Here is a 144,179-nt window from a genome sequence, read left to right as displayed (position 1 = left end):
AAAGTTTCTTAGTTTTAAAAACATATAATAGTTGCTTTGAAGTCTTTAGCATCTGGTCCCCTTAAGGTGGTTTCCACTGACTTTTTGCCCATGTACATAGGTCATACTTTCCTGTGTTTTCTGTTTGTTGTTTTGTTTTTAATTTTGCTAGCTCGCGAATTTTACTGAAAGTTAGACATTTTAGAGACTAGATTATAACAACTTTCAGTTCTGATTCCCTCCCTCTGAGAAGTGTTATTTGCTGTTTGTCTGGTGATTTGCCTGGATGAATTCTTTGAAGTCTGTCTGCCCTGCAGTGGTGTGTTATCATTGATATGTCTGGTTAGTTTCAGTTTTTTGTTTTTGCTTCTCCCCTTCTTCTTCTTCTTCTCCTCCTCCTCCTCCTCCTCTTTTTCTTCTTTTTTCCTTCCTCTTCCTCCTGTTCCTCTTCCTCCTCTTCCTCCTCCTCCTCTTCTCCTTCTCCTTCTTCCTTTTCCTCCTCTTCCTCTTCCTCCCCTCCTTCTCCTCCTCCTCCCTCTCTCCTTCCTCCTCCTCCTCCTCCTCCTCCTCCTCCTCTTCTTCTTCCTTTTAAACCAGGCTTCTTGGTATTTTCCTTGGATCAACACAACTCAGTAGTTAGCCATTGGTCAGAGGACTTGCTTAGATACCTTGAGTCAGTAAGGCTTCTACCTTTAGCCACTGGCTCTATGTATGGCTTGGGAAATACCTTGAAACCTCAGGAAGTTTAGAAGTTTGCCTCAGATTTTGCTTTCTGCATGCACAAGGCCTCATGTTCAGACAATGACAGTTGGATAGCTGGAGCCCTCTCCAGCCTCTCCTGTGCGTTTGTGTGGCCTTGTGCACGCCTGCAATCTTCTTGAGCCCAAAGAATATGTGGGAGCTTATTAAGATCCTCTATGGCAGTCCCATTCATTTCTCCAATCTCCTTGTTAAATTTCTGATCTGCTGGTCTGTTACTTGTCCCAACTCGTATGGCTTCAGGCTAACTGCCATGTTGGCCTTCCCTGCCATTTGCCACAGAGATTATTTTTATCTATGCTATTTTTAGCTATTTTAGCTATTTTTATGCTATTATTTTTGTCAATGCTTTTAAGCATGCATTTTCCTGCATTCTGCTCTAAATCAATCAGCCCTGGCACTGAGGCTGGCTGTTCTCACAGCTTGTTCCACCCTGACAACTATGTGCCATATATCTGATTGGGATGGGGTGCAGAATGCCGGTAACTGTATCCTAAAACTCCACAGACTTTCTGTTCTCACAGTACCTCAGTAGTTTTTTCTTTTCTTTTTTAAATAACTGCTCCTCAAATTGCTGTGTGTCTGGTCAGTTTCCAGAGTCTTGAAATGATTGTTTTTGAACATTTTTGTCCAGTTTTATCATTGCATTTTGAGGCAAGTATGTGCTAAGTGTCTCTCTCAGTCATTTGGAAGTCCTGCTTCCTGCAAGACCCTTTAAGACCCAGTTTTTAAAGCCACACATCACTTCTGCCTCATTCTGTTAGTCAAAGCAAGTCACAAGGCCATTCATATTAAGAGAATGGGAAAATAGATGCTACTTCTTGATGGGAAAAGTGGCAAAAAGTTACAATGTTAAGTGGCAAGTATACAAAGACAGGAGAATTTGTACAATCATGTTGCCAGCAATTTATTACAATGTGAACAGATAGAGCTAGAGATAGAGATATGGACACAAATACGAATATGGACACAGATGTGGATCTAGGTATAGACAGAGGTATACATTTAGGTAATTGTAACTTCCTTAAGTCTATCACTGAGAAGCAAAGGACATGTTAAAGTAGAGACAGAAATAAAAGAAGCTATTGAAAATAAAGCTGCTATTTTAGACCTAGCATACAATCAAAGTCTTTGCAATGCCTAATTTAAAGTAAATTTAAGTAAAACATTATGTAGTATACATTTGAAAATGTGTTAAGAGAGTAGATCTCATGTTAAGTGTTCTTACACAATATTTTTTAAAAACTCCAACCTTTTAAATAAAATAGCTTGAGAGAAAAAAAATATGTATGCTTATGAAGGGATACTGATCACTAGAATTTCCTAGTCTAACTCACTAGCACAGCTGGCTGTAGCATAGTCCTAATGAGGCCCTTTCAAAGTCCTCTAGTCATAGCTAGAGACCTACAGATGTGGGTCCCGTGCACCCAGCACTTTGAGCTGCTGTGTAGCTAACATCCCTGCTGTGTTCTGCTTCCTCAAGGTTATGGCCCCTGAGCCAGTGAGGCCTCATGAAGGCAAAGGCTGCTGTGCTGCTACACTCCACTGCTGGCCCTGTCTCGTAATGGCCCTCCATGCATGCTGTGGCTGCTATCCCAGATGCAGTCCCCAACGACCAGCAGGTGCAGTATTACCAGGGCTGGCCAGATCTGCTGTTGGCCTGATGTCAGGAGCCGGGTCTCTGTCTCTCTTGCACCCACAGGCACAGACAAAAGTCAAAGTGGGCAAACTGAACTAAGAGACAGACACTGCTGTCTTCAGAAGTCTTCCTCCTCCTTCTGATGCTGAGCACTGGTCTAGACCACACTTGAGGGCCTACGTTCTTCCCCTAGAATGAATGTTTCTTTAAGAGGCAATTCAGCCTTGATGTAAACAGACTCTTGGAGGATCTGTACCACCACTCCTCAATCTAGACATACTGAGATAAAGTTGAGAGTCTCTATTAAGTTCTATTAAGTTTAAGCTGCAATCTCCACAATAATACTATCTTTAGAAGCAGTGTTTGGCACTGCTTGATAGACACGTCTGTGCAGACTGGGCCAAGACATTGACATTGAATTCCCATGTAACTAACATTATTATTCATATTGTACAAGTAGCAACAGATTGAAAAATACTTTTTCTGATGTCTTTTGTTCTGATAAATGTTTTCATATACAGGGGAAAGAATAACTTTCATGAAAAATATTAGACTGACTTTTTACCTTGATATGCTAAAAAATGTTTTTTGGTAATAAAACTTGGATAATTCATTTTGGGAAACTACCTATTTAGTGTAATTTACTGCATCTGTGTGATTTTCAATGTGTTATTTTGCCTGGAGATTAAGGCATAATCTCTTGAAACAGTCTATTTTGACATGAGAAAGGAAAGATGACTAACAAGCATAATTGTGTTTCTTGTTTTTGTTTTCTTTTGTTGGTCATATTTCTATGAGTGAATAAGCTATTTCTTGGGGCAAAGTTAGCTTTTTATTTTTCCTAATGTTACATGCACTTTTTAGTCCAAGAAAATTTTACTTAGTACATTAAGGCTGAATCTTAATTAGTGACCTAAAGGAGTAAACATACCTCCTATCTTGATTTATTTCTTGCCCATTAAGTAATTTCTCTAATAGGGTCTAGCTCTCTTGAAGACAATAAGCATGCAGAATTGAATAGTTACTTTTCCCTTAAATCTGAAATGATATAATGCCTGATTTTTCAACATATGGAAATGCTAGCAATAAGTAAATGATGTAATTACCTAGGAATTTTATTTTTTTAATTAAAATATTTTAAATATTACTCCAAGCTCTGTAGTGTTTTATGAGTATAAAGCTCATTTGATTTTTAAAGTATAATAATTCAAGAACACCCACTGAAAAGGTATTTCTTTTAAAAACAAAACTCACAAAGAACTAGAACCTACTAGTTCCTAAACATTAGTATGTTTACACATTCTAATGGTGGTTTTAAAAGTTATTATGCTTTTAATTCTCATGCTCTTGGGATTAGTCACATAGAAATCTATTATTTGAATACAGTGGAAACATTGAGATTAATATTTCTTAAAAAATAGATAAATGGAAGGTATGGTTGGCATTTTCACTTTGAAAATACAGGACTATCTATATTTGGTATAGTTGCATGAATCATAATTAGGAAGTATGGAAATTTTTTTAAAAAGTTACAAAGTAGTTGGGAATATTTCTTTTGTAATGAAGGAGAAGAGACTGTAAATCAGGAAGGAGATTTACTTGAATATAACAAACTATTGGAATTCTTCCTGAGATTTGCATGCATGGACGACTCTGTTTAAATTCATGCCATCTCCTACCACCATTCCCTCTTAGTCTCATTTCTTTCAAGTACACTTTAGAGGAAAACATTTTTATAGAACTAATGTACACAGCTTCACATATGGTTACAACTATCTTTGTGTAACAGGCTGTAAATCATAGCATTTAAGTGTAAGCATGTCTGTGTGTCAGAATGATAAGGTTTTTGCAAAAGACAATCCAAATACAATTTCATCATGTGAAATCTGGAAGTAAGTAATTTTAATTCCACATCAAGTTAAGTTTTGTACAAACACCATTTATTTCAAACTACGCCCCGGGATTGTCCCCACAGAAAATGTTTCACATTCTAATGGTGGTTCTTTATGAACAGAGAGGGCTGGATTTGAGACATCTTAAGTGAGCTGGGTTTAATGAGTTAAATCAATGTGTGGAATAGTACTTGGCACATAATAAATTCATATTTGAATTAGCTTTCACCATGTAGAATAGTAGGAGTAGTAGATAAAAATCAATGGATAAGCGGTTGTAGCGTAAGAGTTACATATTCATCACAGTAACTCCTCCACAACACAGCAAGATGCCAAGAGATAAAGTTTAGTAGAATCCAAAGGAGAAGGTTAAATTGGGAAGAAATTCCAAAAATCTTTATCTTAGAACTATTTGATTTATTTTGTTATTTACTTCGAGAAACAGTTTAGCAGACAAAGAGATAGGAAACATGTCCACAACTTCCCCTACGTAACTGGAGTGTTGAAACTTCAATTTGGCGCATAACAGCTGTCCCCTGGGAACAATCCAAAGTATGACATTCACTCTTATATGAACAAGAAGATCAGATTATCTTCCTCTCTAGGTTTTCTTTCCTTTAGTATGCCCCAGAGTCCCACAGAATGCTTACTTGTTACACAGACCAGCCATGTTTTCTTTTGGCATGCTACTGGAACTCTGATTGCCCCCCTTTAAGAATGATGAACTCTACAAATTCTATGAGAAGTTGGGGTCCAGAACCTGTTACACTGCTTCTACCTGTTATTGCCGCAGAAACCTAGATACTGCGAGGAAATTCTCCATTCATCCCAGCTGGCATGGCATCACAAATTAAAATTCTACCCACTCTCTCTCAACTCAACCCATGCAAAGGTAAGTATCTGGTAGATTTATTTTTTTAAATAGCATGTTCTTCTGTTCTGGAACTTTGTATAGTTTAGCTGCTTACTTATGGATGTGGGATGGAATACAAAAGGGAATCCAGTCTGGGATAGGACAGGAGAGGGGTAAAGTCAACAATTACACACCAAAGATGCTATGTTGACCTTTGCCAGATTTAGTGCACTATTCATACATCAAATGGATGCAAAGCATCCAGCTCATGCCTGCATGAAACCTGAGTGATTCTCCAGAGTTATGGGGACTATTAGAGGAAGACAGAGAACTTACTCTCCTTTCTATGCATGAAAATGGACTGATCTAAGAAAACTCCTACTCCCTGTCTGAGTTTTTACAGAACATCTCCAAAGCAGAGATCATATTTTTAAAGAACCTACATTAGCTCACATGGAAATAAATTCATCTTTTAATCTTTAAAAATAATTTATGTTTCTTTATTTTAAAAGAAAATAGAGATAGGATCTCATCATGTTGTCCAGGCTGGTCTTGAATTCTTGGGCTCAAGAGAGCTCCCCAGTCTCCCAAAGTGCTGGGATTATAGGCATGAGCCACTGTGCCCCACCCATCATTTAATTTTTAAAATAACTTTGCAAAAATGACAGCTTAAGATGCTGCAAGGAATACAGAAGTGTCTAAAATGGGAGTGCCTGTGATCTAACAGGAAAATAAGTCACACATTTATCAAAAGTATCATAAGAGAAGAGGAGAGGTAAATAATGTAAAGTGCCAATTGGAGAAATGTCATAGGATAATCAAATAAATGGTAAAGAAAAATCATAATATTTTTAAGTTCATATTTCAAATCACAATATTTGAAAGCTACAAGGGTGGGATGGCTTAAAGAAAGACCCCACGGCCTCACGGAACTTGCAAACTTGCACTGTATTTGATGGGATTTCAATGAGCAATTCTAAATTTTTTCACCCACAACATTTGCTGTGACTTATTTCCATATAACTTTTGTTTCATAGCATCATCTTTAGAGAAAAAGGAAAGTTTCAAGAAAGGCGAATTGGCGATGAATATAAAATTTAGCATTCCCTACAGTAGAAACCCTAAAATATTACAACTTAGAGACAGTGGACTGCTTCTGGGCTCTCAGCTAGGATAGTACCACAAAACTGCTATTAAACTCTTATCTCACAAAGGTGGGGAGGGAGACACATTGTTCATAAGAAGGGCACCATGCACACCAGTTCACTGAGTCCATAACAGTGCGAGAAATTGCCCATCATTCTGATCGTTACGTGATTCAGTGAACATGACTAATGGACAAGAGTCAAGGCCTCTGCAATACTGCTGTGTATGTCCATGTGAGATTGGTAGCATCATTTTCTACTGCCTGTAGAAGTATCTTATAGACAGATGCTAAGAAAACTGCTGAATGTGGACGTGCTTGCCGATGAAGCAGAGACAGTATGCTGTTGGCCTCCCCAATGGCACAGAAGAGCAATAATGTTCTGCATATAGCAGATAAATGTTAAAAAGAGGTGGTGAAAGGGAACACTTGGAAGTGGACAAATGAAGATAATTAAACCCATGAGGAGGGTATTTGCCTTCCTTCAGAGCAAAGGTAAATCAAGGGAAGTTAGACAAAGGTGCATATCTTTGGTGAGATAAGAGCACGGATAAATAGTCACTACAATTAGAACTTAACAGATGAGCCCTCCATTGCATGGCTTATAAGTGAAGGTAAAACATGCCCAAGGAATATGAGATTATTTTCCTAGCTTGACTTGATTGTGTCACTCAAAATATAAAGCATGAATTTCAAAACATCTCACATAAAGTTTGATATTTTATTGTATTAAAAAAAGCACAGTTGCCATTATAATTACTTTACAAAGGGTGAAATTTCAGAAAGTCTTCTTTAGTTTATTGTCCATTTCCTATTGCATCTGACTTGTAATGTTGAATTGAAATTTTCTCTCATGCTGTGAATTTACCATGTAAATTTTCAAGTACTATGATTGCTTGAAGAGAGGACTTCATGAGATCATTATTGCATGAAATATATTATATCTGAAAATTATACTTTTCAGATACAATGTCAAATGTTTGTTTTTATTATTCTAGTACTTATCACAAATTTTAAAAGTACTTCAACCTAAAGAGTATGTATTGATAATAAAAATCCAGAAATTGTACCCTAATTTATTTTCCTTTTAAAAATAAGTACCAGCCGGGTGCAGTGGCTCACGCCTGTAATCCCAGCACTTTGGGAGGCCAAGGCGGATGGATCATGAGGTCAGGAGTTGGAGACCATTCTGGCTAACATGGTGAAACCCCATCTCCATTAAAGATACAAAAAATTAGCTGGGCCTGGTGGTGCATGCCTGTAATCCCAGCTACTTGGGAGGCTGAGGCAGGAGAATCGCTTGAACCTGGGAGTGAGCCATGATCATGCCATTGCACTCCAGCCTGGGTGATACAGCAAGACTCCATCTCAAAAAATAAGTAAATAAATAAATAAAGTACCAATATATAAATAAAATAACATTACTGCACTATTCACATCAGTAGTGGAATTATGTACATTGTATTGTGAATACCAAGATGGATTCATGTCCCAGGGTGTGTTCGCCAAGCAGAGGTGACCGTAGAATGAAGCATGTGAGACAGATAACCATGTAAATTAATACTCTTGAAGCCACTGTGTGTGATACTTATGTTTGAGTTTTACATCTTCAAAAGACAGAGATAAATGAAAAGCACCAAGACCTTATAATCACCATTCCAAATTGAAGCCAAATCCCTAAATTCAAAAATGTTTTTCAAAACTTCATGTTAATTGTTGATTTACTTATTGCCAATTTTATTATTAGCTTTCTATGTGGAAGGCACTGTGACAGAGAAATATTAATATTGTAGAAATAGGCAAGCCTGTAACTAATAAACATCCAATCTTATTAGATGTAGTGGAAAGAGCTTTGGACTGGGTGTCTAAAGTTGATTCTGCCTTTGCCTGTCTTAGTGACCTTTGGAAGGTTCCTTAGCCTCACCCTGGGTTTTACTTGTCTTATCTGTTATCTGCAATTATATCTAAATTGCGTTGTAGCCCTAAATTTTCATGTTCTTATGAAAGATAAATTTGTCTTTATTTTTAAGTCAATTGCAGGTGTAGGCAGTTATGGTTGAATACATTTTTAGGATGAATTAGAAAAATTGATTAGGTCATGATGCTAATGAAGCCATGTTCATAATTCTGATTCTGACCTAAGTTCTAAAAGACACTATCCAGCCTTGCAGATGAACATTCTGATTGCAGATTAGGGCACAGGTGTGGTAAGAAGGCATGATAAGAACTTGGCTAGATAAGAGACAATTCCACCTGCTTATAATAGCACTACAGTTTCACCTTTGTAGTCAAAGGACAACATGACATTTCACTGGTTAGGCTGATTTTCCATTACTGGAACGAATGGAAATCTCTCCAGGAACTTGAATGTTGAAGGGTGAGGGTGAAATCAGACCACTGGCATTTTGGTGGTGGCCTGAAAAGGCTCTAACAGTTTGAGAATGGTGACAGAGAAAGGGAAGAAACTAGGAGGAAGGACTCTCTCTACTCAGAGAGAGTAGGAGAAGAGAGAAGGAGAATGTGCTCCTTGTTTCTTGAACAGCAGACCGTGTAGGTTTTTTTTTTTTGAGGTGGAGTCTCGCTCTGTCGCCCAGGCTGGAGTGCAGTGGTGCAATCTCGGCGCACTGCAAGCTCCACCTCCCGGGTTCACGCCATTCTCTTGCCTCAGCCTCCCGAGTAGCTGGGACTACAGGCGTCCGCCACCATGCCCGGGTAATTTTTTGTATTTTTAGTAGAGACGGGGTTTCTGTTAGCCAGGATGGTCTCAATCTTCTGACCTCGTGATTTGCCTGCCTTGGCCTCCCAAAGTGCTGGGACTACAGGTTTGTGCCACCGCACCCGGTCCCATGTAGCCGTTTTTAGGAGCAAATAAGGTGCGGTACTGTGCACTACTCAAGTTAATTTTTATTAAATTCCAAAACAAAATACATGTATTATGTACTTGCTATCTATACCTAGAACATTTCTAGGCAATGAGGATACAAGAAAAAGTCCCCGCTTGGTGGAGCTTACCTTGTAGTTGGGGAGACAGAGAATGCACGTTAACAAAAAAGTAAAGTAACTTCAGATGGGGAAAAGGCTCTGAATGGAACAGAAAGGGCTGAGGAGGAGGTAGAAGGAGATGGTCCTGTCTGGGGAGATGACATTTGAGATGAGGCATGAATGGTAAGAAGACAGGCTTGTAAAGATGTTGAAGAAGTGTGTTTTAAGCAAGCAGAATAGTTCAGAAATGAGACTCCAGAGTATTCACAGAACAGAAAGAAGGCTCAAGAGCATGGCACCTGGGGGGAAAGAAGAAAAAAGACCTTGTAGGTACTTGCAGGCCAAGAAAAGTGTTTCATTGTTCCAATTGCACTGGGAAGCCATGGAGAGTTTTAAGCAGGAGAGTATTGCGATTTATGTTTTTAAAAGATTACTATGGCTGCTGTAGATACTGCACTTTTCTATATAAAGTTTACTTTTTTCTTTCTCATGAGAAAGAAAAAATCATTCCATACTCCTTTTTTTTTTTTTTTTTTTTTTTAAGATGGAGTCCTGCTCTGTCGCCCAGGCTGGAGTGCAGTGGCCGGATCTCGGCTCACTGTAAGCTCTGCCTCCCGGGTTCCCGCCATTCTCCTGCCTCAGCCTCCCGAGTAGCTGGGTCTACAGGCGCCCGCCACCTCGCCCGGCTAGTTTTTTGTATTTTTAGTAGAGATGGAGTTTCACCGTGTTAGCCAGGATGGTCTTGATCTCCTGACCGTGTGGTCCGCCCGCCTCGGCCTCCCAAAGTGCTGGGATTACAAGTGTGAGCCACCACGCCCGGCCCATTCCATACTCTTTTCTTAGTTCAATAAACTGAATGAATCAAGATTTGGAGGAGTATTGTTACAGTACAGGGAAGTAACAGATGTTAATAAACATCTTTAGTTTTCCAGAAGGACTTTGGCCCGTATACTGTTAATGTATATGTATGGCTGTGTATGTTTATTTTTTTCATAATACTAAAGAAATATGTCTTCAGAAAAATACTCCAAAATAAAATAAAAACAACATAAAACTGCAAAAGAGGCCTGGGGCGGTGGCTCACGCCTGTAATCCCATCACTTTGGGAGGCCAAGGTGGGTGGATCACAAGGTCAGGAGTTCAAGACCAGCCTGGCCAACATGGTGAAACCCCATCTCTACTAAAAATACAAAAATTAGCTGGGCGTGGTGGCACATGCCTGTAATCCCAGCTACCTGGGAGGCTGAGGCAGGAGAATTGCTTAAACCGGACCTGGGAGGCAGAGGTTGCAGTGAGCCATGATCATGCCACTGCACTCCCTGCACTCCAGCCTGGGCTGCAGAGCGAGACTCCATCACAAAAAAAAAAAAAAAAGCAAAGAAAAAAAAAAGCCACAAAAGAATTTTCCCATAGTTGTATGTACTGCTCAAGCAAACCAATGTTTAATATTTTATTTTTTGATTTCCTGTCTTTTTTTCTATGTATATATTTTTGCAATAGCAGTTTTATATAAGTTCATATCATTTTGTTGCTTGCTTTTTGCACTTCATGTATATGTATATTAAATTACTGGCATGTTCTTCTTTTTCTACAATAAGGCTGTATTGGTTAGTAATTAAAACAGTTAAATACAACATCATAATAAAATCCATTCATATCTTATAGAGAAAAGTTGGCTAAATGCTATTATATGAACATAGCTAAACTTTTACATTTACAATTAAAACAGGAAATAAACTTTTTTTCAACTTAAGTTTAATCTGGTCATTATTTTATCTACTCCCAGATGATGTCTTCTATGAATTTGGTACCATGCAATGCAATATGAGTACAAAGGGATTAGAAAACATAATGAATGATTCTAATCTCAAAATACTGTGTGGGGGGGAAAAGGCACATATTATGTCAAGGAAGTACAAAATAACATAAAATAGCAAATAAGATGGTGTACAACATCAGTTCTGCAGTACCTTGGAACAAAGAGAAATCAATTCCATGAAAACGAGGTTAGTTTCTTTGACCAAACACATTTTTGTGCCACATATTGTACAAAGTATCATGAACACAAACAGGCATAAGGTAGTCTTAAAGCTCTAGAGCTGTGCTGTCCACTAGGGTAGCCACTGGCCACATGTGAGTATTAAGGACTCAAAATGGTTAGTCCAAAGTGAGATGTGGTATAAGCATAAAACATACTAGGTTTTGATGTTATCCAACAAATGTAAAATACATTATTAACTTTTATATTAAGTACATATTTTTATTTTGAGCACACGAAACAATAATATTTCAGACATATTAGATAAATTGGGTTAAATCATAATATTAAAATTATTTTCACCTGGTTCTTTTTGAATTTTTAATGTGACTACTAAGAAAGTTTATAGTTACATATATGGCTCACACTATCTCTTTTTTTTTTTTTTTTTTTTTTTTTTTTTGAGACGGAGTCTCGCTCTATCCCCCTGGCTGGAGTGCAGTGGCAAAATAACCTGTACAAAGTGCCAAGACATGAGAAAGAGAAGCTACAAATTGACAAGCACCTATAATATCCCTAGCAGTCTGTGAGAGAGGGAAGATCTTGGTTGATACTGAGGAAAATGATCGTAATGCTGATGGAGAAATGAAACATAACAAGGAGTGTGGAGCTACAGTGTTTCTGTGCGGAGTGATACTATTTAGCTTTGGACCAACTGAATTATTGGTGGACTACACAAGTGGACACAGGTAGGCATAGTTTTGACCTTGACTCTCAGAAGAAAATTCAGACTCATGATGAAATCTGTGGGTTCTTTAAGTAGATGTGATGGTTAAAGTCATAAGATTGAGTTATCCAAAGGCGTGAGAGGGAGAAGAGAAAATATCTGACTTGTGGAGGAAGTACATTTAGAGGGAGGAGGTGAAGACTTTGGAGTAGACAAAATGGGGTGAGAAGAAACTGAGCAACGTAGTGTCATCGAAGCCAAGGGAGAGGAAGATGAGGGTGGGGAATGGTTCATTCATCATTTTTTCTCCATGCTTTTATTTATATTAGTTCAATTTCATCAGCAACATTTATTAAATACCTACTTTACATCAGGTATTGTGAGGATTTCTGGAGATACAGCAATAAATATGTGGTATAGAAAACCGTGTGGTGAAAGGGGAGACAAGCAAGGATGGCTACGGAAATGGAAAGAAAAATCTAGAGATTATTGAACTTTGCATCAACGGGTAACCAAAGCTACTGGGATCACACCACCACAACAAGAACCTAAACTAAGCAGACAGAATTGGAGGATTACTAAATAAGTTACATAAAAAAGGTAACCAAATTTATTTATTTATTTATTTATTTATTTATTTATTTATTTATTTATTTAACAGTAACAGTGTCTGTCTCTGTTGCCCAGGCTGGAGTGCAGTGATACGATCTCTGCTCATTGCAAACTCTGCCTCCTGGGTTCAATTGATTCTCATGCCTCAGCCTCCCGAGTAGCTGGGATTACAAGTGTGGGCCACCACACCTGACTAAATTTTGTGTTTTTAGTAAAGATGGGGTTTCACCACGTTGGCAAGGCTGGTTTCAAACTCCTGACCTCAAGTGATCCACCCGCCTTGGCCTCCCAATGTGCTAGGATTACAGGCCTCAGCTACCACACCTGGCCACCAAATATTTAATTACATGTATTTTTGCCAAATAGATACAGCTAAAGCAGAGTTTTTCAACCTCAGCCCCACTGACACTTGGACTAAACGATGCATAGGGAGGCTGTCCTGTGCATTGCAGGATATTTAGCAGCATCCAGGACCTCTACCCCAATCCACCTGCTTCCTCAGTTGTGACAATCAAAAATCTCCAGATATTGCCAAATGTCCTCTGGGAGGATAGCAAAATTACTCATTTTTTGTTTTGTTTTGTTTTGTTTTGTTTGTGTTTTTGAGACGGAGTTTTGCTCTTGTTGTTCAAGCTGGAGTACAATGGCGTGATCTCGGCTCACTAAAACCTCTGCCTCATGGGTTCAAGCAATTCTCCTGCCTCAGCCTCCTGAGTAGCTGGGACTGCAGGCGTGCACCACCACGCCCGGCTAACTTTTGTAATTTTAGTAGAGACGAGGTTTTGCGCTGTTGGCCAGGCTGGTCTTGAACTCCTGACCTAGTGATTCACCAGCCTCTGGCTCCTAATTTTTTGTCTTTTTAGTAGAAATGGGGTTTCACCATGTTAGCAAGGCTGGTCTCAAACTCCTGATCTCAGGTGATTCACCCACCTCGGCCTCCCAAAGTGTTGGGATTACAGGCGTGAGCCATCTTGCCTGGCCCAAAATTACTCTTGATTGACAACCACTGACCTAAAATAACAATTCAGAGACGAAATAAAACTAATACCTATGGTAAAGGGTATTCATTAAAGTCATGTTTGCAGATATTTCCTTCAGCTCTTGGTAGCTTAACACAACAGGCTTTTGTTTATTGCTCACATAAAGATCAGTTGGTGGTGTGGAGTTGGAAAGGAGGATATGTTCATTTGGAAGCTCAGGCTCCTTCCATCTTGTGATGCTTCCACCTTCCATATATGGCATTTGAGATCTCCCTGGATGGCAACATCAGCTGGAGCCAGAGGAGGGGAGAGCACAGGATTACACAGGTGGTTTTTATACGCCAGGTCTGGAAGAGAATATACCACTTCTCTGCACATCCTATTAGCCAAAACAGAGTCACATTTCCACAGTAAAGACGGCTGAGAAATTCTGTTCAACTGTAAGTCCAGGAGGATGGGAAATATATTTCATGAGCAATTAGCCAATCACTGCCAATAAGCCAAAAGCTACCTTGGACCTCAAAAGTAATTTTGTCTTTGATTATCAAAAGTGAATGTCTACATGGGTCAAATTAATCAAATTGTTAGACAAATGTACATGTATCTTTTTGCCATGTGTGGACATGCTTGTGTTAGAGTCAGCAGTATTGAGTTTCAGTTGCTAAAGAAAAGCAGCAAAGCAAATAATTCTATACTAAATGACACACAGTCATTATGCAAATTATTTTATAGGCAATTGGGGAAAATGAGCAATGCCAGCCTTCACAAAGATGCAGAATAGCAGGATCGAGTATTATGATTGAAATCACAGGATTGGTTCAGAACTTGAACTCATAGCCAGAAACACCACAGGAAAATGATGTGGCCAACTTCCTGGATGTGGATGTGGGTAAAGTTACTTTATACCTACAATGCTGTATTTGAAACACATAAGAAAAATCAATCATTGAGAAAGCAAAATAGACAATTAAAATAATCACATAATTAAAATCATCTAAAATTTGAGAAGACTTGATGACTTCTTAAATCTATGATTTGTTTAAAAAATAGAATTACAATCAGTTTGCATTAAACAACATTAGTGCATCACACTTGGCTACCTTATTTTTGTTGTTCTTTCCATATTCTAACATTTGTCATCATTTAACATGTAAGCTACGCAGTATTTTTACTACCTAAGTTACAAGGCTACTTTCTGAACACGCCAAGCAGTTAGGGGCACCCCCAGGACACTGGAGGACAAAAAGTAATGCAATGTCCACCTCAGTTGACACATGTTGGGGTGGGGATTCTCTCAGTGTATTGCTAGGCTTGGCACCTGATAAATATATATGTTGGATCCTGTAGTGCAGTTTTCTTTAGAAACTGTATTATAAATGTGATTTGTTGTCTATGCTACCTGCAAAGGTCTGGATAGCCGATCATGTAGCTAAAATACAAAATTATTCATGGAGAGGTCTGGACTAGGCCATAAACAGTACCAAATTCCTTCTATTAGATTTGGAGTCAGCCTACTACAGTAAGTGGCAGCTGGAGCTCGTAATAACAAACTCATAACTTTGCCGGATGCACTAAAAAGACAGCAAATAAAAGACATCTGGGACCAAGTATGTGCCATGAAGTTTGGTTCTATTTCATTCGGTTTCCTTCCTCTTTTCTTCCACCTGAATATAATTACCTTAACTCCCATCTGTTTCTATGGTATTCTGAAGTGCAAATAAAATTATCTTTTGGAAAATAAAATAAGGAGTTGCTGCACCTGAGCCATCTCTAGAAGCAGTGTGGGGTCTAGGGCAAATCACTTAGCATGTGACCCCCTCACAGTAAACCAAGTCTGCTCAGGAAAAAAACAGTTAAGATAAATATTCAGAACAGCCATGATGAGAAATAAACATAAACTGTGAGCAAGTAGCTGAATAGTTTTTCTGCAAGTGTGAAGACAGGAGAGATTTTGCTTCTGTACAGATTTTTGCAGCAACAGTGAAACAGTTTTCTTCTTATGGCCTGTCCATCTGAGTCATTGCACTGTGCAAACAAAGTAAGTCCTAAAATGAGGAGAGGCCAGTATGGGACAGAGCGGCTAGGTGATCACCAAAGACACCTTCTCCTCTCTCTAAGGATGGCGTTGTTGATCCCTATGTATCCCAGCCCCCTTACTATTAAAAGTAGTCACATGGACAGGGCGCAGTGGCTCATGCCTGTAATCCCAGCACTTTGAGAGGCCTAGGCGGGTGCATCACTTGAGGTCAGGAGTTTGAGACCAGCCTGGCCACAATGGTGAAAACCTGTCTCTACTAAAAATATAAAAATTAGCTGGGTGTGGTGGTGCATGCCTGTAATCCCACCTACTCAGGAGGCTGCTCAGGAGGCTGAGGTGGGAGGATCTCTTGAACCTGGGAAATGGAGGTTGCAGTGAGCTGAGATCTACACTCCAGCCTGGGTGACAGAGTGAGACTCCTTCTCAGAAAAAAAATAAAATAAACTAAAAAATAAGAGTTGTCACATGATTCATACTGGCCAATGAGTGTGAGTGAAAGTGTGCATGACTTCTAGGCTGAGGTGATTCGTCATCCAGTGGAAGCTCCTCGTGCTCTTTTCTGTGGCATCCTCAGAGGCGATATGAAGAGGGAAGCACCACAGGATGAAAGGAGCCTAAATCCCTGAGTCACTGCTTGGAAAAATGCTTTCCATTAGAGTTCTCCAGCAAAGAATATCCACCTTGGATGTGGCCAGAGTGAGAAATCCATCTTTACTGTGTTCTATCACAGATATATTGGTACTGTTTGGGCATTAGACTCATCTTATTAATACACAGCATAATTGGCCAGATAGGGGTTGGTCTGAAGATAGCTGGCAAGTGAGTGATACCAAGTGTAACTATTTACGGGAGATGAGAGAAGGACTGGCCATTGTGGGTCTGTCCAGGTCAATGAAGGTTTGCTCGGAAAGAGAGGTGAATTGGGTCCTGAGAATGTATTAGAAAAGAGGGAGAGGAAAAGAAATCCAGGCAGGAGCACAGTGATGATAGAAATGTGTAATTTTTATCTTAAGACGTAAATAGATCAGTTTGGCTTGGAGGTAAATTTGAAAAGGGATTTTGAGAGGCTAGGAACCCTTTGGAGAGAAAGGAAGTGGGGTTTTGAGTCCCACACCTACGTATCAGTGAGTGGAACTCACTGAAGATGTTTACCTAGTGCAATGGCAATGTGAAAGATGATTTTAGGAAAAAAGTGAAGAGGTAGGAGAGAAAAAAGAAAAGAAAAACCCAGCCAGTTAAGGTGCAGGGTAGGAGATGGGTGGCAGGTAGTGAAGGACGGGAAGTGCGAACTTCCCGTTCTCCTCAGCCCTGTCTTTCCCTCAGTCCATGTTTGTGCTCCTCAAAGTGTGGCAGCAGTCTTATCGTCTACCCCAAAGCCATTTCCCCCTTCTTATTTGCCAACAAATGTTCCGACTTTGCGGCAGCAATGTGTCCTGTTCTGGAGATGAACTGGTGTTATTCAAGTCAGTCGCTTCTATTACATTCCTCTCCACAGAATGTGGCTGAAACTACAGAAGGAATTCATGATTTAGGCCCGGACAAGGCGATATCAGGGGAAGCCTGCCAAGGGCTTCTGGGAAACATCTTCTTCACTGATAAAAGGAAAGAACTGCTTAAGATAAAATCTTCTACTCTTCTTCCCTCTCTCCACTTCTTGCTTTCGAATGATATTGTGATAGTTGAAGCTATGGCAGTCAGCTTGAGTCCACACAGCAGAGACGGTGGAATGGAAATATAGGCAGAGCTTAGTTGCTTGACAGCATCATTGAGTGCCAAGGCATATTGACAGTCTCTACCTCCAGACTTTTTATTTTTTGAGATAAGGTCTCACTCTGTTGCCCAGGCTGGAATGCAGTGGTGCAATCAGAGCTCACTGCAGTCTCGACCTTCCAGGCTCAAGCAACTTTCCTGCCTCAGCCTCCCAAATAGCTGGGACTGCAGGCATGCACCATCACGCCCACCTAATTTTTGTATTTTCTGTAGAGACAGAGTCTAATTATGTTGCCCAGGCTGATCTCGAACTCCAGTACTCAAGCGATCTACTTGCCTCAGCCTCCCAAAGAGCTAGGATTACAGGCGTGAGCCACCGCATCCGGCCCCAGATTTCTTATGATGAGAGATAATTAGATGTCTTTATAGATTAAGCCAGAATTAGCTACGTTTTCTGTTATTTGGAACTAAAAGAATCCCTAACTACTCCAAAATAAATTCCTTCTCAAAAGGTATTAATATCTAAAGTTTTCATATGCTCCAACCCATGGTGGGCCGTAGCTGGTGATTTCACACATGAAGGCGTATCTGAATCCTGAGTAAAGCGATTTAAGCAGTGAAGCTAAGACTCTTACAATACATGCACACAAATATCTTAAGCCCAGATACAAATGATAAACCAAGAATGAAAGAGTCACATGAAAACCCTTTAAAAGCTGAATGGAACGCGAGATATCAAAGGAAAGTATCTAAAATACAGAAGTCAAATAATCCACCAGACTAGCCATCATTGAGGACAGTAGAAATAAATGAGACAAAGCATTCAGAAGATGGAAGGAAATTACTGTATCCGCAAGAAATAGTGTTATCTTGCCCTGGATTTGTATATCATTAACCTTAAAAAGGCATCTGTAATTAAAGCTTCAAAATCAGAGGTGGGTATAAAATTTCCCCAGACACAAATTTAATGAAAGACTCAAATAAAATCAGTGGGCGTCATATTGCTTATACAAAACTACATACAGCCTGTTAACTGAACAAATAATTTATTAACACTGTAAACAAATATTCTGCTAAATATTCTAGTTGTCTAGTTGAAGACAACTAGAAAATAAACACACAAAAATCTTTGAAACCTTGAGCAAAATACCTCCCAAAGAACAAAAGCCAAGTTGTCAAGTATATCTCTAGAAAATTGGAAGTGAATGAAAAAAGATAGTGTGTTCTTATTCAAAAAATTAATATTCTATCTCATTGTGATCCTCTTTCTACTTGAAAAAACCACTATTCTGTCCTGAGGCTATGTTTTCATTTGTGTTTTTATTTAGTGCCTTTTAACAACATCTGAAGTGCCTGGGACATTATGGTTTTCAATAAATGTTTGTTGAGTGAATATGTAAAATCTGCTGTACTCTTTTTCTGTGGCTGCTGTAACAAATTACTGCAGACTTGGCTTAAAATAACAGAAATGTATTCTTTCACATTTTGGAGGCCAGAAGTCCAAAATGAATATCACTGGGCCAAAATCAAGGACAGCAGGGTTGTCTTGATCCAGAGGCTATAGGGGAGAATCTGTTGCTTGCCTCTTCTGAGGACTGTCAGCATTCCTTGGCTTGTGGCTGCATCACTCCAATCTTAAAGACCAGAACCTTCAAATCTCTCTTCTCTGTCTTTACATCACCTCTGTCTGTGTGTAAAATCTCTCTGCCTCCCTTTTATATGGACACATGAGATAGCATATTAGGACCGACCCTAATAGTCCAGGATAATCTCCCATCTCAAAATCTTAAACTTAATCATATCTGCAAAGACATTTTAAAAAAAAACTATATTTTGTAACATGCACAGGTTCCAGGTATTATCATGTGGATATCTTTCAGAGAGGGGCATTTTTTTTTTTTTAGCTTAGGACAAAAACATTCTAAAATAGTCATAAACTGAAAACAAAAGAGATGCTAAATAAAGAGAACAGCAACAGGAGAAATAATGTTTCTATTACCCATACGGATGACTTTGATCATCTTAGTGCAGTTAAAGTCTTTACTTCCAAAGAAAACAAAAATTGAAGACAACTTTATTTGGTTAAAGTTAATGTGGCAATAAAGAAATTTTCAAACCAAACAGCCAGCACTAATCAATACAAATTGTAAAATTATAGGCCTTTCCTCTGAAATAAATAATTAATATTACCTAAGGTAAAGAATAGGTCTATTAGAATTTTTGTGGAGAACGTAATCCAAAATAATCATTGCTAGTATAATTCACTTGGACTCTTTATGGAGTAAAACAACATTGGATTAAATAGTTTCCCTATACCAACATTATTTTTGCAGACTTCTGCAGATAGAAGAGAAGAAAATATTGCCTAGAAGTCTGATACCATAAAGACTGAAAGGAAATGTTGAGTAAATTAAACATTTCAGGAAGTTTTAAAACTCTTCAGAATACAGAACTATTATTTAGTGCACTCAAAAATATATATATAAAGATAATTTCAAAATTCTTAGAACAACAGAAATTTAGACTATATTATCACTATTATTTTTCTCCTGCTGTTTTTATATCCAACCACTTTCTCCCACTGCATTATTGCACATTAGGGAACTCGATACAAGAGCAGTTAAAACTTATAGGAATCATGAATCATTTAGTTTTATTTTGTTTGCTTTTCTAAATATTTTCAAAATCTCTACATGCTGAGAACAAGGCAGGGCTTTACATATATGCCTTTAAGAATATTAAGAATATTCACTACTATTTCTTATAATGCTCACATTTTAAAGTTTATCCTAGCATTCCTTACCTAATAAATATTTGTTGAAAAATAAATATTTATTTTGTCTACAAGTATTTGTTGAGTTATTGAATGAATTAATAAACAAATAAATAGTGTCTGAGAAACAGTTTTCTTGGTGGGGCGGGGTGGGGGAGGTGTGGGCAAGGAGCAAATGAAGTGAACAGATTCTCTCTAGAGTTATCGAAATGGCTAACAGGAGCATAATTCTTGCTTGTGAACTGACATCTCCTGGCATTCAGGGATTAGCGGTGAGAGACATTATGAACATCAGTCTGAGTATCCCAGAAAACTGTAGAGAATTCTCAAATCAGCCTGGAAACAACAAGGAATAGAGAAGATAGAAACTTACTGTTTCACTGATTTTTATTTTTATTTTTTTGAAACAGAGTCTTGCTCTGTCGCCTAGGCTGGAGCACAGTGACGCGATCTCAGCTCACTGCAACCTCACCCTCCGGGTTCAAGCGGTTCTCCTGCCTCAGCCTCTTGAGTAGCTGGGATTACAGGTGCCCACCACCACGACCAGCTAATGTGTGTACTTTTAGTTGAGATGGGTTTTCGCCATGTTGGCCAGGCTGGTCTTGAACTCCTGGCCTCAAATGATCCACTTGCCTTGGCCTCCCAAAGTGCTGGGATTACAGGCGTGAACCATTGCGCCAGGCCTGATTTTTTTTTTAATTAAATTATGTTTGGATGTGTTTTGGAGGTTTATTTTCCTTCTCAACTATTTTGAAAGTCCTCCTTCTTTTTCCTCTCCCTTTCCTTTGCCTCTTGTCTCTTTCTTCTTCTCCTTTTCCTCATCTTTCTGCCGTCTCACTTTATTGCGCCAGTCATTGGACAAATTCATCATTTTCCCACCGATAAATATTAGATGTGGCATGCTGAACATTTTCTGTCTTAAAACTACTCCTGACATCTGCATCAGTTTTCAGCTCTTGGGAAAAGTTAATCCAGTTCACTTAGTCTTAAAACGAATTGAACCTTTTAAAACAGTTGTTGAGGCCAAATAAAAGATGACAAATAAGGCACAGGCATTGGAAATACAGGCGAATCTACCAGTATCACAAAGAACATTGCCAATATGGATTTAGACCTCGTGGTTAGCCAAATCAGTTGCAATGACTCTCTCCTTTTTCAACTCTCACAACTCTCACTAAACCTTTAAAGTTTGGAAATGCCTGACTTGACCAAGGCTGTTTATAGAATTTATGTGCTTAATAATAGTGGCCCTGTGGCAAGATGGAAAGAAACTGGTTCATGCCCTCCTTGTTCCCTATATGTACAGCCTAATTTGCAGATTCTATTTCTTCCATTGTGAATCTAGCTTGCCCCCCACCTTTTTTTTTTTTTTTTTTTTTGAGATGGAGTCTCACTCTGTCGCCCAGGCTGGAGGGCAATGGCGTGATCTCAGCTCACTGCAACCTCCGCCTCCCGGGTTCAAGCGGAATTCTCCCACCTCAGCCTCCCGAGTAGCTGGGATTACAGGCGCCCACCATCACGCCTGGCTAGGTTTTGTATTTTTGCAGAGATGGGGTTTCACTGTGTTGGCCAGGCTAGTCTTGAACTCCTGACTTCAGGTGATCAGCCCCGAACCATAGAGTTCAGCTCAGATCACTGATTAGAGTAAAGGGCCAGCCAAATAATCACACTGTAGTGTTAACTGCTGACTACATTTCCTGAGATGCTCCTGGTGCCCAGGTGAGCCAGCAGCACGTGTTATGGTATGGATATGGCTTGTTTGTTCCAACGGAAACTCATGTTGAAATCGGATCCCCAGTGGCCGTGTTGGGAGGTGGGGTCTAATGGGAGGTGTTTAGGTGGTGATGACTCTGCCCTCATGGGTGGCTTGGTGCCATTCTGTATTCTACAGCAGTAAATGAATTCTTGCTCTGGCAAGACTGAATTAGTTCTTGTGGGAATGAATTAGCTCCCGTGAGAGTGGGCTGTCATAGAGCCAGGATGCACCTTGGGTTTTGCCACTTTACACATGTCTGCTTCCCCTTTGACCTTCCCTAATGTTGTGATGGTGTGAAAGCCCTCACCAGAAGCCAAGCAGATACTGGTGCCATGCTTCTTGTGCTTCCTAGCCTACAGAAATGTGAGCTAAGTAATCCTCTTTTCTCTATAAATCACCCAGCCTCAGGTATATGTTATAGCAACAAAAAACAGACTAAGACAGTGCTGTGTATACACAGAAGGCCCAATAGCTCTGTGGGATGTGTAATTCCTGGTACCTAATAGAAAAGCTTTAAATGGAAGCTCTAAGTGAAAAAGAGAGGTGCATACTTGGCCTTTGATGTTACAGTGAGTCTCTTGCATCAGTCTACCGGCTATGGGAAGGAATTTGCCAAGAATTTCCTCACCTACTCAAGATCAGATGTGATTTCCAGGTCCTCACCCCAGGAAATGTCATTCCAGTCTTTTCCGGAATTCGAACAGAGTTTCTCTCAACATTCCTGGCATGGTATGTCTATTAACCCTTCCCATTCTTGATTATTGTTTTTCCTTCCTCTCCTTGTTCATTTATTTGTTCATTTGTTTATTCACTAAGCAATCAATAAACATTTATTGAGTGTTAAATAGGGAACAGATATCTATTGAATGTTAAATAAGGAGCAGATAATAGAATTTTAGTACTCAAAGTAGATGATAATGTATGTATCAAAAGGGATGGAGATTGTCATATAGAACTTACAGTAAATTATTGTTCTTGCACTCCACTGGCTTGGACCTAATAAGTGGAAATTGACCAGCAGTAGCCTTTTGAAATTATTTCTATCCAATGTAGATTCATTCAGTGTAAGATTACCCAATATTAACTATTTAATCTAGGAGAGTGCCTGTGATGGTGCACATACTGGCTCTTCTACCTCCTCTCATCTGGCTGTATTAGGTAACCCTAATACGCTAACCCTCACAAGATGTGGTGCCCTTCATTGAATGCAGTCAGCTCACACAGGTTGGTACTAGTAAGATACTGTGGCTAGAACTGGGCCGTGGACTCAAAACTTACACACACACACACACACACACACACACACACACCCCATATGTGGTCTTAGGGTACTTTACTTGTTCTGGCAAAAAAAAAAAAAAAAATGCATTTAAATAGTATATTCCTTATGGTAGAATTTCAGGCAGAGTAGAAGAGCTATTTCATAGCAGGTGGCCATTCTTAATCTTCCTTAAGTGTACCCAATGCAAAGGTCTATTATCTTCCCTGTACATAAGACCTGGTGATAAGATTGTTGTCTTTCTAAATAAGGTCAAGTTTAAGAGATTTCATATATGTTTGCCACATCTGAGATTTAAAAAAATACTTCCAGTTTAACATAATTTTATGAACATTCTTCCAAATACTTTTTGCTTTTCCTTTCACTATATTGAGGTAAATTTGAGTCACATTTTTGCCTTTCATTCCTAAGAAACATATCAAAATATTTGACCCATCAAACTTTTATTGAAATATCAGATGATCTTTTCAATAAAAAGGGGTTTCAAAGGCTAAAATTCAGGAAGTTAATGTGCCAAACTTAAAGATACTATGATCTCAAGAAGTTTAGGATTGCTTCAGAATGTAAAATTAATCAATACAAGATGGGTCTACAATTTAGAAAAGCATATCCCTTTTTCCTTTAGTTCTTTTTCTGTTACTACTATTTTGTGAGAAAAACAATAGAAATGTTACAGAGTAAAAAGGACCTGTTTGCTTTTAAAGTTTTGTTTGTTTGTTTAGTTTGTAATTTAGAACAGTTTGAAACAACGTTTCTCAGAGTGTGCTCTATGCAACATAAGGCCCTCAAAAGGTACCTCCCCAGAAAAAGCTCTCTTGTCAACTAAATGGGGAAAGTACTCCATTGCGTTTCCTCTCTGGGAGGCTCATAATGTGTGTCACCATCTGGAGGCTCTGCAAGAATAGAGAGTAGTCAAAGAAGATTTTTCACTTTAACCCAGCAATGTTTGCTTGGCAAGTAGATCTGTTAATATCCATGGATTGCATTTGGGGAAATACCAAGTTTTCCATAGTTACTTAACCCTTGAATGTGTATCCTTTAATGAATATTTAACGATTGCAGTAGAATGCAATCGTTGATATATGGACTTTAATTTTTTTAAAAAAATTATTTATTTATTTATTTATTTATTTATTTATTTATTTATTTATTTAGATGGAGTCTCACTCTATCACCCAGTCTGGAGTGCAGTGGCACGATCTCCGCTCACTGCAACCTCCACCTTCCAGGTTCAAGCGATTCTCCTGTCTCAGCCTCCTGAGTACCTAGTGCTACAGACGTGTACCATCACGCCCGTCTAATTTTTGTATTTTTAGTAGAGACAGGGTTTCACCACGTTGGCCAGGCTGGTCTCAAACTCCCGACCTCAGGTGATCCACCTGCCTCAGCCTCCCAAAGTGCTGAGATTACAGGCGTGAGCCACCACACCTAGCCAGATATATGGACTTTAAACTCAGACGACCTGAGTTCAGACCCCAGTTCTGCTATTTGCCAGGTGTGTAACCTTGAGCAATAACTTAACCTCTCTAAATGTCAGTCCATAGCTAAGCTGCCAGTAAATATGAAGTTCATTGCAATTTTTCTTCCTGACCTTGTCATTCAGAAACAAAATGATAGATTTGCATGGATGATGGATTTACCAACAGGTCAGTTTTCACATCTGGAATCTACTTTAAACGTGCTCTACCTCATCAAAGTCTAAGGAAGTCAATCTCACTTGGCGGCACACTGCGGAGACAAGCAGGGCTTCTTCCTTGTCCCTCTGTCCTTTCAGACTTCTCCGCCTCTTGCTCTCTCTCTCTTCTTCTTAAGCTTTCCAGCTCCACTACTGCTTTGGCTAATTTCTTTGGCATCCCCCTCGCGCATTCATTCAGCACCAGCTGAACTGATTTAGCGTTACCTGGTTATGCTTTCCTAATCTAATTCCACAAATATTTACTGAGTACCTAGGTGGTCCTTGAATCACCCTGAGCACCCAATTCCAGGATATGACTTCTCCAAAGGACAGATTTGGAATGTTTACATAATATGAGGGGGAAAAAAAATAAAAGAAAACATTTAGTTTCTTTGGCAAGCTATCTGATAAAATAGCTGAAATTCAAGAAGCCCTTTAGTTAGGAAGGAGAGATTGTGAACACAACAGGAAGAAGCCCCAGGCTGAGTGGCAAAGGTTGAGATTTTCTATCATAAGCACACCTCTCCCAAACGCTTCCTCCCTGAAAGCTGCTGACGGAGCTTTGGCAAGGGCTCATCCTCCCGTTGGCTGATAAGCGAAGCCCTGTTTTATATTTAACTCGCTGCAGTGCAGGAGGGGTAGGGGTGGAGATGCGTCGTTTATAAGGCGAGCTGTGACAGTCTTCTCTCCAGCCCTCTTCCTCCCACTCGGCTCCTCTTACGGAGTCCTCATTCCACCCCCCTTGTTTCCGCATTCACCCTGAGTGGCTGGTGGGAACGTGAAAAGGGAGAGGAAAAGGCGCAAGAAGCCAGAGAGAGAGGTGTGGGAAAAGCGAAAACAGGCTGCCAAATCAGGGGATTCCTTCCAATTTAAAAAGGAAGTCTGCTGACGTTAGTTAGTTAAATTTAACATCTTTTTATGTGTAACACTTGACTTCGGAAGCAAAAATGAACTTTGCGGAGAGAGAGGGCTCTAAGAGATACTGCATTCAAACGAAACACGTGGCCATTATCTGTGCGGTGGTGGTGGGTGTAGGATTAATAGTGGGACTTGCCGTGGGCTTGACCAGATCGTGTGACTCCGGCGGGGATGGTGGGCCGGGCACGGCGCCGACTCCTTCCCACCTGCCGTCTTCCACGGCCAGCCCCTCAGGTCCTCCTGCCCAGGACCAGGACATCTGCCCGGCCAGTGAGGATGAGAGCGGACAGTGGAAAAACTTTCGACTGCCAGACTTCGTCAACCCGGTCCACTACGACCTGCACGTGAAGCCCCTGTTGGAGGAGGACACCTACACGGGCACCGTGAGCATCTCCATCAATCTGAGCGCGCCCACCCGGTACCTGTGGCTGCACCTCCGGGAGACCAGGATCACCCGGCTCCCCGAGCTGAAGAGGCCCTCGGGGAACCAGGTGCAAGTTCGGAGATGTTTCGAGTACAAAAAGCAGGAGTATGTGGTGGTCGAGGCGGAGGAAGAGCTTACCCCCAGCAGTGGAGATAGCCTCTATCTCCTGACCATGGAGTTCGCCGGCTGGCTGAACGGCTCCCTCGTGGGGTTTTACAGAACCACCTACACGGAGAACGGACAAGTCAAGTAAATATTAATTTTTGTTTTACCTCCCTTAAACTCACATATCTGCTTTCCGTTTCTTTTCCTTTTCTTTTCACTCTCCACTTTTAATTATTATGTTGGTCTGATTTTGATCGGCTCTTGGTTTCAATTCTGGCTGTCCATCTGGGAAGCCAAAATTGTTGCCCTGTTGTATTTCCAAACCCTGTCACAAAACTTGAAAGTAGTGAACGAGCTTTGTGGAGTCAAAAGTCAATGTAAGTCTTTTATTCCATCAGGAGAAATAATAATATACTGCACCCTGTCTTGAGGATTTCCGTACATTATCTCAGGTGTGAAAACTGCCTTTGGTAAATTTCACTAGTGATATTCCCAGGCTATGTAGCAATATATATATATAGCAATGTATGTGAACTTTTAAAGTGGTATTACACTAAATTTACGTGAAACATCAGTAAATTTCCGTTATTATTTTGTCCATTTTTTTTTTTTTTGGTCCAATGTCTCTTTTTTGGAGAAGAGAGACATTGAAAAATCACATGTGATCCACAGAATTGTCTTTGTGTCTTCATCTGGAAAGGAAGACATGACTGTTTTTTTTGTCTCCTATGGCCAGAACCATGCTTTGCACGTAGGCTTTCAGGAAATACCCATTAAGTCCACACATCAGTGGCATAGATAAATTTTGGGGCTTGTTGCTCATCATGCAATATGCAAACGTAATGCTAAACCTTTTACAACATAAAAGATATATTAAATAGTTAAATACATACAAATATTTTTATACAAATATCTATCTAGGTAGATAGATATTTATTCTACTTACCCACCTATTTAGCCTTTGTATCTATCAGTGGCTACTACCAGAGCTATGTTAAAGGCATAAACTCTCTCATTGAACTCCAAAAATCTTCCTTCACACTGTAGATGTAGCCCTTGCATCAGGGAGAAAGGCTACACTACACCTTGCGTTGTCTCCGGACTGCTTTGCTGGCTTAGATTCTGAAGAGGTAAATGATTAAGAAAGCTTCGTGTCACAGTTTAAAGATGTGAGTCTTGGGCCAGTCCACCCACAAATATCCCTTTTTCCTGTTGTTTTAAGCATCTTATAGAGCAAGCAAAATTTTTGGTCAATATTCTTTCTATTGTTTGTCCGACAGACCCACGGACTAAAACAAAACATTTAAATATTCCTATATTCCTGTGTGGTAAACTGATAAATCGAGTAGAAGTGATAGTTTGAAGAAAATATCTGGAGGGGTCATGCTTATATAGATCCTATATCTTAATATTGCTAGCAATAAAACACTCTTACCATTTATGTATTTTTTTATGTTCATAAAAATTACATCATTGAAAGCATAAAAGTTATCAAAAAGGATAATCAAAAGAATCTGTAAGTAATTTCAATGCCCAGTGGTAATCCCTGCTAGCATATTAATGTATATTCTAATGTTTTTCTAGGCAATCAAACCTTTAATTGCATTATATCTGTCTATCTATATGCCTTTTTTTCTTAATGTCATGGGAAGTTCCCCTTATTCTTACATGTTTTCAAGAATCTGTTTTTTGTTTTTTATTGAGACAGGGTCTTGCTATGTTGCCCAGGCTGGTCTTGAACTCCTTGGCTCAAGCAATCCTCCTGCCTCCACTTCTCAAAGTGCTGGGATTATAGGCATGAGCCACTGCACACAGCTAAGAATCTGATTTTAAAGAGGTGAAATATTCCATTGCTTGAATACATTGTAATTTTTTAAAACAAATTCTATTGTTGAGCATTTGAGTTGTTTCTAGTATTTTATTATTATAAACAAATCACCAAAGAACATAGTTCTAAATACCTTTGTGTGTGCATCTGTTTATTTCCTTAGGATATGGTCCTAAAAATAGAATTGCTGGGTCAAAATGTACAAATATACCAAGATATTGTAATAGTACTTTGTTTATTGATAACATAAATAATATACATTTATTGAAGAAAACTCAGAAAACAGAGAATAATTATAAGAAAAAATAAAGTCATCCATAAATTCTTTACCCAAGTATAGCCATTGTTAACATTTAGGCAGAGACTCTTTTAGTACTTTTCTGGACATAGATAGCTGTGGCATAATTATATTATACCTAGTATTGTGGAACATGCTTTTTCAATATAGCATCAATTACGGTCATTTGGTGTTCTTCCACAAATGATTTGATGGATACATTGTAGGCCATTGTATGAATACAATGTAGTTGATTCACTTTTCCATTAAATGTGGGTATTTAAGTTGCTCCTATTTTTTCACCTGTAAGGATCTAGAAGAAGGCACATACTTATATTGACTATCCTTGTAAATAACTATTTATGAATATTTTCTAATATTTCTTTAAGAAAATTCCTAGAAGATGGGCCAATACTACCTGTGTATAAACACGTGTATGTCTGTGTATATATGTGTACATGCATATACATATATAACATATATATGCATGAATATGTGTATGCATGTGTGTGTGTCTCCAAACTGACTTCCAAAAAATATGTCCCAAACTCCATTTCCACCAACAATGTATGAAAGCACCTATTTCTCTGAGCCTTATTAATAATACAATGATTTTTTAAAAGTGTTTGCCAATGGTCGAAGGAAGGGCAATATTCTGAAGAATATCCACCTTAAAAAGATTCTAAAAATTCATTAAAGTGAAAGTGAGTCAAGACTTTTTAAATATTATTGCTAAAACTTTAAAACTGCTTCTTAGATCATAAAGACAAGAAAAATTTTATCTGAGTAAAACCATCAAAATATTTATAAAATAATGAAATAAAATTTTACACATATTAGGAAGGTCAAAAATGGGAACTACATAGTTTCCATTAGTAAGTTTGTATTGTGTACATTATAAGTCTAAAAAAGCATTATACACACAAATACTCTCACTCTTGGAGTTAATTTACAGTACCAGTTAATTTCACCATAAAATGTATACCAGAGAGTTGCCCTTCTGAAGCTCAGTTGACTTAACTTTTGATTGGAGAATGCGAAATGATGGCGAGACCGGTAAGGAAGGCTGATGCTCAGTTCAGCTCTCTCTGAGGATTGGTGTTCCCAAGTTTGTGTGTTTCATTGGGAGCAGTTGAAGCTCTCACATTACAAAAGATGCTGCCAGTTCTGTACTGCACACACATGGTTTTGGAACAGATCTGGCGTCAGCTCAATAACCTCATTTAGGCTAAATGGAATACTTTTTGTTTTCCTTGTCTGAAATATTTCAAGCATATGAGAAAAGTGCATCATGCTTTTTTTTTTCCCAAGCCTGTGAGTAATATTTTGGCAATGCAGTCCCTAGGAGTTCTCATCCACAGGCTCCATATAAGGGCCGCCAGAGGGAGTTCACCAGGGGCAGCGCCTTTCTTTCATACTATAGAGTGAGTTTCATCATATGTGACGTTTGTATCATTTTAAACATCATCATAGTAATACATGTGAAGTACGGAGTCAAAAGTTATATTTTCTGACCTTAACGTAAAATGTAACTCCAGGATTGAGTATTAGCAGTTAGGGATATTAATGTGGCAACCACAATGCAAACTAAACAGGATTGCACTCAGTAGTCACCAAAATTACTTAATTTCTGCAAATACAATCAGGACTTAGAGCTTCACAAACTTCACAGCTACCCAAGATGCTTTCTTTCAAGATTGAGACATGGGGAAGAAAGGGGGTACAATTTAGAATTCCACATTGTCTTTCTGGGAACAGAGTTGTAGTGAGGCGTGGGAGAAGAAAGTCTGAGAAACATCCAGTCGCTTTTCCTTTATTGATCTACCTCTTCCTACTCTCTAGTCTATTCTTTAGGGTCTGAGGAAATTGACTTGGAAGGATTGGAACCTTTGGAATGTTCCTCTGACCACACCCTCCTTCTTCCCATTTTCTCACCATGTTATGTAGGATTTCTAGCTGTTCCCTTCCCTAAAAGAGTTTCCCTCCACTCAAACTCCAAAGTATGTATTTTCTTCTCTCCAAGATTTGGCTTTTCCTTGTCAGCATTTGAATTATGCTTACTTAGCATTTCCCAAAGTATGGACCGCAGAATTCTAGTTGCATGGGGATCTCAGTGGATATTACCAGAAAAATAGCAGGGGAGAGATTCTGTGGCTAAATCAGTTTGTGCAATAATACTAAATACACAATGATCTGTTTTGGATTTTGTTTTTTAATTATGGAACTTTTCAGAGACTTTTTTTTTTTTTTTTTTTAAAGAGATGAGGTCCAGGCTGGAGTAGAACTTCTGGCTCGAACCCATGAGTTCATGAGTTCAGGTGATTCTCCCACCTCACCTTTCTGAGTAGCTGGGATTATAGGGTTTTCAGAGACTTTTATGTGATAACGTCCTCTATGTAATTTCCCAACTATCTCTGGCTATGGATTCTTCTGTGGGGTTCTTAAGAGTAGGGATATATGTCTCTCATTTACTGTTTGGCACACAGTGAACACTCAAATATTGTTAAATGGAATATATGGAAATATTATCATATAAGCTCTCACATGACTAGTGTCCTCTGGCAAATGCTGGGACACATTGTATTACCACAGCTCCTTTCCCATAAACGAGCCTAACTTCCACCAAGAATATCTCTACATTCCCACTTAGGTGAAAATTTTCCCTTGGTTCCTTTTCTCCCTACCCTGTGGAAAGGAAGAGTGTGTGTGTGTGTGTGTGTGTGTGTGTGTGTGTGTGTGTATTTGAACTTAGGAATGCAAATTCCATAGTTTAAAGGCAGAGAAACAGTGGAATTGACAGGAAGTACAACCGGAATTTCAAAGAGATCATTTCTAGTTTGGGCTTCCAAGGTGTTCTTCGTAGCACTAGTAGGATTTAAGCTGAATTTTGATGTTATGGTGGGAATTGAGCAGCAGAGACCAGTGAGAAAGTAAAAGCAGGCATAAAGGAAAGGCACCAAGTCAGAAAAGCATAGTGGGGACAAGAAAATTAGTTTGTAGGGGAAGTTTATATGAAGAGGCTAGCTAGATATCACTGAGGAAAACCCTTATGAAGGAAAAGGAAAACTAGTCATCATAGGCATTATGAAGGGGAAATTACCCGGTGACTTTTTGGATATGGATGGTGAAAGAAAGAGTTAACTCAACTATACACTTGGATATATGAAAGATATTGGAGCAATCCAGGAAAGAGAAGATAAGAATCAGATAGGAAAAGTGATTTCAGGATAGAGAAGAGAGTGCACAATGGAGAAAATAGTTTGGAGGTAAAGTAGTCAAGATTTGCAGATTGATTGACTACGAGGAAGGGTGAGTTAAAGTTATGGGTCTAGGATACCCCAGCTAGCCTTCACCTCAGTTGATATTGGAAATAGGTGGGAAATAGCCACGTTAGAAGGGAAGGTCGTAAGTTCAGTGTCAGATGTGTTGATGGCTTGTGAGACATCTAGGAAGAGTTGACTAGTAAGCACTTGCCTATGTAAGTCTGAAGCGCAAGGTTAGAGCTTGTAATAAAGATTTAGGAGTTGAGTGGAAACATCGGTGAGATAATCATTAAGAGTGTGTGTGTGTGTGTGTGTAATGTATTCTTACGTGCACGGATGTGTATGTATACTCAAGCACATGTAGTTTTGACCTTGAAATTTTTATTGTATGTCAGTTTGTTGATTATATTCTTAGATTGGTATGCTGAGCTATTATCCCATTATCAGTAAGAATGTTAATAAGGAATAGATTTTTGGTTGGGCAAGGTGGCTCATGCCTGTAACCCCAGCTCTTTGGGAGGCTGAGGTGGGTGGATCACCTGAGGTCAGGAGTTCGAGATCAGCCTGGCTAACATGGAGAAACCCCATCTCTACTTAAAATACAAAAATTAGTAGGGGGTAATGGCACGCGCCTGTAATCCTAGCTACTCTGGAGGCTGAGGTAGAAGAATTGCTTGAACCCAGGAGGCGGAGGTTGCAGTGAGTCAAGATCGCGCCACTGCACGCTAGCCTGGGTGACAGAGTGAGACTCCATCTCAAACGAACAAACAAACAAACAAAGAATATATTTTCTTTTTGGTCTTGTTTACTTGTTGCAGGAGGCTAAGTAAATTTATTTTATTTTGGAAGCAAAAAAACAAAAAGAAATTTTACTTGACCTTGAATATCTTCTATATAGAAAAAAAGCAACTGGAAAATAAAGTTAAATAACTAACTGGATAATTCAAACCACCATAAAAATACACAGAAGTCTGAACAATCTAGAGGGGTTGTTTTTCACCAATCTGCTCCTGTACGTAATTCTGGAACCCTTTATTTAGTATATATAGACTTCTAGCAATTGTGACTACCTGTTCTGAATCAGAAGCTCTGTGTTTAAGGATTTCACCCAAAACTTGCTGTTTATTTTGCTGGTTCAACTATAAAATTGCTCAACACAGCTGGAGAGTCTTCCCTGGAAGCAGCATACCAGATGATTTATGAGATAATTAGGTACCTTTCTTGGTTTTTGTTTTTAGAGTTGATTCAGAGTGATTCAAGCCACAGTTTGTGCTATCGTCCCTTCTCCCTCAGTTTTCTCTAAAGTCACCTTGATCTGATCCACTCAGAGATGCCAGAGAAATGCTCTTCCCTTTTGGAAATGACTAAATTGCATAGACTATCATTTTATTGTTCTAGGCCTAGTAAGTGACCTATTAATGTGCCATAGGGGGCCCTTGTGGGAAGGTGGTTTACTCCAACACATTTGCCTGGCGTGATAATCATTCAGGACATACCCACAAGTCACTCCTGAACATACTGTGCTATTAGTCAGCCTTTTTCTCTTAATTTGCAACACAAGTCATCTGATTTTAATCACTGAATACAACCCTCCCAAATAAGTTGTGATCTAGAATTGTTTTGTATTATTATCTCTTATTCCTTGTTTTCAACTTTGCATACACTTAGAAAAGTTTAGGGCCGACTGATGGAATTTAGGATATATAAAAAGGAGCTTTTGAGTTATTCTGAAGTTCATGAGAAAAAGAACAGGTTACCATTTTAAAAATGCTTGTATTGCATATAGTGTATATACACGAAGTAATTTTGTTCCAGTATATATTGCAGTCAAATGAAAGAATTTGAAATATTTCAGATTGTGAAAGTGCTAGGTCATAGTCAGCATTCTACATTTACAAGATGTAGATTCTTACATTCTAGATTTGTGAGATGTAGAATGAGGTATATCCTAACCGCATTATGTAAATTTTAAGGGAGTTTCAAATGTATTCCTACATGTAATCTACCCCTTCTCACTTCCCCATAATGCTGTGAAGAGGCCATACATGCTCTGGTGACCAGGTTTTACAGATGAGGACACTAAAAGTCTGGGGTTTTGTGACTCGGTCAAGATCCCACTTAAGTAGCTGAAGTGGATTAGAATGTAAGAATGTTTGCTCTTAGAAAAGGGTTTTCCCCATAAAATCATATTGGCTCTGAACTTTAAAAAAGAAAAAGAAAATAAACATTATATAGCTCTTCTGGTTGATGAATGTCACTGTATCTATATCTGGGTCACTGTGATTGAGTTAGACTTGCTGTGATTGACATTTGCTGAGACGACCACTGAGCTGGACCAAACACACTCCACAGAGAAATCTCCCACACTGTTCTGTTCCATGTCCGTTGGCAAGCTCAGGAATACGCTAGTTTAGAAAGGTAGTTTTTGCTTACAATCAAGCAGAATGTCTTTTAAAGAGAGAAGGTAAGAAAAGGATTGAAAATTATTTTCTTTCCTGGATTCTTAGGAATATATATATATATATATGTGTGTGTGTGTGTGTGTGTGTATTCATATTCTAGCATCCAGCCAAGAGTAAAATAGAGTATTTGAAAACATACCCCATGGCTATAGCTTAGGAAAGTGTAATTCCACTCCCTCTTTCCTCTCACCTCCCACACACGAAGATGTGTGTGGTGCGCGCATGCACGCGTGCACGCTCACACACATTCATTTTCTCAAATTAGCTGGCCTATTTCTGAGGTGTGACTCAGCGGAGACATTCTTGCAAGGAGTGACTTTTCCTTTTCCTCTGCCTCTGGAAGACATTAGAAGCCAGAAGAATTCAGAAGAAAAAGGCAGCTAACTAAACATGGGGTTGGAGCTTGGTGGATCTTACTATAAAACTTTCATACTCTGGGAAAGTGTACAGGCTTTTTTAGAGTCTGATATATTTGCAATTAACTACAATCTGCAAGGTGTTTAGAAACTTCAATTGACTAAACTGTTAATGTCACAAAACTAATCAATGATTATTCTTTTGCAGAATGAATTCTTAACTGAGGCTTTTCTTGGGTAACTTTATTGTGACATAATTTCAAACTCATAGGAAAAGTTATAAGAATGGTACTAGGAATTCCTAGAAATACTTAACCTAGATTCACCAATTGTTTACATTTTAGCCCGTAACCCTTCCCTTTCCTTTCCAGAGCACATGGAAACATCCTCTCCCTTTATCCCTTAACATCAGAGCATATTTCTTAAGTACAGGGGCATTCTCTAAAATAAGCATGAAATTTAACATTGATACAATTATCTAATTCATAGTCTGTAATGAAATTTTATCAACTAACCTAATGATGTCTTTTTAAATGATTTTTTTCCCAGTCCAGTACCCAGTCTGGAATGGTGCATTGCATTTACTGTCATGCCCTTTTAGACTCCTTTAAACTTTAAACTAAAAGAAGTCCCTTAGTCCTCCTTTGTTTTTCTAAAGTTAATATCTTTGAAGAATACAGGCCAGCTATTTTGTGAATGTCCCTCAGTTTTAGCTTGTCTGATTTTCCTCATGGTTTAAAAATGCAAGTTAAACTTTTTATTTTTTATTTTTCTTTGTCAGGACTATCACAGAAGTGATGTGTCTCTCTGAGGAAATCGCATTAGAGACACACTGTGCTTGTTTGAACTCTTATTAGTGATGCTTCCTTTGTAGCTTGCTTAAGGTAGTGTCCAACAAACGACTCCATTGTAAAGTTAAAATGTTTCTCTTTCGGTAACTTTCAGGGTGTTTTTTTGAAACCTTGCAAATATCCCTTCCTCCCCAAACTTTCACCCCCTTGTTTTGGCACCCACTGATGATTTTTTAAAATCAATTTTCCTTCAAATATTATTAGTAGACAATCTACTGGAAGGAAGAAATTTCCCTTGTCACCCATTTATTTATTCATTTTAAAAAAACCAGAGTAAAAAGTCAGAGATTGTTAATTTATTCAATGAGTTATAATCCCATTGTTTATTTTGATGTTCCAACACTCCCATATTTGGCCAAAGGCAGTCAAATCCTTGACTGTAATAAATCCTTGAATCAAAATAAAATGCATGCTCTTCTCACGATCTCTGATATTTTCCTGATCTGGACTCTGCTGACTTCCTGTCCAACTTATCTCTGGCTCCAGTCCATCTGGATCAGTGTTCTTTAGCCACACTGGACACCTTTCAATTCTTTAACCACATCAGGTTCTTTTTCATCTTAGGGACTTTGCACTAATGGTTCCTTCTACTTGAACATATTTCCCTGAACCTCCACTTGCCTGGCTTTTTCTTATTATTTAGATCTTGACAAACCAAGAGATTGTGACTACTCTACCTAATGTTGCTTACCACTTTTCCTAGTCATTCTGTCTCTTCCAGTGTTTTATTTTCTATATAGCTATCATCACTCTCCTAAATTATTTATTTATTTGTGTATCTCTTGTCTAACACCCTGTAAGCCATCTGGAATCTTATCTATACATGTAACCGCCCAGTCGGTTCACTGTGCCCGCTGCCTAGACAGAGCCGATTTATCAAGATTGGGGGAATTGAAACGGAGAAAGAGTAATTCATACAGAGCCGGCTGTGCAGGACACTGGAATTTTAATGTTACTCAACTTTGTCTCCCTGAGCATTTGGGGATAAGAGTTTTTAAGATAATTTGGCGGGTAGGGGCTTGGGAAGTGGGGAGTGCTGATTGGTCAAGTTGGAGATGGAATCATAGCGGGTCGAAAGTGAGTTTTTCTTGCTGTTTTCTGTTCCTGGGTGGGATGGCAGAACTGGTTGAGCCAGATTACTGGTCTGGGTGGTGTCAGCTGATCTATCAAGGACAGAGTCTGCAAAATATCTCAAGCACTAATCTTAGGTTTTACAGTAGTAATGTTATCCCCATGAGGAATTTGAGGAGGTTGAGACTCTTGCAGCCAGAGGCTGCATGACCCCTAAACCGTAATTTCTAATCTTGTAGCTAATCTGTTAGTCCTGCAAAGGCAGACTGGTCCCCAGGGAAGAAGGAGGTCTTTTCAGGAAAGGGCTATTATCAATTTGGTTTCAGAGTCAAATCATGAACCGAATTCCTTCCCAAAATTAGTTCAGCCTGCGCTCAGGAATGAACAAATACAGCTTAAAGGTTAAAAGCAAGATGGAGTCGGTTAGGGCTGACGTTTTTCACTGTCATAATTTCCTCTGTTATAATTTTGCAAAGGCAGTTTCATACAGCAGCCAGAAAAATGTCTGCAAATGTGTGCATGCATGCACAGGTGCTTGTGTGTGCATGTGTGTGTGTGTGGAAGGGACTCAATTAATATTTCTTGGATGAATGGATAATGTAATAATTTAGCCTGATATTCTTTATGGTATTGTTTCTTAGTTTTGAGAATCCTGAACGACAACATTTTTCCGTATACATATTATTAATGAATAGAAATGACCATTTCTTTACTTTTATACTTTTTACTTTGCTTGATTTTCTAATAAGCAAATATACAGTATTCTCTTACTGTAATATGTTTACATGTAAGAAGTATATGCTTATTGATTTTTTGAGCAATTACTCAGAAAATAATATTTTCACCTTGAAATTATGAAAATAGTAAACATTAACATTTTAGTTTACACAAGCATATGCCTAGTTAGAGCCATAAAAATAAATGCTGCTGTCTCTTTTTAAGAGTGAGCTTTAATCTGGGACAAAGGTTACTTCACCTAGGAGATTACTCAGCACTGCCTTTACATGGAAATGGAACTGGGGGTTTTGTCCCTGGTGTAATATAAATAACAAAGAATGTGCCATTAGGGGCAGGGACTGGGGACTCTGTAATAAACTCCACTCTGTGACAGAAGACAGCTGTTCATTTCCCATAAGGGTAGTTAGACAAAAGCTTTTAAGTTTGGCTTTCTGTTTATCTACTTGTTGCTCAATGGGTTTGGAGTGGAGAGAGTACTAGCTCATAATTGGATTTATTTTTGCTCCTCCACAGATTTTTAGTTATGGCACCAAAATAGCTGTTAGGTTGATGCAGAAGTAACTGTGGTTTTTGACAAATAAATATGTGAATGAAATATCTGAAGCAATCTGTCGCAGAATTTTTAAAAAATTTGTTAACCTAAAAATTCCAGGAAAACTTTTGACAAGTATTTGATAGTCTTCTAGATGGAACCTCATTTTTGGAAATGTAATAGTTATCATTGCAGAGCTGATTTTTTTTCCCCTAGGAATAGAGACATAGGGGTTGTCAGAAGAAGCAGCATACATTTTGTTTGTGTGTTTCTTTCTAAGGAGCATAGCGGCCACCGATCATGAACCCACAGATGCCAGGAAATCCTTTCCTTGTTTTGATGAGCCCAACAAAAAGGCAACTTATACAATATCTATCACCCATCCCAAAGAATATGAAGCACTTTCAAATATGCCAGTGGCGGTAAGTATTTTTTAAATGTTTTGTTTACGCAGAGAGTCTATTGACAACATTAGGCCAATTACCTGATTTTCTGTGAAAGACAACCCATTGAATTCTAAAACTAAATGTGCACTAATAGTTTATTTAGCCGAGTGAAATACATTTTGGCAATCTTTTTCTTTGAGTCCTAGAAGTCTGTAAGATATCACAGTCCGGCAAGAAAGGCACACTGGTGTTTCTAGGCAAGAGACAATGCCGCAGACACGTACATCTGCTTGGGCTCTGCTTAGCTGCCAGCATCCCTGAGTCGTGACAAATTGCAGTAATGGCAAGCTAATGGAGTTACAGACTTGAAAATATTTGAGGGCTACTCACTATTTAGTTTTCAGGTGAATATAAACCCAGTTTTTGTTTTTGTTAAAAAAAAAAAAAAGATAAAGCTACTATAAAAAAAAATCATCACTTAAACACTGGGTTGTGGAAGCAAACCAGGGAACACTTTGCCCATAGACTCTTTTGGTGAATGGGAAGTGCTTGTTAAATGTCTGGAGAAAAAAAACAGGCTATAAAAAAGGATGAGTTCATGTCCTTTGCAAGGACATGGATGAAAGTGGAAACCATAATTCTCAGCAAACTAACGCAGGAACAGAAAACCAAACACCGCATGGTCTCACTCATAAGTGGGAGTTGAACAATAAGAACACACGGACACAGACACCAAGTCCTGTCTAGGGGTCGGGGGCTAGGGGAGCGATAGCACTGGGAGAAATACCTAATGTAGGTGATGGGTTGATGGATGCAGCAAACCACCATGGCACGTGTATACCTATGTAACAAACCTGCATGTTCTGCACATGTATCCCAGAACTTAAAGTATAATAAATAAATAAATAAATAAAATTTAAAAAAGAAAAAAGAGAAAAAATTTTTAAAAGGCTGATAATTTCTGCCTGTATAAATTATTCATTCACATAAAACACTTTTCTCTGTTATTGCATCTATCCCCATAATGGATAATGTTGTTACCTAGAGTTTCATTACCTCAAAGTTGAGGTTTACATACTTTATACATTTGACATGTAAAAGGGTCAGGCTCATCTTTAGGTATAATAATCAGAAGGACACTGGCCCCAAATTATGTCTCCCATCTTTCTGATCCACTATTTTAAATATTATCTTAAAATTCATCTTTTTAAATGATAAAATATTCCTTGAGAAAGCAACAACAAAATGAAGCAAATAAACACTTAAGAGGATTAAAATGTACTCTTAGCAGCCATCCATGCCTCAGTGAGAATTAATTACCAATTTGTTTTCTTCTAAGGTTTGATTGGAGAAGAAAGAGGAAAGGATAAACTGAAAGTATGACACACCAATCTAGATGAAGTTGGGGGGGAAAACGGCAAATTCACCAACTTCTGCTTAAGATCTTCCCTTATGGCCTTTTCACTGTGCAGAGTTACACTTTACCTTCTACTAGATCCAAATAGTAGTCCTGGAAGTAGGAGAATATCTGGGTTCTTAGGAGATCAAAACTATACTACTACGTTTTTATGGTAATGTAGCCTGGAGCCCCACCACGATTATACAAGGGCATGCACACACATGCTTGAAGTGTCAGCGGCACCCATTCTAGTCCAGCCTCCCTCACTTAATCTCTTTTTAAACCATACCAAATAGAGTGGCTGCAGGAGATGTGGAAATGTTTAATAATGGAAGCAGGAGTTGGGCAAGTATTCATGGTTGAAGTGTTAGGATTGGTGATCGACAGTGAGGACAGCAGAGCTGGCATGGACACAACAAGCCAGATAGGTCAATAGTTGTGTCAAGCAATAGAATCCTTCCCTCTGTCCATGGAGACCGAGGCACTGACTTCGGTGACCATACCTTTGGTCTTTGAAGTAGACAACCAAAGATGGAAAAGAGAAGCCAATGTTCCGCTACAGTGGGTACAGCAATTGCCCTCCTGCACAGTTGAATCAGCAAATACCTGAGCACGAGCTTGTTTTTCATTAGGAGATTGCAGTACTCTCAAATATTATGGTCAGCATGGTGTGTTTAGTGTAGACAGACAAACTCCTATTCAACTGATAGTCCAGTCAACATTTTATTTCTCCCTGAAAAACCTAATACAGTGTGTAATTCAGTCAGTCTTTAACAGTTCTAAAAACGAAATAAATTTTCCTATAGTCTTTTCCACATCACCACAAACAATTAGACCGCTAAGCTTTGACAAAGGACTTCTGACTAGAAAGCAAGGTTTGGGGCAATCGTTTGTTTGTCTTGTATATATATGATTGATATTTTGATAGCTAAAAGTTTATCTTTTCTTTTCAATAGAAAGAAGAGTCAGTGGATGATAAATGGACTCGAACAACTTTTGAGAAGTCTGTCCCTATGAGCACGTACCTGGTGTGCTTTGCTGTACATCAATTTCACTCTGTAAAGAGAATATCAAATAGTGGAAAACCTGTGAGTCTCATTATATTTTAAACATTTACCACCTATGCATTTGTAATTAATTTTCTACCTTTTTTGAGTAGTTTTTTTTTTTTTTTTTTCAAACAACATGCCAGAAAAGCCCATTAGTCCCCAGGGTCTGAGAACTTGATAATACATAGAACAATAATAGAAAAATGTAGGCTGAAAGGACACAGGTAAAAAATAAACCAACACAACTGACACAGGTATTTATGGCCTTAATTATTTCAAGGGAACATTTGCTGTAAGTCAAAAACTAGCTCCTAAGTATACCAGCACAAATATGTTAACATGTTTGGGTATGCCCAGTGTAAAAAAATGATTGAGTATATGTGTACCTCTCTCAGATATAGACTAGAGAGAGAGGAGGAAACCTGAGGTAAAGGAATATGCTTTGAATGACAAGGCACTGAGAAGTTTATGGCTCCATTCCTATATGTAATCAAAATGGGTAGCAGCAAAGTATCCAAAAGCATTTTTTAAAAGTATGATAAAATATAAATAAGCTTTTTAAAAAAATATCAAGACGACTAGTTCAATAGTTTTCTTTTTTTTTTTGAGATGAAGTCTCGCACTGTCATCCAGGCTGGAGTGCAGTGACGCGATCTCAGCTGACTGCAACCTCCACCTCCCGGGTTCAAGCGATTCTCTTGCCTCAGCCTCCTGAGTAGCTGGGACTACAGGTGCCTGCCACCACGCCTGGCTGATTTTTATATTTTTAGTAGAGACGGGGTTTCACCATATTGGTCAGCTTTGTCTCGAACTCCTGACCTCAGGTGATCCACCGGCCTTGGCCCCCTAAAGTGCTGAGATTACAGGCGTGAGCCACCGCGACTGGCCTAATCGTTTTCTTTTGAAGAACCACATACTTTTACCTAATTAATTTTTTTCATTTTGGAGGCCCCCATTTTGCTTATGTCCTGAACATATGTTTAGGTTGTCTATTAAGCCAGTTCTAGTTAATCCACCTCTGCGCCATATATTTTAAATATATAAAGCCTCACCATCTTTGCAATATAATTTTATAAGGAGGAAATCATCACCCCCATTTTAGAGATGAGAAAAATTGAAGTTTAATGAATTTAGGTTATTTATTCAAGATGACCCAGCTGGCAGGTGGTAGAGACTTAAATTCCAAGCTCCTTCCAAATACTGTATCTTGCTTAGCCTTCTGAAGTGTGATATTCTGAAAATATCTTTACCTCTTCATCAGTCATTGGAGGAGGGAGGATGGGTTCCTCTATTTCCTGTGAAATTAACAAAGGGAAAATTTGCCTTTGCTTTGGTGTAGTAGGAGTTGATATTTAGATGTCCTCAACCTGGGTTGCCAGCATGCTGCCTATACTGTATCGAAATTATAGCGAGTGGGGGATGTCCACAGACCTTTTCAAAGGGGCTGCATATCGTGAGGACTCATCCATATTCTAACTTTCCCTTGCCATGTAGGTTGCTTTGATGCAAACTTCAGTCATGGTAAAGGGAACTACCAGTGGCTGACAGATAATATTAGGTATGAAAAGGAAATGGCTTCAGAAAGAGGAAGTTGTTTTTTCTAGATTGTGCTGAGTGCAGTCGATGGCATTCCTCTTGCTTAATATAGAGGTGAGAACATTAGTCAAGCTTGCTTTTTTCTTTCAGTCTAGCAAACATGCAATTTTCATCTGAAGCTGCTTTCTTCATCATTGACAATTCTACTGCATGGTTGTCTTTCATCATGTGCAGGTGTTTCCCACACTAAGTTTTAAAAATTATTATTACATTCTGGGCAAATTTCTCTATTTGAGGTAGAAATACCAAGAGGAAACAGAAAGGCTAAGCAATTGTACTAAAGATGACAGAGTCTCGTAGGTAAAAACAATGCATTTAACCAATCAGCAGAGGACATAGTATTTGCAGTTATTTTCTAATAATGACAGTGAGCTTGAATTTCCAATATGACTCTATCACCAGGTCCTCTGACTAAGGACATTTACTTGTAATATTATACTAGCTAGGTAAATCATTAAAGCCTATACCAGTTAGTTAGCTGGGTTCTTGGGATGGGTTTTATATAAAGGATTTGAAGTGACATAATGAAAAACTACAGTTTTGCAAAAGATCCCAAAACGTCCTGTAGGTGGTAATTATTTCTTAAACGGTTCTTCTATGAAAACTGAGAGCATAACATTTTGTCTTAAATAAGTGATGCGTTCCATCATTTGGGAGGGAAACAAACATAATATTGTTTTAATACATTACTTTCCAGTCATCTATTTTATAAAAGATCAACAGAAGCCAAACTCTCTTTTGAAACTTCTCAGAGGCTCTGAGCCAGAAAAGTTTCAAGAAAATGAGATGTGCCGCTTTCCCCTTCTTCCAACCCTTCCATAGAAGATAGGCAGCCAGCGTTTCCCCTCCTGAAAAAAACTGTGGGTCCGTTTCCTTTAAAAGTTGAACAGAACCTTATGGGAGAAATTTAAGGGATTTAGTGTGAATGCAAATGCTCCACAGTGAGTTCCTCCCATTTGGCATTTGGGAGCTTCGCCTCCTGGCTCCCTACCCACTCGCTGTAAGTTGAAATCTAATAGTTGACACCCACCCAAGTACAAACTGCTCCTGGTATGATTTCCTACTCCAGAGAGTTACAGAAAAACCAACCTACTTAAATCTATTGAAATGTAACACCAGAGGAAACTCACACCAGCCTCAGAGTCCTACATTCTTACAACTTAGCAGACAAGCTAAGAACAACCAGGTATATGAGGAAAACAAGTAACATAAAAGAAAAACATCTAAGACAAATAGAAACACAGTGGGAGAAAATAGTGATAACTGGAAAAACAAAAGAGAATTCCAAAAAGTCATAACAAAATTAAACATGCATACACACAACCTTTAATTAATATATTCAAAAATTCAAGAATATGATTGTCATAAAATAAAAACCAAAAAGTGATGAGAAAACAATCAGAACTAGTAGTCAGAGTTTTAGAACATGATTTCCAAAGCATGGCTTGGGTCTGATCCCCAGGAACCTGTTTCTGACCGATTCCTTCCAAAACTGGAGCTCAGTATGCTTATAGCTCCTGATCCTTATGTCTTGTTCCCATTTTTATATTTTATCACTAATTTCTGAGTATTAGGATTAGTGGGGTACATCAAAGCATCCCTTTACTGTACCACCTGGACCCAAAGTCATTTTATTACTTTTTTAGTAAAAAACAAAAATAAAAAATGAAGCCATGTAGCTGTTTTGTACACCATTATTAGGTGACTATTCTTATCCACTCTTCTTCTGGTACATTAACCACCTGCTAGTCATAATCAGATTATACTATGCAATCTAAGAATCTATAATGCCCTGATTAAACTCTCTTGGATATATTTGCCTCTCTGACAATAGTTCCTTTATATCAATAAACACAGAATCAATGCCTGCATTCTTAATTGTTTAGTTGAGGAGAGTATAGCCGACTTTAGAGTTGAACCATTCATTATGTTTAAAATATCCTTGTTGCTCATGAGAAAAATTAAATTGGTTTTGAAGGTAGCTCAGAAGTCTTTTCTCTCTCATATTTTCCTTTTAAATTAATTGCATTGCATTTTGATTCAATTCTAAACAGAGTAACATGAAGAGTTACTAAGAATAGTTTAGCAATAATTGAGGCCAGCCACTGATGGAAGGATTTTTTACAACTCTGCAAGAAATCTACTCCTGAGGCCTTCTTCAGGTTTAGTTGATTGATTAGGGTTTTACAGTAAATGAAATCACTGAATTTTACCACAGAAAAATAAAAAAGTGGACACACCCTGAACTGTGCATAGTATGCAGAGATTATATGACTTTTTAGTTATGTGAAGAAACTGTCTAGTTAATGTTTTTAAAGAAAACAAAACGTAATCCTATTGTTCCTGCAGGAGTCATCAGAGAGGAAACAATATTCCCAATAAGCATGTCATGAACCTGAGAGTTCAGCACAAAGTTCCCCATTGGAATATATTGCAATTCATTTTCAAACCAAGAACAATGTACATTATAAATGTATTTTTGAGTTTTTAAAATTATAAGTTTAATTCATGTACATTATTGAAAATTGGGAAAACACAAAGTAGGAAAAAGAAATCACCCGTATTAGTATACATAAAATTATTCGAAGTTGTTAGGTTTGTGATGCCTTCTGAGGTACCGTTGGTCTACAGTAACTTTCCCAGAAAGCTTTAGCTTTGCATGAGTCTTTAAGGAATCAAATTCAGGACGAGTTAAATGACAATGGTGGCCGGGCGCTGTGGCTCGTGCCTGTAATCCCAGCACTTTGGGAGGCTGGGGTGCTCAGATTATTTGAGGTCAGGAGTTTGAGAACAGCCTGGCCAAAATGGCGAAACCCTGTCTCTACTAAAAATACAAAAATCAGCCGAGCGTGATGGCACATGCCTGTAATCCCAGCTACTCGGGAGGCTCAGGCAGGAGAATCGCTTGAACCCAGGAGGCAGAGGTTGCAGTGAATCGAGATGGCGCCACTGCACTCCAGCCTGGGTGACAGAGCAAAACTGGGTCTCAAAAATATAAATAAGTAAATAAATAAAAAATAAATGGCGTGAGTGATTCTGTTGCTGAGAAACAAAAATCTCAGGAGGCCTTGAATTTCTTTGGGCACATTTGGCATCTGTATTTTACAAAGAAGTATGTGTGCAAAAACAAGAAATCTCCTTGTCGGAGATTATTTCAACTCTAGTCAAGTTTGCCTTGGCTTTCCTGAACAGAAGAGGAAGTTGGGAAGAATTATTCACTAAGAGAATGCTGGTGTAAGATATTATCCATTTAATTAGGCTCATACTATGACCATATTAATTCTAATATCTCAGTAGAAGGGATTATGTTGTACTTTCTTCCAAAAAGTCTTACCGGATGATCGCTGAATAATTGCATCTGGGATTCTATCTGTGAATGGGGTCTTCCTACTGTCTGTGTCTTCTTACTTGCTTCCATTGTTTGGCTGGATTAGAAAGATTGGCTGAGGGCAGAGAGTATGTATGTATATATGCCATGGATTTTTAAAAACAGCCTATCTTTATAATAGTTTTAGGTTTTGTGCCGTAGACTTTATGTATTTCTCTTCATAGAAATAATCTTATTTTTTAAGTTTCATTGCTTTAATGCTCAGAGGTATATTTTTAAACTTCTTATTTTGAAATTTAGGTTTACAGGGAGTTGCAAAGACATATCAGAGTCTCCATGTAACCTTCCCTTAATGTTAATATCTTATATAACCATTTATCAAACATTCATCAAATCTAAGAAATCAATATAATACAATACTATTAACTAAACGACAGTCTTTACTTGGATTTCACCAGTTTTTTCACTAATGTGCTTTTTCTGTTCCAAAATCCAATAGATGATACATCTACATTTTACTTAGCAGTGTGTCTCCTTAATTCATTCTAATATATGACATTTCTCAGTTTTTTTTCTTTTTTATGATCCTGACACTTTTTAAGGGTACTGTTCAGATATTTCATAGAATGTTTCTCTGTTTGGGTTTGTGTGATGTTTCCTTAAGATTAGACTGAGGCTTTGGATTTTGGAGAATACCACAGAGGTGAAGGGTCCTTTTCATCACGTCCTATCGGGGGTACATGACATCCTCATGACTTATTCCTGGTGATGCTAACTTTGATCACTTGGTTGAGATGGTGTCTGCTAGGTTTCTCTGCTCTAGTTTACTAGTTTTCTTTTCCATCTTCTGTTTGTTAGAAGCAATCACTAAATGCAGTCCACACCCAAAGGGAAGAGAGTTAAGCTCCACTTCCTGGAGGGGGGAGTAACAAAGAATTTATGGATATACATTATGACCACCACAGTGATTAATAAATATTTAGGGAGTGATAATGAAAGGCTGTGTAAATACCCTGTTTGTTCTTCAGTTTTTGACCACTTATTGTAGCATTCCACAGTGGATGTCCACAACAACTGTTATTGTGGTGTTCTAAAAGTGATTTTTCTGTTTTCCTCAGAATTATTTTTGACATACGTTCATTTCATTATTTTAAAAAGTTATTTTGGCTGTGGCTTTGCTAAGTTTTCAGAATGAATTTGATTTCTAAAACATTTTAATTAGTGTTTTTTAAATTAATTTCTTTACCGGAAGGATTATCTTTAAATTGAAGGTTATTAATCTTCCTTGAATGAATCTGTTTAATTTAGCAAGCCATGGAGGATTGCTAATGATTCTTATTTTTTATTTAAATTTACAAAAATATAAACAAAATAATAAAAATAATGTAAAATTTTATGGGGTAATTTAGATTTTTTTAATGTTCACTTTTTAATTTCTTAAAAACTATACTGCAGTAATAATCACTAAGCATCAGACAACTTAAATTTTAACTTAAATGGAAAGTAAGCAGCTAGTAAATGCTTTGTATAACCTAATGGCCATGCTGAGTGTCGTCTCAAACAGCACTTGATAGCAGCTGAGTTCCGAACTCAGAGTTCTGAACATGTTTTGAACCAGCATAGCCACAGCAAAAAAAAAAGTGTTTTTTCACCTAAACTTCAAATCAAGGTTTTGCATATACATACTAATTTATCTATGAGGAAGGAGCAAACTAAAATTTAGACAGAGTATATCACATTGATAAGGCAAAACTTAAAAAGAAAAAAACTGATGTATCACTATTCCTTTCTACTAAGTACCTTCCTCTGCTAACTTTCCACCTACTGCTGGAAGAATATTTAAAAGAACATAAACTTTATAAAATTTAACACATTAATGGCATGTACAGTAATACCAGCTATGCACCTTAAATATGCATTTATAGATTTAAAAACGATACAGATTTATTTTCTCTTTCTCATTCTGGCTACCTCAGTATTGATACTGAAACAGTTTCTTCAAACTGATTATTGCATAAGTCTTTATTGAGTATCCACTCTGTGCACAGGAGGATGCTAAACCCTGAAGGGAGTGAAATACGCTGATATCTGTACTTCAATTGAGATGTGCAACAGATATAGTCATCATTGCCCTGTGCCATCCAAGTGTGTTTTCAGGTCTTTCTTGGTGTTACTAGCCCTGAGAGCCAAGGATCTCAGCTTGTGTTTTAGGGATCCTTTAAGCACGCTCGTCATTTAAAATGATATGCCTCTTTGAAGCAGCTCAGATGACATCTCGCCAAAAAAACCTCAAGAGATAAATAGTGCTACTTCTGTGGGATGAGCAGCAGTGAAAAGTCAGGCTGCTGTCAATAAGTAGAGTGACCATGTATTTTATCATCTACAAATATATATAACAAATAATAGAGGAGGGGTTATTAATTATGCTGGAACAAGAGGTATAAACAGGTAAGCAACAGATTTACATTCCAGGGACATTCCTGGGCAAACCTGAATGCATGGTCACCTCTATCAATAGAAAACACTCAATAGACAGGGACAATAAAGATGTGGATCCAGGGCACTGCGGGGCTGCAGCACTCCCAGGTGGAACCCTGCAGGGCCCTGCCTGGCTTCTGACCCAGGTGACGGTGCAAGTGGTAATGGGCAGTCTGTTTAAGCTGATTCTGTTCTGTTCACATGGTCTTTCCAAGTTCAGTGTCCTCATCTCAGTGCCCTCACACTCTTTCAGGATCTGTTTCAGGTCTTGTCCCTTCAACTTTCCCTTACTTTCCTTGGCCCAGGTAAATTTTGTCTAGTTATTTGAGACAGAGTAGCCTGGACATCTCTTTATTCTCTTTTCGATCTATTATTAGAGTGAAAAACCCTGTGATTTGCTTTTTTCCTGGCCTTCTGTTTTTATTGCTAAAAGTCTTTTGGAACCAGGCCCTTGCAATCCAAAAAGTTTGGGCTTTTAAATTTGTTGCGTGGGCATCAAGAGCCTATTTTGAAAGTCAAAACCATAACATTTATTTTTTTCCCCTGCATTTTCATAATGTTCTTACTGGCAATGTGGACACCACAGTGTGAGTATCAATCACGTACAAGGAAGTACGCACACAGAAAATTACAGAGGTTAATAAGTAAGTGTATTATCTCCAATGATACTAATACTTTTGATGGGACACATAGAACTATTACATGTTAAACATTGCTTGTGTGTTATCTTATTTAATACTCGCAATAACCCTATGACATAAGTGCTGTTATTATCTGTATTTTACAGCTAGGGGAAGTCAGGATTCAGTCCTATAAGTAGAGAAAATAGGCAGCATGATATAGTGAAAACAGACTTTGTCCTGAACTCTAGCGTCAGTCCTGTCTTAGACTTCATTTTTCTCATGTATACAATGAGGAAATTTATTTTCAAATCACCTTCGAACTCTAAAATTACAAATAGAGGTCTACAATCCTTATCCCAAACCCTCATGACCAGTTGTCTGTTGGAATTCAGAAGTTTTCAGATTTGTGAAAGGCAATGTAGTTTGAATACTATATGTTAATGATTAACTACAGTGGGATTTGGGGCAACGCTTTGCAATCAGTGATACTTCTGCAGCAACTTTTTTAGTGAGAAAAATAAAGATTTTCGAAAACCTCTTAACAGTTCAGGTCATATGATATTGCCAAATTAGTTTGCTTAAACATATAAAAAGCTTCTGATTTTTAGGACTCATTGGATTTATTAGTGTGGATTAGGGGTTGTGGGAACTGGACCAGTGAAAGGATTGGGGTAATTATCAGTGATGCAACACAGTTTTTCTATTATTATTAATAATTCTGGATTCATAGAATTGATGTGTGGAGTAAAAGAAGTGTTGCATGGAAAGTGCTTACCACATTCCTTGAAAAATTTAAGTTCTCAGTAATAAGACTAATAAGTAATCATAATACTATCTCTGAGCTTTGTGCTTGGTTTTGGTTGCAGGGATGTAAATAATCGCTGAAGATAAAGATGGTGCACAGCCGCATTCAATTGTTCAAGGAAGGTTGATCTAGTGCATCTAGTCATGATTGTCAAGTAAAGTCAAGTCTGGCAAAGGGACACTTAAAGGGAGTCATGGTAATCAACCAGGAATCAATTCTCATGGACTTAAGTTCTATCTCTCAAATGGTTGGAGACACTTGAATGAAAGGGATAACACAACGAACTCTAACAGCCTACATTACAGTAGGCTCCAATATGAAAGGGAAAAGCAACAGCTATGTTAAGGCAGATATATCAAAACTCCCAAAAGAATATCAGCTGAATAAGGCTGTAGAAAGCCCAAACTTTTTCCACTGATACTAGCTCCATAGATTTAGTGCTTTGAAAGATGACTAATGGTATCCAACAGTGGTATATCAGGTAATTTAATTTGCCTAGGGAAGTTACTGTCTTCAAAAAGTAAATATATACATAAAAGTTAAGTTCTTGAAGTCTTACAAACTTCATATTTTTGTTTATACATAATGTTTACATATAAAGTGATAAAGTAGACATACAAACTTTATATTTAACCTTTAATAGGGTTCTTAAATTAAAAAAGAAATGTATGACTCTTTAAAAAAATAAAGAAGAAAGAAAATACATGTATGCATCCCTCCTCACTCCATGTTATTTCAATATGGGTAGTCATACACTTAAAAAATCATCTCGGTAAAGCAGGCACATAAACTAGAAAAATGGCAATTATTAAATAATGATGACAGGTCACGGGTAATTGACTGGACTTTATCATGGACAGAAGCGCTGAGGCTTAGCAGATGATAGCGGAGAGTCAGCCCCCTCTGCCAAAGCCCAGAGAGAGGAGAAGGAGATGCAGATGGAGTGTACATTAAAGGTAGGGTGAGAGAGCAGGAAGTGTGGTGAGGATGAGTGAAGGCATCAGCATAGGGGAGGATGCTTTTTAAAATCACCAAATCCAAACATCACAGATGTTCTATTGTTACATGGATTACAGAAACCATGTTGGAGCTTTAAATGACAGAAAATGTTAGCGTGTTGGTAGAGTCCTTAATATAAAAATGTTTGTGATATATGGTAGTTAAGACACAGTTATGCTTTGGCTACTTATGTTACAAAATTAATGGACTGTAGCTATATATTCTCTGATTGTTTGGCTCTGTTGATCAAAGTAGCAGTCATAGAATAAAATCTATGATGTGATTTTTTTTTATGGTAACTTTCTGTAAAATATTTCTTTTTGAAACTTTTATTTTAGGTTCGGGGTATATGTGCATGTTTGCTATATAATAAATTGCATGTAATAGGGGTTTGGTGTACAGATTATTTCACTTCTTAGGTAATAAGCATAGTGCCCGATAGGTAGTTTTTCCATTCTCACCCTCCTCCCTCTCTACTTTCAAGTAGGCCCTGATGTCTATTGCCTCCTTCTTTGTGTCCGTGAGTACTCAATGTCCCACTTATAAGTGAGAAGATGTGGTATTTGGTTCTCTGTTGCTATGCCAGTTCTCTTAGCTTTATCCATGCTGCTGCAAAGGACATGATCTCATTCTTTTTATGGCTGTGAAGTATTCCCTGGTATATTTACACCACATTTTATTTATACATCTACTGTTGATGAAAATGGGTTGATTCCATCCATGTCTTTGCTACCGTGAATAGTGCTGTGATGAACATATGGAGGCCTGTGTTTTTATGGCAGAACAATTTAATTTCTTTGGGTGTATATCCTGTAAGAAGATAGCTGGATCATTTGGTAATTCTGCTTTAGTTGTTTGAGAAATTGCCAAACTGCTTTCCACAATGTATAAACTAATTTACATTCCCACCAACAGTGTATAAGCGTTCCCTTTTCTCTACAAGTTTGCCAGCATGTTATTTTTTGACCTTTTAATAATAGCCATTCCGACTGGGCGAGATAATATCTCATTGTGGTTTTGATTTGCAGTTCTCTAATGATTAGTGATGTTGAGCATTTTTTTCATATGCTTGTGGGCCATATATGAGAAGTGTCTTTTGAAAAGTGTCTGTTCACATCCTTTGCCCGTTTTTTAATAGAGTTGTTTGTTTTTGCTTGCTGATTTGTTTAAGTTCTTTATAGATTCTGGATATTTTACCTTAGTTGGATGCATAGTTTGCAGATATTTTCTCTCATTCTGTAGGCTGTCTGTTTACTCTGTTGATAGTTATTTTTGCTGTGCAGAAGCTCTTTAGTTTAAGTCCATTTGCCTACTTATGGTTTTGTTGCAGTTTCTTTTGGCATCTTTGTCATGAAATCTTTGCCAGGTCCTATGTTTGGAATGGTGTTTCCTAGGTTATCTTCCAGGGTTTTTATAGTTTTAGGTTTTACACTTAAGTCTTTAAACTGTCTTGAGTTGACTTTTGTTTATGGTGTAAGGAAGGGGTCCAGTTTCAGTCTTCTGCATATGGCTAGTCATTTATCCCAGCATCATTTATTGAATAGACAGCCTTATCCCTATTGCTTCTTTTTGTCAACTTTGTTGAAGATCAGATGGTTGTAGGTGTGTGGCATTATTTCTGGGCTCTCTATTCTGTGTCCTTGGTCTATGTGTATATTTTTGTCTTAGTACCATGCTCTTTTGGTTACTGTAGGCTTGTAGTATAGTTTAAAGTCAGGTAACGTGATTCCTCCAGCTTTTCTTTTTTGCTTAAAATTACCTTGGCTATTATATTTTTGGTGCCATATAAATTTTAAAATAGTTTTTTCTAATTGTGTCAAAACTATCTCTGGTTGTTCGATAGGAACAGCATTGAATCTGTAAATTGCTTTGGGCAATATGGCCATTTTAACAATATTGATTCTTCTTATTCATGATGTTTCTTTATTTTTGTCTGACTGAGTTAGTTTGGGGAGCCGGTTTTTGAGCTCTGAGATTATTTCTTCAGCTTGGCCTATTCTGCTGTTAATAATTGTGATTGCATTATGAAATTCTTGTAGTGTGTTTTTTAGCTCTGTCAGGTCACTTTGGTTCTTTCTTATAACGGTTATTTTGTCTTTCAGTTCCTGTATTGTTAAATTGTAATCCTTAGATTCCTTGGATTGGGTTTCAACTTTCTCCTGAATCTCAGTGATCTTCCTTCCTATCCATATTCTGAATCTACTGCTATCATTTCAGTCATTTCAGCCTGGTTAAGAACCCTTGCTGTGGAACTAGTGTGGTTGTTTGGAGGAAAGAAGCCAGTCTGGCTTTCTGAGTTGCCAGAGATCCTGCACTAGTTCTTTCTCATCTGTGTGGGCTGACGTTCCCTCAACTGTGGTGGCGGATGTTCCCTCGACTGTGGTGTAATTTGAGTACAGTCAGTTGATTTCTTTCCTGGATGTTTTCAGAGGACCAAGTGTTTGTGCTGGGTCATTATTTGTGGCTGAATTCGTGTCCTTGGTTTCGCAGGGGTTTATGTTAGCAAAGTATTGTTGGTGCTGAAGTTTGGGCTGTGATCCAGTAGATGGTGCTTAAGCATAATGGCCAGTAGTTAGGCTCTTGCTCAGCCACATGGCTCCTCTGTATTTCCTCCTGATTGCAACTGCACTCTCTCTCAGTGCTCTGAAACTGTGGGCTCCTCTCCCACTCAAGTGCTGGCTGCAGATTTCAGCTTGGCACTCCTGCGCTGCTCACCACAGCCTTGGAGCAAGTTCAGGCTTTATGCTCCTTCTGCAGCTTGGAGGCAGCAGGGGAAGGGACCTTAGCAGTCATTGTGGCAGAGGGCTTTTCACTGGTCTTTTGGAACTCCACCCCAGAGAAATGCAGAGCCACTACTAATTGGTGCAATCAGCCCAGGGTCAGGTGGTTGTATCATGGGCCCAAGTCAAGGGCCTGCCTGGTGATGAGCAGGGGTAACAGGGGTTTGTGGCTGGGACAAACTAGCTTCTTCTCCTTAAGAAGGGTGGCTACAGCTTACTGGAGGTATGGTTAAAGCACTTGGTCTTTGATCCGTTCCTAGTCCAAGGGCAGCAAGGGCAGTACCATTGCAGCAGCCATGGCAGAGGGGCTTTCAGTTGCCTCTGGGAGATCCACCTTAGAGAAATGCAGAACTGCTGCTACTGGGAATGTTCAGCCAGGGGATGGGGCCGCTGCACTGCTGGCCTGAGCTGAGGTCCCTGCTTGGTGAAGAGCTGACCCTGATTATGAAGGGTCATAGATCACAGATGGTCTGCAGACTGACCAGGCCGCAAAGACAGAGCATATTTCTATGGACTTGAGTTTCTCAGAAACAAAAGAGGAAGGGACTGCTTTTATTTTGATTGAATTTACATTAACCATCAATCTTCTTTAAACACATTGCCTTCCACTGTCACCAACAGAAATACAGAGAAAGAAAAATAAATTACATTGTCTCAGAAGCATACTGCTTAAAGGGAGTTCATTTACTGACATGGGAAATGAGAAAATATTAGCAGAGAGAACACATTGAGTCTTTCTCCTTCCCATTGCTCCACCTACGGTTGGAGACCTCACCATGATCTTTCATCTTCTTTCACAATTCTCTTTTGCTCCCCAAATATTATGTGCAGCACCAAAGCACTGAGTGTGTAGACAACAGTGGAGCGGGTCAAGAGGACTGCCCTTCTGGAAGTTTTTAATGGTAGAGAACAGACGTGATAGAAAATCTGAGAGTTTTGACACACCAGTTAGTTCACAGAGGAAAATTCTGAGACTCTTGGTTTATGACATGGCAATCCTGTATGAACGTGGTGACCTTTATTTTAGATGGTCAATTCCCTTTACTCTGTTCAATGGCCAAAAACTGGAGCCTTAGTTTCATTCAACTTCTTGGAAATTGCCTGTCATTGTTCACAAAGAGGACAGGAGGGTAATCCAAACAGTTTCACTTTTTGATTGCTTAACAACTATTAGAGAAAATGTATCATCGCTTCTGTAAGAAAAAAAAAAAAAACTTCTAAGAATATTGAGGCGATTGAGTGAGTTGTGCCATCTTCGGAGGTGAAGATGAACACATCTTTATTTATGCAAATAAAGCAAGAATGCCAATTACCCAATGGATGTGAGAATAGTGAGCCAGCAATGGTAATTTAAGGGATGTTCTTTCAGAACGTGTTCTTTACATTAGTGAATCATTCCAGTGTTCTTTGCTTCTAGGAAAAGGTGGTTCAAGATGTGTGCTTAAATGAATACCAAAACTAGCAATGCATTGGGAATAATAAAGAGAGTAGGCAGTATTTTTTTTTTCTTGTTTAAATCCTGAGTCAGCTGTTCTAATTAGGTAAATGATCTTGAACTTACCAAATGATTACATCTTTTGCTTTCTTTGAGGGTTTTGAATCAGGTTGTAGGCTTAGCAGGTATATTTTATTTGAATTTCTCACAAATATTTAGCAGACACAAGTTGTCTGAGGCACTGCTTCCTCTTTCACATATTGAGAAATGCCTAAACACCTGTGATATTCTTGTCCGGAGACCACACCTGCTTTCATGACACTATGTTGAAGAGGATTCTTAAAAATTTTTTATAAAGTCAGACACGCTTAGAATTGGGGACAAAAATCTATACTTGGTTTGATTTATAAATTACGTCAAAAGGACACAAAGTAGCGACTTAGGGAATTGATGTAGCTTACCAAGATGACTTTCTCTCAGGAAAAGTTTGGATCATTATATTTTAGACTCTGGAGCTGAATAGTTGGAATATCAGAAGGGTTATTTTGAAATAACTAGATAGAATAGCACAAGTGGAAAACATGTATTCAGGGGCTCTTTAGATGAGAAAAATTCCATTAATTCAATTCCTCAAGGACAAATTACACAGAGAGAAAGAGACAGAGACAGAGAAAGAGAAAGAGCACGCAAGAGAGAAATTGATAGGTGAGTATATGGATGGATGAATAGATGCATTCATAGATTTTAAGAACATAATATATGTTCTAAGTAGAAAAAACTAATAACATTTTTCAAATGTCTGGGACATTGTGCCAACCGTTCTGTCTTACATTATTTCTAGTCATTAGAATCACTTAGTGAGTTGTGAAGTTTTATTAACATTTTACGTAAAATTCCTCCAGAGTCTCAGAGATGTGAAGTGATTTATGAGACAACACAGCTAGTAGGAGGCAGAATTGGAATTGAAATTAGACATATTTGGCTCCAAAGTCCACTTTCTTTCAAGTATGTTATGCATCACAGTTTTTGTATTTTGTTGAATGAAGAATAATTTTCACTGAATTTTTTGTGTTTTGTTTAATAGCTTACAATTTATGTCCAGCCAGAGCAAAAGCACACAGCCGAATATGCTGCAAACATAACTAAAAGTGTGTTTGATTATTTTGAAGAATACTTTGCTATGAATTATTCTCTTCCTAAATTAGGTGAGGATCATTTTTAAAATTTTCTTATTTTTAATATTGCCTTTGTTTTTATTTAAGTTAACTCATTTCTTCTAATTATGTCACCATCAGTTAACAGTTATCGTTAAGTTCTTTTATTATATGCCTACAATATCTTGGGCTCAAGTGAGCCGCCTGCCTTGGCTTCCCAAAGTACTAGGATTACAAGCATGGGCAACCATGCCCAGGCTGTACTCTGTTCTTATCTGATAAATATATAGTCTTGTGTTTCTAAATAAAGATGAAAGTATGTGCACAAAATTGCAGAACTTGGTAGTGATGGAGCCACAAATAGCAACCTAGATCAGTTGATTTCAAAATCAGCATTCATCCCAATACTTGCTCTGCCTCCCTGTCATCAGTGAGTTAAAAAATAATAGGGATAAATGATGTTGTAAGAGTCCCAAGTGCTTATAGTCTTTCCATTGTTGTATAAGGCAAATTCTAGATTCCCCAGCAGTTTAATGAAATACTGGCGCTCCTTCCAGCAATAATTTTTTCTAATACAGAGGGAAGCATGCATTCTTCTTAAAGCAAAAGTGGGGCTACAACCAAGATGGTGTGCATATGACATTTCTGTCAATAGTGGAAATGCTTTATTAATAAGCTCGAAAGCTATTAACAAAGACTTTAAATATAACACCCATATAGATGTTTGTAGGGATAAAATGAAGGCAGTAAAACAAATTAGCCAACAGTTGGCCTCCCTGTTTCTGTTTCTGCCTTTAGTTTAATAAATTATCAATGCAAACAAGAGGAATGCCAAGTTCTTTGCATGGGAATGGCTGTGGCTCAGAGCAAGCTTGTAGATGCTGCATGTCTCTTCAATGGATACAGTTCTATTTTTCGATTGCTTAACAAATGTTAGAGAAGGAGCTGAAAAAAGAAACAAGTTTTCATCAAAATCAGAATATTGGGCCAGGTGCAGTGGCTAATGCCTGTAATCCCAACATTTTGGGAGGCCCAGAGGTTCAAGACCAGCCTGGCAACATGGTGAAACCCCATCGCTACAAAAAATACAAAAATTAGCCAGGTGTTGTGGCACACACCTGTAGTCTCAGCTACTCAGGAGGCTGAGGTGGGAGGATCACTTGAGCCCAGGAGGTTGAGGCTGCAGTGAGCCATGATCGTGTCACTGCAGTCTGGGTGACAGAAGACCTTATCTCAATGTAAAAATATCAGAATAATATTTAATAAAATTTTGTGCACATGAATTTAAAGATCCTTTGCCTTTTATCTCAGTTGTAACACCCAGGATAACCTGAGAAGTGGAAATCTCACAAATTTATTACTCTCTTCTTCTCTCTTTCTTTCTTCTTCTCCCCAACTCCTTTATTCTGTTTTATGTGCATTTTCAACCCTCTTAGAATTAATTATATCTTAGACTCCTTAGAAGTGACTTCTGCATTTATTAGATTCCAAAGAGTTAAATATACACGAATTAGTTAGTTATAATGCCAATACTGACCAAAAAAAAAAAAAAAAAAAGAAATTGCAAAAAATTCATTTTGTTCAAGGATTAAGTGCAAACTGCACTCCACATTATGAAAAATACTGGCCCTTGTGGGAGATACTTCTCTACCTTTGAAATGACTGTTTCGTGATAAAATAACCAAACCTAAAAATGACGATAACATGAAAAGGAAACTACTATTGTAATCTTGACCTCTATTTAAGATACATCCCTCTTCATTCTTTTATAGAAAGCTTTAAGAATATTTATTTTAACCAGAAAGAAAGGGCTTTCTCTTATATGTTAAGTGAAAAATCAATTTATTTTCATTTCTGTTCCTCATTTAAATTATATGTAACAATAAAGAAATTACATTCTGTTCACCGCTCATTAACTGAGGAAGCTGTATTTTGGCCACTGATCAACTGAGCATTTTCTTTCTTGGAATTTAACATAGAACTGATCAACACTGCCTCCTCCTGTCAGATATTATGTGTAAGATTATAGAAACTCCTATCCAACATTTTAGAACTGTAAGGGAATTTAGAGAGAATATAGTCAACTCCATGTTTCTCCAACTGATTTAATACATAAAAGCAGATGGTAAGCTATTAGATTGGTAGAGAATCAATTAAATTTCATAGAATTAGAGAAAAATAGAGTTTTATGTTCTCGAATATTCTGTGACTTTGGATGGAAAACTCTATCTGTACACTTGGAAGCTCAGAACTTCTAAATACTAACTTGAAAACTTCTCTTTTTCCTCACAGCTTATCCCCTAAAACAGATGTAGCTAACAAAAATGAAATACAGAGAGAAACAAAAGACATAAAATTATAGAGGTGTTGCCATTACTGTCCTTCTTTAAAACAAAAACAAAGCATTGATATCTGGAGCCAACAGGGAATGCTCTATGGAAATTCTGAGTGCATTAGGACTGAAATGTTTGCACACACGATTATAGTTCTTTACTCTAAGAAATTATTTTTAGCCTTTTAAAATCATTCATCCAAATAACTTAATTTGGTAAGAAATGCTATGAACAAATGGAAAGAATGTATTTCTCACTGGACTCTTTCTTCTTCTATAGATAAAATCGCTATTCCAGATTTTGGCACTGGTGCTATGGAGAACTGGGGACTCATCACATACAGAGAAACGAACCTGCTTTACGACCCTGAGGAATCAGCCTCATCAAACCAACAGAGGGTGGCCACTGTGGTTGCCCATGAACTTGTACATCAGGTATAGAATCTTATCACTGAATCAACTTGTTTTTAAAAGTGGCTTAAGACCACAGGAATAATTCAAATTATTTATGACTTAGCAAATAAAAAATAGCCAACTCAGAAAAACTTGCATGAAAATCTTTCTTAGTACTAATAAACATTTAGCCATAAAGAGACTTTGAAACACATTATTTTGCCTTCAGGAAATACACACGAGGGCTTCGTTTAAATTTACATACCCCAGTAATAACTAAATAAAGGCAATAAACTAAGGACAATTTAATATCATTTAAATAATCAGAATAAAGGAGAAAATAAATGTTAAATACAATGCCTGCCACTTCTGTCACAGTGACAACATTGGCACGGACAAATAAATGTTTTGACATTTTCTAGGCCTCTCTACCATAACCGTAAGAATGTAATTATCTCTTTATTGCTTACAATTTCAGTGGTTTGGAAATATTGTGACCATGGACTGGTGGGAAGACTTGTGGCTAAATGAAGGATTTGCTTCTTTCTTTGAGTTTCTGGGAGTAAACCATGCAGAAACAGACTGGCAAATGGTGAGTCCTAGACATATAAACTTGAAATCTCTCCTTTCCTCATGCAAAGCAGATAGAAGCCTTTGTACTATGATCATGGTCCCAAGTCAGATGGCAAGTACAGTGGTGAACGGGGAATTCCACTGTGAGGGATAGGGTGGAGCCAACTGACTTCCACTGAATCCACCTTGCCCAGAGCCTTTGCCCAGTCATTAGAAGGGCAGCTGATCATCCCAGTCTGGGGATATCCTTGACAGAGTCACTCAAAAACACATTATCAAGGCAGGAAAAAAAAATAGGTGGCAAAGAAAATGTGAACTCTGTGTTCCAGAAAGTATTTATAGCACTAACCCTTTGAAAAAATGTCAGAGTCTCATTTGTGAATGATTTATCTTATTTCAGACAGACTGTGGAAATAGTGTGATGAAGAGATAACATAAACTTAGTAGTTAGATTGAAGTTCAAATCCTGAACACATCATTTCTTGGATGCATGACAGGGAATATGACCTTGAGCAAGTTACATAATATCTCTGAGTCCATTTTCTCCTTTATGAAATAGAACATTATTTTCTATCTTGTAAGCTGAAAAGCTCCCAAAGGCACATGTAATGACTATTAACATGTAGTGTGTCCCTCAGAGGCCTAGAATAGAAACTTTCGTGAACCCTAAAATTTTTTTTCAGAAAAGCTAGGTATATTTGTTATTTATATTTATATCACGGGAGTATTCTTATCTGATTGTATATGTGAATGTACAAATATGTGGATGTGTCTAATTACCAGAGGTTTTGTACTATGTGAAGTACCGCCCTCTACTGGACAGAATAAAAAAGTTAAATGCTTGAAGCCCTTACAGTTTCCCTAGCCTAATTTACAAAGTGAAAAGGCTAATTTACAACAATTACTTCTTTAAAAATCTTATCTACATCTGGGTTTTTTTCAACTATGGAACTATTCATAGTTTGGAGTAGATAATTCTTTTTTTGTGGGGGACTTTCCTGTGCGTTATATGATACTTAGCATCCCCGACTTCTATAATTGCCTTTAACCTGCCAGTTCCTATTGTGACAACCAAAAATGTCTCCACATATTTCCAGGTGTCCCATGGGGTACAAAAATCTCCTCCAGTTGAAAACCACTCATCTACATGGAAAATTGCTGATTTTATAATTTATTGAAAATAAACTGTATAAATGGAAAATTACGTCCTTTATTTTCTCCCTTACAGTGTCCTGAGGCCCTTAGAGCAAACTGTTATAAGAAATTATAACATTTTAATATTGTCTAATATTCCAAGTTCTGTGTTTCAAAAAGCAGTGGCTAAATTCCAGAAAAATTTGCTATGCACTTCTTAAATGAAATTTAATCACATGGTTCAACACAACAATTCATTCATTCCTTCATCTATTCATTCATTCCATTTTTTTTTCCTTTTTGAGATGGAGTCTCGCTCTGTCACCCAGGCTGGAATGCAGTGGAGCAATCTCGGCTCACTGCAACCTCCACCTCCTGGGTTCAAGCGATTCTCCTGCCTCAGCCTCCTGAGTAGCTGGGACTATAGGTCCTCACCACCACTCCTGGCTAATTTTTATACTTTTAGTAGAGATGGGGTTTTGCCATGTTGGCCAGGCTGATCTTGAATTCCTTACCTCACGTGATCTGCCTGCCTCGGCCTTCCAAAATACTGGGATTACAGGCTTGAGCCACCGAGCCCAGCCCATTCATTCATTCTTCATTCAGCAAACGGAGGACCCCAAAATGAATAATGAATAAAACACATTTCTTGCCCTTAAGGAGTTCTCAATTTAAGGTCTTGTGGATGGAAGGGTCAGATAAATAAAGATATTTTATAAGTGAGCTCAATAAATACCACAATCACGGACCCTTGTTTCACGGGTGAAAAATCGGAAGGCCAGGAAAGTGATGTAACTTTCCCACATCACAGAGATAGCTGGTAGCAACATCTCAAACCACACACACAGTTGGTATAGTCAATCTTCCTGACACTGAGGACAGGATCTTTCTTCTCACCATGCCTAAACTTCCCAGGTATACAAAAATCAAAATCCAAGTCAAAATTATCTTGATTGGCAGTCATCACTTGACAGCAGTACCTTTCCTGTTATAAATGAAACCCGCATAATTGGAAAATGTAAGCTAATATAGCATACTCTTCTTTTGGAAATATTTTTAATTAAGTAGAGCCAATGAAATTTTTAAAGTTAGTAGTGATTTAGCAGAGTTAGATTTCACAATCTTACTGCTTAAGAATCAAAATAACTATAGCAGCTAATGGGTTAGGTTCTCATTCTGTGCCAGGTACTATGCCAAGTACTAACCATGAATTTTATCCTTGAATCCTGTGCACAGTTCCAAAAAGTAGAGGCCATCATTACTTCTATTTAATGGGTGAGGAAACTTGCTTAAACTTACATATTTAGAAAGCAGAAAGACTGAGCTTTGAACCAAGGAAGTCTGTCAGTACTGCTAGGCCTGTCAACCACTCTGTATTGCTGACAAAACCTAGGAGGGAAACAAGACGTGATTAGAACTAACGGATAAACTGCTAATATTTTCTTTCATTAATTATGAATTATCCAAATTCTGACAACAAGGTGATTTTTAAAAACCCCGAACATCAATATTTGGCAAATTGATATGCTACCTCACTTAATTCTTAGACCAAATCTGTGGGGTCATGTCATCATTCTCATTGCACAGATATAGAAATGGGGCTTGAAAAGTTTGGCACATGTCCAAAAGTCATACAGAAGTAGCAGAAGCAGAATTAACAGAAGTTGATGTCTTCTTGGCCTGTCATCTGGGGGAAAAATTAAAAGGAATTATTAGTAGAAGAAGGGAATGAAATCAGTATCGACCAATCAGTGTAAAATATGATTAATTTGAAGATCTAATGTTTAAGTAACTTAAGTCATTTATATTTATTTTCCTCCAATTTTTCTTATATATGGTATTTTAATTTATTAACTAGTACAAAGAAAATACTATATTTCTTTGGCTCATTCTTTCATTTCAGCGTGACCAAATGTTACTTGAAGATGTGTTACCTGTACAAGAGGATGATTCTCTGATGTCTTCACATCCAATTGTTGTGACTGTGACAACCCCTGATGAAATAACATCTGTTTTTGATGGAATATCCTATAGTAAGGTGGGGGAAATAGAACATTGTTTTGAACATCTTCCTGTTTAGTGACTTTTCTTTTAGTAGATGCCTAAAAATGGTAAGAATGGTCACACTGAGCCAGTGAGCTTTGGAAAACGGTGTAGAACTTATTCTGAGTGCTGAATATTCAATAGTTCGTACTTTTCAGTAGAATGTATTGCTGGTCATTGTCACAGGATTTTAAAAGAGATTTTTAAGAATTTGTCTTTACACATTTGTTTATAATTATTTTCGTTCTGATAATTGAGTATTTAGACTTTAAACATCACAATTCAAATTGTTTTATTTGATTTTTCAAAAGACAATAAATCTTTTTCTTTTATGTGGTAAACAAGAAATGCCATATATGTGCACAGCTTTTCTAGTAGAACCTTTTAGTGCCTGCAATAAGCATTTAAATCCAACTCAGAAGGAAATACTTTTATTCCTTTTTAGAAGGTGTAAAGATGAATTTGTTAGCATATTGTAGGTGAGGTTTATTTCTCCACTAACATTTTATGAAAAGTTGCTGAAAATCTATAACTCCAAGATTTATGTGACACATTCTGTCCCACTATATTTCATATAGACTCTCCTTCAAACATATTCCATATCTGTATGTAACATAATTTAAATTTTTATTTTAGTCATTTTCTACCTCAGCTTCTCATGGTTTTCCCGCTACAATGAGGTGCTTAGAAGCTACTGCAAACTAATGTATTTTGTTATCCTGAGTGACACCTAAAGTTTTATTTGAGTCAAAAATATTATAATTATTAAAATGAATACTTGAGTGAAAAAAACTTCTATGTATTAGCATTTGAAATTTTTAGCATCATATTTTTTGACTTTCCCTCTCATATGATTCCCATGGTGTATGTTCAGCCTTCTTGTATTCATTTTTCTTTGACATTTTGAATGATTCCTTTTATCTTTATGTTAAAATGAAAATTTCAAAACCACTTATAGCCTATTCTAATTATTCACATGGGAGAAATTTAAATTTATTGAACCATTTTCCCCCTTAGTCCTAGATACTCCTCAGGTTTAAGATATCAAGTCCAAGATAAATAAATTTTTCTAGGCCTCTAGCTTTCTAAATAGCTATAAAATTAATTTAGAATGCTTAATAACTTACAGTAAAAATTACTAATTTAAGTGGGGGACAGTTATTTTTTCATTTAGTTACTTGAAAATTGATTTAAAATATTATAAATTGTGCATTTCGGTACTAACCGTATAACACATAAAAAGAAAGTACAGACCCAAGGTGTTCATCAGATTCTTCAAATGAAAGAAAAGCAAATGAGATAGACCACTGAGAAGATAAAGATGGTATGCCTAAATTATGTATCCATGTGTATTAAGCTGTTTGACCAGATAATTTCTTGACTATCTACTTCCCTCTGCTAAATCTAATTCTTATTTTCAAGTATGAAAATATATTTAATAAGTTGGCAGAATTTTACCCTGAAACTACTTTCCTCATTCATCAAAGAATGTGATTTTTTAGACTATTTCTCTTTGATTAAGAAAGCCCCATCTGCTGGTTTATTTGGGGAAGTGCAATAATTATTTGAATCTGAAGTCCCTGAAGCAATTTCTCTTTACCTTTTAGTTATTTTAGAAGCATAGATACAGGGGCTGTGCCAAGTGGTATTTTCATCCTCAAATCATAGAGCCATATAATTTAGCAGAATCCTCTTGAGGAACTAATCTCACAAATATGATCATGAAATACTAGTTGCAAGAGTAATAACTGATAATTGTTCCTTACATAGCCTTTATTAGTTTCATTTGTCTTTTTTTCTCCATTGTAGGGAGCTTCCATTTTGAGAATGCTTGAAGACTGGATAAAACCAGAGAATTTTCAAAAAGGATGTCAGGTATGATTTATTACTTAGAGTGATATCAAAAAATAAACTACACTGATACATGGCTGGTGACTGTTAAGATATGTGATTAATCAAGGATAATTTCCTTTTTATTCTCTTTACTGAGGCATAGATAATATAGCAAAAGATAAAAAGATGATTTTACATACAATTGGGTACCTGCATTGTATCTGTAATGATCATTTAGCAGAAGTCTCACGGAGAAGTTGAAACAAATTACTTAGTTATTTTTGAAACTCCTTACATGTGTATTAGTCAGCTTGGGCTGCCATAAGGAAATACCATAGACTGGGTGGCTTAAACAACAGAAATTCATTTTCTCGCAGTGATGGAGGCTGGAAAGTCCAAGATCAAAGTGCTGGTCGATTCAGTTTCTGGTGAAGCCTCTCTTCCCGGCTTGCAGATGGTAGACTTCCCACTGTGTCCTCACATAGCAGAGAGAGAGGGAGAGAGAGAGAGCACCCTGATGTCTCTTATAAGGATACTGGTTCCATCATAAGGGTCCCAGCCTCCTGATCTCATCTAAATGTGACACCTCCCAAAGGCTTCGTTTCTAAATACTATCACACTGGGGGTTAGGGTTTATGTGAATTTCAGGGAATACGATTCTTTCCACAGCAACATGATATAAACATTTAAATCTGTCTATAAAGGTCATCCCTTACACTGAGTACAAGATTTTCCCCTTATTATTAGATTAGAAAAGATCAATATTAGTATGCTTATTACAATGGAGTCAATGAATAAAGAGGCTTCCTTTTGGTAACAGAAATGACAATAAACTTTCTGAAGCATTTCACACATCCTATTTAAGTGTATTATTTATTCCAGCAGATGTTTCTGTTTCATTTTCGTTCTTTTAACAGACCCTAAGCCGATCGGCCCCGGTTTGTTTTTATTTTTAATTTTATCAAAGTAGCTACAACGTGTCCCTATAACTGCGGTCTCTGCAGGTTGGCCCCATTCCAGCCTAGAAATGAAGTTCTCTTCGTACTCTTTCCCTTCCACCTCCATCCTGCCTACTGCGGTAACCCAGGTAGTCAGGCGCAGCAGTGCTGATGGTATCCAACCCAGAGAGCAGAAAACAGGTTGGAGAAACGCCCCCTGCTGGCTGCCGCAGAAAGTACTTCTTCTGTATGTGATTCTCCAGGAGAAGGTCACCATTCCCATAGATTTCACTCGCATCAAGCCTTCTTATATGGCATTTAGCCCTCTCTACACTACTCTAAAAGAAAATGGCCCCCTTCTACCCAATAGTGAAACCCCTAGGTGATTATTAAAGTAAGAAATAAAGTCAAGAGTTAGGAAATATTTGGGAAGTGTATCAGTATATTTTAACTCTTTGTCTATTAGCAAAATATTTTGTAGAGACATTAGGTGCAAAGAGAGAAGCTATGTGCTTGTGCTTCTGCATACATGAGAACATCTTGTAACTTTTCCATAAGTTTCAAACTCAAATTTTATCATATCTTCCCTCATTGTAAGCATTATCATTATTATTATTGAGACAGAGTCTCACTCTGTCACCGAGGCTGGAGTGCAGTGGCTTGATCTTGGCTCACTGCAGTCTCTGCCTCCCGGGTTCAAGCGATTTTCATGTCTCAGTCCCCTGAGTAGCTGGGATTACAGGCACCACCACACCCGGCTAATTTTTATATTTTTAGTAGAGACGGGGTGTCGCCATGTTGCCCAGACTGGTCTTGAACTTGTGAGCTGAAGAGATCCGCCTGCTTCAGCCTCCCAAAGTGCTGGGATTACAGCCATGAGCCGCTGTGCCCAGCCCATTGTAAGCATCTTTAATCAGGAACTCTGTCTTCTATATCTTTACCTATACTGCAGGGCCTAGTTTAATTACACATATTAAGTCGTCCTGAAAATGTTTGTTAAACGAATGAACGAGTCGAGTGAATAGTCTATAATAAATTATACAGAACATAGAAATAAAGAAAATTTTCAAAACTTAAGTTAAAATTTGATTTGTATAGTTTTGATTTTAAATTAAATTGTAATTAATTAATAACATACTTTTGGCATCTTCAGAGCTGACTTCAAATTAAATAATCTTTCATATTGAGTTTTTTTTTTTTTTTTTTGAGACGGAGTCTCGCTCTGTCGCCCAGGCTGGAGTGCAGTGGCCGGATCTCAGCTCACTGCAAGCTCCGCCTCCCGGGTTCCCGCCATTCTCCTGCCTCAGCCTCCCGAGTAGCTGGGACTACAGGCGCCCGCCACCTCGCCCGGCTAGTTTTTTGTATTTCTTAATAGAGACGGGATTTCACCGTGTTAGCCAGGATGGTCTCGATCTCCTGACCTCATGATCCGCCCGTCTCGGCCTCCCAAAGTGCTGGGATTACAGGCGTGAGCCACCGCGCCCGGCCTCATATTGAGTTTTATAGAGAAGTACGAAGAGTCCTTGAAAATGAATAGCTACCCTAATAATTCAATAAAACCTCATATTTCCTTTAACCCAGTATCTATGTTAAAATTAATTTTAAAAACCAGTTTTGTCTAAAACTAATAATTCTCAAGTTAAAAGTCTTCCTTTAACTGTGATCACAGATGGTGTTAAAAACTGAACTAGGAAGAATAGATATTGATATTTCATATCATTATAGTGCTATGGAATGAATTTACACAAAACACCCAAATACTCTTTTCCTTCAATCTTCAAACACTAGCTGATATCTGAAAATAGTATATGATAGATATAGGCCACATCCAATAAGCAATCAGACCAACTGGAACATAGTGCCATAGTTCAGATAGTTCAAGCATCCCAACAATATCCTCCTTGAGTTGTCGTCATCACTCTATGATTGTTGCCCTGAAATCCCACAGTCTATGAATGAGAGTTCAAGGTATTTCCGTTGCAAATACTAACTTTCTTCCCAAAATGACTCTTTGTTAGCTAACCTGGTGTGGAACTAAATATGGGGGTGGCCAGTTGTCTATTCTCTTTCATGCTCATCACCTTGCCCCAAACTCAACCTCAAACAGCAAAATAGGTGCAGGATGGGGGAAATAAGAACAAAATTATCAACTGGAAAATCTTTAAGGCTATACTTGTACATAAAAGATGTAATAGAGAAGGGGGCATTCATAACAATATGTGGTCATGATATAGAAACAGAATATATTCTTCCTTTCTTTTTCTTCTAGTATCAGTAGTATTGTCCATAAGACAGGAGTGGGTCAGCTGGAAAATGTCTTTTCCCTTCTTGGAATACTAGTAACAGAAATATTGTTCGTTTCCTATTGTGCTCACTGATTCTAATTAATAATGAACTATGACCTAGGCCATCATGTAATTTGGACTTGAATGACTACATGATTATTCAAGGTGAAGAGGGAAGTGTCTTAATATAGAATATTCAGAAGCACTAATCTAGACAATATAAAATTAGTACCTTTTAATATGCTGATTACATAAATTTCCATTCAGCCTGTGGTTCATGAGAAGCAAGAAACTGCAATTTTAAAACCAGTAACAACAATAACAGTGATGAAAACCACACACACACTGATTCAGGGTTCAGAATTCTCCTCTCAGGCAAATCTCTTCACCTCTGAAGGCACCCAGGTAGTTAGGGGGAGCAGTTTCCTTCACCTCAAAATGTGGGAGCTCTATTAAAAATATTTAAAGTCCCTTCCAATTCCACGAATGCATGTTTCTAAGCTAAAGACATTGTAGTAGTCAAATAAACTCTTCTAAATTAATTTTAAAAGATAGTATTCAATAGAAATTGTCATCAAAACACAGCTATGGTTATAATTATTACTATACAAGTATTCAATTATTATTATTTTAAAATATTAGACATTTGATTTACCAAATATTCAACTATTTTATTAAGATACGATGAATGATTTGTGCAACTCTGTAATGAATACCTAAAAGTGATTGCTGCTTCTCCCTTCCTTTGCCTGCCCTCTGGTGGTAGTGCCAAGAAGTGAATTAACCAAAAGAACAAATATGGAGGCAGTATTCCAAAGTGGCTTCACCCCTCTTCCAGGCTTCTTGGAGTCCTGCTAATACTGTTTTATCTCTATGCCTGAAAAGAAGAGGCATTTAGGAGGTAACGTGATTTAGGTACAGCACCTACTGAAAATTGTAGCAACTTAGAGCGAAAATGATATGTGCAAAGTTAACATTAAGAACACTGAAGATGGTTCCATTTCTATCAAAGACCTCCACTTTCAGTCAGGACAATTCTAGAAAGCAATGGAGCAGTGATACAGCAGGAACTTTGGAAAGTTTACTGGCAAACTCCAAGTGGCTCCCAGTTATGGGATTAGAAGACTGGGAATTTTTTCTGGGGATAAATCACACTGTATTTGAAAACTCATATATAGAAAGAGGTTTTGTAAAGAAAATTGCCAAAAGAAGCTTAAATCTAAAAACTTGTACTTTAAAATATTTGAAGAGTGAAGACTTATGCTTTACAGTGAATAACGTCCCCAATTCATCCACCACTACCACCACCACCACCACCACCATCATCATCATCATCATTCAAAAGGTTGTGTATTTATTTCCTTAGAGCAGAGATCAGCAAGCTACTGTCTTCAGGCCAAATCTGGCCCACCATCCCTGTATTTTTTAAGGCCCATAAACTAAATATGGTTTCCACATTATTAAATGGTTGGAAAAAATCAAAAGAAGAAGAATATTTTATGATACATGAACATTGTATGGAATTCAAATATCAATGCAACAGCCATGCTCATTCATGTACATGTTGTCTATGGCTGGTTTTGTGCAGTGGAGGCAGAATTGAGTAGTAGGGGTTCGGTTCATCTTATGAAAGGATGAGAAAAGCAAACACTGACTTCTAACATACTGATTATCTTTTACACACAGATGTACTTGGAAAAATACCAATTCAAGAATGCAAAAACTTCTGATTTTTGGGCAGCACTGGAAGAGGTAAGGAAGAGTATATATCCCCAAATATTTCTTTGTCTGATTTACAAATGGCTTACCAATCATTTTCTAATCTAACTATTCTATCCTTTTATTTGTCATATTTGTTAATTAATTAGTCTCCATTTTGTTTTCAATCTTAGGCGAGTAGGCTCCCAGTGAAAGAAGTAATGGACACCTGGACCAGACAGATGGGTTATCCTGTGCTTAACGTGAATGGTGGCAAGAACATCACACAGAAACGGTTTCTGCTGGACTCAAGAGCTAACCCTTCTCAGCCCCCTTCAGATCTTGGGTAAGGCTCTATAATGCATTTGGAAAAAAACACAGAAATTTGGCAGAAATATTGGCCATTTGTTTTATATCCTATTCTTGAGTACATGATGGATGACTGATATACAAGTATAAAGCCACAGTGCCTTTAGGGGAACAAGGGATTCAAAAATAGCCGAGTGATTTCCAGGTTTGAAATGGTGGGCAGAGCACACGCATCCATGTCCTGTTCTTTACAGATATTGAAGAGAGGAATGGAATCACCTAAAGAAATAAATCTACAAGAATAAAGAAAATAAAGGGAGGGGCCATATGTATCACAGAGTTCTGAAGAAGAAAAGCAGAAGGAGAAATACAGTCTGAGGAAAATACAATCAGATAATAATAAGGGAACTTCCCTATCCCTAGACAGGTTCTAGGTTCAGTGTCAGCATGAAGACTGAAGAGTAAGAGTGAGAAGTGAGGCTAAAAATAGGGCAATGAATTGATAGTCTAGTCTCAGGACAATTGTGCCAGTTGGACCACCCCTCACTTCTACTTTCTCTCCGCCACCTACCATTTCTTTGTCCGCACAGAGCTCGCAGAAATCTGGCAATGGCCCCAGGCAAAAATACAGTGGGCTTGTTTCCTAAAGAAATTGACTAAAACAGTAGAGGAGAGCTAAGGATTTTCATCTGGTTGAGACTCTCAGAGTAAAGCCTCCCTCATTATGTCATTTGCAGGATGGGTGGGCTGGAGCTGACAGCACCCCTCATACACACACACAGAGCTCCCAGTCAGACCTTCTGCTCAGCAGAGAAACTTATTTCAAAAATACAACTCCCTTCAGACTGGGCAACATAACAAGAGCCCGTCTCTACAAAAAAATTTTTAAAAGGCACTGGACTACGGTAGTTCACGCCTGTAGTCCTAGCTAGTCAGAAGGCTGAGACCTGAAGATGACTGAGTCATCTCAAGTCAGGAGTTTGAGGCTTCAGTGAGCCATGATCGCACCACTGCACTCCAGCCTAGGTGGCAGAGCAAGAACTCATCCCTAAAAATAATAAAATAAGATAAAATAAATAATAATTTTATATATATACACATTTATATATATATAATCCCTTCTCGATAATAGAGAGAGTACACACCAGCCATCAGAATCAATTTAATTCTTTCTTAACTATGAATGACAAAGATCACAAGATACATGAAAACAATTTGGAAGGATAAAAGGTTAAAATTTCTTGTGAAAAAACAAACAAATTCTGACTTTATAAGATGCATAACTAAGGAAACAACATAAATGTATGAGATATATTCAGAGATGAAGAACTATTACACCAGTGAACTAGGAGCAGAATGTCTTAGAAAGGACAAATTGAGAACACAAAATAACTCTGAAAGATTAAATTTCTGATTCTCAATAAAAGTAATAGACTAACTAAAAATAAATTTGGCAAATCCTCCAAAAACATAGGGCAAACACACATAGAGCTGGCAAATATGAAAGAGAAGACAAATATGAAAAGTCTAGTACCCAACAGATAGGCATTCTTTTTGTTTGTTTGTTTGTTTGTTTGGCTTTTTTTTTTTTTTTAAGATGGAGTCTTACTCTGTCACCCAGTCAGCCCACTGCAACCTCCGCCTCCTGGTTCAAGCAATTCTCCTGCCGCAACCTCCTGAGTAGCTGGGATTACAGGTGCATGCCACCACACCCAGCTAATTTTTGTATTTTTAGTAGAGACGGAGTTTCACCATGTTAATGAGGCTAGTCTTAAACTCCTGACCTCAAGTGATCCACCCAGCTCGGCCTCCCAAAGTGCTGGGATTACAGGCATGAGCCACTGTGTCTGGACTAGATAGGATTCTTTTTCCCATTTCACCCATGCCCAGTTTTTATTGTCCCCTCTTTCAACATTTGAATACTTTGTTTTAGTAGAGAGAATCTTTCACCCATTCCCACCCAGGTGTCCTATAATCTCCACTGCCTGATTGTCACTGAAGAGACCCTTTGTCTTCTTTTTCTCTTTCTTAATGATTTAATTGACATAATTTTATAGTCACATATATAAATTATTGTAAGATCAATTATCCTGTAGCAATTAGAATAACACAAAAAGATGTTTTAGAAAGTCTTTAATAACTCTAAACTGGTTCCTTTATAGTTATTGTTTTACGTTCTAGCAAATTAGATTGACCACCTCTAATAACACTAGAATATTTAGATATTAAATCTAAAAATATGTCTCTTGTCAAACAAGCTTCCATTTGGAAAGTTTCACAGCAATTATTCTCCCTTACGATATGAGTCCACTGATTTGCTGAGCCTCAATTAATTGGGAGAGGGAAGCAGGAGGTGGAGTAGGGTAGGGAGGGTCACAGAAGGCTTTCTTTTCCAAGGATGTGATATTTTAGGTGAGCAAATTGGTGTGGGGAAGTGACTGTTCCAGATGTTCAAAACAGAAACTATGGCTGGGCGTGGTGGCTCATGCCTGTAATTCCAGCACTTTGGGAGGCCGAGGTGGGTGGATCACTCGAGGTCAGGAGTTCGCAACCAGCCTGACTGACCTGATGAAACCCTGTCTACTGAAAATACAAAAATTAGCCGGGCATGGTAGCACACACCTGTAATCCCAGCTACTTGGGAGGCTGAGGCAGGAGACTCGCTTGAACCTGGGAGGTGGAGGTTGCAGTGAACTGAGATCATGCCACTGCACTCCAGCCTGTGTGACAGAGTGAGAATCCGTCTCAAAAAAATAAAACAACCCCCGCACCCCGCAAAACAGAAACTATAACATATATGAAAGCCCCAAAGTCTTGTACACATGATTTACAACACTTATTGAACATTGACCAAGTGATTGGTACTATTTTAAGCACTTCAGATGTATTTTATTTTATAGTAAATGAGGAATTTGTGGCAAAAGTGATTAAGTAATTTGTTCAAGGTCACACAGTGTGAATAATGGAGCCTTGATGTGAACCCAGGCAGTCTGGTTCCAAGAAACGGGATAGCAGAGAGTGACTGGGAAAGTGGTGTGAGGTGAAGATGAAGAGGAAGGCAGGGACCAGGTATGCAGACCATGTTAAAGATTTTGGAAAATAGTGTGCAAATTTGAGGATTTTAAGGAGAGAATTGGCAGGATCACATTTAAATTTTTCAAAGTTCTCCTCTGGCTGCACTGTGGAGAATTGATCACAGATCCTGGGCAGTGGGGCAGGAGTGGAGGCAGGGGGACCAGTTAGAACAATATTGCAATGAGCAGCCCACGTGACAGTTGACAGAAACGATAGGCCTGGACTAGGTAAGAGTGACTGTGGGCTGGAGGGCATGGTGGATGTTCCAAAGATTTTGTTGAGCTAAAATTCCTAATTAAAGAACAATGTGGAAGGAATTCAATCAGGTGAATCGGCAGAGAACAATCTCCTTTTAGAATATCATTCTCATCTTGCACCATTGTGATCGTAGTCATATTTTTTCAGAAGAGAAAGATCTTTATAGTCTCATTTCATGATGAGTACTGTATAAGGGGGGTAACAGAGCCCGTTTTCTGGATTACAGTTCAGGGGTTGGGGAAATAAGTCACACTACAGCACACTCAGGTGTTTCCAAAAATTAAAATTGCCGAAGCACTTGACTTTCCAAGGCATCAGAGAATGATGAACTCTCACAATTATTAAATTAGCTGCTTCCAAGATGCCAGTTGACACCTGAACTGGAGAAGCCTTGAGAAAGCCATTGTACTCACCTCGTTGAGGCCCATCTTTGGCCTCTCTTCCTAGAAACCTCAGGCACCCAGCCTCCCACACTAAGTGATACTCAGAGAAACTGGGAATCCTGCTATAATGCAAGTTCTGAAAATCAATAGGTCACACTACAACAAAGGAAATTAGACTACTTAGACCAATATGAGGTCCCTTCAGGGAGTGTCTGTATACTCCCTGAACTACAAAGGTAAGTGTACTCCTTACCTTTATTTTAGAAAGGAAAGATTAGATGATGATGGAGAAAACCTTTGTTTTTCACTTTTTCCTCTTCATGATATGTGAATTGAAACATAGATCTGACTTGTTTTCGGGTGATAATTCAACTACAAAAATCATAGAATAATCTCTGTGATTGTTCTGTTAACAACTATCAAATGTTTCTTTTATAGTTACTGTTTTGTGTTCCAGCAAATTAAATTAAATATTTAATACTGCTGGAGCCTCTGGATATTAAAATTTAAAAAGTATTTCTCTCTAGAGAAATAAACTTACACTGGGAAAATTTCCCAGTAACTGTTACTTCCTCTCATATGTATCCATTAATTTGTTAAGCCAAAGACAGTCAATAATTTAAACTAAGGAGTTTTTTTAATTAATGAGGTTGGATTTTTAAAAGCTGCTTGTTGGTTATGAATTTCTCTCCACACAAACCAAACAATTTTACTGCCAAGTGAACTAAATGTATCATTAGGTATAAAATCACCTTTTGTAACAATAAATTTAAAAATTTTATTCACCAAGACTTAGAACATAGAACTGTATTAACATTTATACTTTCTTTAATATTTGTCTTCAGTTTCCACCTTCAAATACTATTTTCACTTTATTTATATTCATAGTTGCATGATTTTTTTGTGAAGGCTTATCATAAATTTAATATGTTCATTCTATTTTTATTTTTTAAGAAGTCATATATGCATAGGAAAAGAAACTTAGAAAATAGGTTCTTCTCTGTTGAGTACGTTTGTTAAAAATCAGTAGTAGCTTCTAAACAAATAAGAAAGAGACATTATAGCAAAATGATTCTTCTTCATTTAAAAGAAGAATTTGATAGTAATAAATGCCTTCATGCACCCATAAAGGAATTAGCTTTTTTTTCCGACCCTAACTTTCATCTGCTTTCTGTTCAGATGTATTCTTGTTTGGTAGACGGTGTGACCAGTTAAGTTTTACTGTGAGTTCAATGGTCTTCTCTAAGTATTTTCTCACTGTTTAAATAATCCAAGATTAGGGAATTCTTACTGACTAGAACCTTTTTATAATTTAAATGGCTCACTCATGTATAAGTTATTGCTTTAACACCATGTCCTTAACCATCTCTTAGAAACGAGCCAGTTTCACATCTCCATCCCGGGATGTCTCTCTCAGGAAAACATATGTGCCTTTGATAGTCCACTCCGTGTAAACAGGCAGAGGGAATGGGAGTAAGTGTGTCACCTTGGTGCAATCAAAGTCAGTTTCCTTAGAGAAAATTAGAGTGACCATATTTCATACTGCTAGAACTTCTTACATGGTTACATAGTGAACTATGTCTATAAAAATGAATTCTGATACTCCTGAATTTTAGCCAATATGTAGAAAACTCAATCATTTATGTAATTTCCATTTCTTCACATTTTGTACTCTCAAGTCTGTCATTTTACTCAGCTTAGATTACATTAGATTATGTGATTCTAAAACTATAAAATTGTATAGCTTCAACTTTCTATCATTTCTATCTTATGATACTCTTAAAGACCTCAGAGCAGTAGTTTTGTACATGACCTTAGAATATCTTCTGCCCTTTTGAGGCATGGTGTAGTCCCAGAGGCCACGTTTTAGAGAGGATCGTCAAAATAGGAAATCTTAACTGTGGGCCTAGGTCATCCAGACACTGCCTGCTCTGCTGTTTCAGTCAGATTGGTATTGGGGAAAGAAGAGGAAGCATAAAATGTTAGTTTACGTGGCAGCACCAATTCAGCAGAACAGTGAAAGTGAGATATATAAGTAATATGTGGTGTTTTAGCAAAGTTCTTCGTCGGTCTTCTGAGAAGCTGCAAGGGCTCTTAGTTTAGTGTCCCTAGAAGCAGACCCTGAAATGATCATGTGCATGAAACTGACTTGTTAGGAAGTGTTTCCAGGAAAGATCAGTGGGGGAGCAGGCAGTGGGATAGAGAAGGAAAGGAAGCCCAGCAAAGGTGCCGTATGAAGCAGGTCCTGAAGAGGATAACTTTGATTCAGTCCTGCAGGAAAGTCCTGGAGCCAGTGCAGATCATACTTCAGAGTGCTCCTGATGGATGGGGCAGGAAACATTCTCACACCTGTCAGTCATTGCTAAGGGCCACATTCAGAAGGACGTAAATTCCCAGGAACTTTTAGCTTTCCTTGCTCAGGTAGCTGGCAGGCAGTCCTCTGTCAGAGAGACCCAGGCATTGATTGTTGGCAGGGGAAGCACACTGGTATCCAGGGTGTACAAAAATGACAAAGGGGGCTGGGCGCAGTGGCTTATGCCTGTAATCCCAGCACTTTGGGAGGCTGAAGCAGGTGGATCACCTGAGGTCAGGAGTTTGAAACCAGCCTGGCCAACATAGTGAAACCTCATCTCTACTAAAAATGCAAAAATATTGGCTGGGTGTGGTGGCAGGTGCCTGTAATCCCAGCTACTTGGGAGGCTGAGGCAGGAGAATCACTTGAACCTGGTAGGCAGAGGTTGCAGTGAGCCGAGTCCATGCCATTGCACTCCAGCTTGGGCAACAAGAAGGAAACTCCATCTCAAAAAAAAAAAAAAAAAGAAAAAAGAAAAGAAAAGAGAGAGAGAGAAAAGGGTCTAAGGAGATAAGGGGGAAGCACCAACAGTGTCCACTATAAGGCCCAAGAAGCAATTTATGTGTTGGTTTTATGAAATGTATAGCCAAAAACATTGCACTGCAATAAAATGCTCCAAAGAAGCTGATTTTTTAAAAAAACTCAATCCTGTAAAACACTTCAATAGTTATAAAACAAGGGATTACTTCTTTCAGGCATATAGCAAAAATATATTCTCCTTGAACGATATAAATTTTGTTATATCTTGAAAAGGTGAAATGTTAACCCTAATTCTCTGTTAGGAAATTGAATCTGTCAGATAAACCAACTTTGAGTTGAAATCTAAACCAGCCAATGGTACGTAGATTCACCTTCTCTCCAGATCTGCATTTTCTGATATGAGAGAAGAACAAACCATCAAAAAAATGAGATTTTAAGACAAAACTGTTAAGTATATATATCAAAATACAAAGTTAGCTCCCACATACCCACTCTGCAAGAAAATATTAAGTAGCTAAAGAGAAGCACTGAAAACTCCTGAAACGTGCTTACCTGATGATTTTTCCCTTGAGCACATCAGTTCTAGTTCTAAATAGGGGATATTTAGGGGGCAGTGTGAGAGGCTTTAGGGGATGATGGTGGTGGTAGAATTTCAGCATAATTTCTAAAATGTGTTATTTCCTTTACAGAGTTTACTATTTGTCTTCTAATTTCTAAAAATGTTTTATGTTCCTTGATGGAAATGGTAGCATATTAGACTGTGTGCAATTATGTGTGTGAATGTTCAATATTATAATAAGATGTGCTGTATTTGTGCAAGTTATGCAATATCTTTATTCTAAAATGCCAAAGCATTTTATTGAAATAATCTTTTTCATGCTTAGCTAATTTTTGATGCAATTTCTAAATTTTGTAGATTTATAGAAACTGAAAACAGTTATACAGCTTATCTTCATCCCTAAAATGTTGTATTAGCTACATTAATTGTATAGTATGGACTAGAGAATCACTTAAAAGAAAAATACACCCGTCTATTGCTTTTTGGTGATTTTTACTCTTGAAATTTTATCTTTTAGTAATAAAAGTTAAATTTTTCTTTTTTAAAAAATTTTAGTTATACATGGAACGTTCCAGTTAAATGGACTGAAGATAATATAACAAGCAGTGTGTTATTTAATAGGTCAGAAAAAGAAGGTAAATATTATTAATTGATTTATTTCTTCTTTGAATTGATGTACCACATTAAACTAATATAAGTATAAAGATGCAACAGTAAAGCTGGAACTTTGTAAACTTCAGCTGAATGATCTCTTAAATAATTTATTGATGATTCCAAATCGTCATCTACAATGAGAACTGTTCTATCTTGAGATATTCTTTTCAGTGATTTATCATGACTGACTGATTTATCATAAATACCCATATCCAAAGGAGAAGGGTCACATGCCCAGCCATTGGAAGATCAATGTGTAAGCTTCCTTGCTTCCTTCCTTCCCTCCTTCCTTCCTTCCTTCCTTTTTGTTTTTTCTTTTTATCAGATAAATAAGCCATTGAATTTCTTAAACTGTTATATGACAAGCCTGAGGATTTTCTTTTAATGCTCGCATTAAATTAGACCATTTTTTGGAAACATCTTTGTGTTCTATCTGCACTGATTTATTTTTTCCTTACTTGAAAAATGTTAGAGTTATATCAAAACAAGTAGAACTTATCACGAAATTCCAGATTGATGAAAAAAATAATAGATAAGGCAAGCTTTAGCAGCAATCTCAGAAGAATCCTTCTTTTTATATTTTTTCCATTGTACTTGTTTTGGTGTTTCAAAACTATTTCTTTTCTAAGACAAACCAGACTCATCTTTGCCCCATTTCATGAGGACTTGATTTCAGAATAGCATTTAATATGGACTTTCACCTGGGTCTTCTTGAGGATAAAAGTAGATCACTCATTCTTTATTTACATATGCCTCGTTGTTCCTGTAAAATATTTTAAAATATTAATGAGGTATGATTTCTCCTGGCCAATACATTTTTACTCTGTTTCCAGTAGATTGCCTTTTAAGAACAGCTTTACTGAGATATAATTCACATGTCATAAAATTCACCCATTTAAAGTGTACAATCCAGTGGTTTTTAGTATATTCACAGATGTGTAATCATCACCACAGTCAGTTTTAGAAGCCCCATAGCCTTTAAGCTATCATGTCTGCAGCCTCCCATACGTCCAGCCCTAGGCAACCACTAATGTGTTCCCTACCTCTACAGATTTGTCTCTTCTGGTCATTTCACGTAAAGAAAAGTGTATATGCAGTATTTTGTGACTTTTCAATTAGCATAATGATTTCAAGGCTCATCCATGATATAGCATGTATCACTACTTCATTCCTTTTTATTGCCAAATCATATCCCATTATACGGATATACCACCATTTGTTTATCTATTTTTCAGTTGATAGATATTTGGATCATTTCCACCTTTTCTCTGTTATGAATAATGCTGCTATAAACATTTGTGTATACGTTTTTCTGTGGATCCAGCATGTTTTTTCCACCTTTGGGCCTTTTAAGAAAACGTTTATTGTTAACTGTTTTTGTAATTTTTTACTATTACTACAAACTACCAGCTTTGTCATTGTAGAGGTGAAACTCCTTCTGAAGCCCTTCTGCACAGGGATTGCTATTACAGCAAACCTTTCTCTTGATTATTTATGTTAATAATTATTGTAATATCGTGGTCAAAAAAAATTCTAAATTTTTCCAGAATTCCTAGATCAATGCCACTTTGTCTTCATATTTTATGCTGTGTTTGAGTGCCAGGCTCTATCTTTGTGGTCTTCTAACCATCTTGTTATTCATAAGGACATTTGCCAAAGGAAAAGGGAGAAGACAAGGAAAAAAAAAAAAGACATTTTTAACAATGTGTAACAGCACTGATAAAAGGCATAATAAGAAGGTTAGAATTCCACTGGAAGGTTTTCAGTGGATTTGGTTTAACTATTACTAAATATTTTCCCCATTGGTCACCATAGTTAATTGAGGATTGGAAGAATATCACGGCAGCTGTTTGATTTACTGTTTACAAGTTTGAAAGCGTGAATAATTCATCTACCCTAGTACAGTTCACCCAGCACTTTCATGGAATGAAGTTTCCATACAAGTGAATTTTCCAGATAACTAAAGCTTATTCAAGTGCTTTGTAGAATGCATTTCAAGAGTTCACAATAGACATTGTTCTAATATGTATTATGTATTTCTTAGAATATTGGGAATAATAAATTTAATCCTTAATTACTAAATTAATTCTTTCAAGCATGTATTGCTTACATGCCAAGAACAGAGAAACAATGGGTGTAGTGCTGGGGCAAAAAAAAAAAAAAAAGAGCAATCCTAACCCTTGCATAGGTGATTGCCCAGGGATGGGTTTGCAGGCAGATGTAATGCTGTGTCCTAAGTGCCTCTGTGGCAATGCAGATCACCAAAAACACTCATAGAAGCATCAGCCCAGGTTTGGGGGTTCGGGAAGCATTCCTAAAAAATGCTTAGAGTTCAGAGGCTAAAGACAGAGTATAAATGGGTGATAGAATTGACTGAATGTAGAGGAGACGTGTGCTCTGGACAGAAGCATGACTGTGAAAGTGAAAGAGCAGGGAGTTCTCACACTCCTTCATATCCCTTTGTCAATACATTTCACACATTTTTTCGTTCTAACTATTGACCTATATAGGTCTCCATTCCCCACAGAATATTCTTTGAGGAAATGGAGCTTGTTTGTTATTGTTGTTGTTCTGGATCTACAGCAGGCATCTAATAATTGTTTATTGAATACATGAATGAATAAACAAATAAATGAAGAGGCTGATAGTCACAGAGCTTTGATGACAAATCTGCCTTTATCTGAAACTTCAGAATCATGTCTGGTCACTGAGCCAGAAGCAAACTAGAGGTCTTTTTCTACTTCAAAGTGCCTGCTCCATTTTTAGGCTGTACAATAAGTTCCTGTTTCCTGTTTGAGGACATCTTCAGCTCTCAGCTTAGAGCACGGATGACGAACATGTCCTGAGTGTACTAAATGGGCAACCAGCTCATGTTACCAGTCCTACCTCCCTCCTCTTGGTTTCTTTGATGATTCATTAGTTAGAAATTCTTCAGGCAATAGTGGGACTCTCCCCAAGGTCTTTTATTTACATTTTTATTGTACGTGCTATTTTAGGCATTAAAACAACAACTAAACTCAAAATTTCTAACAAAAGGAGAGAACCTCTATCACAAAACCTTTTCTGGCTACTCCAATTACCCTGAATAATCTCTCCTGTCATCATCTCCTGCCATAAAATATAGTATATTTTATCCTGTCAGTTTCATCCATCCTTATTCCTAGTATTATTACCTTATATTTTAAACAAAATCATTGTTATTAAGCTTCATATGCTCTGTCTTTTCTTTCTTTCTCTCTCTCTCTCTTTCCTTTCTTCTCTCTTTTTTTGACAGAGTTTTGCTCTTCTTGCCCAGGCTAGAGTGCAGTGGTACGATCTCAGCTCACTGCAACCTCTGCCCCCTAGGTTCAAGTGATTCTCCTGCCTCAACCTCCCATGTAGCTGGGATTACAGGTGCCCACCACCACAGCTGGCTAGTTTTTTGTATTTTTAGTAGAGATGGGGTTTCACAGTGTTGGCCAGGCTGGTCTTGAACTCCAGACCTTAGGTGATCCACCTGCCTCAGACTCCCAAAGTGCTGGGATTATAGGCGTGAGCCACCGCATCTGGCCTCTCTCTTTTTTTTCTCAACTAAATTATAAGCTTCTTGATGACACAAACTACACATATTTCTTGTCTCCTGTCCACCCTATTATCAACAAGATGCTATGTACATTCTAAGAGTTCAGAAAGTCCTAGTTTAATGAAGGGTTGTTTGCCCCAGACAGTTGTACTTTTAGAGGTTAACTGCATGTATTTTAGTTATGTCTCTGTCTTTTAGTGTCAGCTGCTATTTTGGCTATTGTCAACGCATCCACATTTAGTAGCATACCACCTTTTTGCATTTAATTTACTGCTTTCTAACATTTAGAAGGATTGAAGGTTGTTTTATCATATCAGGCAACCAATCTTGCTAAAACATAATATTTTAAAAGAGACATTTCTAAGTGCACAGGATCTGGGCAAGGTCTAAGGTCTAGCAGGTGGTGTAGACTATGCAATAGCTGTTTTCGCAACTCTTACTTCCAGATTTGAGGGTGTCCCCTGGATGGTTTGGACTATCCAGACTGTCCAGTCAGTTTCTATGATAGAAATAGATTTACTAAACATCTATGATAGTTATATATAAATATTTAATACCAAAATAATGATGGGCATATATTTTTGTATTTGATGACAAAGAGGGAAGCACTTTCTTCATTTTTTCAAGCTAAGCCTCATGGAATGCGCAAGCTTTGATTGGATGATTATGGGTTCAGTTTTGCTGGTTTAGAAACTCAATTTGTCAGTTCAGCCATGGTCAACCAAGTCTTGGAAGATTTACTCATCTAAAGCAAACATACAAGAGATTAAGAATGCTAATTTGTTAATTTACACAGTTAAAATATATTTGTTAGTGAATCCGAATACTTATGTCTCATACCTAATTAGGTATGTCTTTCCCGGAAGAAAGTTACTAAGTAAGAATTAAGGGGCCAGGTGTGGTGCCTCACCCCTGTAATCCCAACACTTTGTGAGGTCAAGGCGGGCGGATCACCTGAGGTCAGGAGTTCAAGGCCAGCCTGACCAACATGGAGAAACACCGTCTCTACTAAAAAAATACAAAATTAGCCAGGCATGGTGACACATGCCTGTAATCCCAGCTACTCGGGAGGCTGAAGCAGGAGAATTGCTTGAACCTGGGAGGCAGAGGTTGCAGTGAGCTGAGATTGTGCCACTGCACTCCAGCCTGGGCAATAAGAGCAAAACTCTGTCTCAAAAAAAAAAAAAAAAAAAAAAAAGAATTAAGGGAGAGTTAAGTTAGATTAATTATTTTACAGAGGTCTTTAAATTGTGACAGTGTGATATATTGCATTAGCCAGGTGAGTCTAATTATTGCACTTTAGAGACAATCAATAGTGGCTTGGTGCAATAAAAGTTTCTTGTTCATGCAACAGTCTAAAGGAGATAATCCTGACTGTCATCCCTTCTAGGTGGCTCTCCACCAAATAATGACTTGAAAATCCTGTCTTCTTCCTTCTTATGGCTTTACCATCCCCTGTATCTTGAAATCCCTCACTGGATCTTTTGCATCTAGTCCAAAGACAGGAGAAGATAATGAGGGAATCAGCCCTTGAAGTGCATCTGTTACTTTTGCCCACATTTTATAGCCAGTTCTCAATCATGTCCTGCAAGGAAGGCTAACAGAGTCCAGCTCTGTACCCAGGAAGAAAAGGGAACTGTGTGGTAAACAACTAACAGGCTTCTGTCCATACACTGTTTTCTGTAGGACCAGACCTGTCAAATAGCCTGAAACACATGTTCCAGCTCAATTTGGCACCTATTTCCCTGTGCACACTGGAGACACATTGATAGATCTTCACTACCCAACTCTCCTTTGCAGTTCTTTTTTTTCAACTACAAAAATTATTGCTAATTGTAATCTTTCCTCATGGTAATTGACTTGCATTTTTCCAGTTTCCTATTCCTTGCATATTACATATTAAAGCCACAGGCATACCTGAGAGATACTGCAGTTTTTGGTGCCAAGTCACTGCAATAAAGCAAATATCACAATTAAGTGAGTTACACAAGTGTTTTGGTTTCCCAGTGCATATACAAGTTATGTTTACACTATACTGCAGTCTGCTAAGTGTGCAATTGCCTTATGTATAAAAAAGTATATATGTTAACTAAAATAATTTATTCCTAAAAATGCTAACAATCATCTGAGCCTTCAGCCAGTTGTAATCTTTTTTACTGATAGAGGGTCTTGCCTCAGTGTTGATGGCTGCTTGCTAATTAGGGTGGTTATTGCTAACGACTTGGGTGGCTATGGCAATTTCTTAAAATAAGACAACATTGAAGTTTGCTGCATTAACTGACCCTTCCTTTCACAAAAGGTTTCTTTGAAGCATGTGATGCTGTTTAATAGAATTTTACGCATAGTAGAACTTCTCCCAAACCCTGGTGCTGCTTTCTCAATTAAGTTTATGGAATATTTTTAATCCTTTGTTGTCAGTTCAAGATGCTCATGGCATCTTCACCAGAAGTAGATTCCATTTCAAGAAACCGCTTTTTTTGCTCACCCCTAAGAAGCAACTTCTCACCTATTCAAGTTTTATCATGAGATAGCAGCAATTCAGAGACATCTTCAGGGTTCACTTCTAATTCTAGCTCTCTTGCTATTTTCACCACATCTGCAGTTACGTCCTCCATATAGGTCTTGAACACCTCAAAGTCATTCATGATGGTTGCAATCAACTTCTTCCAAACTTCTGTTAATGTTGATATTTTGACCTCCTCTTATGAATCATGAATGTTCTTAATGGCTTCTAGAATGGCGAATGCTTTCCAGAAGGTTTCTAATGTACCTTGTCCAGATCCATCAAAGGAATCACTATCTATGGTAGCTATTGCCTTACAAAATGTATTTCTTAAATAACAAGACTTGAAAGTCAAAGTCACTTCTTGATCCGTGGGCTTCAGAATAGATACTGTGTTAGCAGCTGTGAAAACATTAATCTGCTTATACATTTCCATAAGAGCTCAGGGAAGACCAGGCACATTGTCAATAAGCAGTACTATTTTGAAAGGAAACTTTTTTGGTGAGCAGTAGGTCTCAACAATGGGCATAAAATATTCAGTAAACCATTCTATTAACAGATGTGCTGTCATCTGGGCTTTGTTGTTCCATTTATAGAGCACATGCAGAGGAGATTTAGCATGATTCTTAAGGGCCTTAAGATTTTTGGAATGGCAAATGAGTATTGGCTTTAATTTAAAGTTGCCAGCTGCATCCACCCCTAATGAGAGAGTCAACCTGTCCTTTGAAGCTTTAAAGCCAGGCATTGACTTCTCTCTAGCTGTGAAAGTCCTTAATGGCATCTTCTTCTAATATAAAGCTGTTTCATCTACACTGAAAATGTTTTTTAGTGTAGCTGCCTTCAAAAATGATCTTAGTTAGATCTTCTTATTAACTTGCTTTAACTTCTATATCAGCACTTGCTGCTTCACCTTGAACTTTTATGTTTGGAGATAACTTCTTTCCTTAAACCTCAAGAACCAACCTTTGCTAGCTTCCAACTTTTCTGCTGTAGCTTCCTCACCTCTCTCAGGCTTCATAGAATTGAAGAGAGTTAGGGCATTTCTCTGGATTAGGCTTTGGATTAAGGGAATGTTGTAGTTAGTTTGACCATCTATCCGGAGAGCTAGAACTTTCTCCATATCAGCAATACAGATGTTTCTCTTTCTTATCATTCATGTGTTCACTGGAGTAGCACTTTTAATTTCCTTCAAGGACTTTTTCTTTATGTTTAGAACTTGGCTAACTGTGTGGAACAAGAGGCCTGGCTTTCATCCTGTCTCAGCTTTTGACATACTTACCTCACTAAGCTTAATCATTTCTATATTTTAATTTAAAGTGAGAGATGTTTAACTCTTACTTTCATCTGAACACTTGGGACCATTGAAGGGTTATTAATTGGCCTAATATTGACATGGTTGTGTCTAAAAGAATAGGGAGGCCCAAGTGGGGGGAGGAGAGAGAGAAAAAGAGAAAGAGAAAGAGAGACAGGGGAATGGTCAGCTGGTGGAGCAGTCAGAACACACACAACACTTACCGATTAAGTTCTCACCTTATGTGGGTGTGGTTCATGGCTCCCCAAAACAATTACAATAATAACATCAAAAATCTCTGATCACAGATCACCGTAACAGATATTATAATAATAAAAATTTTGAAATATTGCAAGAATTATCAAAATGTAACCTAAAGACATGAAGTGAGCACATGATGTTTGGAAAATGGCACTGATAGACTGGCTTTGCTACAAACCTTCAATTTGTAAAAAATGCAGTATCTGCAAAGTGCAATAAAGTGACTTCTGTCTAGCGCAATAAAGTAAGGTATGTTTGTACACCTTTCTTTACAGGCAGATTCTTTAGGCCACTTGCTGAGGTTTAGAATGGACCCTGTAATTATTACTAAAACAATCACTAATACTTTCTTGAATGGGTAATTTGTTGAAAGCATTACCACAAATGGATAACCGATCCATTTTATTATGGATCATGTTAGCTTTAGTTTCATAAATTAAAATTTTCTTCTATGACCCCAAAGTCTAATAATGCATTCTACTTGAAACTTTTAGGTCTTCAAGTATATTTTGCATGTCATTAGTTAAAAAGTACTACTCGTATCTTTCAGCTGTTTTTTGTTTTCTTAAATAAATTGAGATGGGGGTCTTGCTATGTTGACCAGGCTGGTCTCAAACTGGTCTCAAACTGGTCTCAAGCAGTCCTCCTATCTTGGCCTCCCAAAGTGCTGGGATTACAGGTGTGAGTCACTGTGCCCGGTCTCAGTTGTTTTACTATCAAGTGATACACAAAATTTAATAAGAGGTACACTCTGTAATTTTACATTGAAAAATAATTCACTTAAAGGATTAGTGCAACACAGCATTTATATCACCTAAGAAAAATTTTTTTTTCTCTAGGAATCTCAGGCTATCATAAACTGTCTACTTGTCTAAAATTTGTTACAATTATTTATAATAGTAACATTAAAGAACTGTTACTTGTGCTCTGTTACTGAAATCTATCAGGATTGAAATTAAAGAGGCTCTGGATGAAATTTTGAAAAGGTAATTATCACTTTTCTCTATCATCTAGGCAAATGATAAAAGAAAAAAGTAAGAATTTTCTAGAAAGAGCTCCTACTCAGAAATAATTCATTCAATACTTTTTGGCATAGATAGAACTATTAAGAAACAGAATAAAACAATTTTTAAGTTGATACAGCATTATATGTCCATTAAGCTTAGATTTCCAAATATATAAAATGAAATTGCAAGGTGTTTAAAATATAATTTCAAATGAAAAAGGATTACTAATAATAAAAAGCGTAGGGTCCCATTATGTTTGTTGTGTGTGCATGTGTGCATATAGAAGATACACACACACACACACACACACACACACACACACACACCCCAGGGAAAAACATGTTAACTGTGGTGGGTAATTTTTATATTCTTCTTTATACTTTTTTGCATTTTCCAAGTGCTCCATAAAGAATACATACTATTGTTATAATCAGAAAAAAAATAGTAAATGGAGTAACAGAAGGAAACATACAGTATATTAGTCCTGTATTTTAATCTTACTAGAGTATTTTAGTTCTACTCATTATGTAACTAAACAACTGAACAGTATTTTGCTGTTGACAAGTGTTCCAAAAGTAGCATGAACTTGGAAAGTCCTTAACTACTGACTTCCTGGATCTCAGCTTCCTCATCTATAAAGTGAGAAAAATCACAGTAACTCTAGACAGGCTTAACTAGGTACATATAAAGCACACTAAAATATGGCAGTATTTAGATGGATTGCCAGGAACTTCTCAATGTTATTTATATTTGCTTCGCTATTTATAGAACTGGCAGCATATCCCCTTTCATTATAACGGGGATAGCTACCATCTGTTGGATATGTAACACATAACTATGTGACCAACACTTTACCTATGTTATCTTATTTAATCTTCACAACAGCCCTGTGAGGGATTTTTGTCCCTGTCTTCCTTGGGGTGAACTGGGACACTGAGGGGTCAAGTGATCTGGCCAAGGTCACACAGCTAGTAAGTTACAGAGCAAGGATTTTATCCTAGGTCTGTCAGACTCAAAAGTTCATGCTCTTTCTCCTGTAACATATGGCTTTATGCTTAGCAAGCAACTCTCCTTCTGATACAAACATTCAAAGTGTACAGATGCCAAAAGATTAGCTTCCTTTCAACAACTTGTCCATGGGAGGATGACAAAGAAAGAGAAATTCTACATGAGTGAGGTAAGGGTTTATAATTTATCAAATACCTACTCCAAAAGTTCCTAAAGAAACTTACTGTCTTGTTGGAGAGCTTATTCATATATTATGAAAAACTACTGTGTCCTGGATATCTTCCAGACCTTGCAAACACTTCCAAAATTTAAATCATATTTCCTCCCAAACTGACTCACCTTCCTCTATTCTCTACTGGCAAAACCATTATTCATCCAGTTGTGCAATCCATTTTCCCCTCCTCTGACTGTCCACATCAAGTCAGAAAAAGGATTTTGTTGATTTTACTTGTAATATGTCTCTTGAATAAATCAACTTCTTTCTAGTTTCATCATCTCCACATTAGTGTAAGCCCTCATCCTCTATTGCCCTACATGACTACAGTGGACTCTAAATTAATCTTCTTGTCTCTAGAATCGCCTCCAAAATATCTCCCATACCACTATTGAAATTAGCTTTCCAGAAAATAGACTTGAGCATGCTACTTTTCTGCTTAAAACTCTTTTCTCCTCTCATAAGATGGATTCTTAACATGGCATGTGACTCTTCATACTGGAGGCCTGACTTTTATTTCCAGCATCGCCTCCTATTTTCCAATATCACAACCTACATTATTGGTACCTTAAAATATTTGAAACTTCTCAACTATACTGTGTTCCTATAGCATTATTTAAATTGTATATTGCCCATGTAAACAAAAGAGTGTATGATGTATGAATTGAAAAGTATAGGAGTAATGCTAACAAACATGGTTATATCAAAGCATAGCTATTATTTTAAGTACATGTCTTTTACCTAAAACATAAGTCTCTGCTCCTTCAGCACTGGGCTTCTAAAATCTATACAACAGAGCCTGACATATATATGGATGTTGTTTTAGAACGAATGCTAATTTGATGAATCCGTTGATGGAAAAGTATTGTTGTAACCAACTGAAATAGGCAGTAGATGGCTTTACAAAGATAGATAAATTGGAAAAACAAGTATGAAGTCGATTACAAAATCAAGAATGTTTCATTCGGATCTCAATTCTATTGCAGGTCTTCTTGATACAGTAACATTTTTAAAGTGTTGCTGATTATCAATGTATTATCCTGCTTAGCAATAGCCATTTCCATCAACTTCAATGTTGATTTTAATAAACAAAGTATTATTTTGAGTGTTTACATTTTTATCCCCTCCCCAGGCTGCCCCAGTGAATATTCTTAGTCCATTATGATTAGAGATCTATGGACTACCCCTGAAGGCATGGACTTCTCTGTCTGGAGGCATTGCTTTCTTATACTGATGGATTGACCAGCACAAAATTATTTCACCCATTTGGCAAGCTTCTGCCAGTAAAAACTATCCATCATAAATTACAGTGTAATTATTTATATTACTTATTTCTTTTTTAGCTCTCTCATTATAGTGACATTCTAAAGTTAGGCAACTAAGTAAAAATTAGGCTTTGGGTTTTGGATCCAAATCAAACCAGCCTCCTTGAGCTAATATTTATTTTATTTTATTTTACTTTTGCCCTCTGGGTCTAATTTCCCTGTGTTTACAGTGCATGCAAACATGTTGCTCATTAGTGTTTATTTACTACCACAGGAATCACTTTGAACTCTTCTAATCCTAGTGGAAATGCTCTTCTCAAAATAAACCCAGATCATATTGGGTTTTATCGTGTAAATTATGAAGTAGCAACTTGGGACTCGATAGCTGCAGAGCTCTCCTTGAACCACAAGGTAAGAGACAGCAATGGTTGGAAACTGTTTTATTTTTGTTCTAAGAACAGCATCTTAATGATATTAATTTTTTTCAACATGCTTTGCCTTAAGAATTGTGTTTTTTATCTCTCTTTCTCCCTCTTCCCAGACATTTTCTTCAGCAGATCGTGCAAGTCTTATTGATGATGCTTTTGCCTTGGCAAGGTGCGTTTCCAAATGAGACTAAATTACCTAAAATACTGTGGGTTTTGTCATAAATCTTTAAAAAATGAATTAAACATTGCAGTATTAATCAATTTTAGCTTAAACTATCCAAAGCCACTATTTAAAACATTATCGTTTTCCTTAACTCTCTTTTCAAAAGTTCACATGAGCCTAATAGTCAAAATACTGACATTAGCCCTTACGGTATACACAAAAACTTACCTAACCTATTGACTTTGAGTATGGTTTGTCTATATTAGGATCCTTGAGCTAATTAGGAGTGACATTTGCAAATGATCGAAAGTGTACCTTCATAATTTGATTTAATAAAAAGACAAACAACGTGTTTTGTTAATTCAGTTCTGTGAGCCCAAGCCCCATATAAGATTTTACGGCTGGAATTGTCAAATCTTATTCAGGTCACTGGGGTAAGAAGAATGAGCTATGGTGCTTTAGAACTGATCAAAATTAGGGGACAATTTGGAAAATTTGACTCTTTTTCTCATAGTCTGAAGGTAATCTGCTCTTTAGAAAAAGTGTAGATTGGGGGAACTAATGGTACCTCTATTTTTTTTTGTTTAATTCATGTAGTCTAACACTAGTAATTTAACAAGCATTTATTGAGTTCCTGGCACTTTGCAGAAGCTGGAGACACAGCCAGTTTTATTTCTCTGGCTTTGCAGTGACCTCATTCTAGACATAAGCAATGTACTAAGAATGAGGAGCCACTTCCCTCAGTAACCTCCCATGGCCTCTTTCTCTGGATTGGGTATCCTTCTTAAGGGACCCTATATTTCCTCATAATACTTTACTGTTATTGTTTAATAATTGTGCATTTCACCCATCAAACTGAAGGTTCATGAGGATAGGCACCCAAACCCAGCTCCTGACTATATGTGGCCAATAATAGTTGAAAATAAATACTGACTAAATAGAGAGCTGGAAGAATAGTATAGTAGTACTAAAGGCAGAGGAAACTATTTTACATAGAGTTCCTAGATAGTATATTGAAAGTCAGAAAACCTTGACATATTTCAAGGAAGGAATTATGGGGTTTGAAAACAGGCTCTTGAAACCCATGAAAATCCTGGTTCCATATAGCCTTAAGTGAGTCTCTTAACCTCTCTCTGACTCAATTTTCTTATCACCAAAGTAGAGATGACCTTATAAGACTTCTGTGAGGAATAAATGAGATAACGGACATAAATCACTTAAAAGATTGTCTGGCATGTAGAAACTCAATACATTGTATTACATGACCAAAATGCATCCACCATTAATTAGTAGTGAAGATGCGTTTAGAAAAGCTCTTCTGAATTTGTAATCTACACTCATTTTGTAGCTAATAGACAATATGATGTTCTAGTGAATCTCCAAGTTTAACCTCCTGGATATGTAATAGATTATTTTCACTATATTACAATATACCACTCACTCATTTAATAAACAAACATTGAGGACCTATTATGTGCCAGGCACTGTGTAGAATAGAATCTGGGAAATTAAATGATGAAATAAGATGATCAATAAGTATTTTAAAACAAAATCATTTAGTTTTTATTTTTAAATTGTCCTGTTTCAAAGCTCAGCTTCTTCACTGTTAGAAATTACAAAGAACTGTACTATCTCTACAGTTTAATTTGCATCACAATGTAGGAGGTCCTTTCTATTCCAAGATGAAGTGAAAGCCTCTTGAACAGCTGTCTCTGAGGAACTGAGTATCAAGCAAATAACTTACACTACTGAAATACTTCCTCACGTTTGCTCAGCTCCTTGGCCACAGACCCATAAAATTGTGAAGAGCTGTGGAGAGGAAGAAAATGAAACAAATTTGAAATTCAAAACATATGTAGGATCACACAAGAGAGCTAGAAAATACCTGCACTATCACCTGGCTCAGTGATGTTCTGCAGCACATGAGGAAAATGGGACTCGGAGAGAAACAGATTTAACCGGCATTGGTTAGAGCCAAGAGGACAGCTTCTAAGACTACTTAAGCTAAGACCACTATGTAACTTTGGTGGAGGGGGTGGAAGAGGGAAGAAATGTGTAGTTAAATAGGTGAGCAACTGTGGCAGGATTAGAATTTATATAAGTCTACTGAGGTATTCAAAGGAATGTAGTAACCACTATATTTAATAATCAGAACTAAATGATACATCTGAAAATAAATGTATTTTTTATTCCCCTGTCTCTTCCAACTTGATCTGAAGAGGTAGTACTCTTACTGCCCTGACTGGGCATATGACTCTTTTGGTCAAGGGAAGAAATTTACTCATCACCACTAGTTCATCCAAACCCTCTCAATTCCATAATTTGCTCAGTCAAGTAAAATCATCAAAGCTTTCTACTTCATTTTAAGCTTCTCCCTGCTCCCACCTTAGGCCAGGTTCAGGCCAGTCACCTGCAGTGAGAATGGGGTGATTGATTTCCTCTTCGTTTCTCTGCTTGGAACTTCTACATCTCCCCAGTCACTGTGCTGCCTCTGGTTTCTCCAAAGTTAAGGCAAAGAGAACAGGGAGAGAGAGTAGGTGAGAGGGAGAAAAATCCTGATGTGCTGCCTACTTTTGGTCCTCTCTGAACTTTGTTGATGTTTAATGCTGATTCTTTTCCTTGTGTTGTGTTTTTATGGGATTTTTGTCACCCATATTTATTCCATTGAGAAGGATCTTTCTCCTGCAGTTTCCTTCAGGTGGGCAGGTGGAAACATCTGACCCATTTCCGATCCATAGGAAGTTGTCATGTATGCTTTGCCCTGACAATATGTGGAAGACCAGGCCACCCCATGCAGTCCCACCTCTCCACTCTGAGGCCAGAGCAGCAGCCAAATAGCCTCTCATCTCTTAGGTTTCTCAGGGTTTCAGACACCAAACCACTGTGCCTCCAAGTTCCAGGAGACACAGGTAAACCTCTTCGAGTGGTTCCACTGAAACCTGTCTCCTGAGGCTTAATTACACAGAAAAACATCTGGTCCCCTAGCCCTTGGAGGGGAGAGCATTTACAGTGTACTCAGTATACTGACGGCACTCTTTGAAAGGCCGCCACTAAAATGTTTCTCCTTAGTTTCTTCAACCTTATTTATAAGCTGGTGTTGGACTATCAGCAAAAAATCACACAGTCCTGTTCTTGACCATGTTAGTCCTGCTTTGGGGTCCTACTTCTTTCTTTGGAGCATAGGCCAAGAGACTTAGTCTTGGGGCCTTGCCAAAACAGACACAGAAATAATTCTTCCCCCCACCCCATCCCCTGCTTGTTACAATAGTTTTTTGTTTTGTTTTGTTTTTTGTTTTCTCTTTGCAATTACTTGATATTGTCCTCTTCAGCCCACTTCTTGCTACAGCCTGGAGAGGGTGGGTAATAACATAAGGGAAAGCAGAGCCTGCTGTCTGGTAAGCCTGTGGGTGGGGCAGGAGTCACTAGGTAAGGGAAGAATGGCAAAGGGAACAGCTGAAAGGACCACCTAAGCTAATGATCTAAGCAGAATTTCAGCCAGGTTTCAAGGACCCCTGGCTCCAAGGATATCCAAGGTAACAGCCACGTTAGCAAATAAGAAGCAGCAGGTGAACATCAGTCAAGCCAAGATCATGGACTTAGACACAAACATTTTTGTAAGTGTTTGCAGAGATAACCAGAGAACAACACAGAACTCTAAAAGCAACTTTTCCTATCCTCTCATGGACTTCCCTTAAAGGAAGTGAGAAGATGGGGAATGGGAAGAGAATCCAAAGGTGATTTAGTTAATTGCAAAATGACTGTTTTAAGCCAGAAATCTGAATTTAATTGGCAAGTTCAGTTGAGTGACTAGACAGCTGGGAACTTTTTATGCCCTTCACACCAGCTGAAAAACTTGCCAGAGGACCCAAGTACATGGGGTCAGTTCTACTCACCCAGGCACCTCTCTCAACCATTTTTGTTGTCCCTCTAGAGAGTTATGTTTGACAAGACACTATACTTAACTACTTAACTCAGGCTTCTCTAAGAAGGACTGTGCAGTCTTTCCAAATTACACTCAGGAAAACAAAAAACAAACCTTCTGCTATAAGAGTCCCCCAACCTTCCTAGGTGCCTTAGCCCAATATAGAAGAGCAAGAATGCTCTCATATGACCTTTGTCCTCTTCTCCATTTTATTTGGTGGAAATTTTAAGCTGTAACTTCCAACCTCTCTACACTATAAGATACAGTAAACTTCTATAATTTAAGTTCCCCAGGCTGGGCTCTCATTATATAAACAGAATATTTTTGAACAAAGAAAAGTCTCAACCAAGTCTGGCCTTCAGAATTGCTCTTTGCCTATGGACTTAAATGGACTTTGAGACCCAAAGTTGTGTAAGAATGCTAGCAGTCTTGAGTTGAGTTCCCTAGAAGCAGGGTCAGAAATAGAGGTTCTTGTACCAGTGGTTTCTTGAGAGAGTAATTTCATGAGACAGGGAGTAAAAAAAAAAAAAAAACAGGACAGGGAAGTGGGAAACCTGAGCTGATTTCAAAAGGTTCAAAAATTCTTTTGAAAGGAAAAGAAAGTTGATTTTTTAACCTTTGAAATGTTGATAATATCTTCAAAATTTTCTAGAAGAGAAAAATTTACTTTTTTAATGAGTATTACTGGGAAATGGATAAGAAAGAAGATGTTATAAAGGAAAATGAAAGTTCAATTTGAATGTTTTAAGCATTCAGGATTCATGAATACTGTTATTTATGTTTCTTCTTCATAAGCAAATGTAAATAATTTCAACAAAATACATTTATAATGTACGCTTATATGTTATAACCTGCTTGGGAACCTAGAATTTAAAAGTTTCTATTTATGAATATTAACTATACAGCTAAATGGCTTTTGTTTTATTTGAAATTTTGCTCTTGTGCTTTTTCAAAGGTACATCTTAATGCCTTTCTTCCTCCTTACTATTGAATGTATGAAAGCACAACTATATAATTTTGGACAAAACTTTTTGATTGGGCTTCAACCAATAAATGCAATTCCTTGATTGTTGAATGGAAGAATCCTCATTAACATGGAATGCTTTGATCGCCAAACCTTTCAGTTAAATGGAAACTAAAGTCTGTGATTTTTAATTAACTGTGGGGTTTTTGTTTTGTTTTGTTTTGTTTTTTGTCTTTCTCAGAGCTCAACTTCTAGATTATAAGGTGGCTTTGAACTTGACCATGTATCTCAAAAAGGAAGAGAATTTTTTACCATGGCAGAGAGTCATTTCAGCTGTAACCTACATCATTAGCATGTTTGAAGATGATAAAGAGCTATATCCTATGATTGAGGTGATGTTAATGCTATGGTATCTTACCAAAGTAAATATTTAACCATTAGTAGAATAGGATGCTTTCTGAGAGAAGGAGCTCCTGGGGACATAAACCATGTTTGCTTGCCACGTGGAATCAAAAGAAAGTGCAATGACTTGACTAATCAAAGCAAAGCTACACCGTCTATTCTTTTTCAATTTGAAGTACATCAGAATTTATGCTTCTGCATACATACCACTTAGGTGCATTTTAGTGTTAGAAGGAATACAACAATTAATATTTTACTTAAAATATACAACATTTTAAACAATAAATACTAGTTAGATCTTTTTAAAAATGGACTTTATCTTTGTTAAAATGAATTCTTCTTCTTAAACATAGTATTATATCTTCTTATTCTTACTGCTGATATTTCTACATTGAGATTTTATTATAAGTAGTCATTCTAAATACTGTTTCCTTGCTTTATGATTTCTGTAGCACATAAGTAGGACACTCGTATTTTTGAACAAATTCTGGATTCAAATCTCTAGCTCTTCTGTTTACAAAATGAAAGATCTTGAACAAATGATTTAACATTTATGAGTCTGAATTTCCTTTGTACGTTAGGAATGCCAACCCTTGCCTGCCTACGGTAATGGTATAGTGAGGATCAAATAATATGAAAGTGCTTTGTAAAACCTAAAGCAATATACAAATATCAGTTATTTTTATTTTTTCATATATGCTTAAGCAATCTTCTTAGTGCAGAAAGTATGTTGAGTGTTTTCCTATTTATTACATATGTTAACTAAGAACTAGGGGTTAAAAGGCCTTGCCCAAACTTGTGTAAAACATTACAGGAAGGTCCAGGGTGGTTTATATTTTTCAGGATTGAGGCAAAATTGCAATGTGAAAAAATCGAATACATTGTTATTTTAAGGACAAGCGCAAGTTCTCTGAATTTGTAGGAAAACCGATTATAATAGGGGGTGCTGAGTATAATAATTGGGATACTACTGATACGTAGTAAATTAAGTAATAATTTATGCTTTTATTTCAGGAATACTTCCAAGTAAATTATGCTTTTATTATGCTTTTATTTCAGGAATATTTCCAAGGTCAAGTGAAGCCTATTGCAGATTCTCTGGGATGGAATGATGCTGGAGACCATGTCACAAAGTTATTTCTCACTTTTTAACAACTAAAATTCATTTAACATTTGTTTTTTGTTTTAAGACTTGTTGAAAAGTGCTTAAGGCCCTGGATTTGTGTGTGTTTGTTGTTTAAGGTTACTCCGTTCCTCCGTGTTAGGGTTTGCGTGCAAAGTGGGAGACAGAGAAGCCTTGAACAATGCTTCCTTTTTATTTGAACAGTGGCTGAATGGGACCGTAAGGTGATTACTCACATTTTTATGTTTAGAAGACACAATTGAGAAAAGAGTAGTTGAAATCTCTGAAACACTGTTTCTTCTTCTAGTCTTCCCGTAAATCTCAGGCTTCTAGTGTATCGGTATGGGATGCAGAACTCTGGCAATGAGATTTCATGGAACTACACTCTTGAGCAATACCAGAAAACTTCATTAGCTCAAGAAAAAGAAAAACTGCTTTATGGATTAGCATCAGTGAAGAACGTTACTCTTTTGTCAAGGTAAGTTGGGCTTTTATTTCACATATATAAATGGTATTTAATAGTTTATGTGTCACAGTCTCTTTAAGAGTCTGATTAAAGTATGATGTTTTGTTGTCAAAAATATCGATAAAAATTATTTTCCCTGCAAGAAACAAAATATCCATATAAGACTGGCCTAAACAATAAGGAAATGTAATCTCATATGAAAACATTCTGGAGGTAGGTAGCTTCTAGTTGTATGCAGTGGCTCAACATTTTCACTCAGGACCCAGGCTCTTCTCTTTCTGATTTTCCATGATCGACATGTTGGATGTCTCATGACTTACAGAGCTTGAAACATTTTGTTTTTACACAAACATGTGTAATGGAGGTAGGACAGGAGCAAAAGAGTTTCCTCACAGGCTCTGTTTTTTATGCCAACAGGACAATTGTCTCCAATTCCCCTCATAATCCAGAACTGGGTCACCCTTCATCATTGTGGCCCACACTCTGGGACTATTACTTGATCCTTTGCTCACTAGGGTGAACTTGAATTCCTTTGGCTGATTTGAGCCCATTAGAATTATCTGGGACTGGGGTAGAAGTCTGCTTTACCTAAGGTCAAGGATATCTAATGGTATCAGAGCAAAACTGGTCTCTGTGATTAGAGAAAGAGGAGTGTCTGCCGCAAATGTATTTACACTTTACTCAGAAGGCGCAAAGACCACTTGAAGCTCATCTATGACTCATTTCCCACTCTGCATTTATACTCGAAATCAACAGGCTTCTTCCTTAATTCATTTTTTGCTTAGTTATAGTGTCTGAGTTATTTACTTCATTTATTTAACCAACACTTATGGTGTCCTTTCTATGTATAGATATGTAGATTGTGGAAATAAAAATGAATAAAACATGAATAAAAATGACATCTATCCTTGAGATACTTACAGCTTCATGGGAGAGGCAGAATGTAAATAGTAAATTACAATGCAATACCAATTTAAAAGGATAACCAGAAGCAGTTTGCTTTTACCAGGTAAAGCCAATAATATACCTTCAGCCTCTTACCTCAGGGCTATGTATTAATTCTCCTGCTCTCTGCCATGACAGTTCATCAAGAACTTGATCATCTTGGCTGGGCACAGTGGCTGGTGCCTATAATCCCAGCACTTTGGGAGGCCGAGGTAGGAGGTTTTCTTGAGCCCAGGAGGTCAAGACCAACTTTGGCAACATAGTGAGACCTCGTATCTATTTTAAAAAAAAAAAAAGAACTTGATCATTTTCACATTTCACAAAACATCACTAATTCATTACTTTGATGGCATTGTGCTGATTGTTATCTGGTAAGAAAATTAGCAAGTACTTTAGATGCCTTACTAAGAACCTTGTGAACTGGGGGATGAAAGATAAATTGCATAAAAATTCAGGATCCCACCACTTTAGTGCAGTTTCTGGAAGTTCAATAGGTTAGAGCACATCATAATATTCCCTCCAAAGTAAAAGAAATTTGTTGCACCTTGACTGACATGCCACAGAAAAAGATTATTTTAGTGGGTTTAGTAATCTTTTTTTTTTAATTTTGGAAGCAGTATATCTCACATTTGAGTATGTTACCTTAACCATTTACAAAGTCTTCCAGTTTCAAATAATGACCAGAATAAAAGAAGATTCTGTAGCAAGTCCAGGCTGCAGTACGAGCGTCCTTGGAATTCCTTTCTTATTTGAAACATGTGATCAATACGTTGTATTTTCATATAAGTAGATTTATCCACACAACTGCAAGTGCAAAGAAAATGTAGGACCTTGATTTTCTATCTGGTTATTCCCAAGAGTTCTCACACTGCTGGGTGATGAACCCGTGAGAGGCAGAACAACTGATGTTGACTATTTTTGTCTGCCCGTCTAGTTTTTAAATGAGTCGTTAAACTAGAATTCTCATTTAAATAGTCTCTTGGAGTAAATGTTCAGTCTTCTAGAGTTCCTTCCCTACCTCATGCTCCTTCTGCATAGGGAGACATGCCACCTTTGTGGTGATGGAGAAAGAGACCTCTGATTTTTGCTGCTTTGGCCTTAAGGTGTTTACCTATTTTGGTCTGGGCCAGAGTCCACTGAGTTTTCATTGATCACATTTTACCTTCTGGTACACTATCTGTCATCCAGAGATGAAAGCAGTGGTCCCAGTCACTTGCTTCTGTTCATGAAGTACCTGTGCTGTATGTATGGTATTTTTGTTTTCCCATCATGTCTTCCAGCATCCCTGCCTCTTATTGCTAGGCTGAAGAAACTGATAGGACCCCATAAACAGGACCCACAAGTCAAAGGAACCAGGGTCGTTAGCTTAAACTCATTCATATATTCACCTCACCTTGTCTATGCTATGATGTACTATCACTCTCCCATGCCATTTTGGCATAGTGCAAATGTACATGCTGAACTACAGACCTGTTCTTAAGGGGTTGTGTTTTCCAGTTTCCCATGTGGCATGGACTTTGTTTAAGCTTGAGTTTTCTCCAGTCTCATTTAGGGTAAATTTCTATGTCAAGTATGTTAATAAAAACATACATAATTTAGAAATATCTTTTCTCTTTGACAAAGGCTGACTCTCAAAGGCTCACAACTCAAGTTGAACAGTGATCCGTTTGTTGTAGTAATTATCTTATATCCTCCTAAAGATACAAAGGAATTAAGCCAATGGGTAGGATGCCATGGGGCAGCAAGACTTCAGTAACATGAAAATACATCTAATCTATCAGTAGTAGACATCTGTTTTTGAGGTTCCCTTGTCACAGTGAATAAAATGTGTGCTGACCTTATTTGGAAACACTTTTTCAATAAAATATACACTTGTAAGGTCTTGGGCTAGAAATGCTACTCTAGGTATAGCCATGGCATACAATTAAACCTATCCATTTAGTCATTTAATTTATCTTGTACTTATTTGTGTTCTTAATTATTGTCAACTAATATAACCATATAGGTTACATTATAGGATTATTTCTTACAATCTAGGGAAGAGCAAACAACTGCCCTCCTATAGAATATAAGAGCATAGATACATTCTCTTAATTTACTGGCTTCTTTTAAAAATCCAGCTGGATAATAGGGAAGTGTGTGAAGTAGTCTATTCAATAAATGCTGTTTTAAAATATTAATGGTTAAAATTCTGTGTTTTAAAATGGTTTTTGATGCTTCTAAAATAATTTAATTTTAAATGTTTTTATAATTTACAGTCCACTAGTCTTTAAAATCATAGGTTGTTCTTTAAAAACAGTTAAGCATATCAGAAAATTTCAAGTTGTCTTTCATCATTTGTCATATTTAATTAACTTTGTCAGTTGATACCTCAAGAATTGAATTGCTGGCATGAAAACTATTTTGTATTGGAATTTAGCTAAGGGTGAACATTATAAGTTCACTTTGAATTGTTTTTCTGTTTGGCTTCTCTTAGGTATTTGGATTTGCTCAAGGACACAAACCTTATTAAAACTCAGGATGTGTTTACAGTCATTCGATATATCTCATATAACAGCTATGGGAAGAACATGGCCTGGAATTGGATACAACTCAACTGGGACTATCTAGTCAACAGGTGGGATGATCTGATAATGGCCTGCTGTTCTCTTTGTTTCATACTATCTACTGGTTCCTCCATTTTTCTTTGGGCCACCGTCCCTGACATCTATACAATATCTAAAATGGCATATTATTAGAGGTAAAGGATCATGGTATTGTCCTTCCAGGGAAGCAATGTACTAGTTAATTTTAAGAACAGTTTTTTTCTGGAAATTATTGTTTCAACTGACCTATAGGATTCTGAGATCTGGAAGACTAAATTGCATTATTTTTAGTTTGGTTAAAACACGTTAATACAATTCTGCCTGTTGTGTTAATACCTAGCATAATGCCAGGCACCTATTTAGTTCTCAATTAATATTCGATGAAAGCTAGGTAAAAATTATTGGATCTGGGTTCAAATTAGAGTTCTATATCATACTGAGCTTATATGGGTGATAACTATTACCTATCTGACCAGACAATGAAAGTTCAAGTATTTTGAATGGTTCTTAAAAGGGAATTATATTTCCTAGGCAATAGAAGTTTTTAAATGGGAAACAGCAAGGACAAAAGCAAAATCAGTTAAAGAGATGCTTTTCCAAACTTCATATTTCTTCAGCCTTGTGCAGAAGAAATATTGCTGCTCTTGGTTCTGATACTCTAAATATAATGCACAATTTCCATCCAAAAGGCAGTTCTTTGACAGAGTATAAAATAGAATAATATGTATAAATAATTCTATAAAATAGAATTAACATATGTCCCAAATAAATGTATAAACATTGATGAAAAGACCTTTACCATCTGTAATCCCTACATTAGGAAATAGCCTGTGTTACCCGCCTCTTAATCTCTCCTGTCAATCCAGCAGCACTGCCTCATTGATAATGACTGCCTTATGAGAAATACCAACTGCAATGATAACTTTTAATTATTTTCTCTTTTCCACCCCACAACTCACCAGAGTGCTATTATCTCCATTTACATTTCTTTTCCTTCTGAGATTCAGATTCTATCTCTAGCTCCCAACCAAAATACACTGCATCACTTCTGCCTGTTTGTGATAAATTTTTACCTTTTCTATTCTTGTAACTATTGGAGTGTCACTGTTCATCGATCTCTATGAAGACTGGTTGGTGTGCATGTGAGTGTGTGTGTGTGTGCGTGCACTCATGTGCATTGTTCATCTTTTATGATTGTTTAAATGAAATGCTTAATTTAGAATGAATGAATCTAGCTATTAAGAATATGTTATTATCTAGATGTAACAGTTTATATCATGCAAGGTAATACTCTCCATTTTGAAAAATACATGGCTAGTGATAAATACTGCATATTTTGTTTTAATTGAAAAGACCATAAAACTATCTCTTTTTTTGTGGTGTATGGTGCAAGAAACCTATGTAGATGAAGCACAAAATTTACTTTTGAGTTATTATGAAAAGATAAGTAAATAATGTTTTATTTTGCGTAATAAAATGGCCATTAACTTATCATTTATTGAATAAATATTTCTCAAGGCCTATTTGAGTAGCTTTGCTGTGATTTATTTCAAATAATGCATTTTTCATTTTTAAAAATTAGTTGTTACACTTCAAGAAAATTAAAAAGTAGAAAAAAAATAGGTTTTACCTTGTCATAAAGTTCATATACGTATGGCCTTAAAATAAATGTATTAGGCCTGATAAATTGATTGTTTTTCAAGATTAAAAAAAAGAAGATAAACTATTTCCAGAAGTACTCCACAACTTTTGACAAAGGCTTTTAGCATTTCTTCATAATCTAATGATCTCATTCTCATGAGATATTATTTCAAATGACCCAAACATAAAATTTCATAATAACCTCATGTCTAATACACACAAACACCCAATATTAATTGTACTTGGCTTGAATAAGCAGAATTTCCCCTTGAAAATTGGATAATAAAAATTAAACAAAAATGAGCCAAACTGTATCCAAATATTTCCAAACACTTGAATGTTTGCCAGATTTCAGGATGAATAGTTTTACAATCTCCATTTCTGAACAATTTATTGTCATCCTGAAATAAATAAGCTTTTATTTAAATAAAGCTTTTGTCATGTGATTTTTATGACAACTGATGGCCACACTACTAATGCCCTTGCCAGTTTGAGACTTAACCGCAAAGTCCCAAAGATACTTCAGAAATTATTCTTTGCTTTTGTTTCTTCCAATAAACTCTTAGATGAAACGGTGAAGTTGAGTTGACTCAATAATAATGTGGTGTGATTTTAGCTTATGACGGTAGATGAAAAATTAAGTCAATAGGACATGATTGAAACCCTTCAAATACTACCTCATAAACTAAACAATTTAATAAGCACTTCAAAGTTTTGTGTGTATTAAAATTATTTCTTTTGGATAATGTAATAATACTTGTATAAATATTGAATCCAAGAAGACAATATATGTACAATTTTTTTCAAATTGTTTAAAATATAATTAGATCCTTATTTGAGTTTTCAAAAATAAACAATATGATAAGCAAGCAGTATATTTTCCCTTATTTTCTATGCTTTATATGATACTAGTTTACTGGGATGTACATATTTTGTTCTGGCCTTTCTGGTATTTAAACAAGTAGTTGCAATTTTCACTCAGTATGTTCATTGCTAATTTCTAAATATGTCCTTTAGACAAAACAAAAAAAAATTACAGAAATTATAGAAGGTCACTGAAAAAACTGTTTTATTAGCTGCAATTAGCAGGCTTTCTTTGAATCTATAGAATCTCATCAAAGCAACTCAGTGTGATTTGCTTTTTTAAATTCCTATTTTCTTATTGTAAAACTGATAGGTGTTTTTTGCACAATGCATATAAGCAAAAATGAGTATAAAAATTACTTGTAATGCAACCACCAAGAAATAACTCCTATTGTCATATTACTGTTTCTCCTTGAGTTTTTCTATGTCTGTTTACTTAATTTACAGAAATGGAAACATATTATAAATATGGTTTATAATTTGCTTTTTTTCTCATCATCCTATATTGTGGGTGTTTTTTCACGTCTTTAAGTGTGCATCTTCAATGTTATTTTGAATGGCTTAATAATGTTTCAATTTGTACATATATCTTAGTTTACTTAGCCAATCCCTGTATGTTGGACAATAGAACTGTTCCCTACAACTGTACGTAGTGTATTGATGAACAGTCTTTTACACTGAATCCTTTGCTGTTTTTTTTAATGTCCTTGACAATTTTTTTAGAATACAAGTAATAGTAGAAGTAATACTACTGGGTGAAAAGATGTGTTTATTTTTAGGGTTTCTGATAAATGTTGCAGAATTACCATTCTAAAAAATTTTGCTAGTAACTGCCTATTTTCCCAACCCTTTTCAATGCTTGGTGTTGTTATTTTTATGTATCTTTGCTAATTGAATATATGAAAACTGATATCTCATTTTAAATTACATTTCTTTCATCCAGTAAATATTGTGGAGCGCCTACTCTGTGCTAGGCATTATGACTGGCATTGGGGATGCAATAGTAAGGAGAAACAGACCTGGTTCTCTGTCCTCATGAAGCTTTGAGTAGAGACAAATTTTAAGTAAAGAGTCACACAAATACATGTATACTTTATTAGACATAAATTATTAAAGTATAAAAAAGTTCGGGTCTTAGGCAAAAATGTTATTCAAAATGGTAGACCATCTGAACTACATAAAGAAATAAATGAAAGAAAAGGAAAAACTGATGGTTTAAGAGATAGTAGGGGTGGGGATAGTCAAAGGACCAGAAATCCAGGTAAAGTGAAAGAACAGTCACAGTGGAAACTGAAAGATATAACATGCCATAGAGGGTGAATAAATTAACAATTTTAGAGGCAGATGACTTATGGATGATCACAAAGTATCATAGGAGTTTGGTAGCTGAAGTCGAGTGAAGAAAATATCATTGAAAATAAGGTTAAAGAACTAAAAGAAGAGATGGTATATCATTCATCTGTGTGGACCTGGAAATTACCTAGGATGATGGCATGGCTTGGAGGAGTGAGGTACCAAAATGTATCATTAAATGTGAGGGAATAACATAAGGGAACAGAGGTTTTTAAAGAGGGTGGAGGAGTGCTGGTCTGGAAGCAGCAATGGGGAGCATGAGCACACTGACTCCATTTCCTGACCTGATGCTACAAAGGTTGTGGGAATATAAACATTCTCTAAATGAGAATGAGAAGTAATGTTCTCTGTAAAGGAACTAGGTGTAAAGGCTAGGTGAAAGGATTTGAGGGCCTGGGGAGATTTAGGAAATGTGTCAGAGGCAAGAAAGTACATGCATTTAGGGGCAGCGTTACTAATGCCTCAGAATCACATTTTAGATAATGACTGATGACATTAGGGATGAAAAACATATTGGCTTTAAATTCAGTGGCGTCTGTGATAAGAGTGGGCACGGCCTGGTACGCTGAAATCATGCTTGATTACTAGAATATTTTATTCTTTTCCCATTGGTACATTTTCATTCCTTTGCTAAATTCATGCTGGCATATTTCTCCCTGTTACCAATTTGGAAGGGTTCTTTACATGGCAAAAATATTTGCTCTTTATCATATATGTTACAACGATTTGTTCTCAATTAGTATTTGGCTTTTAATTTTGTATATGGTAGGATTGTGTGTGTGTGTGTGTGTGTGTTTGTATAAAACTCTTTTGCTGCCCAGACTAGTCTTGAACTCTTCAGCTCAGTGGATCCTCCCATCTCAGCTTCCCAAGTCACAGGGATTACAAGGGCAAACCATCACCTCCCAGCTCAGTATAAAATTTTTAATTTGCATAAAACAAACTATCAGCTTTTATCTTCATGATTTCTGCTTTTGCATATATGTGTGTGTATATATATGAAGGGAAACATTTAATATTTATATAAAATTATATATATGTACTATATATATATAGCTATATAAATTTTTTTTTGAGACAAGGTCTCACTCTGTCACCCAGGCTGGAGTGCAGTGGCACGATCTTGGTTCACTGCAGCCTCGACCTCCCCGGTTCAAGCAATCCTCCCGCCTCAGCCCAGCAAGTAGCTGTGACTACTTGTGGGACGCACACCACCACGTGCCCAGCTACTTTTTGTATTTTTGTTAGAGATGGGGCTCACCATGTTGCCCATGGTGGGCTCGAACTCCTGACCTCAAGCCATCTGTCCACCTTGACCTAGCAAAGTGCTGGGATTACAGGCGTGGGCCACTGCACCCGGCCTGTAATAATTTTTAAATGTAAAATTTATCCTATTGCTGTGTACATATTTTCTTGTGTCCCTCCTCAACATTCCAGGGGTTTAAGGTTTATACATAATTTTGTGGGTTTCTTGCACTGTGACTAGTTGTGATGAGATTTTTTTACCTCTATCACAGCCATTTGTGGTCTATAAGGAAACTTCTCATTCTTGCTCTTTATGAAAGAAAATGCAAAAAGAACAGGGATAGAATATCATCTTTTTTTATATATACTTTAAGTTCTAGGGTACATGTGCACAATGTGCAGGTTTGTTACATATGTATACATGTGCCATGTTGGTGTGCTGCACCCATTAACTCATCATTTACATCAGGTATATCTCGTAATGCTATCCCCCCTCCCTCCACCCCACAGCAAGCCCCGGTGTGTGATGTTCTCCTTCCTGTGTCCAAGTGTTCTCATTGTATCATCTTTAAAATTCTATCTTGGAACTTAGCTTTAGGTTTCTTTGCTTAGGCAGACTGATATAGATCATAACTCCCACATGCCAGCAACTAATAAAGCTTTTTGAAAGCAGAATAAATAGCCTATATTTAAATTTCAGTACCAGCAGGAAGATGCATAGAGTATTAGGATAACGATGCTGGAGGTGTTCTGCCATAACGGAAACATAGAAAGGCAGCCGCTGAAAGGGCGTGTGTGGGTAATTAGTTCTCACTACGGTGAGACTCCTGAAGTGAGTGGTTCAAGTTGTGAGTGTGGTTCTGCTTTGTGAGGCCAGGCCAGTATCCTATCTGCATGGCTGAAGCCGTATCACTGGTATGTCCATGTTCTAGCTTGGAGGAACGGGAGAAAAAAACCAAGAAGTCTGGGCAAGCAATTTCCCTTTATTTAAGCAAAGAGGCTGCAGTTGAACGTTGTGCTAATGTTCTGTTGGTAAGAATTGATTACCTGTGGACACCTAGCTATGAGAGAGCCTGAGAAAGTCTCTAGCAGAGTGCTCATGTGTGCAGAAAAAAAAGAAAAGATTTGGGGATGACAACAAGCAGTCTTCCATATCTGAGAGGATTGTGTCAATTTGTCTACAAAAAGAAGCGCAGAATTTACTAAGAATTTATCTTGAATTTAATGATTTGAAGTAAAATGGGTTTTCTTACTGTGTTTTGCTTACTTTGAAAGTTACTTTTACAAACTATGAAATAAGAAGGAAACATCTGCATTTAGAGAAAATATGTAACATTCTGAGCACTTACACTTCCTTTTCCTCTAAATTTCTCTCCAGATTTACACTCAATAACAGAAACCTTGGCCGAATTGTCACAATAGCAGAGCCATTCAACACTGAACTGCAACTGTGGCAGGTATAAAGATAAATTCCTCTGCATTTGTCCAAGAAAGAACAGAATGAAACACTTTAAAAAAATTGTACTTTAAGTTCTGGGATACATGTGCAGAATGTGCAGGTTTGTTACATAGGTATACATGTGCCATGGTGGTTTGCTCACTCTATCAACCTGCCATCTAGGTTTTAAGCCCCCCATGTGTTAGGTATTTGTTCTAATGCTCTCCCTCCCCTTTCTCCCCACACCCTGACAGGCCCTGGTGTGTGTCGTCCCCCTCCCTGTGTCCATGTGTTCTCATTGTTCAACTCCCACTTGTGAGTGAGAACATGCAGTGTTTGGTTTTCTGTTCCTGCGTTAGTTTGCTGAGGATGATGGTTTCCAGTTTCAACCATGTCCCTGCAAAGGACATGAACTCATTCTTTTTTATCGCTGCATAGTATTCCATGGTGTATATGTGCCACATTTTCTTTATCCAGTCTATCATTGATGGGCATTTGGGTTGGTTCTAAGTCTTTGATATTGTAAATAGTGCTACAATAAACACATGTGCATGTGTCTTTATAGTAGAATGATTTATAATCCTTTGGGTATATACCCAGTAACGGGATAGAATGAAACTATTTTTCCAAATAGAAATGATATTTTCTGAATTCAAATCACAGAAGATAATGAGAAAGAGAATTCTTTTTGGTTTTGTATTTTTTAATTGTATACATTTAAAGTGTAAACATGTTTTTATTTATCTGGATAAGTATACATAGTGAATTGAGAAATAATTCTTGTATCTAATAAAATGTACGCCTATTTATTTTCTAAACATAAAATAATTCAAAGAACCTCTAAGACAGTTTAAAAGCTGAGAAAGTTGAGGCCGGGGGTGCTGAGAAGGCCACACCAGACAGTTTAGCTCACGAAAGCATGGGCAGAAAGTCTCGCCTCTCCTGTAAACGTAACTCTGGAATAAGTTGATCAAGATTTGATTCCATTCAGAATTCATAGTTTTGCAATTTCAAAACTAATCTCAAATCCTTCAGGTTTCAAATATCTAAAGTCCAAAGGAGGAAAGGTCTGTTAATGTTGAACAAGTAGAGATTGTATGAAGTTTCAATATCTGTGTGTTAGATATTAGAATGCTAAGAGTTTTCTGTACGTTAAAAACCAAATTATTCTTATTTTTATAGCAAATAATCCTAGTATAGTTGAGTTTGGGTAGGGCTTTGGAGGTCAGAGGGAGGATGGCACTAATTTTAACAAAGATTTGTTTTATGAGTCCTTAATAAGTGAACTGAAAGTACATTAAAATACTCCAGAATCCTGGAGTGAAAGGCTAAGCAAAACCATCACTCCATAGGTCAGACTTTCCAGGGAACGCTTCGGGGAATTCAGAGAAAATAGAGAAAGCAGCAGAAACATAAATGGGCATGCTAGCAATTGACATGCTGCCATCCTTCCCCAAAATATCAGAGCCTATTTTGGCTTGACATGCCACAGGGATCCAAAAACCATGGGTAACAATTGCTAATCTGAGAGATGGGTTCAGTCTGAATGATGCGCCAGAGGTGTAGCTCAATGTTGTACAGTGATACTGAATTTCTAGGTAAGAAGGAAGAAATCCAGTTTGTGAATGAAATTCTTGAAGACTAATTTGGCTATAAATGACAATTCTAATTACTCCTCTCTCTTTTCTAGATGGAGAGCTTTTTTGCAAAATATCCGCAAGCTGGAGCAGGAGAAAAACCTAGGCAACAAGTGCTGGAAACAGTGAAAAACAATATCGAGTGGCTAAAACAACATAGAAACACCATCAGAGAATGGTTTTTAAATTTACTTGAGAGTGGTTAATGTGTTCAAATGTTAGAGTTTAATTTTGTGAATCTATTATTTCTCCTCTTAAGCATTTGGTGGCCTAATTTACAAGCATGATGGAGACAGCCTTATAAACAGATAATGTTTTTACTAAGCACTGTGTTTATATGTCTTGCAAAGCCTTTAAATTGTTCCTCTTTGTTTATGAAGAAAGATACTAATAGAGTATTTAATATACTCAGGGATTTCTTCTAAGTGTACTTCATAGGAGATTCTTTACAAACTGAAGATAATGTAATAGTTATTTTAATATCTTTAAATATCATTCTTTGTATCTTAAATCTGTGAAGTAGAACAATTTGGTCTTAGCTTTACATTTTTAGTACCAAAGAAACACCACTTAATCTTCTCTCTTGATTGATTTTTAAAGTTTAAATACCAGTACTTGAGGGACCAATATTACCATCTTAATCTTTATTTTATTATTCAGAATTACACAGACCTAATATCATTTTATTCACATATGTCTTACTACTTTAAATCCTACCAAAGTAACCTGGGCTTAAGTTTTACTGGAGGATCGCATGAATTAGCCAAAAGAATGGCTGACTGTTGCCTTTGCTCTTATAAAATCAACAAGAGAACTCTCCTCTCCTTTTAAAAATAAACCTAAATGATTATCTTGAAAAAGTATTGTTTTCCAGTGTCACTTTACTCTTGAATAAAAATGACTGCAGTGTTCCCCATATAATTTAACACATTGCAAATATGATTCAAGAATCTGGCCTTTTTCATGCTTGGTACTCTCTTATCTTGCTCTATTCCTTACAAAGCTCCTTCAAATATGCTATGAAATTAAAGGGAACATAGTGCTTAACTCTGCTCCATGGATTTTAGAGGAAAAAAGCTAAATAATTGGAAACTGTTCAGGAAAGAGAGAAGGCAGATTATTTCTTAAAACTAAATGGAATTAGAATTTAGCTTTGACTTCACCTAGCAATCTAAGTGTGAAAATGGGGAGACCCGTGGGCATCCCCAGCATGACTCTGCATGTCTGAGCATATATCTCCTTATAGATCAATTCTATGTATAAACCCTTAGATCCTAATCCATACAGAATAGCACTGATCAAATTTATATGCATGACTTGATTAAAGACATCAATTTCATAGAAGCTGGTGGCAAGAATATGTTTAATATGGCACTTGATGCCTCCTAGATCCATAATGTAAGTCCAATAGGCAGAAAAGATGGTAAGTTACTATGTTTCAATCTGCTATATCTATAAAATCTAAATTTATTTGGAACTTTCAAAAATGTAAGGTAATTTGGAATCGGCTTGATGAGAATTGAAGCACATGGAAACAAAACCTTAGCTTTAAGTTTATTTATACAATAATGTGCCCTAATCATGTACTCTGAAACTTTATAAATTTTCCTGTTGCTGTTTCTTAATTATCACTTCTCAATCCATACAGCCAAACTAGTAAATTCAAATGTAGACTGGGTTGTGGGTGGCAGATATAGAAGAAGAAATTTCTAGACCAAAAAAAATTAAATATGATTTTAAATTATTTCAGAAGCAAAAACATATTAACATCATAACTTACCAGAAAAACCCCACTATCCTCATAAGACTTAACTTAAAATTCTGACCACAATCAGAACCAGCACTTGAAGTCTATGTATTGTTTCAAGTGGACATATTATGAAGTGAGATGGTTTATCCTTCTGTTCTATGAAATTAATACATTTTAGAAGAAAAATGTTAGTTTAAGGGTGTGGTAAATAAAACAGACTTCAACTTGCCTACAAGACATTCTATTTCATGCCTTTTCCTTTTGTTGTTCTATTTCATTCTATTTTAAGCATTAAAACTGAGAACAAATTGTTTACTTCTTTTCACTCCACATGAGAAAGAGCTATATATACTTTGTCAGAATAAGTCTTCTAGATCATCAGGTCCTTCTCAAACAATACCTGTTTTTTAAAAGACTGATGCCTAATAGATAGATCTGTGCCAAGCACAGTTTATTACTTCGCTTGCGTGATTTTGCACAGTATTCACAGGGGACAAAAAATTTAATATGATGTTTCCAAAATTAAGCCATAGTAAATTTCAATGATTAATTTTAATTGAAAAAAAGTAACCATCTAATGAATTAACTGGAAAATATGGGAAGCGAGGTCATGTAGCAAAAAGCAAGGCCAGTATTACTGCCTCCCCTCTAGCCAGCCTACTCCCGTATTCCAGATCATTGCTATGTACCCACATAATTATAAATTAGGATTTTAAATAATAAAATATAGATGTAAAAGTGACAGGCAAGGAAGGTTTGGGAAGCAGGGGTGAGATGTATACCTGGGTTGAAGGCAATGATACTCCTACGGTTTACCCTCCAGGTTGGTGAAGTGTTAGACCAAAAACAGAAAAAAAACAGAGTAGGGGCAAAAATCTAGAACAATAATTCTCAAAAGGGATTGGGGGATGAGAAGGGAGCAGAAAAGAAGGGATTCAAATTACCAGTGGAGCTTTCTAAAATATGGTTAGGTAATCATCATCATCAAACTTTTTTTTTGTTTTTTTGCCAAACATTGTTATAAACACTAGCGCAGCGCTCCATATACATTAATTTTTACAAAACCCCCTTTAAGTAGATATTGTTATCGTTCTTATTTTAGAGTGAAGAAACCGAGATGGAGAAGTTATAGAACTTGCACAAGGCTATAAAAGTTGTATTTGGCACCAGCCAGTATTTGAACTCAGGCAGTTTATCACTCTAATCTACACTTTAATCTGTGTTAGAGTAAAAACATGCTTTTGAAATCAGAGTGACCTGGGTTGGAATATCAACTACTTGGTAGCTGAGTGCTTTTAACCTCTCCATTGCTGTTTCATCTATAAAGTAAGGATCAAAATAGTAGCCACCTTAATGGTAGTTGTGAGGATTAAATACAAAAATGCATGTAAAGGACATATGTATAGGAAATAACAATCACTCAATAAGCATTAGCTCTTTTTATTGTTACTATTATATCTCCCCGTCCCTACTTAAGACACTAGTTTGAAGAATAAAATAAACTTTGGTTCAGGAATAACCAAACCTAAGCAACTGAATGCATTAAGGTAGGCAATGTGTTAGCCTGTGTTATTGTTCATGAATAGTAATTGCCCTGATCTGGAAGAGGATTCTATATCCTATCCCATTGTAGTCTAGCATGGTATGTGACTTGCTTTGGCCAGTGAAACAGGGTGAAAATGATGTATGTCAATTTCAGGCAGAAACGCCCAGAGCCAGCACTTGGTTAGCCATGTTCTCCGTGTTTCTTCTGCTCCTAGATGCAGCAGTATTCCAGGTAGAGGCCGCACTATGAGCCCAAATTCCAGGATGAAAACAACATGGAATAGAACTTAGCCAGCACAGAGTACACATGTGCTGTGAATGAGAAATACCCTTTTGTTATTGTAAATCACTGAGATTTTGAGGTTGTCTGTTACTTCAGCATTATCTAGCCTAATATAAACCCCAAACTAATATACTCCTTTACTATAGTCATTTATTTCCTGTTCTTTCTCCTCCTCCTTCCTCTATTTCAGGGTCTAGTGACTGTTTGCCTGCCTGTTTTTATAAGGCCTGAAAGCTAAACATAGTGTTACATTTTTAGAAGGTTGAAAAAAATCGAAAGGAAAATAATAGTTCATGATGTAAAAATTATATAAAATTTAAATAAATGTCAGTATACTTAAATAAAGTTTTATTGGAACACAGCACATACATTCATTTATGTATTGATTGTGGCTGCTTTTCCTGCCACAACAGCAGTGCTGAGTAATTGCAATAGATTTTATGGCCCACAAAGTCTAAAATATTCACCATCTGGCCCATTACAGAAAGTTTGTTGACCCCTGATGGATATCATCTTTACTCCTTCCCTCCTTTTGCATTCAATTCCTTCCTTCCTTCCTTCCTTCCTTCCTTCCTTCCTTCCTTCCTTCCTTCCTTCCTTCCTTCCTTCCTTCCTTCCTTCCTTCCTTCCTTCCTTCCTTCCTTCCTTCCTTCCTTCCTTCCTTCCTTCCTTCCTTCCTTCTCTCTCTCTCTCCTCTCTCTCTCTCTCTCTTTCTTTTTGATAGAATCTTGCACTGTCACCCAGGCTGGAGTGCAGTGGAAAGATCATGGCTCACCACAGTCTTGATCTCCTGGGCCTAAGTGACCCTCCTGCCTCAGCCTCCCAAGTAGCTGAGACCACAGGCATGTGCCACCAGCCCAGGCTAATTTTTTGTAGAGACAGGGTCTCACTATGTTGCTCAGGCTGATTTCAAACTCCTGACCTCAAGCAATCCTCCTGTCTCAGACTCCCAAATTTCTTTTCTTTCTTATTCTTCCATACTCTAACCCAGAGTTTCTCAACCTCAACACAATTCACTTTTGGGGCCTGACAATTTTTTAGGGCTATTCTGTGTGCGGTAAAGTGTTTAGCGCCATCCTTGATCTTTATTCTCTAGTTGCCAGTAACACCTCCTCTAACCAAAAATGTCTTTAGACATTGCCAAATGTCCTCTGGGGGGCCAAATAGCTTCAGTTAAGAATCACCACCTAACCCTAAACTTGTGAATAGAAGCTGTAGACATTATTTAGGCACCCTTAATGGTAAGAGAATGCTGCTGACTTAACGTAGTCCTAACTAAGGTTGCAGAAATCAAGAGACCAAAAATGGCTGGGGAAAGGAGCAATAATAAAGAAAATGCTAGCATCAGTCAGGGTTCTCCAGAGAAATAGAACCAATAGGAGCTATATCTATATATAATTTATATGTGTAATGGAAATTTATTTTATTTACATATAAAAGAAGATGTATGACATAAAAAAGAATTTTATTATGAGGAATTGGTTCATGTGATCATGGAGACTGAGAAGTCCCACAATCTGCCATCCACAAGCTGGAGATCCCTAAGTGTGAAGGCCTGAGAACCAGAGAAGCCAATGGTGTAAATCCCATTTACAAAGGCAGGAAAAGATGAGATGAGCTCTCCCAAGTCAAGCAGTTAGATAGAAAAAAAGGGGGGAAGGGATGGGCAAATTCCTCCTTCCTCCATCTTCTGTTCCATTCTGGCCCCCAAAAGATTGGATGTTGGATGATGCCCACCCATATTGGTGAGTACAATGTACTTTCATGAGTCCCCTGGCTCAAATACTGATCTCATCTGGAAACTTCCTTACAGATAGACCTAGATATAATGTTTAATATGGGCCCTCTGTGGCCCAGTCAAGTTGACATATGAAGCTAGTCATTACAACTGAATAAAGTACTCATTCATTCATCCATTCAAATAACTAATATTTTTAAAGTTTCTGTTATATAATAAACCCTATTTTAGGTACCGGTTGTCCTACATTACTAAGCAGATTTAGAAAACAATTGGAAAGAAAAACTAAGTTAAGAGAGTAATGGGATAGTATGAGACAAATGGAACAAGAAGAATGACTAACTTCAGCAGTTGACAATATTTTTGCCTGATATTCCACTAGAAAGTCCTCAAATATTAACTTTTGCCATGTACATAAATAAAATGTCTATGACCTAATGGCAATTTAGATTGTAAATGGCAATTTAGATGTAAAGATCTGCTAGATATTGTCTACTGGCCCTGGGCCACCATTTCTCCCACCTTCTATATCCTGTCCTCCTTAACTGCAGGGCTGGGATGATAAAGACTGCACTCCCCAGGCTTCCACATGATTTAAGTTCCACTGATGATGTGCAGTTGTATGAGATTTGGAAGGAAATGAGAGAAGAGGTTATTCTTCTTTCCATGACAGTGCAGGGGAAAACAATGTTGAGGGTAGACATGAATTGGCAGCCTCTGAACTCTATGTCACTGTCTATTTACTAAAACTCTGTGGTACAGGTAAGCTCAAATATATTCTCATAAAGTCCTAATTTCTGGGTGATCTTAGCAGTTTTTAATGTCTGGATCAGAAAGGTGGAGATAAGCCACCTTTAAACCAAAAGGCTGGCATGTACCCTCTAATTTCTATTCCTCAAGACCTTTTAATGGCATGTAATTGCCTAATCTCCTGAAATAATCCATTTCTGCTTGGAATACCTTGAGGAGTCCTTGCACTAGCACCTGAATTATAAAAAATGGAACTGCAGATTTTATTTTGGTTTATACTTTCATTTAACTCTGTGTTCCTTTCCTGCCCATTGCCTTTAGCATATAAAAAACTGCAAGCAGGGTCTTTCACTTGGCTGGTGGACTGGTGGACTGGACTGACTCTCAGAGAGTCTACTTCAGCCTTGATAATTTTGGGAGTATTAGAGAAATGATTACATATAGCATTTGGAACAGATTATTTCCTGTGGTAAAGGGAAAAGAGATGGAACAATGTGTTTTTCTTTTCTGTTAGGACACATAGACCTATTTGCACCATCGATAAAACCATCAAGATTGACTTCCCTAGCTCCTCAAATGTTAAATATAGAGTTACCAAATGATATAGCAATTCTACTCCTAAGAATGTACCCAAGAAAAGCAAAGCCCATGTCCACACAAAAACATATACATAAATGTTTACAAAAGGATTATTCAAATAACGAAAAAGCAGAAATGGAAATAATCGAAATGTCCATCAACTGATGAATAGGTAAACCAAAGATGGTATAGCATAAGAATAGGTAAACCAAAGATGGTATAGTCATAAAATGGAATATTACTCAGCCATAAAGAAGAACGTAATGACACATATGTTACAAAGGATGAACCTTGAAAATATGCTAAATGAAAGAAGCTATTCACAAAAGATCACATATTATATGATTCTATTTATATGAACTGTCCTGAATAGCCAAATCTATAGCAACAGAAAATAGATTGGTGGGTGTCAGGGGTTTGGAATATGGGAAGAGACTGCTAAAGCTTTTATTTGAGGTGATAAAAATGTTCTAAAATTAGATAATAGTGATGGCTGCACAACTCTGTAAATATACCAAAACCCACTGAACTGTATACTTAAACAGGGTAAATTTTACAGTATATGAATATACCAAATTTATCTTTCAATAAAGCTACTGTTTAAAAACTTATTTTTCCTCCTAGCCACTTCACTAAAATAAATCACAGAGTGGCACTGGCTGAGGAAGAAGTCGTACAGTACCTGCAACAGATAGTGGTAATTTTCCTTCTGTCAAGGTGCTAATGAAGTTTGTCTCCTTAAAATTGCTTCTACTTTCAGGTTTAAGAATTTGCATCATTAATTCTGAAAAATCTTTGTATTTTTATTCAAAGATAAAACCCATTTACTGGATTCTTCATCATCAGGACTCCATGTGATCTTGGTAGAACTGAAAATCACAGAGCTTCATTTTCCCCTACTTCCCACCATAATATCCCATCCTCCAATTGCAGTAGTAAGTTCAGGTGTATTCACTTAATCTGAACAGAGTAAACTAATGTATTTATTCAGGGTTATGGTACATAACTATTAGGGCGAAAAGTTTCTCTTTCTGCTTGGGTTGCTAATCTAGGAAATTCCTGGAGCTGTTGCTGGTCATTTTACTACTACATGGAGAGAAACCAAGCAGAAAAAAGCTGAGATAAGAGAGGAAGGATACAGAGAACCTGACATTACTTGGGACCCTAAATGTATTTAATAACTGCCTGTATATAGACATCCCCTAGATCTTTGAAATAAATGAGCCTATAAATATCAAGGTGTAAGCTGGTTTAAGTGGAGCCTCTCTCAGTTTCAATGAAAAGAGTCCCCCAATGCAATATTTCTTTACATCAGCCCAAGGAAAATTTACAAGCTAGGGAAGAAAGTTATGGAATATAAACTGTTAAGACTAACAAAAGAAACCAGTAAATATTATTGGAAAAAAAAGGAAGGAAGGAAGGAAGGAAGGAAGGGGCAGAAAAGAAGAAGGGAGGGAAACTGAAGCAAAGATGGAAGAAAAGATGCAAGTGAGGGAATACTTGAAAAGAAGATAATAAAATTGTCATAATTATCACCATATATCAACATGTGAATGGAAGGAATCTCATTTCTTTTCCAATAATTTACTTCCCCAAGGGAAAAATTACAGGCATTTTATTTTTCCATTTGAAAATTTAGAAATAGAAACATTAAACAGTAGTCCTAGTAACTGAGACCAATGTTATATGCATTATCACTAAAATAAAGGCAATCAGTTGTTGAAATTCTAGGTCCATGTGAAATACAAATAAAAACTCTCCCCTTTCACCCATAAACCAAGACTAGTACTGGGGAAAGCAGCTAAACTACATAAAGAAAAAATAAAAACAAAATGAAGCGGGATAAAACACATAGCTTAAAAGATATTAGTTTGTTAACTTAATCATGTGTTGTATTAAATTATGTATTTTTAAATGCCTAGGGAAATTTTTAATTTTTATGACAAGCACAAATTTTTACAAAGCTTATAGTGTGTTACTTTTCTACAAGAAGGAAAAAGACTGTCAACTGCAAAGCCTCATTCTGTATTCTTGAATCCTCAGCCTTTTCTGAAATGTACATACTTGTCTAATTAAAAGAACATGATCTGGCCAGATGTGGTGGCTCACGCCTGTAATCCCAGCACTTTGGGAGGATGAGGTGGGTAGATCACGAGGTCAGGAGTTCGAGACCAGCCTGACCAACATGGTGAAACCTTGTCTATACTAAAACTACAAAAATTAGCCAGGCCTGGTGGCACGTGCCTGTAATCCCAGCTACTCAGGAGGCTGAGGCAGGAGAATAGCTTGCACCTGGGAGGCGGAGATTTCAGTGAGCCGAGATCGCGCCACTGCACTCCAGCCTGGTCAACGGAGCAAGACTCTCTCTCAAAAAATTTAGTCTCAATAGTTGTTTCTGATCATCTAAAATTTCTTTCTTGTGCCCATTCTAATCAGACTTTCATCCCCACTCTTCCACTAACACTGTGCTTGCTGATGTCACCTTTCTAAATTCAGTAGTCAGTTCTCAAGGCTTTCTACAGAAAGTCAAAATAATAATGTCCAATACAGACTTAATTGATAACTGGCTAAGTCTAAAATTAGATTTTAGAATATCTGACAAATTAAATGATCTATATTCTTCAGAAAATCTCCCTAAAATACCAAAATACTTGAATTTTGGTAAGTTTCATGAAAACAAGTGAGTTTGAGTATAGATGTTCTCTATTGCTGCTTTTGCAGTCAGATGAACTGAGGAAATGTTGACATATTCTTATGAAAGTTGAGCGGTAGCTATCTCAATAAAATCCACTCAAAAAATAGAACCATTGTGCAAAGGTAAGGTTTTCTTACGTCAATAATTTTGCATGCATGTACTCTAACACACAGGCAAAATTATTAAGTTCCCCAAAATTACAGGATGCAGAACATGGCCCCAGTTGTTTTAGTCTATAAAAAGTTTTAAGAAAACATTGCTGCTCTTCCTCCTCAGCCATCTTCCCCTGGAGAAAAATAATAAAACAACTCTTGATAAAGTAACATAAAATCTATAACTTTAATCAATACATGTTTGCAATTAACACAAGATAAATTGAACATGTATTATAATTGAAAGGATTTATGTCAAAATTATAACAATGATTATGCCTGAGTGATATAACTGGTTCTTATCCAAAGAGTTAAAGGTCTAAGTCTAAGGATCTTTAAAAGCTCAAATGAATGTATGCTTTTAGTGAGAGATTTATGCACCACATGATTGTGAAGAGAATACATGCTCTCTAATTTTTCAGAAAAGTTCAAACTTGAAGTTTATCAAGAAGAAAGTTATAAAAATTCAGACAAACTGCCTGGTAAACTGAGGAGGGGCTTCAAGATGGCAGACCGGATGCATTTGCTGCTCGCCTTCTTCATGGAGAGAAACCAAAATGAGTAGATAGTCACCCTTCTGATAGATCATCTAAGAGAGAACACTGGAATTCAACAGAGAAGTGATGGGAAGCACCTAAAGCAAGTAAGGAAGGGGAAACAAGGCAGCCTGTTCATCTGGGATCAGCTGGGAGGCTGAAGAGGCTCCCTAATGTGGGGAAAGGGAAAATGAGAGACCCACAGCACTACAGGTCCCTATAATTCTAGGCACAGGAGAGCCCCTTGAACCTTGAGGACTTCGAGAATAACATAGGGAGCTGCCTGCAGACTGTAAAAAGGCATTGCTCCAGACAGAGAGCTCATGCTGGGTCCCACCAGCCACTGAGTCTTAAGCAGCTGCAGCATGGTACCATTTTGAGAGCCCATCCCCCAGTAGAATGCATCCTGTCCTGGGGTTCAACAGCCTATGAATCTCCACATCCCTGGAGCCCCACTGACATTGCCAGTCCACAGTGACTACCACCTGAGCTGAGGCAGTAGCCACAATCAGCAACCCTGGCCACCCCAGCAAAGGAGTGGTCGGGCATGTTCATGTGTCCTGAGGACAAAGTCCACTGTCTGAAGCTGCCATCACTGTGATATCCCCCATCCCCATCCCAAGCCACCTGCCTATGGCTGCTCCCTCTTAATGCCACTCTGCCCTCCCCATTAACACGGCCACAGTACAGCCACTGTTGCCCCCACGTGAGCATTCAGCCAGAGGCCTCAAGATTACCCTGTCCCTGCTTCAAGGGCCATCACCTGCACATACTACAGGGGCCTGAATGCAGTACTTCCCAGCCTGGATCAGTCCCCCACCCTCGTACTTGAGCACACCATCCAAGGGCCTGGGGATTGCTCAGCCTAGTCCACTGCTTTTGACACCTGACCACTCCTCCTAGGGTCTAAGTTTGGGCTTTCTCAACCTGCTGCTACCAACACATGTGGCACCCACCCACATGTGACACTTGTGGGCCTGGGGACCAATCTGCCCAGCCTGTCACAGCCACCAACACCACCAGAGCAGACCTCTTGGGCCCAAGGGGGTTGTCTCACAACTGCTACTGATATCACACACACCATGCCCACTGCCCAGGGGCTCAAGAACCTGCCCACCTGCCTGGCCCACTGCTGCCATTCCTGGTGTCTGAGCAAGACACTTGGAGGCCCAGTAATTGGCCTGCCAGGACCCACTAACACCAGTGCCAACATACACCATTCTGAAACCCAAAGATAGACAAGTTCAACCCATTGCTGCCACCACTGGGACCCAAAGATTGGCCTACCTGGCATCCCACTCCCCAGCAGAACTTGCCTCCACTAATAACTGCACCCTAAGCCACTGAGGAAATCACAGACACCACTGACATTGTTTACAGCCAAATAAATCATATAGAGACTACACTACTGCATGTACTCAGAACCAAAGCCGAAGTACCCTACCCGATCAATGCCATAGATCCATCTTCAAAAAAAAGTCCTTCCCTGGGAAAGCAAATTCAAATAATTAGAATAAGTGACTGTTACATCAGATGTACAAATATTAAAGTATGGACACAGGAAACATGAAAAAGCAAAAAAATAAGACACACCCCAAAAATAATTAGCCAGGAACAAATCTCAGCAAAAAATCTCAGTGAGACACACAGGAATACTGAAAAACAATTCAGGGTATGAATGAGAGATTTACCAAAGAGAGAAATTTCATAAAAATGAACCAAACAAATTATGAAACTGAAGAATTCATGGAATGAAATACAAAATACATTCCAGAGCTTCAACAATAGACTAGATCAAAAGGAAGAAAGAATCTCACAAATTGGGGGCAGGTATTTTGGAATAATCTAATCAGACAAAAAGGAGGAAGAAGAAAAGAAGAAGAAGAAGAAAAAGAAGAAGGAAGAAGAAGGAAGAAGAAGGAAGAAGAAGGAAGAAGGAAGAAGAAGGAGAAGGAGAAGAAGAAGAAGGAGGAGGAGAAGGAGGAGGAGGAAGAGGAGGAGTAAAGCCCACGTGACATACGGGGCACCATAAAGTGACCAAATACTTGAATTTTCAGTGCCCCGGAAGGCAGAAAGAAAACGAAAGCATTAAAAACTCCATTTAATGAAATAATAGATGAAAACTCTTCAGGTCTAGCAGGAGATTTAGACATCCAGATACATGAGGCTCAAAGAGCCTCAGAAAGACACAATTCAAAAAGATTTTCTCTGTGGGACATTATAGTGCAACTGCAAAAAGTTATAGGCAAAGGGAAAATTCTAAAAAGAGGAAGAGAAAAGCATCCAGTCACTTATAAAAGAATCCCCATCAGACTAATGAAGGATTTCTCAGCAGAAACCTTACAGGCCAGAAGAGAATGGGATGATATATTCAAAGTGCTGAAAGAAAAAACTTCCAGCTAAGAATACAATACCCAGCAAAGTTATCCTTCATAAATGAACAACAAGGTAAAGACACAACCTGTGAATGGAAAAAAATACTTGCAAACTATTCATCCAACGGGGGACGAATATCCAGAATATACAAGCAACTCCAACAGTAAAAAACCAAATAATCCCATTAAAAAGTGGGCAAAGAGCATGAAGAGACATTTCTCAAAAGAAAACACACAAATGGTCAATAAGTACATGAAAAAATGCTCAACATCATGAATCGTCAGGGAAATGAAAATCAAAAATCAAAATAAGATATCATCTTACCTCAGAGTGTCTATAATTAAAAAGCCAAACGATAACAGATGCTGATGAGGATGTGGAGAAAAGGGAACCCTTATACACTGTTGGTAGGAATGTAAATTAGTACAGCCACTATGAAAAACAGTATGGAGATTACTCAAAAAACTAAAAATAGAACTAACATACGATCCAGCAGTCCCGCTACTGGGCATTTATTCAAAGCAAAACGAATCAGTATATCAAAGGGATACCTGCACTTGCATATTTATTGCAGCACTATTCACAATAGCAAAGATATGGAATCAACCTAAGTGTCCATCAATAGAAGAATGGATTTAAAAAATGTGGTATATATACACAATGGAGTACTATTTAACCATAAAAAAGAATGGATCCTTTTATTTTAAACAACATGGATGGAACTAGAGGTCATTACGTTAAGCAGAGAAATAAGCCAGGTACAGAAATGTAAATTTCACCTGTGCTCACTCATTGAGGTAGAGAGTAGAATGATAGATACCAGAGACTAGGAAGGGTATGTGGGTGAGAGTGGAGTAGGGGAGGGAAGAGAGGTTGGTCAATGGGTACAAACATACAGATAGATAGAAAGTATAAGTTCTAATGCTCAGTAGCAGACTGGGGTGACTATAGTTAGCGACAATGTAGTGTGTATTTCAAAATAGCTAAAAGAGAGAACTTGAAATGTTCCAACACATGATAAATGATAAATATTCAAGATGATGGACACCCCAAATACCCTGACTTGATCATTACACATTCTATGCATGTAACAAAATATTACATGTACCCCGTAAATACGTAACATGTATCAATAAAAAACTTGAATGCCTGGTAAACTAAGAGATCTATAATTTGGGGTAAGTAAAAGGCTGTGCTTTTTTTTTTTTTCCTCTTAAACAGAAAGTAATAAACTATGCTGTGGATCCAGCTAAGGTTAATCAATGACTGTACATAAAGTTTCAAAATTTAGCTTAAACCCTTAAGTCAAATGCGCAGTCACAAAATGAGAGTAGAAAAGAGCAACAGAAGATCTATAACATTTAGAGCAGGTGGGCTTGATTTATGAAGCAAAGAGTCCCGGGTTTCAATTGAGATCTAATCTTTGTCATTCACCAAATTCATGCGTCAAGTAATTGTGCCCAGGAATCCACTTTAAATCCTGGTTCTGACTGCCGTGTTTAAATTTTCTCACATGGATTATTTTTTTTTTTTTCATGTTTACATTGAGAGGAAGAGGTTCTTTATTTTGAGGCAATAAGGAAGAAGATTTAAGTGTGACAAGATCTGATGCGGATGCTTTGATTTCAAGTGGTACCTCACACATAGGGCCGTTATTTTAGTAGTGCCTTGTTTTGTTAACTGCCAGTGTTTTTCAAACCAACAACTAGAAACTATAACTATGAATTCAAACGTATGGGTATCCACAAAGTAAACTCAAGAGTTAGGTTAATCTTTGGGCTATTTTAGAGACAGTGGAGGGGAAGGATTCTTTCTTGAAGTTTTTCAGAATACTGATCCAAGTGCTATGAGTCCCTAGAAAACTCCTCAGGAAGAAATCTTTCCTGACTGTTAGGTGTGAACTTATTGCTAACTCCTAATGTGTCCTCTAAAGGGGAGGCACCTCTAAACAGAGCACAACTACTGGCCTTTCTCTGCTCCTCACTCATTCCCTCCTTTTTAGGAGCAGGAATCAAGCATAAATGGGTCAAACTACCCTTTATTTTTTCTTCCAGGGATCTTCTACCTGTTCCAAAAAAACATGTGTTCTAATATGCTTTCAGCAATGAAGCAAACTTAGCAATAAAGGCTCCCTATGGGATAGGGGAAGTGAGGATGACGGTTCCCAGAATGGCTGTGACAGAGTGGCGAGTCTACCTAATTCTTTGGGTTCATTGTTATTACCATACCCCTAAGCTATGTCCTCCAATCTAGTTTTAATCTGTAATAACTCCTTATTTATCTCTTGGTTGGCTGAAAATTCAGCTGGAGGAAAAGGAGGCATATAAATTATGGATGCACTGAAACCCACTATCAATATGGAGTTCCTTCTAGTGCAGCACAAAGTTTTACTTGCTTAGCTACGTCAGTTAACTAATGGCCTATGTAGGATTTTTAGGTAAAGGCAGGATTGCTTGACTACTATTATTCAGAAATAGTCCCAATTTTCCACTTTTTGCCTCTGTAGATATATCTGTAAATGTGTATTTGTAAATAAAACTAAATTGTTAGCTTTTAACTGACATTTTAATAACCGAAGGTAGTCTTAATTACTAGTTAGAAGAGACAAAGTCCTAATGGAGGTAGAGCTTAAACTTCACCTTGAAGGATAGTGACATATAGCTAGAGGGAAACACAAAGAAGGAAAAGGAGGCTGGAGTTTTTCATAAATTTGATATATGGAAGAGAGAGTAAGGGACAAGGTAAATCTGAATTGGCATAGTAGGGCAGAAAAGTAAATCTGAATTGGCATAGTAGGACCCAGAATATGTGAAGTCTTGAAAGCTAACCCAAGGCCTTTATCCTACAGGCAATCAAAGAACCACTAAAAATTTTGGAACAGAGAAATAAAATGCCGAAAATAAAAAATTAGAAGGAATAAGTCAGTCACAGTGGCTCAAACCTGTAATTCCAGCACTTTGGGATGCTGAGGCAGGAGGATCGCTTGAGGCCAAGAGTTTAAGACAAGCTTGGGCAACACAGCAATACCCTGCCTCTACAAAAAAAAATTTTTTAAGTTGGCCAGGCATGGTGATGCATGCCTCTAGTCCCAGGTACTTGTGAGGCCGAGGCAGGAGGATCACTTACACCCAGGAGGTAGATGTTGCAGTGAGCCACAATCATACCACTGTACTCCTCGAGCCTGGGCGACAAAGCAAGAACCTATATTAAAAAAAAATAAAAGGAGAAAGACTAATTTAATATATTTTTTTAAAAAAGCAAGATGGACAGAAGTAGCCAGAGAATTAATACAATTAAGCAAGAAATCTGAAGTGATGACAGCCTCAACAAACCACCTTTCCTTCCATGTCCACGTGTCATCAAGTTTATTTAAAGTAAAACCTATGAATGGTCTGTATTTGGTCTGCTACTATGCACTCCTTGATCTGCCAAAATAGGATTTCCGCATCTGAAATGGTTCTTGCTAAAGTATCACTGACCTACTAGTCACCAACTCAAGAGGTATTTTTTTTTTCATTTATTATCTAACCAGAACAATTATTAGTAAGATGGGCCAGATACATAGTGGGTCATGCCTGTAATCCTAGCACTTTGGGAGGCCAAGGTGGGAGGATCGCCTGAACCCAGGAATTTGAGAAAACCTGGGCAACATAGCAAGACGTTATCTCTGCAAAAATTTTAAAAAATAGCCAGGTATGGTGGTGCGTGCTTGTGGTTCCAGCTATTTGGGAGACTGAGATGAGAGGATGGCTTGAGTCCAGGAGGTCAAGGCTGCAGTGAGCCAAGATCACACCACTGCACTCCAGCCTGGTTGACAGAGCAAGACTTTCTCTCAAAAAAAGTAAAATAAAATAAGCAAGATGACTGACCACTCCCTCTTATTAGTTTGTTAGGGCTGCTGTAACAAAGTATGACAACCAAGTGGCTTAAACAAGAGAAATGTATTGTCTTACAGTTCTGGAGGCTTGAAGTCCAAAATCGAAGTGTGGGGAGGGTTGGTTTCTTCTGAGGACTGTGAGGGAAAGATCTGTTTCAGGCGCGTCTCCTTGCTTGTAGATGGCCGTCTTCATGTTCACATGGCATTCTCTCTGTATGTGCATCTCTGTAGCCACATTTTCCCTTTATCTAAGGATATCAGTCATACTGAATTAGAGTCCACCTTAATGATCTCACTTTAACTTGACTGCACCTATAAAGACTCCACCTCCAAATAAGGTAACATCCTGAGGTATTGAGGGTTACAACTTCAGTACTTGAATTCTGGAGTGCACAATTCAACTCTTAACACCCTCCTTGAAATTTTGCTCCCCTGGCATCCTTAGGACTCTTTCTCGTACATCTTGGACCACTCTTTCTCATTCTCTTTTTCTAGATTCTTTTCCTCCACCTGCCCCTTAAAAGTTAATGCTTTCTATGGTTCTATACTCCTTTTTTTTTTAGTTTCTGCTTTAAAAAATTTATTTTAGGTTTAGGGGTACATGTGAAGGTTTGTTACATAAACACGTGTCATAAGGGTTTGTTGCACATATTAATACATCATCAGGTATTAAGCTCAGTACCCAATAGTTACCTTTACTGCTCCTCTCCCTTGTCCCTCCCATCAAATAGACCCAGTATCTGTTGTTTCCATCTTCGTGCTCATAAGCTCTTATTTGGCTCCCACTTATAAGTGATAACATGTGGTAATTGGTTTTCTGTTCCTGTGTTAGTTGGCTAAGGATGATAACCTCCAGCTCCATCTATGTTACTGCAAAAGACATGATCTCATTCTTTTTTATGGGTGCATACTATTCCATGATGTATATGTACCACATTTTCTTTTATCCAGTCTGTCATTGATGAACATTTAGGTTGATTCCATGTCTTTGCTGTTGTGAACAGTGCTGCAATAAACTTATGAGTGCATGTGCTTTTATGGTAGAATGATTTACATTCCTCTGGGTATATCCAGTAATGGGATTGCTGGGTCAAATGGTAGTTCTGCTTTTAACTCTTTGAGGAATCACCACACCGCTTTTCATGATGGTTGAACCAATTTATACTTCCAGCAACAGTTTATAAGTGTTTCCTTTTATCTAAAACCTCACCAGCATCTGTTATTTTTTGACTTTTTAGTAATAGCCATTTTGACTGGTGTGAGATAGTATCTCATTGTGGTTTTGGTTTGTGTATTCCTAATGATCAGTGATATTGAGCTTTTTTTCATATGCCTGTTGGCCTCATGTATGTCTTCTCTTGAGAAAAGTGTGTTCATGTCCTTTGCCCACTTTTTAATGGGGTTGTTTTTCTCTTGTAAATTTGTTTAAGTTCCTTAGAGATGCTGGATATTTGACCTTCGTCAGATGCATAGTTTGCCAAAATTTTCTCCCATTCGGTAGGTTGTCTGTCTACTCTGTTGATAGTTTCTTTTGCTCTGCGGAAGCTCTTAAGTTTAATCAGATTCCATTTGTCAATTTTTGCTTTTGTTGTGATTGCTTCTGATGTCTTTGTCATGAAATCTTTGCCCGTTCCTATGTCCAGGGTAGTATTGCCTAGGTTGTCTTCCAGGGATTTTATAGTTTTGGGTTTTACATGTAAGTCTTTAATCCATCTTGAGTTAATTTTTGTATACGTTGTAAGGAAGGGGTGCAGCTTCAATCTTCTGCATGTGGCTATTGTGCTCCTTCTGTTTTCATACCACATGCTATCCCTAGGGCTTCATGGCTGCATGCTTTTAACTGGCATCTGTATAGGGATGCCTCTAAAACTTGTATTTGAAGGCCAATATCTTGCCTATGTCTTACCTAGGCATATATATTCATTTATTAACCTAATACGTATTTATTGAGTGCTTATGTGAGTTACACATTATTCCACACAGTAGGCAAAATAGACAATGTCCTTGTTCACGTGGACATAAAGGGGGAGAAGTAAAATCTAATAAATATATAATATCAGATCACGATGAGCTATATTATACCCCAAAACAAGGCAAAATTAAGGGGATAGAGGGATGAATGCTATTTTAGATAGGGTTGTCAGGAAGTCCTCTCTGACGAGGTAGCACTAAAGAGACCTGTACCTCCAAAAGCTAAATGAAAACCTTTCACTGGATAACCCCCAAGCACTCCAAACTTTGTCAAGTTTCAGTCCAAAATGAAACTTGTTGTCCACAACCCCCACTAATCTAATCTTCCTGTATTTCTGATTCTGGCCAGTGGCATAATCACTTTTCCAGAAACTTCTGAATCACAATTCTACTATATCCAATTAATTAGTCACTAAATCCTATCCATCTATCAATTTAACTTCTGAAATATCTCTCAAATATAAGCCTTTTTTTCTATCCCCACATTGACTACCTTGGTTCTTACCAATTCTCATGTAACCTATTACAATAACCTTTCTATACCCTGCTATACTACTAGCAAAGTAGTCTTTCTTAATGAAAATCTTGGCATGCCATTCACCAGCTTGCACAGTCCCTTCTTTTCACCCTATCTTAACAATAGACTTCAAAGTACCCAACTTGACACTCACAATCTACTGGGATCTGCACCCCTTAAGCCTCAGTCCTCATTGCCAAGCCATTGCACCCTAAGTTCCAAAAGTGAACGGACCAAACACTGTTCCTGCCCAGAGGGTCTCCTACAAATGTTATCATTTAGCAAATACTTATGTCATTTCTATGATGGTGCTTTCTTTCTCTCCCTATAGAACTATCTACTCCAACCTTTTCTTTCCACAAATCTGTAACACGTATCATATCTCACCACTATTCATTTCCACTTATTAAGTTGTCAGCTTCTTAAGGGCAGCACTCTAGTTACACCTTTGTAATCCTTTTATCTATATAATACCTGGTACACAATAAAAATTCTATAACTGAAACTACAAAACACTTGTGAAAGAAATTTTTAAAAATCTAAATAAATGAAGAGAGATTCCACGTTCATGGATTGGAAGATTCCACATGGTTAAGATGTCAGTTCTTTCTAACTTGATCTATAGATTTAACATAATCCCAATCAAAATCCCAGCAAGCCTTGTAGTACCTACCAATAATGAATGCAAATATTACATGTAAGGTAAAATACCTAGAATAGCCAACACAATACTGAAGTAGAAGAAAAAAGTTGGAAGTCTCACACGTTCTGACTTTTTTTTTTTTTTTTTTTTTTTTTTTTTAATGAGATGGAGCCTCCCTCTGTTGCCCAGGTTGGAGTGCAATGGTATGATCTCGGCTCCCTGCAAGCTCTGCCTCCCGAGTTCACACCATTCTCCTGCCTCAGCCTCCCAAGTAGCTGGGACTGCAGGCGCCCCCCCACCACGCCCGGCTAATTTTTTGTATTTTTAGTAGAGACAGAGTTTTGCCCTGTTATCTAGGATGGTCTCAATCTCCTGACCTCGTGATCTGCCCATGTCGGCCTCCCAAAGTGCTGGGATTACAGGCGTGAGCCACCGCACCCGGCCATGGTCTGACGTTAAAAATTACTATAAAAATACAGTCATCAAGACAGCATGATATTGGTGAAAGAAGAAACATAGATTTTAAAAAACACACACACACAGCAGAGAGCCCAGAAACAAGCTACAAAGATAACCAACTGATATTAGACAAAGGAGCAAAGGCAATTCAAATGGAGAGAATGTCATCTTTGCAGCAGATGGTGCAGGAACAATTGGAAATCATATGCAAAAAAATGAATGCAGACACAGATGTAAGTATTCACAAAAATTAACTCAAAATGGATCATAGGCCAAAATGTAAAATGCAAAGCTATAAAACTTCTAGTAGAAAATATAGAAAGCCTTGGGTTTGGTGATAATTTTTATATACAACACCAAAAGCACAATCCATAAAAAAAAACTGGTAAGTTGAACTTATTACAATTAAAAACTTCTGCTCTGTGAAAGACACTGTTCAGAAAATATTTGTAAGACATATCTGATAAAGGTCTTGTATAAAAAACACACATAGTATTCTTTTTTTGTTTTATTTTGGTTGTTTGAGATGGAGTCTCGCTCTGTCACCCAGGCTGGAGTGCAGTGGCATGATCTCGGCTCACCGCAGCCTCCACCTCCGGTTTCAAGCAATTCTCCTGCATCGGCCTCCAGAGTAGCTGGGATTACAGGCACCTGCCACCATGCCCGGCTCATTTTTGTCTTTTAGTAGAGATGGGATTTCACTCTGTTGGCCATGCGGCTCTTGAACTCCTGACCTCGTGATCCGCCCACCTTGGCCTCCCAAAGTGTTGGAAGTCCAATTTTTAAATGGGCAAAAGATGTGTATATTTTATCACAATGAAAAATATGACTACATTTTCATCTACCTCTACATCTATATCCATGTTCTGTATCTAGTATTCACTAGGATTGTTCACAAGGTTTTGATTGTTTACAAGTTTTCTCTTTTTTGAGCCAATGGTAGAATTGCATCTTCCCACAGCAATAATCAGATATGGCCATTGCACTTGGTTTGATCACTGAAATGTAGGGGTAAGTATCATGTGCCATTCTTAAGCAAAAGCTTCCAGAGCAAACAGAACTTCCATATGTTCTGTTTTCCTTCTGGCGCAGCAACTGTCAAAGTTCTAGATAGTGGCTGCATTGACCTAGTTTAAGAAGAACAATTATGTATGAAAAAGAGCCCTCTGCCATACCTCAGTGAACATTTAACATGAGTAAGAAGTAAACATCTTCCCAGAAGTTTGGGAGGCTGAGTGGGAGGATCACTTGAGCCCAGGAGGTCAAGGCTGCAGTAAGCCCTGATTGCACCACTGCACTGCAGCCTGAGCAACAGAGCGAGACCCTGTCTCAAAAAAATAAAAATAAAAATAAATAAAAAATAAAAATGTAAGAAGTAAACTTTTGATGTATTAAAGTAAAAAAAAGCCTGAACAAATGGTTTACCAATGATGATCTGAATGACAGTTTACTGATTAAAATATGTAGATGGTAAATTAACATAAGAAAATATACTCACCATTATTTGTCATTAGGAAACTGAAAAGTAACATATCACTACAAACCTGTTAATGGCTAAAATTAAAAAACTAGCAATACCAGTTGATGTGGAGCAATCGGAAGAAACTCTTTTTTTTTTTTTTTTTTTTTTTTTTAGTCGAGACAGAGTCTTGCTCTGCCACCCAGGCCGGAGTGCAATGATGCAATCTCAGCTCACTGCAACCTCTGCCTCCCAGTTTCAAGCAATTCTCCTGTCTCAGCTTCCCAAGTAGCTGGGACTACAGGCGCGTGCCACCATCCCCGGCTGATTTTTGTATTTTTAGTAGAGACGAGGTTTCACCATATTGGCCGGGCTGGTCTCGAACTCCTGACCTTGTGATCCACCTGCCTTGGCCTCCCAAAGTGGTAGGATTACAGGTGTGAGCCACCACGCCCGGCCAGGAACTTATTCATTGGTGCTGGGAATACAAAATGGTACTTTTTGGATGACAATGTTTCTAACAAAGCTAAACATAATCTTACCATATGATCCAGTAATTGCACTCCTACCCATTTACCTAGCTTATTTGAAAGTTTATGTCCACAAGAAAACCTGCATATGAATGTCTATAGCAGATTTATGCATAATAGCCAAAAGTTGAAAGCAACAAAAATGCCGTTCAATAAGTGAATGGAAAAACAAACTATGATAAATCTACAAAATGGAATATTATTCCTCAATAAAAAGAAAGGAGCTATCAACTTACAAAAAAGCATTAATGAATCTTCAATGACTATTACTAAGTGAAAGAAGCCAGTTTGAAAGGGTACAAGATATATGATTCCAACTATATACAATTCTGGAAAGCAAAACTATAGAGATGGTAAAATGATCAGTGGCTGCCAGGGGCTTGAGGCCAGGGGAGAAGTAAATAGGTGAAGCACAGGGGATATTTCAGGGCAATTAAACTACTGGATGATATTGTGATGGTGGATACATGGCATTAGGCATTTGTCAAAACCTAGAGAATTTACAGCACAGGAATAAACCTTAACATGTGCAAATAAAAAAAAAATTCATTTAGGGGCTTAGGGGGCTCCCAGATGAAATACAAAAAGTAACCAAAACTCTAACTGTATTACAAGTACATTTACAACCTCATTTAAAGGGGTTGGGGGAAAAGTGTTGACCTCTGTAACTATGAAAATGAATGAAATTTGTAAGATTGAGGGCAAAAGAAACTATACATAAGCACTGTACTTTAGTTGACTGTTATTTCCCATGGGAATATTGGTTAACAATTCTGATACTGCTATACACATATGGTGGAACTGAACAATTATACAAATAGAGGATGGCGGGAGCCTGGTTTCACATTACTGGAGTGGGAGGTTACAGACAAGCAAGGAAAGGAGGCTAGAATGAGCCATGTGGTAATGGATTAGAGTTTAAGGCATCAGTATAAACTTAGCTTAATGTAGAGACAAATGGTCACATGTAGAGATATTTATAGATATGTGTATATATAGGGGTCAGTATATACACATGTTTTTCCTTGCTCTGTCAGTTGACAAACACTAGAAGCAATGACACAGTAGTATAGAGCACATTTAGCACCATTCTCCCATAAAAGAAACCAGGGCTCCTTGGAGAAATGACTCATTCTAGGACTGGGGCAGGAAATGTACAAGATGAGCTGGTAGCATCTTATAGCATCAGAAAGCAAGGAAGTGCTCAAAAACTAAATGAAGCAAAATAAAAAAACTTCATGACTGGAGTATGTCAGAGGGACACAGAAGTCAACTGAAAGAGCTCCCAGTGGCCAAAGCTGGAGCAATTGGAGCAAGAAAATAAATAACATAGTATTGAATTATAACCCAAAGTATAAAATAAATATCCATGAGTCCATATTGATATAAATAAACGTATAAGTTAATAAGTTGGAGACACAATCTCCTATGCAGAAGTCCAAATAAGTGATGTAGTTGCTTCTGCCTCAAGGAAGTGAGGCATAGCTCCCCATTCCTTAAAAGCAGACTGTGCAGAGTGACTTCCTCCCAAAAAATTCAGTAAAAAAAAAAGAGGTGGGGGGGAAGATATCTGGGCCAGGTGCATAGATGAGAGTTTATTAAGTAGTATTAACTCACATGATCACAAGGTCTCACAATAGACCAAGGAAGCCAGTCCGAGTTCCAAAGTTGAAGAACCTGGAGTCCAATGTTCCAGGGCAGGAAACATCCAGCATGGGAGAAAGATGTAGGCTAGGAGGTAAAGCCAGTCTAGCCTTTTCACATTTTTCTGCCTGGTTTATATTCTGGAAGTGCTCGCAGCTGATTAGATGGCGCCCACCCAGATTAAGGGTGGGTCTGCCTTTCCCAGCCCACTGTCTCAAATGTTAAACATCCTCACAGACACACCCGGGATCAATACTTTGCATTTTTCAGTCCAATCAAATTGACACTCAGTATAAACCATCACAGCAGGTCTTGTATATTATGTAGAAGGCTGAATGTTTATTTGAAGTCTCATGTTGCAGATTAATACTTTGCCATCTGACACTTAAGGGGTGGGCATCACTTGTCAGAAATTCAAATACTTTTTAATGCAATATGCCTTTGATAAGAAATAAAGCCTCTAGACACTACTGGAACTTTTCATAAAACTTCACCTTGTACTCATCCTGTATTTGCTTATTTGAGATCTAATTATATCTTGCCTATTTAGAAAGTCCTTTTTGAATATTCCTTATTTTATTAAAAAGGGAATGGGAAAGAGAACAACCATTTAATTCACTATAATGGTTAATAAGAAAAGCGATGGAGACAATGCATTTTGGTCATAAACTGTGCCTTAATAAAAGATGGGTTTTCTTTCAAACTGCAAAAAGAAAAATTTAGTAACAGCAACCAAAAACACCGTAAGCCTATATGCTGTGCTGAAATACAAAAGCATAAGCCAAAACTAAGAGTGTCTTTATTTTCTATTTGGATGCAAGCCAAAATCAAACAGAAGTGACATAGCACCATTCTGCCTCCCCCACGAAGGAAGGAAGGAAGGAAGGAAGGAAGGAAGGAAGGAAGGAAGGAAGGAAGGAAGGGAGGGAGGGAGGGAGGGAGGGAGGGAGGAAGAGAGGAAGGGAGGGAGAGAGGGTTGGAAAAAGAACAGTTTGCGGGAAAAAGACATCAAATAAAAGTAAAGGAATGCAACTTCCAAAGAAATCTCCAGTTCCTTACTAACTGTGAGGAAAAAAAACTTCTCACTGGATTAGTCCTGACATATTAAGAATTAAGAGCAGCCTCTAGTGGCAGATTAAAGATTTTACAAAGTAGCCTTGCAGAAACCAAAATGCCTTCTATTTCTTTTACTACTTGCTCTAAGCAAGCTCAGAGCCAAATTAGCTCATTAACTTTAGCAAGTATGAATAATTTCACCCGGCTTTCAGTGTCCTTAATACTTATATTCTATTTTATTCTTTTTTATACGTAGTTTAGCTAGACTATTATAATATCATGGTGGGGTGGGATGTGGTGGGGGAGGATTTTATTTCAAGGAACAAAGGATTGACTGAAGCCTAAATGAAGACAGATTTGATGAACTGAAGTCCAGTTCTCACTTAGCCTTTTCTATATCCTTAAATGAGGAGTGATCAAAACTAGAAATATCCTAAGGAAAACAGAAGTACCTGAGAAACAATGAATTTCCCTGAACTTCATCTTTCCAAAAGGAGTGCCTTTCTCCAACACTGAATATGCTAAATGTCTCGTTTTACACAGCTGTGTTACTCCTTCCTCTGAACTCTATCATCTAAACCCTTGGTTTCTCATCACTTATGAAATTAAAAATAAATGAATAAATAAAATGTACTTCCTCATCAGTTATTGTTACAAAGACGCTGTTATCTTGGGATAAACTCAACACGCCGTGATACGGTGTGAGGATTGCCTATCATGGCAGCTGTCCACTATCCACAGAAACAATCAGAAAGTTTTAGGAACACCCAAGGGCAGGTTCTTTTTTTTTTTTTTCTTTTCAGATTTTCACAACGGACAATACCAGGGAGCCGGGGGAAAATTGCTGAAAGCTGGAGACACAAACTGGCGACTCAGAGTGGATAGAAGTCACCCCACCAGAGAGACCAAGGAACTTCACCTACCACCAACCACTTCCCTGGACTTTTTTTTGTTTTGTTTTGTTTTTTGACGGAGTGTCTCCCTGTCGCCAGGCTGGAGTGTGGTGGCCCGATCTCAGCTCACTGCAACCTCCGTCTCCTGGGTTCAAGGGATTCTCCTGCCTCAGCCTCCCAAGTAACTGGGACTACAGGGGCCCGCCACCACGCCTGGCTAATTTTTTGTATTTTTAGTAGAGAACGGGTTTCACCGTGTTAGCCAGGATGGTCTCGATCTCCTGACCTCGTGATCCGCCCGCCTCGGCCTCCCAAAGTGCTGGGATTACAGGCGTGAGCCACCGCGCCCGGCCGTTCCCGTGACTTTTAACGAGACTTTTGGATAAAGTGTGGACTAGTAAAAGGCCAAAACTCTAGCCTGCTTTCCCCTGGTGTGGACACCCTTCCCGGTCCTCAGGAGCCTCAGAGGATCACCCTCTCCGCCCGTTCCTCTGGCGCCCCGCTTGGGAGGGCAGCGCAGGCGAGGCCCGACCCGGGACGCCGCAGCCCTGGCCCACCAGCACTCCCGGCCCACCAGCACTCCCGGCCCACCTGTTCTCAGGATCCTGTGCATCCAGCGTTGGGCTGGTGCATCCTGCAGGTCAGAACGCGGTTCCACCTAGGATGCAGGAGCAACAGATGTGCGCGGAAAGGCTCCAAGGACGAGGACGAAGCCTCAGGCTTCTCAAAATAAATGGCGCGCTTGGCCTTGGAGGGAAAGGAGGAGGCCTCCCGGAAGATGTAGAGGAGACCGGAAGTCCTGACCAGCATCGAAGTGGGAATCGCCGACCGAGGTTTCTGCCTGGAGGAAGTTGCGGGGCGGCCACATGGAGCCTCATGCGCGTGCCCAGCGTGCGGGACAGGAGGCTTCTGCTGTTGGCGGGGTCCAGTGAACCCCAGGAAGGGCTGGGCTGGGTGCCTGGGGCGACGGTTATTCTTGGCCTGGGACTTGGTCACGTCTCCGTGGAAATATTGCTAATTGTTCCTTCACTTGAAAGACGAGACTGTAGACGAAATATTTTTAAACCTTGATGAGCCTGTTACTCCCAAGAGCTTCTCTTCAAATTACTTGGAGGTAGAATGAACCGTAAAATAATATTGCCTTATTTCCCATCCTTATATAATCATTTTTTTTAGAGCTTCTCTGCTTCTCTTACACATGTGCTTTCAAGTAAATTAATCTAGATTTTATTTTTTTATTAAAAATTCTTACCTCTCCATAGGAATGCTACAATAATGAATTAATATTTGCTAAGCACTTGGAAGGTGAAAACTACATAAAATTTGGTGGAATTACTCTATTATTATTGATACAGGAAAACAGTAACTTGATGGGACTGGTAACCCGGGCCATCTGCTATGTTGAATGTAATCATTATTGTAAAAATGCTTTGCCTATTCAGGCAAAGTGGTGGAGTACAGAAATAATTATCCGCGTAATTCAAATTCCCCCAGAAAATGCAGTCCTACTTGTAAGGAAAAGTGGATCTCCTCACTGATTTTGTTTTGTTCATCTCTATTATTATTGTCACATTTAAGTTAATCAGTTGTATAAATGGAATCACCTGGTAACTTTTCCATTTTAATTTCTCTTTCCTGTGATGTAAAATGAATTAAGGCCAGATCTGCATTAACAAATTGAGAATTAAATAATATTTGTCCTTTTACAGCAGCCCCACTATTTTGATTTATATTCTGGTGTTGTAACAGCAGTTTAAATACAATTCCAGTAATTTCAAATATTTTACATCTGATGATTAGTTGCACAATATTTCTGACTAGTAGAGAGGAATAAGATTGATAATGTCTAATTTTTCTTAGGTATATGGTAGCCAGAGCAAAGACAGGCATTATAGCTAAAATTAGATTTCCAGTTAAACTTACTTCCCCCAGAACACTTTTAATTATTAGGACAATTGCATTAATTCTTCTCTTTACTCTGCTAATGTCAACTTTGTCATAGCCCTCAACATCACATAGTACCAATTGTGTTTCAGAAATAATCTCAAGAGTTTTAGAAATAAATTATTTTTTCAACACAAGGTTTTTAAATGTAATGTTCCAAAATATCCAGTAAGCAGCTGTAATCAATCATTGTTAACTTTCCTGTCTTCAAGCACAGAAAACATTAACATTTAATATCACAAAAGTAGGCCAGACCACTATAATCAACGTAATAGTCATCATCATTTATATCACTTATTAAATTACTCAGTACAAGAGTGCCAGGAAATGAAATAATATTGTGACTTCACTAGAGGGAGCAATTCGTTTTAGTAAATTGTATTACTTAGCTCTATATATTTAGTAATCCTAGAGTGGATCTAGACATTTAATATAATTTGAGAATTAAAATGTACAGAATTCATGAGAGATCTCAGTGAAGATGTACTGTCATTTCAAGAGTTGTTTAGAGGTTTTCTTAAACTATCTGAGGAGAAAAGCAGGGCTTGAGAACACAATATGGAATAAGTCCAAGGTAGTGATACTTTAGCTGAACATCTGTCAGCATTTCCATTTTGCTTTAATTTTCACACATTTGTACTTTTAGAGAAGAAATTACTGTCCACTAAAATTGGTGCAGCATGCAATTCATTAAAAGTTCAACAACAATCGCAGCAATAATAGCTAGTTTCCAAGTATCTGGTTATAAATGCAAATAAACTCCAGACTCAGTTGAATAAAGATACTTATGCTGGTTAACCACTTAAGTGACAGATGTTCAGGCCTAGTCACATTTCTGCTATACATTTCTATTACTAGCTATTTATGACAACCTCAATAGTTCACTTAGATTTGCATCCTATTCGATATGTTTCATACTCTTGGTTTTAGCCAGGAAAATGTTTTTAAGCAAAAATTAATATGGAATTAATGCAATTAATATTGCTACAAGTATGACTAATTATATTGTTTTGATTACATGTTAAATGTTAATGTTTAATGATATAGATCTGGCCTTTGAAAATAAAGTAAAATTTGAGTTACTATCATTGAATTAATGCCAAATCTAAAAATACAAAAGAAGCTACATTTTCAAAAATTATGGTATTATTTTATTTTAGAAATAATTCATTCAATACATATTTAGTAAATTTCTACCTAATGACGGATACTGTTAGGGTCTGAGGACACAAAGATAAGTAAAGATCCATCTAGGTTCACAATTTAATGATCCTTATAAAATATAATTGTTTTCTAACAATTTAATTCCATTTATGTTTTTAAAAACCTATGTTTTTAAAAGCTTCCTCAAGTCTTTTACTGAAAGCAGTGGCTTTTCTCCTTTTCTAATCACTGAGAAACCATGACCAGGACTCAGAGGTTAAAGAAAGCTTTAGTTTTCCAGTACATGAGACATGTTTAGAATATAAATTGTCAATTCTGTCTGCTCCAACTATTTACTACTATTTGTTTATATGTCTATGGGCTAGATGTTCTTCAGACTGCATTTCCCAAACTTTTCCCTAAAACCCTTCTCAAAAAAAAAAAATGCAGTCTGAATTCTTGTGCTACTGCATTGATGGTTTTGATCTTGATTTTTACCTAGGAATGCAGAAAGAGAGCAGGTAACTGATGAATCCCTGGTAATAGTGTATTCCACATGAAATCTATCTTCTTTCCTCATTATATCATCTAAAATATTTTATAGTCCCACAGTCTTATAACAGACTGAGTTAACCATAGGCTTTTGTGAAATACAATGTATCAAGGTTTCTATGAAGTTCTATTCCAAAATATTGAGATGCATATTGTTTGTTGCACTGATAGTGTCATTTCACATATTTTTGTGCTGTGAATTAAAGTATAAATATCAGAGCCACAAAGGGAAAACCATGACTGAAATATATTAGGGCTAAGGATTACACAGTGGAGATGGACAAATTTTCTTTTAAGTGAAATACTGTGAAAACTCACTTTATGACAAAGAAAAGGAACACTGGATTTCAAAAATGTTCTATATACTTATAATAATGAGATATTTTTATATTGGCATGTAATTTATGGAGACAGTTGAGAAAACAGAAATCCATTCATTTTACATTTTAAAGTTTATCTTCTTTTAAAATTATGTGAGGTTAGTTCTCATTATAGTAAATAAGTACATATCAATAAAAATTATACTCCATATTGAAAAACATTCTGGCAATGTGTTACTTGTTTATGCTATAATGTTCTTAAAACTAAATCTACAAACATAATGTAAAACTCACTTTAGAAGTTAGAAGCCCTAGCCCTTTCAAAAAGGGAGCTAAATACATTAATTTTTTTAGTATTTTAATATTTAACATTGAGTCACACATAACCATCCAATATGAAAAGTGGGGTCCTCCTGTCATCATCAGAAATCTACTTTCTTATACATTTTAGATTCTAAACTCAGACCAATTGAGTTTGTAGAGAAACTTAATTTAATTGCAGTATGTATTGAAAATGAGAGTTCTCCATTCTCCTTAATGATGATTTGTATTACCTCATTTTACCATTGCAAGGAAAACGTATTTATGCCTATTTGGAAATCCTTGGCCCTTGGCTTTTTGTGTATTTGCAGTTTACAAATGTTAATCCCAGTGGATCCTAGGGACTGGTAAATGCTCATAGGCTAGGAAGGTACTTTATAAGAAGTGAAAAAAACAGACATTCCCTTTCATTTATAAAGCAAATAATTTAAAAACTTTAAGCTAGAATCTAAACACCTTGGCATAGTAACTAAGGTTTTGAAAGGCAATTATACATAATACATGAATGTTTTTACACATATTTTGCTTTATATTTTTTCTACTTAATCTAGATTAATAATATAAAACAAAAAGAAATCTGCTGGACAAATAAGGCTTAGCCTGAAGAAGCAATGATAAGAAAAAGTCCTGAACATAAGATTTTTTTCAAGACAGCAATTGAAGAATGGGCTTTTATATGAGCTAGGCTCTTGAGGAAACAGCTCAGAACACTGGGGCTCTATAATGTCAAAGAGAAGTTTACTTCAGACTTAAAGTCAGCATTTTCACATATGTTATTCTACTGATAATAGGATTAATGTCTTAATAACTTTGCAAAATGAAACTATTAACAAAATATTTTACAATTACCAGGCTCTTCATCTTCAATGCACAATAGATAACACATAAATGTTTGTATAACATTTATATATGTTCTATATAAATGTTAAACTCAGTTTCTATGTGGTAAAACTGAGAAGAGTCTTAACTTCAAAGACAACTGGTAAAAGACTATGGCTTTATTTTCCACATTTCTATTTAAGGAAATATTATTACATTAGGCAAAATTATTGATATGCTTTGGTTCTGTGTCCCCACCCAAATCTCATGTCTAATTGTAATTCCCATATGTTGAAGGAAGGGCCGGATGGGAGGTGATAGAATCACAGGGCTGAATTTCCCCCTTGCTGTTCTTGTGATGAAGTTCTCAGGAGATCTGGTTGTTTGAAAGTGTGTAGCACCTCCTCGATCATTCTCTTCCTCCTGCTCTGCCATGGCAAGATGTGCTTGCCTCACCTTCATTTTCTGCCATGACTGTAGGTTTCCTGAGGTTCCTAGTCATACTTCCTGTTAAGCCTGTAGAACTGTGAGTCAGTTAAACTGCTTTTTGTCATAAATTACCCGGTCTCAGGTAGTTCTTTATAGCAGTGTGAGAATGGACTAATACAATTATCTAATAAAGAGTATTGCAGATATATTGCTGTTCTTATATTATCCCTACAATAATTTCTAAGTTGTTTTTAAGAATTAGGGCATGAACTCATCTTCTCTAATTCTTTTTATTATTCAAGAAAAAAAAACTATGTCTTTTAAGGGACCCCAAAATTGTGAGTATTACATAGAGAATTAAGAATTTAACATCCTGCCAGGGGCTGAGTGTGGTGGCTCACGTCTGTAATCCCAGCACCTAGGGAGACTGAGGCAGGCAAATTCCTCATGCTCAGGAGTTTGAGACCAGCCTAGGCAATGTGGTAAAACCCCGTCTCAAAAACAAAAATTTAAAAAAAAAATTAACTGGGCATGGTGGCGCATGCCTGATACCTGTAGTCCCAGCTATAGACTGAGGCAGGAGGTTGGTTTGAACCTAGGAGGTGGAGGTCGCAGTGAACCGAGATTGTGCCACTGCACTCCAGCCTGAGTGAAAGAGAGAAACCCTGTTTCAAAAAAAAAAAAAAAAATCCTGTCAGGGATGGTGGTTTATGCCTGTAATCCCAGCACTTTGGGAGGCCGAGGCAGGAGGATATCTTGAGCTTAGGAGTTCAAGACAAGCCTGAGCAACATAGTGACCTCATCTCTACAAAAAATTAAAAATTAGCTGGTGTGGTGGCATGTGTTTGTAGCCCCAGCTACTCAGGAGGCTGAGGTGGGAGGATCACTGGTGCCCAGGAGTTCAAGGCTGCAGTGAGCCATGATTGTGCCACTGCACTCCAGCCTGGGTGACAGAGCAAGACAGGAAGAGGAAGAGGAAGAAGAAGAAGAGGAGGAGGAGGAGGAAGAAGAAGAAGAATTGTGTAACTTTGGTTTACTGACTGAAAGTTTAACACATGTGTGGCATATAATGGACCGTCCTGATAAGCCTCAAACAGTATTAAAGAAATGATTCTCAGTAAATGATTTGTGCTTATCTTCTTTGTACTTTGTGATATGCAAGTTAGCTTTAGATTTTAGAAATCATTCTAACACAGAGTGTTTTTACTTTGAAATGAAGCCAAAGTTGGGAATCTGAATCTTAGCTTCAAGAAATACGTTTATCCTGGAGAAGCCTTAAAAAAAATCTTTAGACCAAATACTAATGAGAGGTATCTTCCTCTGTAATGGTCTTTTGGTCTTTCTGCTTCGTATCTAGATGCTGGTGTTAACTGGGAAAACACTTAAATTGCATTCCATGGATCTGCAGAAAGTTCACTGTGTCACCTAAGATGGTAGTTCTACAAGGCTTTGGAGCTTTGGGTAAGGGAGTGCCTCTAAAATTTGCTGGTTTATTGCAGAAAACTGAGTGTATCTTAGATTAAATGAGAAAGCAGCCTTATGGCCATTTTGTAAAGTTTATCCAACATTCCAGTCTAGGATTTTTCTGAACTACCTTTTTTATAGGCGGTAATCCTGCCTATGTTTCAGTTTTTCCAATGTGGAAGTCATTATTGTGTTAAAGAATTTGAGGCCAGGCGTAGAGGCTCACGCCTGTAATCCCAGCACTTTGGGAGGCTGAGGCGGGTGGATCATGAGGTCAGGAGATGGAGATTATCCTGGCTAACACGGTGAAACCCCATCTCTACTAAAAAAAAAAATACAAAAAATTAGCCGGGCATGTTGGCGGGTGTCTGTAGTCCCAGCTACTCGGGAGGCTGAGGCAGGAGAATGGCATGAACCCAGGAGGCGGAGGTTGCAGTGAGCTGAGATAGTGCCACTGCACTCCGGCCTAGGTGACAGAGACTCTGTCTCAAAAAAAAAAAAAGAATTTGAAGCATCAAAAAATGCTTCCATATATTTTGTTGAGATCTATGATTCTACAACATTTAGCCTTTTGTTCTTTTTCTCCCCTTTGAAGAAACATAGGATATGCAGAATATATCTATTATTTCTTCCCTGCACTACTGCTTTAAATAGGTGTATAGATACCATGTCATTCTTTAGTCTACTCAAGGTTAAACATCACCAGTTGACTGAAGCACTCCTCATGTTATGTTTTGTTGTTTTCACTATCTTGATAGTACTTTAGTGCTCTCAATATCTTTACCAATGTCTGTCATACTATATGACTCAAGCTATAAACAATATCCTACATTGGTGTAAGTCTAGAAGTGAACTATTAATAGATGATATGAAACCTTTATTCAATTGATGCAGACAAAAACCACATAATAGTTTTAAGCAGTCTTACCATTGCCTCATATTGAGATTGCTGCATAATAAATTACCCCAAAACTTAGCCTGGTGTCACGGTGCCTGTCTGTAGTCACGGCTATTTGAGAGGCTGAGGTGGGAGGAACACTTGAGCCCAGGAGTTCAAGGCTGTAGTCTGCTACTATCGTGCCTATGAATAACCACTGCACCCCAGCTTGGGCAACATAGTGAGATCTTCTGTCTAAAAATAAATAAAAAATAATTTAGAAAAGTAGTGGCTGAGAACAACAATAAACATTTACTATCTCACACAGTCTGTGTAGCTCAGGAATTTGGGAACAGCTTGGCTGGATGATTCTGGTTCAGTGTCTCTCATGAGATTGTGGTTGACATTTCAGCTGGGGCTACAATCCTCTGAAAGCTGTCTGAGGCTGAAGGTCTGCTTCTAAGATGGCTCACTCACATGGCTGTCAAGTTTATTCTAGCTCAGTTTCTCACCAATGAACTTCTCCATAGGACTGCATGAGTATCTTCATGACATTATATGATGGCTGTCTTCTCCCAGAGTGATCTGAGAGAGAGAGAGAAAGAAAGAGATCCAAGCCACAATCTCTTTTATGTGCTAGCCTTTGAAATCACACATTGTCATTAACATAATACACTATTGGTGCACAGGTCAGCTCTATTCAGTATGGGAGAGGGCTACACAGTAGCGTGAGTACCAGAAAGCAAGGATTATTTGGAGGTCATCTTGTAGGCTGGCACTAGAGTCTAACCTCTATCTCCCAATGACTAACCTCCATCCCACATGCAAAGAATACTTACATATTCTCAAGACCATCAAAAATCTCGTTCCATTACAGCATCATCTCAAAGGCTACAATCTTGCTGTTCCAAACAGACCCAGATGTGAATAAGGCTTTTTGAGTGTGGTTCCTTGAGTATAGCTCCTTGAGTAAAATTCCTTGATCTGAAGATCTGTGAAGTAAAGAGATAAAAGGTATGCTCTTCTTTACCCACATACACACCCAACATGTGCCATAAATAAAATAACTACTATAGACACTACTGTTCAAAGTGTGGAAAACAAAAGGCATATAAGAGTCACTGATCCATAGCAATTTTGAAATCTGGCTAGGCAAATATTGAACTAGTATTCATTCCTACTGCTTCCTGGGAATGATTCTCTATGACTCTTGGTTTAGACCTTTGAAATTTTGGCTCTATCTTCTGAACCAGCTTATTTTTCCGTGAAAAAGGTAGCCTAGGTTTGCAGCTGTATATTTTTCCTAGTCTGGTTCCTGCCAGTAGAAATTTGGAGGTACAAAAGCCTCTTTTATTGTGTTCTCTTCAGTCCAACCTGTTGATGTTTCTAACAGTGAAATACTCTTAAAAACTTTGTAAGTCTCCTGTGAATCTTACTGGGGTTAATTTCATTATACAAAAGCCACACCTGCCAATCTGTTTGAAATAAGCTCTGCTCTACTTAGAGCCTGTGCTGAGGTTATTCTTAAGCTTCTTAGAACCTCTAGTGTGACTCAATGGTTCTCTGAGGTACAACCTTAGATCTTTCTAAGGCCTTAGCAAAGGATTTTATAACCACATCCTCAGCTTCATTTTTACACCATAGTTGTCTGACATCTGGCAGTGTCTGAGTTTGATCTTTGTCCAGAAGCCATTTCTTTATTTTAGCATTGTTTCCCATCTTGAGAAGCCAGCAATTTTCAAGGCCAGCAAGTTTCAGCTTCTTTTGGTTTGACAATCTGTCCTTTAGCTTATCTTCTTCTCTCTCACATTTTACTATAAACAACAAGAAGAAACCAAGTGGCACCTTCCAAACTCGGACTGGAAATTTTTTTACCTAGATCATCCATTTTATTAGATACAATTTCCAGTTCCACAGTATTGCAGGTAACTGTATTGCTTAACTTTCTGCCACTGTATTAAAACTATCCCCTTTTCCTCCGGTTTCTGATAATGATTTCCTCAGCAGAAGCCTCCTCAAAGATGTCAGGCTTATTAATAATAGTCTATTGAATAATCTTCAGCTGTCACTAACACTCTCTTCAACATCTTTCAGTTTCTGCCATTGCCTAATTCCAGTGCCTCTCCTATATATTTAAAATGTGTTAAAATGGCAGCAACTCACTTCCAAATATATTAGTTGTCTATTCATGTGTAGGAAATAACCACAAAACTTGATGACTCAAAACAATAACCATTATCTCATTCCTGAATTTGACAGCTACTTAGCTAAATGGTTCAGGGTGTCTAATAAGGTTGGATTCAAGATATTGGCTGAAATTGCAGCATCTAAAAATTTGACCATGGCTGTAAATTCTGCTTCCAAGATGCTCCCTCACATGGCTGTTAAGTTCATGCTGGCTGTTGACAGGCAGCCTCAGTTGCTTACCACATGGACATCTTCTTAGGGCTGTCTGTGTGTCCTCATGACATGGCAGCTACCTCCTCCAGAGAGAGTGATCAAAAAGAAAGCAAGGCAAAAGTTGCTGTATATTTTACGTGCTATCCTTGAATGCCACACATCGTTATTTCCACAATATTCTATTAGCTACATAGGGAAACTTCATTCATTGGAGAGGGGGTGGGGCATGACATTGCAAGGGAATGTGAATTATAGGAGCCTGGAATCATTGAGGCCATTGTGGAGGCTGGCTACCATATTCACTGAAGTCCCTGATAATTTAATTTTGAGATGCTTCATTCCTTTTGGTATTAATTGATTTTTTGAAACCTAAACTGTACCCCAATCTATCATTAAGTTTTAGTTGTAGTTTCAGTTCTGTATTTCAACCTCTTCAGATTTTTTTGAATTTTACTTCTGTCATATCAATAATACTCTTGAGCTTTGAATTATTAAGCATGCTAAGTTATAAAATTTTTGAAATCCAACTTATTAATAAAAATGTTGCTAAACACTTGTGTCTCCAGGCCTATATACACTTACAAAGTTCATAAAATAAGTACATATATCTTTACCTCCACCATTATAGAAATGACACACACACTAAATTCACTTTTTTGTTAGATATAAATAGGAGTCTAGTTCCCCCATGCACTATGATAATATAGTATACTAAGCAGTGGGCAACTCCAGGTTCACCAGGAACTCTAATATATTTTTTTAAAGACTAGATTAATTATACTGACAAAAACCTTAAGAACTGAGTACTAAAGATTATAAGTTCTAAATTTTCTAATTTGGAAAACTGAAACTTATAATCGAATTGCTAGAGTTGTACACAAAATACTAGCCTCTGGCAAAATTATGAGGTAGGATAAAGTCATCAAGAATAGAGATGATATGGTTGTTTTCTCCCCTTGGATTTAGCAAGGTGCATTATTTCCAGTAGATCTTTAGCAAATATTTCTTAATTGATGAACTTGTTAATAAATTATTGGCAGATTATGCCCTCAAGTCTCTTGGTATCTGTATTAGTCAGTTTTCATGCTGCTGATACAGACATACCCAACACTGGGTAATTTACAAAAGAAAGAGGTTTAATGGACTTACCATTCCACATTGCTGGGGAGGCCTCACAATCAAGGCAGAAGGCAAGGAGGAACAAGTCACGTCTTACATGTATAGCAGCAGGCAAAGA

At 37.6% G+C, this 144,179-nt stretch overlaps 1 protein-coding gene across 1 annotated transcript; it reads left to right on the top strand.

The window, feature by feature from the left end:
* The first annotated feature begins 25,381 nt into the window (after window positions 1-25,381).
* ENPEP (glutamyl aminopeptidase (aminopeptidase A)) lies at window positions 25,382-108,170 on the top strand. Its single transcript, XM_011999061.1, has 20 exons — window positions 25,382-26,367; window positions 37,882-38,023; window positions 40,343-40,474; window positions 55,564-55,684; window positions 58,246-58,400; window positions 58,837-58,950; window positions 61,969-62,103; window positions 63,918-63,983; window positions 68,851-68,916; window positions 69,057-69,208; window positions 76,835-76,914; window positions 88,319-88,455; window positions 88,586-88,641; window positions 93,763-93,913; window positions 94,983-95,056; window positions 95,166-95,270; window positions 95,354-95,524; window positions 98,934-99,074; window positions 105,524-105,602; window positions 107,274-108,170. Exons 1-20 carry the CDS (start codon window positions 25,724-25,726, stop codon window positions 107,424-107,426), a joined length of 2,874 nt encoding a protein of 957 aa, XP_011854451.1. The 5' UTR covers window positions 25,382-25,723; the 3' UTR covers window positions 107,427-108,170.
* Window positions 108,171-144,179: the final 36,009 nt, after the last annotated feature.

Source organism: Mandrillus leucophaeus, unplaced genomic scaffold (genome assembly GCF_000951045.1).
Source record: "Mandrillus leucophaeus isolate KB7577 unplaced genomic scaffold, Mleu.le_1.0 Scaffold1160, whole genome shotgun sequence".
NCBI classification, from domain to species: domain Eukaryota; kingdom Metazoa; phylum Chordata; class Mammalia; order Primates; family Cercopithecidae; genus Mandrillus; species Mandrillus leucophaeus.
This window is presented reverse-complemented; position numbering and strand designations above follow the sequence as displayed.

Bases quoted from the DNA above. Each gene is read 5' to 3' on its own strand.
- ENPEP (XM_011999061.1), top strand. From the start codon at position 25,724: ATGAACTTTGCGGAGAGAGAGGGCTCTAAGAGATACTGCATTCAAACG. The intron at 38,024-40,342 runs GTAAGTATTTTT...TCTTTTCAATAG, and splicing joins TTTCAAATATGCCAGTGGCG to AAAGAAGAGTCAGTGGATGA. The intron at 58,951-61,968 runs GTGAGTCCTAGA...CTTTCATTTCAG, and splicing joins CAGAAACAGACTGGCAAATG to CGTGACCAAATGTTACTTGA.